Here is a 140,838-nt window from a genome sequence, read left to right as displayed (position 1 = left end):
CAAGAGTAAATGCAGCCCCTCTTCTCCCTGTTGGCTCCAGAGCATTCCACAGTCCAGCCCAGCTCACTGCTCTGTCTCCCCCTACCCCTAATTGTGACTCTTCCCCCCAGAATGCTCTCAGTCCCTGCACAACCCTGTTTCCACCTATGAGCATCTATCTGTCCACGTCGCCCCTGCCCCATGCTGTCCTGCTGTCCTGCTTCAACCAACAGCCTGTCCATGTCTAGAGCCCTGTTTCATACCTTTCTTCTAGCATGAGGCATCTCTCAGCTATTTTGAATGCTAGGACTTTCTGCTTTGCTTTTTTTTTTTTTTTTTAAGATTTTATTTACTTGAGAGAAAGAGTGAGAGAGAGAGAGAGGGCACACAAGCACAGGGAACAGCAGAGGGAGAGGGAGAAGCAGGCTCTCCGCTGAGCAGGGAGCCTGATGTGGGGCTCCATCCCAGGACCCTGGGATCATGACCTGACCCGGAGGCAGATGGTTAACCGACTGAGCCACCGAGGCGCCCCAGGACTTTCTGCTTTGAAATAATGCAGACTCATTCTTTCACTCGCAAGACCGTCCCTCCACTTCAGACACCAAATGCAAGTAGTGGGTTCCCAAGTCACCTGCCCATGTCTGACTTGGCTACAAAAACAGGAGTTCCTACAACCCCTTCTGCAGGTTCAGTAATGGGCTCTAGTGGCCCACAGGACTCAGGGAACTACTCGACTTGCTATTACTGATTTTTGTAAAGCGTATTGTAAGAGACACAGATGAGCAGCTAGAAGAAGAGGTCCGCAGGGCGAGAACTGAAAGGTCCTGAGCGCAGGCGCACTGTGTCGTGGCGCTGGGGTCTGCCACCTTCCCAGCATGGGGGTGTGCTTGCTCACCTGCAGGCTCACCGAACTCTGCCGTCGAGGGTTTTATAGAAGTTCGTTACACAAGCATCACTGATGACCACCTTGGCCATCGGTGATCATCTCAACCTCTGGTACCCCCTTCCCGGAGGCTGGGCAGTGGGGCTGCAGCTGGAAGTTCCAGCCCTCTACTCACGTACTTGGTCCCCCGGATACGCAGCCCCCATCCGGAAGCTACCTCCTCATTAGCATAAGCTCAGAGAAGCTCGGTGGGAGTCTGTTATGAATACAAAAGATATTCTTCTACCTTTATCCCTCAGGAAATTACAAAGGTGTTTAGAGCTCTGTGCCAGGGACCAGGGAAAAAGACCAAGTCTGTATTTCTTATATCTCAATACAATTGCTGTGTCACTTTGCAAGGTTACTGCCTAGTTACTTCTCTGGTTGGACTGTCTCTAATGTGATGCCTTCCTAAGGAAGTTTCTCAGGTAATTCTGAGGCTTTTCATCTGGATGATACTTTAGAACCACTCCCATATAAGACACCCTCTGTGTTTGGGGCACCCAGACCTGTGAGAGCCCCAGGGCTCTCCACGGGCTTGATTCTGCGGCCTCCTCCCTAGCAGGGATTCAACCCTGGACTTCTAAGCTGCAGGAGTCTGGCCACCAAGGCCTCAACGGCTACTCCTCTGCTCCAGTGAGGCCCGTGGAGCCAACTTAGGGCAAGGTCATGGCTCTCTTTGAAGCCGCGGCCTCCTGTTGGGTGCTTCTTGGACTTCCCTGGTTCGGCTTCCCTGTTCCCACATGGAGTGGTCTCACGCTTCACTGTTACGTCTGAGGTTGGGAAGCTGAAGTTAGGGAGAGAGTTGGCTTCTGGGGCTCCTGCAGCCTTTTCCTCCCAGGAGCTATCGCCCTTGGAAGAGACCCCCTCTGATCCTTCCTTAGTGTTCTTGGCGCTTCCCTTCTGGAGCACAAACCCTAACTTGCCTCCCATGCTATGCTCCTACCCCTGAAATTAATCTTTCCTTTCTGGTCTCTCCCCCACACAGCCCCTCCCCTGCAATCCCCTTGGGGCAATCTCACTCCATCCCTCACTTGACCCCACCTGAGAGCCCAGGTGAACAACAAGGTCACTGCGTTCCAAAAGGACAGGATGCTGGACCCCCCTCCAACAAGTCTGTTTGGGGATGTTACATTTAAGAAATTGTTAGATATCCAGTGGAGACCTCTTCTAATCTTTGACAACAACCAGGTCTTGGAGTTTGGGTCAGAGATGGGGCTCGGGGGGTGAGGAGAGTCAGCATGGGCTTTCAGGGGAGGGGTGGTTGTGGAAGGGGCTGCACATCTGCAAGGAAGAGCTTTGTCGCAGAGACCACAGAGGGAAGGGTTTCAACAAGGAGGCCTGGGCCCCAGGAAGACTCCTCGACTCAGCGAGGGTCAGGAGGGAAGGACAGGAAGGAGGTGGAGACAGCTGGTGGAGATCAGTAGCGGAGGAACTTGACCTCGAGAGGAAAGTGGCCGTTAGGGCATGGGGAAGTGTAAAATCTCATTTCGGAAGACTCATTAGAGGTCAGCCGTCCGTTCTCACACTTGAGTGTGGATCGGCATCACCTCAGTGCTTAGGAAAACCCAGACTCCCAGCCCCCCCAGAGCCTGTGACCCGGGAGCCCCGGGGTAGGAAGGGCTCCAGAACCGCGCTCCTGGTGAGGCTGTTGCCGCTGGCAGAGGTAGAGCCCCAACCTAGTCCAGCCTAGACCCTAAAGTCCTAACACCGAAAATCCTGCTTTAACAAAAGATCATAGACTGGGCAGCTTAAACAACAGAAGTTTATTTCTCACCATTCTGGAGGCTGGGAGTCTGAGATCAGGGCGCCACCGATGCGGTTTCTGACGAGAGTCCGTGTCCTGGTTTGCAGACCGCCACCTTCTCGCTGTGTCGTCGCGGGGTTAAGGGCAAGAGAAGCAAGCTCTCTTGTCTCTTCTTACAAGTCCTATTTGTGGACGTTCTACCCTCATGAACTACTCCCTTTTCGAAGGCCCCAACCTCCTAACACCATCACAGGGGAACTAGGCTTCTACATACGAATCCGGGGTGGGACGGGGGGTCAAAAACATTCAGTCCACAGCACCACCTCCTTCCTTGGGGCCTCTGCCCACCCAGCATCTGCGTGGGCCCTTGTGACCCTTCTCAGTGATGAAGATGTGAGGGGCGTCCCCAAGACAGTGAAGCAGAGTCAGTGGAGAAGGGCAAGGCTGCTCACAGGCAAACTCTTTTTCCCAAAGGGCAGGGGATCGAGGCTGCTTCCTCGGTGAATCGGCGGTGGAAAGGGTACCTTGTACTTACTGAGGTATCCCACGGACACGTTCTTCTCCGCTGACACTGCGGCAGCTGCCCCGATTCCAGATTCTCCCCCGTCCACCTAGGACACTCTCGTCTCTAAAAAAATAGTTTCTCGAGGTGAGCACTGTGTTAGTGTTCCGTAGGTCTCAAACAAATTACCACAAATTTAGAGACTTGAACCAGCACAGATCTTATGCTTCTGTTGTTCAGAAGTCCGAAATGGGTCTCACTGGGCTCAACTCACGGTGTCCGCGGGGTTGTGCTCCTCTCTGGAGCTTCCAGAAAGAATGTTTTCTTGCGCTTTGCTTTCTGGCTTCTAGAGGTTGCCGAGATTCCTTGGCTGCTGGCTTTTTTTCCTGTCTTTAAAGCGAAGCAGCATCTGGGTAAGTTCTTCAAACATTGCATCACTCCGAACTCTGTTTCTTTCTTCCACCTTTAAGGACCCTTGTGATTACAATGGGTCCACCTGGATAATCAAGGCTGCTTTTCCTATTTTAAGGTCAGCTGATCAGCATCCTTAGTTCTATCTGCTGCCATAATTCCCCTTTGCCTTGTGGTGCCTAACATATTCACGGGTTCTGCGGATTAGGATGTAAACATCTTGGGGGGGGCATTATTCTGCCTACCACAAACGTATGTAAGGTGAAGTGCTTAAATCTCGTATATAGCTCAAATTTTTACATATGTAAATATTTATCCTTGGAAACACTATCCAGAGCAAGATATAAAACACTTCCAGCTCCTCAAACGGCTCCCTCACATCCCCTCCCAGATGGTGTCTCCCAAGGGTAACCATTATGCTGACCTCTGTCACCACGAATTAGTTTTGCTCATTCTTGAGCTCCATATAAATGGAATCAAACAGCATATGACACCCTGTGAAGTGAACTTGTCCCTCCTTGGAACAGTACAACGGAGAGTTTTTTCATCATTTGAGCGCCAGTCTGTCTTTCCGAGGGAACCCAAGAACTTTGTGGATGTGGTCAGGGAGGGAGGCTGATGGCTCACTGCCTTGGCATAGCATGGGAGAAGGGGTGTGTGTGTGTGCGTGTGTGTGTGTGTTTGCTGACTTAGTGAGTTGATGCAGAATGCTGAAGTGACCAGCAGACCAGCACCGGCTTCAGCTCTGGACACAGCCCACTGGGTGGGAGGGTTTTGCTACTGGAGACGAAAAGCAGGACCCCGGATTTGCCAAAAGACCCGCGGAGTCTGTTGCATCTCAGTGGACACCAGGCCAGGGGTCGGTCCAGGCCACGTACTTCACGGCAGGGTGGATGCCAGCCAGCGTGGATGCCAGGGCCCTTTCCTCCTCTGTGCTGCAGGGTCACCTGAGGTGAGAGGAAATCTGAAACACTTTAAAAACCCGACTAGACTGAGCTGCTGTTAATTGATAACTGAAAAATTCTCACACTCTGAGGCATGATCTTTTGCAAGAAAGATCAAAGAAGCTGCTCTCTCCCCCATCTGAGAAGTGTGGGTTAATTGTCCACCTCACTGTCCTGCACCCCCAGACATTGTTCATACAGCCTGAAATGCCTTTCTTCCCTTCACTACCTGCTAGAAGTAACCACTGCTTCAAAGCCCAGCCCAAACACTGTCCCTATGGTGATACTTTCTCCGGTGCCCACTGTCAGAATTAATCAAAAGTTGTCTCTTTTGTGAAATTCTCTACAGTGCCCTTGGTTAGAATTAATTGAGCTTTCATCCTGTAGTATCTCCTAGATGCTTCTATTACCACTTTTGTGATGTGTCCTGAAACAGAAATCGTTGTCCCCCTTAGTGGATTTTTGTCACCTGGAGAAAGCAGCTGTGTCTTCTTGATCTCCCTACTCCCAACTGCACCCCCAGTGCACGGTGTAATGGACATGGGCAATGCAGGTGTGAATGAATGACCCAGGCAGTCGGCGAAGGTGTGGGGACACGAGGAATCTCTGCATAACGGCAGGTCTTGTTCAGAGTGAGCTGTGATGCCGATCTACGGAAGATTGTGACATCTAAAACATCGAAGTAAGAAGAGTAATGAAGAATCATTATTAAGGTCTTGTTTTTTGTTTCAATTAACATTACTACAAGTCTGAGAAAATTTCATTATAAAAAGAGGCTTTGGGAAGACTTTGAAAAGACAGTATCTTTGAAAAGATAGTGCCAGATGACAGAAGACATGAACAGATATTTCCACAGAGAAGACATACGGATGTCCAACACCACATGAAAAGATGCTTAGTATCACTCAGGGAAATGCAAATCGAAACTACAGTGAGTGTTACCTCACACCGGTCAGAACAGCTAAAATCAACAACACAAGAAACAAGTGTTGGTGAGGATGTGGGGAAAAAAAGGAACCCTGTGCACTGTGGACAGGAATGCAAACTGTAGAAAACACCACAGAGGTTCTGCAAAAAATTAAAAATAGAATTATCATATGCTCCAGTAATTCCATTACTAGGTATTTACCCCCCAAAAGTGAAAACACTAATTCAAAAAGATAAATGCACCCCTATGTTTATTGCAACATTATTTACAATAGCCAAATAATGGAAACAGCCCAAATGTCCACTGATAGATGAATGGATACAGATAGAATGGAGTATTACTGGGCCATAAAAAAGAATGAACTCTTGGCATTTGTAACAACATGGATGGAGCTAGAGAGTATAGAGCTCAGTGCAGTAAATCTGTCAGAGAAAGACAAATACCATATGATTTTACTTATATGTGAAAATTAAAAAAACAAATGAACAAAAGAAAAAAAGAGAAAAACCGAAAACAGACTCTTTTTTTTTTTTAAAGATTTTATTTATTTATTTGACAGAGATAGAGACAGCCAGCGAGAGAGGGAACACAAGCAGGGGGAGTGGGAGAGGAAGAAGCAGGCTCACAGCAGAGGAGCCTGATGTGGGGCTTGATTCCACAACGCCGGGATCACGCCCTGAGCCGAAGGCAGACGCTTAACCGCTGTGCCACCCAGGCGCCCCCAAAACAGACTCTTAACTCTAGAGAACAAACGGATGGTCACCAGAGGGGAGGTGGGTGGGGGGATGGGTGAGTAATCACCTGATGGGGGTTAAGAGGGCACTTATCCTGTTGAGCACTGAGTCATGAACGGAAGTGCCGAATCACTATACTGTACCCTGAAACTAATATAACACTGTATGTTAACTATACTGGAATTTAAAAATTGATTAATTAATTTTTAAAAAAGATACTGCCAGATGAGTCTGATTAATTTGCAGACCACAGCATTTCTTTTGACAAACCCTTGAGGTGTTCTTCTCTCACTTTAGCGTGGCCAGTTGTAACTCCTTAGTACCGGGAAGCATGCACCGCTCATAATTACCAGCCCTTCTTCAAGTGTGGCCCACAGAGCCTTTTCTGTTGTGCGGCTTCCCCGTTTCATTCTGTGGCACAGTCCGCTCACGCTGCTGGAGGTGAGTGGAGCGGCACTTGTGCTACGGCTCGGGCTAGGTGACAGTCCAGGACCCGAGTCTGGCTGAGTGAGCAGTTATGCTGGTGTGGCGGGTGGAACACCCAGCGCGCCTGTGATTTCCTTGGGGAGTCAGATCTGCAGCACTGCCCTTCAGTGACGACACCAGTGCCAAGAGGGTGGGGGCAATTCCTGCCCCACCCCCCGTGTGTATTAAGCCCTCTGCAGACCAGGCTCTCTGTGAGTAAGGCAGTGAGTAAGTTTCAGGCTCTACCTTCTAGGTAAGTGAGACAGGCCACGGTAACAATGACAGCGATGATATAAGTCTTCACAGAACGTCTCATATGCCAAAGCCTTACATGGGCATGCAACCCTCATGACAACTATGTGAGGTTGCTATATATTATACCTATTTTACAGATAAGGAAACTGAGGCACAGAGAATTTATGTATGCCCAAGGTCACACTGCTAGTAAATGATGGAGCCAAAATTCAGCTCCTGGCTAGCTAACATATGGATTTATTTTTTGACTTTTTGGCATCTCAGAGTCATTTGAAAATCTGTTTGTTTCCCAGAATAATGATAATCTTTCTGTCATACACACACGCACGCGCGCGCGCGCACACACACACACACACACACACACTTTTATATGTGATGTCAGGAGGGTTTCAGAATCCTTGCACCTGTCCCTAGGGCTCCATGGAGCTCAGGATAACTACCCCAGTCTCCTTGCATGGATCATCTCCACCCGAGGACATCAGTGGAGAATGACGAAACAGAGACATGAGCAAAGCAGTTCCAGGCAGCTGGGAGGTGGCATGAAGGATACCTAGGGAGGGCAAAGGAAGGAATGAAAGGCCAGGTGGGGGACCACAGGAACGGAGAAATGGCCCTGGAGCCTGTTCTCTCTTCTGGCCCCCATGAGGGCAAGGTGGTTTTCTTGGGCTTATCTTCCACTTTCTGATCTATCATTCCTACAGCAGAGGTTCCTCAGCCCACTGATGACCTAGTTGGAGAAGACGGGAGTGGGGGACTCAGGGGCCTGCTTCCTTAACCCGAGTTGGTAAATGAGCACTTTGTTCTCCACCAGTGGGACCAGAGAGCCTGCAATACCCCCCCACCCCTGCTCTGCTTCCACACTTCCAGAGGAACCTCATGCCGTTATCCTCAAGTCTTCCTGTCTATCGATATGCTTATTGCCCCACCCTCCTCTAATGCACGTGGGGCTGGGGGGGATGTTTCAGATGCTTTCTCCAGTGAAGATTTTGGAGGCTGACAAAGCAGAAAGACAACCCTCCTCCCCAGTGGTTGATGGGGGAAGTGGATGAGTGTTCTGGTAGGAAAGGAACAGGACACTGTGGGTTTCAGCAACCTCAATTAGGCGGTTGGGGAAATCCTCCTAGAAGAAAGGTGGGGTTTAAGCTGAGACTCTGGTCAATTTGACTAGATGGAGTAGTAATATCTTGTGTTTCAAATGGTGTTATGTCTATTGTTTCTTTCCTCTTTTTTTGAAATGCTTATTCAAGTCTTGCCTGTTTTTGTATTTGGTTGTCTGACTTTTTCTTAATGGGACTCTTAGGAATTATTTATATATTCTGCAAATGAGCTCTTTGCCAGTGGTGTTTTTTGATAAAGAGGAGTCTTGATTTCTTCACTGGAAAAAATGTTTTTAAGATTTTATTTATTTATTTGACAGAGCGCGAGCACAAGCAGGGGGAGCAGCAGAGGGAGAGGGGCAAGCAGGCTCCCTGTTGAGCAGGGAACCTGACTCAGGGCTCAGGGCTCCATCCCAGGACCCTGGGATCACGACCTGAGCCGAAGGCAGATGCTTAACTGACTGAGCCATCCAGGCGCCCCTCAATGAAAAATTTTTTATTGAATTGTAACACGTATACAGAAAAAATACACAAATCATAAGTGTACAGCCTAGTAAATTCTCAGAGAGTGAGCACTTTCATTAATGAGCACCTCGATCAAAAACAGTATTTCCAGAAGTCTCCTCTCCCTGTCATTATCCTTCCATCATGGACAACCATTATTCCATCTTCTAACACCAAATACTCGTTTTGCTAGGTAATCTTAATTTCAATATAAATCTGTCATCTTTTCTTATGGTTGGTGCTTTTTGTGTCCCGATATTGCTCTCCTGAGATAAGACTATATTCCCCTCTGTTACCTTCTGGAGCTTGTTGTTTGACTTTTCACATTTGGACCTATAATCCATTTGGGGTTATTATGCATATTGTGTGATTTGCGTAAGAATTGCCAATTGTCCCAGCATTAGTTATTAAAGACACTATTCCTTCTCCAATGATCTGTAGTGATATCTTTATAATAAGTCAGTGTCCTTAAATGTGTGTGTCTGTTTTTGGACTCTCTGTTCCATTTGTCAATGTGTCCATTTTTATGCCAATCCTTCACTTCTTGTTTACTGTATTTCTATAAAAAGTTTTGATATCTGAGGATGCCTGATCGGTTAAGCATCTGCCTTCGGCTCGGGCCTGGCTCGTGATCTCAGGGTCCTGGGATTGAGTCCTGCATCAGGTGCTCCTCCTTCTCCCCACTTTGTGCTCTCTCTCAAATAAATAAATAAAATCTAAAATCAATCAATCAATCTTGATATCTGGTAGAGCACATCCTCCCACCCTGTTTTTCTTCAAGATGGACGGCTTTGAATTTCCTAATAATCATTTGTCAAATTCCATAAGAAAACCTAATGAGATCTTGATTAGAATTGCACTGAGTCTATAAATCAATACGGGATCTTTCAGATTTTTACAATATTGAATCGTCCAATCCAGAAACATGATCTATTTTCCCATTTATTTAGGACTTTAATTTCTTTTAATAATATTTCATAGTTTACTTTATGGAGGACATCCAGATATTCTGTTAGATTTATTTTAGGTACTTATTCCTAGGCATTTTTGATGCTATCATTAAAGGCATTTTAGAGCAAAATGCCTTTTTCTAACTTTGATTTTTGTATGTTGACTCTGTATTCAACATCCTTATTAAAATCTCTTATTAATGCCATAGTTTTTCTGCTAATTAAAAAATTATATACCCAGGGGCACCTGGGTGGCTCAGTCGTTGAGCATCTGCCTTCAGCTCAGGGCGTGATTCTGGAGTCCCGGGATTGAGCCCCACATCAGGCTCCTCCGCTATGAGCCTGCTTCTTCCTCTCCCACTCCTCCTGCTTGTGTTCCCTCGCTCACTGGCTGTCTCTATCTCTGTCAAATGAATAAATAAAATCTTTAAAAAAAATTATATACCCAATCTTATACAAATACTAGTATTTTTCTTTTTTTCCAGTTGTCATAACTTTTTCTCATTTCTTTCCTTATTGTACTATCTAGTCCTTTCAAAACAATATTGAAAAGAAGTGGCATTTACAGGCATTCTCAATATTAAAGGAAATCTAACAACACTTTACCATTAAATACGATATTTACTTGGGTGCCTGAGTGGCTCAGTTGTTTAGGTGTGCACCTCTTGATTTCAGCTCAGGTCATGATCTCAAGGTTGTGAGATCCAGCCCTGTGCTCAGCGCATAGTCTGCTTGTCCCTCTCTCTGTGCTCCTCTTCCCCATCCCCCCAGCTCATGTCCTCTCTCTCACAAATAAATACATAAAATCTTTAAAAATAAATAAGTATGGTATTTACTGTAGCTATTTTTTTAGTAGCTATCACTTTTCAAATTAAGGAAGCTCCTTTTTATTTCTCTGTGCTTGAAAAGAATCATAAATGGACACTGATTTCATCCTAAACCTTTGCTAGAATTTGCTGGTGAAGGCATCTGGACCTATCATTTTCTTTGTGGGAAAATTTAAAGACTCAATTTTTTAAAAATAGTTATAAGACTTTTCAGGTTTTTGTATTTCTCCTTTTATCAGTGTTGATTGATATGTTGAATATCCCTGGGAATTTGTTCATGTCATCTAAATTTTAAAGGTAATTGGCAAAAAAGTTGTTCATAATAACATCTTTTAATCTTTTTTATGTTTGTAGTACGTACAGTGATGCCTTTTTCATTCCTGATAATGGCTACTTTTGCTTTCCTTTTTGAAAGATCAATCTTGTTAGAGTTTTATCCGTTTTATCAGTCCTTTCAAAGAACCAATATCTGGCTTTAATTATACTTCCAGTTGTATGTTTGTTTTCTATTTCAATGCTTTCTGTTCTTACCTCTCTTATTTCCTTGTATTTTAATTTGCTGTTCTTTTCCTAACTTCTAAAGATGGATGCTTAGCTCATTGAATCTAAGCTTTTCTCCCTTTCTGAAATGATGGTTAGGGTTATAAATTTCCCTATAAGAAACACTTGGCCTGCATTCCATGAGTTTTGATGTGTAGTCTTTTTTAAATCATTTTGTTAAAATTTTCCAGTTTTCATTATGATGTCTTCATTGACTCATGAGTTTTTCCAGAAGTATATTGCTGAATTTGCAAATGCATGGAGACTTTCTAGTTATATGTTTGTTGTTAATTTCTAATGTTCATTGAGTTCACAGTTATATCAATTGCAGTCCTTAAAAATTTGTCGAAATTGCTCTTCAGCACTGTATATGGTGAATTCTTGTAGATGTTCAACGAGTGCTTGAAATGAATTTTTATTAGTTTTTGCACTCATTGTCCTAAACATGTCCGTTATGTCAAGTTTGTTCATTTGTTTTCATCTTATATGTCCTTACTGGGATTTTTTTTGCCTACCTATTTTATAAATTCTGAGAAAGATGTATTAAAATCTCCCACTATGAATATAAATTTGTCTGTTTCTCCTTCAGTTCTGTCCACTTTTGATTTTTACATTTTGAGGTTATGTCAGTAAATGTACACAAATTTATATTTATATTTTATTGGTGAATTGAGACATTTATTACTATGAAATGACCCCCTTTATCTCCTTTTGTCTATTTATTTGATATAATATAGCTACACCCATTTTCTTTTGGTTAGTATTTGCATGTGATGTTTTTTGCATCCTTTTATGTTCAACTTTCCTGTATCTTATATTTTCAGTGTGTCTCTTCAAACAGCATAAAGTTGGGTATTGTTTCTTGATCCAGTCTGACAAACTTTTACATTTCTGAATTATCAAGTTGGACAATATTTGTTTGTTAAATGGAACATACGGTCCATTTATATTTAGGAATAATTTACATGTTGGTTTTTAAATCTGTCATCCTACTCTGTCTTTGTTATTGTCCAACCAATTCTGCATTTTCTTTTTCTCTTTCCTTACTTGTTTTCTTGTGGATTGGTTACTTTTGGTTATTCCTATTTAGGCTTTCTTATTTTAGTTTTGAGCCTACGTACTCTGCCTATTTGTCTGTGGCTCCCCAGGAAACAACACGAACTCTTGGCCTATCATACTTGTGTGTTAATTAGCTACTTTAACTGTTCCCCAGACAACGCAAAGACCTCGCACTTTCACTCCATTTATATCCCTCCTCATTTAAATATTATCTTTGCCTGTATTTCTGTTTAGTTTTTCATCTCCACAATACATTATTAACACTGTTTCATATAGCCAGTGTTTACTTAGAATTATGCATATGTTTGCCATTTTTTTCTTTATTCAGTCTTGCATCTCCAGCTTTCCCTCTGGGATCACCTCAACCTTCCTTCGGCTTGAAAAACATCTTCATTTAGGGCAGGACACATGTTGGCCTATTCTCTGTTTTAGTTTAACTGAAAATTCTGTCTCACATTCATTCTTGGAGTCAGTGGGGAAGAAATGACATATATCTTAATTTACAAAATGGGTAAATTCCTAACATGTGCTTCTTAGGACCATGTGATGAGACATAATGGTAGAAAGGCTAGGAACCAAGGAAATCCTTGGCTACACTTGTATTTCCCTTATGCTGCCTTGAATTTGTCACCTCATTGGTTATACTGCCTGAAATCCCACCAGTGACTTCTATTTTTTTTACCAGATCCCTCAAAGCAGAAAAACCCACAGCGATGTGAGGAGGCCAAGGCATGAATGCTTACTTAGTTTAACTAGACTGTTTCCTTTCTAACACCCTGTGGGATCCAGTCCTACTCAAAACAGAAAATCGTTCAAGGAAGGAGGAGCAAGACTAGTAATTTGGAAGAATTTCTCCCAAAATCATGTTAGGAAGGCCTACAAAATAGAGAGCTCAGGGGAGCCTGGAAGCATTGGCCTTGGGCAGTGGGGCAGGTCAAGGACAAAGGTCAACTCCATTGCGCTCAGACCAAGGAGGACAGGGCACTGGTTCTGTTCAAACTTGAGGTGTGAGTCCCCAGAATGCAGTTTCAGAGGCTTCTGAACACACAGATTATTTACCTCCAACAACCCAGGTCTCCTGAGAACTTGACCTGCACTCCCACGTGGGCACGACCTCCAAAGAGCTGAAGCCACCCCTCACATGTGTTATCAAATTTCTCTTAGAAGGGCAGCCAGAGCTGTGGAGAGCGGGGCAGGCCCTGAGAACAGAGAGACACAGTTTCAGACTCAAAGCAAGCTGATATATTTTATCTTGAACATGTCCTTTGCCAAAACCAGCTTCTATTCAAACACTGTGCCCATTATCTGAAAACCAGGCTGCTGGGAGGTAGGTCCAAAGAAGGTGGTGGCTATATTGTTTTTTCCCTTTGGCTCTTGGAACAACTGGCTGTGGCAGATCACGTGGCACTTCAGAGAAAGGAAGGGAGGGGAAAGGAGAGCCGGTCATGTACAGCACACTCCGTGAGAGGCAGGGCTGTCAGAGTCAATAGCTCAGACTCTGGGCCATTTTAGCATCTCTGGCTAACAAAGGGTTCAGAGGATGAGGAAATTAACCAGCCCCATTTCCCCGATGGCTGTGCTGGGAGCACGCAGCCCCGGGAGGGGAGCAGGGTTCTAGGAGAGAACCCTGGTCAGGCTGCCTGCAGAACCCCCCTCATGCGGCAAGCCCCACTGGGGGAGAAAGGCAGATTAGTCAGCCCTCAGGAGGGGCCCTCCTCCCCACACTGAACATTCCACTTCTGGCACCTGCAAAGCAGCCCTGGAGCCTGGAATGAGAAGAGAACACAGCTGTTAGAGCAGGGCTTCTCATAGGCCCTGACCTAAGCCATCAGTTGAAAAAGATAGGAAAATAAAAAGATCAACTTAGACCCTGATAATGAGAGGGAAAAAGTGGAAATAGAAAATAAAGCATTGTACTCATTTGCTCACATATTTAAGAACACAGAAAATATCCATTAAATCCCTCTAATAATCAATAAAATGCTTCCATTCTATTGGGCTCAGTCAAAAAACGAATCTTTAATGGTGAGATTTTAAGTATTAGCAAGTATACAGGGGAGTTTTGTGGGGGAGTCTGTGAGCCCATCCAATGTCCTGGGCTGCCTCCATGAGGACCCCTGGCCCCCCAGTTTGGGCTGGAACTGAGGATTGAAACTTTTGGTTCCTACTCCATATCAGGGTCTCTGATCCTTCTTCCCTGTCCATGACCAAAATCTCGGTGCCTTCCAGACCTTCTCATTCCTAAGACCTGGACTCCCTCGGCCACCCTAAGGTTCTCCCTGCTCAGACCACAGTGGGTCAGCATGGCCTGGTCCTGCACTCCCTGGCTGGGGTTCAGAGGTTCAAGGTGCAGCGGAGCTGGCCTCTAGACAATGCCCTCTCCCCAGGAAACCCAGACCCGCTGCCACCTCTCTCAGAGACATTTTTTTTATCTATAATAGCATTTGTTAATATGCTTGACAACACAGGTTGTTGGTTTTCTCCATTCTAGGTTTAAAAAATATATTAAAATCTAAAAATCGTTTTATGGAAGTATACATACACAAAGTATTGTAAGCGGACAGCCCGTTATCACAAAGTGAATGCAACCATCATCTAGCCCAAGAAATAGAACAGGAAGCCACAGCTAAATCCACAGCTACAGATAGTTTTGGAAATCTTGCCACGGGGCAGATGGAATTGAGTATGAAGCTTCTGTGCTATGCACACTTCTACTCTTCTTCTGACACGTCCTGAAAGGGTTTAAAAATCTCGTACAGTATTGTCTTTGGCTGTGATCTAACTGCACGGAGACCCCCTCTCACTCCTGACTGAAGGCTTCCAGCAGGAAGGGTCCCAGTTACCTGTTAGGTACTCAGGAAGTATAGTTTGAGTGACTGAATGAATCCAGCCCTGGGCATGCAGGTGTCCCAGGCCCGGGTCCGAGGCTCTTCGGCCTCATCTGTCCTTTACAGATGTCATAGGAGGACAATGGACAGGGGTCCCTCATCAAACACTAGAGCATTATTCCCTCCACCCTACAGAGACAGCCCTGGGACACAGAAAGTAGTAATCCAGCTCATGGATTCATCCAACAAACATGGATTAAACATTCACGTTGGCCCAGGAAAGACACATAAGGCAGACACAGTCTCCGCCCTCAGGAACAAAGCTCGGGACCCATCATGTCAGGAAGTGGCAAGAAAACCCTCATAGAATTTGAATTACTGCTTCACCCTGCCGCAGTCAGGCTGTCCCCAGGACGGGGGCTGGGGCTGCTGACCCAGTGGTAGAGAGAAATGTGCCTTCACCAGCTGCCTTTGCCCTTCTGCAGGCCCTGCTATCCCGGTGGGTGTGGACGTGCAGGTGGAGAGCCTGGACAGCATCTCGGAGGTGGACATGGTACGCAGTGCCCTCGGCGGGGCAGCCTGGGGTGTGGGGCTCCGAGGTTAAGGGCCTGTGAGCACCTGTGGCTGCTCGGTGGCATGGGTGCAGGCTGTGCCTCAGTGGGCAGAGCCAGGGCTGCAGGGGATAAAACTGTGACCTGGAAGGTGGCTCAGATGCAGTGAAACCTAGTGCGGGGGTTCTCAGCCTGATAGGTAAAAGTAACTCGGGGAGTTGGTTAAATGCAGATTCCTGGGCCTCACCAGACACCTCCTGAATCAGTCTCTGGGAGTGAGGCCCAGCCCCTTACATTCTGGACACACCCCTCACGTGACAGGACTGGTCAGATGAACCCCACTTGGAGGATCACGGGAGGTAGGCATTTTCAGACGGAAATTCTGCCATTCTCTGCTCTCCAGCGCCTGCCTTGAGCGTGGCTCCTCTACGCCTTCCTTGGCAGTGCGCACCAAGATTGGGGGTACGGGAAGGCTTTTGAAGAAGCCTTGTTTCAGCTGAGACCTGAAGGATAGATAAGAAGGAGACAGCGTGGGGAGGGCCAGGGCAAGAGCAGGGAAAGGGCCCTGGAGGCAGAAGAAAGAGGAGGTTTATAAACACAAACTGAGACAGTGGAGCACAAAATGAGGAAGGGGTGGGGGTGCTCGCCTCCACGGGCGACCCTGCAGGACAGCCAGGAGCAGTAGAGGTGGGCTGGTAAAGCAGAAGCGGGCCTTACGCTCTGAGACCACACCACCACCAGGCCTCCTTCACCCCCGCTCCCAGGTGAGGATGTCTGGGGCACTCGTTTACTTATCCACACGTGTAACTTAGCACTCACGTCTTCGGGCTGTGGCAGAAGTGCCAGCCTCTTGGTGTAAGGCATCAGTGACGCAGGCGAGGAGACACCGTCTACCAGAAGGAGCTTTCAGGCTGAAACTATAGCAGAGACGCAGCTGCCCATGCCTCCTTGCATTCACTTCCCCACTCCCCCGTTTTTTCATCCTGCAAATATTTATTGAGCACCTACTGCGTGCCTTGCCAGGTACCGAGTTAGGGCCTGGGGATTCAATGGCACGCTGGACACCATTCTGCCTCCAAAGATTCTGCAAGACCCATGATAGAAACTCTCTTAAGTGGGACACGTGGCAGTACAGGTGTCTCCCAGTGTCCACTCACCGGGAGCTGAGTGCTTAGCCCACAGGCAAGGAGCCCTGTGTGCACAAGTCTGGGGGAGAGAGAGCCCGACACCGGGGATGCAGGATGCCGCCCCGCTGGCCCCCGTGCCCGGCTGTCCGCCTCAAAGCCACAGGTCTCATTGGAGGGGCTGTTCACTGTCCTGGGCCCCCCCTCAGGCTGCACGACAGCGAGCCATTCTCTTTCCTACTGTAGCAGCACCACGGAGGCGGGCAGCCCCCGTCCTGCGGGGCTGCGCACTGTTGCCTCCGACCTTGGAGGCCGAGCCTCAGGCGTCTGCTGCTTTGGCTGATGACAGGTTGACGGTAAGAAAGGAAGCTTTCTAAGCACTTCTGTCTGGCGTCACCTCGGGCTCCCACAGGACTTCACCATGACCCTGTACCTGCGGCATTACTGGAAGGATGAGAGGCTGGCCTTTCCCAGCACCAGCAACAAGAGCATGACCTTCGACGGCCGGCTGGTAAAGAAGATCTGGGTCCCCGACGTCTTCTTTGTTCACTCCAAAAGGTCGTTCACCCACGACACCACCACGGACAACATCATGCTGAGGGTGTATCCAGACGGGCATGTGCTATACAGCATGAGGTAACCGTCCACGGGTCCAGCGCCACTCTAATATGTACGGTCAGGCTCTTAGGCCCTGACGCATTTGTCACCGTGGTTGGGCCTGTGGGCTATACGAACGAGGCGAGCCTTCGGATGTCTGCTCGAACTCCCTGAAGAAGAAATGGTCACCCTAGTAGCCAGCGACTTCCCAGTCACTGGGGAGCTTAAGCTCAGGTTAGGAGACTAGTTAGGCCTGAGGGAGTTGAGGGAGTCAATGACCTTCTATGCGCCTTCTACCGCGGAGAGCCTATGATTCTAGTTTATTGGTAATAAAGATTTAAAAAGGCAACAAGAGCTACTGTTTATTGACAGCTATTGCAGACTGGCTTCTGGGCAAACGAGTGACTGTGCAAGCTTATCCCACAGCTTCTGGGCCTGATTGTACGGTTTACCAGAACTCGACGCCAATAGCCTTGGGGTGGGGGTGGGTGGGTGGGGGAGGCCATAACCTCCCAGACAGCTCTGGGGGAGACAGCCCACTGGCTGAGGGCCACACGCAGAGAAGGGTGCAGGTGTGCACCCCTGACTGCCAACACCCTCAGCGGCTGGGGCCCCACAGAGCACTGATAACACGTCCTGCAGAAGACGGGACTCTAGAAGTCAGGGTCCCGCAGCCTTCTGAAGTAGGTGTGAGAAGGCAGCTGCTCCTGGTCATGTCGGTGTTCTTACCCTGGGCGGGCATAGGAGCCAAGAACTCACGGCACGAGCCAACACGCTTGTTTGGGTTGCCTAGGATTACGGTCACTGCCATGTGCAACATGGACTTCAGCCACTTTCCCCTGGACTCCCAGACCTGCTCTTTGGAGCTGGAAAGCTGTAAGTATCAGCGTTCCTCGTGACAAATCTGCACCTTGTGCCCGCTCCAATCTTTGTGCCATTTTAGTAACCGTGCGACTGAGTGCTGCCTGCCACTGTTAAGGCCTGTTTACTCTGAGGCTCGTGTAGGATTCCCCTGTGGCTTCGGCCACCTCAGAAGCAAAGGAGTCGAATTAACCTATTTTCCTCTCCCCAAAGATGCATATACAGACGAAGATCTGATGCTGTACTGGAAGAATGGCGACGAGTCCCTGAGAACCGATGAGAAGGTCTCCCTGTCCCAGTTTCTGATTCAGGAATTTCACACCACTTCCAGACTGGCCTTCTACAGCAGCACTGGTAGCTAGCGTCTGCCATGGTCTGATTTGAATGTGGAAGAAAATACGTTAGAATCCTCCAGCCTTGAACTTTTCCCCTGCCAGTGAAAATGAATTTGTATTCCTCAGTAATGCATAGTTCTGCAAAACATGAGCCACACTTAGAAACAGAAGTTTAAAAAGTTGCTGCCCTCTGAAATCCGATGCCCGAGGCAACCACTCCTAAGAATTTAGCACACACCCTGTGAACATCTCGCTTTAGTGATGTAATTGTACAGAAGTGGGGTCCTGTTTTATATGCTATCCTGTAATCTGATTTGTTTGGCTTAATGACATGGACAACAGCTTTCCGAGGAAATGTATCTATTACTTATATTTAGATCTATAGATTTATTTATTATTTACTTACTTACTTTAGTGGGAGGAGGGGCAGAGGGAGAGGGAGAATCCCAAGCAGACTTCCTGCTGAGCACGGAGCCTGACGTGGGGCTCCATCTCACAACCCTGAGATCATGACCTGAGCCGAAACAAGAGTCGGACACTTCACCGACTGAGCCCCCCAGGTGCCCCTATAGATCTATTTTTAATGTTTAGCATAGCTCATCCTGGACCCTGGGCCGTGTCTGAGGTTTTGAGAGGATGCACTTGTCAGTCCTCTAATCTCACCATTAGCTCTTGCCGTCATTTCCAAGGACCGTCATAATAAACACAAACTGGGGGCCCCAAACAACAGGACTATAATTGCCCACAGTCCTGGAGGCCAGAAGTCTGTGGGCCATGCTGCCCGCCTCAGCTGTAGGGAGGAACCCTTCCTCGTCTCTTACTAGTTTCTGCTGGGTGTGCGTTGCTCTAATGCCCGCCTCTGTCATCACGTGTCCCGCTCTGTGTCTTCCCAAGCTGCTGTTTCTGTGTATCTGTGTCCACAGCATTTCCCTCCTCCGTAAGGCTACCGGCCCACCCCAATCCAATAAGACCTCCTCTCATCTTGATTCCATGTGCAAAACCCTATTTCTAAATAGGGTCACATTCACGGAAACTGGGAGTTAAGACTTCAGCATATCTTTCTGAGGGACACAGTTCACTCCATGACAGTCCTGCAGTAGCCACAGGACCCTAAGGGCTTCTCACTTCATTAGCCCTTGTCCATATGCTGAGAAGCCCAGGCCCTTCTGTGCCGAGGTTTTGTGTCACTGTCTGTCCCTGCATGGCCACTGTCTATCTCCCTATTCCCCTGCCGCCACGCACACCCTTCTGTCCCCAACATCAAACACCCTCTGAAAAAGACCGAGCCTCAGTCCAGGGGGTATTAACGTCTGGACAGCCCAAGCCAGCTTCACTTTACGCCCACAGGGCTTGTCCTCATCCCTCTCTTCCCTTCTCCGCTGGTATGTATTGCCACACGAATTTTTTCCCTCATCTCTTCTTGGCAAGTTCAAACCCACTCTCTTTCTAAAACCATTGTTAAGAATGTCTTACATAACTTTTTACTATGTGGCACTGTTTTGGGTGCTTTATATGAATTAACTAATTTCTACCCAACAAACCTATGGTGTCGGTATTATTATCCCCGATTTACAGATGAGAAGACTGAGACTCAGAAGGCTTAAGCTGCTCACTGAAGTTGCACAGCTAGTAAGGGCCCAGACAATCTGCCTTAGTCACTATTTGTACTCCTCTTAGATGTCTTCTGTACTGAAATAGAAGCTTGTTTGTTTGTTTGTCTTGTCCCCACTCCTTTCTGGAGTCCAGATTAAAATGCGTCTTACTCTCCCAATATTTACTATGTACCAACAAACAGGTTTATCATCCCCCTGCACACACACAAACACAGGGGCTGCGATCTCACCACAGAGTGCTCTGTTTGGAACTCAGAGTGTACATTTTTAAAGCTCTTTGTTCCTTCCTACTGTTTCCAAGGCAACTCTCCCTGGTTTTCTTAGAAGGAAAGGACAGTGGAATAGTCCTTAACAGAATGAAGGCAACACTCAGCCCTTCCAGAAAGACCCTGTACAAACCTAAGGACAATACAATTTGCTTCATGGGTGCCAATTTAAGTAGGGAAGATAAAGCTGACACAAAGGGGCAAAGGTTGTGGGGTGCATAAATGATCAGGAGTTTCTGTCATATCTGAAGATCACTTTTTATTTACCCACTCCACTAAAAGCACTTAGCTCATTCAAACAACCAAGGAACTTACAGAGTAACCGTGTGTCAAGCCTGTCCGGACCCATTCTATTGTTCCAGCCCTTCCCTATTGATCCAGCCTCCCCTTACCTGACTCAGTAGTAACTTTCCACACCAGCCAGGTAGCCTTTGGTCCCTCAGCAGCGTTTTTCTGGCGGCAGCCTGTGGTCCTTCTGCATCCAAACCAGCAGGAGAGTATGTCTGACAAGCGGATTTCTGAGCCCCATTGCAAGCTACTGAGTCAGTATCCCAGGCTGGGCTGAGATGGGAGCGGGGTGGCTGTGTGCACACAGTTGCAGTCTAATTTTGACATTTATACTGTCCTTGACACCATCTTTGGTCCCAGTGATTGGGTATCGATCTTGTGGGTCATTTGACACCTTACCATTTTAGCCCTTGTTTACAACCATCCATCTCGTGACATATGTGGAGACAGGCTGAGCTGACCAATCTACAACAAAGGGGACAGTGACAAGAGCCCAACTCTGCTGGCTCCTGCCTCAGTAGCATTGGCTTCAACAAAATAGAACCAGTTCCACTTCTTAGCCTCCTGAGCAGTGAGTCCTCAGGAAAATACGGTTGTGGGTCTCAAATAACAAATACCAAACAAGCAACTAAACCTAGCCCTCTCTTTCTACATTTCCCCGAAATGTTAGGGGACGAAAAGAGCAGTTAGGTAATATTGAATAAAACAGTACGTGTATTAGATACTGGCAAGATACTTTTTGATGGGAGAGAGGGCTTAGACATTAGAAAGGAGATGTATTATAGTAAGTCAAGTGATCATTAACTTTCTCCTGAAGATGAGAGCAATGTGGGGGGAAGAGAAAGGGCTCCCAGGGAAAGAATTTGTTTTTGCCTCTCAAAGGGAACCTCACTGGCTTCTTCCCGTGTCCCCCAGGCTGGTACAACCGTCTGTACATTAACTTCACGTTGCGACGCCATATCTTCTTCTTCTTGCTCCAAACCTATTTTCCTGCCACCCTGATGGTCATGCTGTCCTGGGTGTCCTTCTGGATCGACCGCAGAGCCGTGCCTGCCAGAGTTTCACTGGGTAAAAGCATGTGATGAGGTGTGGTAGGGTGGCTACTTTTTTCAGCTGGTCACTATAAAGAGTAAAGGTAAAATCATCACTCAGAGTTCTTAACTGATGGGTGTCAGAGTTAAAAGGAGCAAACTTTCCTCCCACTTGTTGCCTTCACCATTCACACGCTGCTCTCAGTTTCCTAGACTACTTCATGAAAACCACAGGGAGCTAAAACTATGTCAACTTTGCGCCAATCATTTCAGAAGAATAAAGCCTGTCTGGGGGATCGACTTCCCCACCATCAGTCTTAGAGCTCAGTAGTTTGATAACTAAGACAATTCTGCAAATGCCAAAACCTTATTCTGTAAATACAAAAATTGTGTTTGTTGGCCTTGTTTGGACAGACTGAGAGTTTGAAGGCAGGGCGGGATTAGGGGATTTGGAGGAAGGAGAGAGCTGTACTCCCTGGTTGTGGTTTTCGTTCTGGCAGCCCCGAAATTCCGGAGGGAACGTTTACAGCTCATCAGTCTATTTGGAGGAAATCAGCTTGGGCTCCAAGAAATGTGAGGGTTTAACCAGCAAGGCACGATGAAGAAGCTGGCATGACAGGCTTCCAGGAATTTCCACAGTCTTCAGAGACGTAATAAGCGTGGCTCAGTCGAGAGGGAATGAGGCCATTCCTTGCGGTGTGGGGAGTCTCCTTCAGAGGTGTCCTTCCGTCCCTGTTTCGAATTCCACGTCCGACCGGGTCCTTTGCGAGGCACTGCTGTTGCGGTCAGCTGCACCGCCCACACCCAGGCCCCCGGGGGGCTTCCGGGCAAAGGGGGCCAGCAGCAGCGAGCGGGCCAGGAGGGGCGCCGCCCGCTGCTTTGAGGAGCAGATCCGCCGCGGGGACGCTTCCATGCCAGGGGGGGTTCTCGGTGGGTTTCACGCAGGGAGAATGTAAAAGGGTGCTTCCACGACCTGTGGGGGGCAGTCTGAGCCCTCGTCGGCGGCTGACCTGACGCTGCACGTTGCAGGTATCACCACCGTGCTGACCATGTCCACCATCATCACGGGCGTGAACGCCTCCATGCCCCGCGTCTCCTACATCAAGGCGGTGGACATCTACCTCTGGGTCAGCTTCGTGTTCGTGTTCCTGTCGGTGCTGGAGTACGCCGCCGTCAACTACCTGACCACCGTGCAGGAGCGCAAGGAGCGCAAGCTGCGCGAGAAGGCGAGGAGATGCCCGCACGCGGTGTCGGCGTCGGAGCCCAGGCTCCGGGCTGCGAGGGGGCGGGACCGAGGGGGCGGGACCGAGGGGGCGGGACGAGAAGGGCGGTGTTTGCGCAAAATGGAGGAGGGTCGGCTTTAGCCCAGGTGCTAGCTTCTACCATCAAGGATCCCAGGAAACGGAAAGCCTTTGGACCACGACTAGGAACAGAAAGACTTGGGGTCTTGGGTCGAACTCTGCCATTTGAGCTGGGCCTCTGTGTCCTCATCTGTAAGGAAGGTAGAGCGGAACCCTCACCTCGCCTTCCTCCCGGGCGTGTTGTAAGGGTCACGTGACGTAATGCGTGCAAAGTTGTTTTGAAACTGTGGGGTTCTGGGCAGACGTAAAGTATCACAATTACAACTGGATATGTTTAGGAATGGGGTCTCCAGGTCCTATGACCAGACAAGGGGAGAGTCCTAGAATTAAAAACTCCTGGACTTATCCGTGCTCTGACCCAGTGAAAATTCCGCCACATACAACTTTAGCCTTTAGACTCATTGGAAATACTCTGCTATCCACACTGTACTGCCCTACACTAAGCTACGTTAGTTATGAGATAGAATACAAATGGGGAATTCAGGCGATGTGCCTGGGCCTTTGACACAGGGAGGGAAAGTCCATTCCATTCATATTCAGACTCTTACTAATCACAGTAAGAAAATGCCAACTTGTTGCCAAATCATCGGTCACCATTGCACTAATCAAAATGGGTGTTCACCTAGAATGTATAAAGATCAGGGGATATGAAAATCCCACATTTATGCACTTCTAGGCAACTGGTAGCTCCTTAACATAAGGGAGCTTTAAATTTTAGGAAAAGAGGATGTGTTGGCTTTTCAAAAAGTCTTTCAATGCCCATATTATGCCTAAATATATTATGTTAAATATATATGTGTGTATATATATGTGTGTGTATATATATTTATAAATATATTCTAAATATTCTACATACATTCCAAGTATATCTACACTGTCTCCAAATAGACTAGATTGTTGAAGAATTTATTTTTAAAATTCTATTCAAACCTTTTTTACTTTAGCATTTAAGTATTCATTCAAATTTTCAAGAATCTGCATATTGGTTATTGCCAAATGCTTTTGGATTATATTTAAACACTTGATTTATAATCCCATGAACTTTCCTGTATAGAGCTGTTGGAAAAACAGCAAGCCTTCACCTGACAAGTATGGGCCCATGAATTGTTAACTGGTGCCAGCTGGAAGCCCACTCTTTGCTGACTCAAACTGTAGGGCGAAGTGAAACCATTTCCTTCCTTCCAACTTATAATTTCTTATAAACATTTTCATACTTGCAGAAACAGTTGAAAAATAGAATAATGTACATCCATAGATTCTGCACGTACACCCAACATTGTTAACGTTTTGCCATTTTTGTATGAGCTCTTTCTCCATATAAATGTATTTTTGTCCGTGCAGTTGAACCATTTAAAAATACATTGCAGGCACCATGACCTTTTACGCTTAAATGTAATTCTTTAGAATAAGGACGCTCTCCTACATAATCATCTTTTGATTCACACACAAAGACGTGGAGACCCACAACTGGAATCAGAATGTGTGGGTTTATTATTTTTTTAAATATATTTTTAAAAGATTTTATTTATTTGAGAGAGCAGGGGAAGCAGCAGAGGGAAAGGAAAAGAGAGAGTCTCAAGCAGACTCTGAGCTGAGCTCGGAGCCTGACATGGGCTCAATCCCACAACTCTGAGACCGTGACCTGAGCCGAAATCAAGAGTCAGAGGTTTAACTGACTGAGACACCCAGGCGCCCCCAGGATGTGTGGGTTTAAAGTCCTGACTCTGACACTAGCTGTGTAATCTCAGGAGAATTGTATAGACTCACTGGGTCTCGTTTGTGCCTCCGCAAATGAGGGTGTTTAACCTCGCTGCATGGCAGAATCACCTGGGGAGCTTCAAATTAATTAGAGGTGTTTTTTGGGGGGCTCTATTTTTTTCTCATTTTTAAAAAATTTAAATTCAATTAATTTACATATATGTATTTCGGTTTCAGAGGTAGAGGTTGGTGATTCATCAGTCTTATATAACACCCAGTGCTCATTACATCACGTGCCCTCCTTAATGCCCATCACCCAGTTACCCCATCCCTCCACCCCCCACCCCTCCAGCAACCCTCAGTTTGTTTCCTGTGATTAAGAGTCTCTTGTGGTTTGTCTCCCTCTCTGATTTCACCTTGCTTTATTTTTTCCTCTCTTCCCCTATGATCCTCTGCTTTGTTTCTTAAATGCCACATATAAGTGAGATCATAAGATCGTTTCAAATTGATTAGTTTAGAGTGAAGCCGGGATGTGGCCTTTTCAAAGAGCTCCCTGGGTGATTCTAATATGCAGAGAATTCTAATATGTAGAGAATCACTGGACTGAGTGATCTCTGGAGATCCTTCTAGTTTTGCCTTTCTGTGGTTCTGAGTAGCTGTGGGGCTTTGCTCCGGGCCCAGGCCACCACCTCTGCCCTGCACAAGGCCTAAACATACCTTACACCTTCCTTGTGTTTGCTGCCCACAGTTCCCGTGCATGTGTGGAATGCTCCACTCAAGAACCATGATGCTGGATGGAAGCTACAGTGAGTCTGAGGCCAACAGCCTCGCCGGGTACCCGAGAAGCCATATTCTGACAGAAGAAGAAAGACAAGACAAAATAGTGGTCCACCTGGCTCTGAGCAGTGAGTCCAACTCCTCCAGGAAGAAGGGGCTTCTGAAGGGCCACATGGGGCTTCGCATCTTCCAGAACACCCATGCCATTGACAAATACTCCAGGTTGATATTTCCTGCCTCCTACATATTTTTCAACTTAATTTATTGGTCAGTGTTTTCCTAGGGGCCCCGAGGCTGTGCCTGGGAAAGGTTGTAGATATCTATGGGGCCTGGCCAGCCGTCTGCACATGGACCTGCTGACCACGCTCCCCTCACCAGTCGGAGCCGCAGCTCCTGGACCAGCATGGCAGCGCCCCCTCCCAGAGGGGGCCCTCCAGCTGCCCTTCCCCCGACCTCGTGGGTTTGCTCCTCATTAATGCTGTGTTCTGTGTCCTACTTCATGCCTCTTCGGGATTTCTGCTGTTCTTGGGTGTAAACAGGTTCACAAGAGCCCCCCTCCTATAAAAAATGACTCAAATGCCTCCTAGATATTCTGAGACCCTAATGGAGCCTAGAATTCAGTTGTTAAGGGACAAGGAAGAAGAAAGCGCAAGCTTAGGGGCTTTCTGGATAGGAGATGGGAAATAGGATTCAAAATAGGAATAAAAAATCTGTAAGCCCATACAACTAGATTAAGTGCCTACCTAGGAAGGAAAAAAAAGCTCAGATCCCAGATAGGAAACGATTTGACCTGGGTAAATCTGGCAACTCATGTGATTTTGCAATCCATTCAACCATTCATTGAGTACCCATCCTGTGCCAGGTCCTGTGGCAATGAACAAATAGAAGCCTCTATTCTTAGAGAACTTCTCTAAGCCTGCGCTCAATCTGTGTATGGCAGAGGGTACTTCCATTCTTTGCCCTCCCTCAGCCCCCACGTACCCCACAGATCCGTTCTGTTTGCAGGTGCTTTTACTCCTAGGTCTGTCTATAAAGCACTTAAGTCTCCTGTGAGACTCTCATGAAGCCAGCTTAATACTTCTCTCCTGGAATCTCCATGCAGGACAAGTCTAGCGCTGGGGAGGAGGCCAGGCACTTGAGAACTGGTGATAACAGAACTTGGTCTTGGGGAGGAAGGAGCCATGGGTCTTCTGTGGAAATGTGTTCCATTATTCCATCCTACCTCCCTTTCTGGGCTTCTCCCCCAGCAGACAGGTGTCCTTAATAGTCACTGTGTCCAAGCCCTGCCCCCACCCCTGGAACTCTCCCTAACCAGAAATGCCCTGCACCCTGGAATGATTTCTCCCTTCCACGAGGTAGGGATTTCCTCTAACGTGGCTAAACTCGGATTAGGAAAGCAATCTGATTAATTGCATCTACAGTTAACATGAATGACCATTTCTCTTCACCCTAATTTAGGTATTTGCTAGTTAACTGAAGTGAACCCCTAATTGGTAATATTTATGGAAATATAAAGAACATGATTTTGAGTAGGGGACCTTCTCTTTAAACTATAGCACTTGGGATTAGAGGGCTGTTCTGGGGAGTAGAGAGGGAATGCCCAGCTCAGATTTCTTGCCTAATAAGGGAAGTTGTTCTGCTCTTTCCCTCTGCCTACTGCCCCTTCCACCTTCCTGCTCAGGGTCTAGGTGTCTGGTCCTTTGGTCATGAGTGTACAAATGTTAACAGCAAAAGAGAGGTAAGCCCTGCCTTAAGTCAGATGAGCTCTGGCCTGTGCAGCCCACTCCACAGCCCCTGCCTTCCAGGGGCAGAGATATTTAGTTGCTGACGATTAGAGCACAGGTGGGTACCATAGCCTCCTGAAGTTTTAGGTCAGGGGCCCACAGATCCCTGATCTTCTCCCCCTCACAACTGCCACCCAGTTGCCCTGCGCATCCCAGCTTCTCCACTCCTTCCTCTCGGCAGTCCCCCATCCATTTCCTCTGTTCCCATACCTACCCCTTGTGTGATCCTGGTCCCAGACACGCTCTTGCTTCGCCACTCCATTGCCCATGGAGAGGACCAGACTCCCATCTGTGGCTCCCAGCCCTGATCTGAACTGGGGCCTCCAGCCCACCAGTCCAGAGGCGGTGTGATCAAGGCAGGGATTTGAGGAGATAAAGCCTCAACAGCACAGGCTCTAGGCAACAATACGACATAGGTTATCTTGGGCAACTGCAAGTTTGGGAGGTTCCCAAGACCACTCTCAGGTTTAATAATGAACTAGGAGGACTCTCAGAACTCAGAAAAGCCCTTATACTCACACTTAAGGTTTAATGTGGCAAAAGGATGCAGATTAAAATCAGCAACGGAAAGCAGCCTTTAGGTCAGGGTGCTGGAGAAACCAGGCATAGAACTTCCAGCTGTTCTCTCCCAGGAGGAGTGTGCGGTTAGTGCTTCTTTCTCCCAGCAGGGATGTGTGACAATATGCACCAAGTATTGCCAACCGGGGAAACACACTCAAGTCCATCAAGGTGTGCAGAGTTTTTACTGGGGGTTGGCCATGTACATACAGCTAATTGCCCACCTGGCTGATCTTAGTTTCTAGCCCTTCCAGAGGTTGAGCTGACAACTCTTAGCCCAAGGCCTCTATCATAAATCACATCATTAGTATAGACTATCTGGTATGGCCCAAGGCTTCCAGATGAACAAAGACCTTTCTGTTAGAGCCTCCTATAAGGGCTTAGAAATGATCTCCCATGAGCTGAGGCCAAGGCCGACACCTTTTCTTTTGTCAAGGTTGATCGTTTACTGCGCAGCAGTCTTTGCCAATTGTTTATTGTTAATGTTGATTGCTGTGCTGCGAATGTAGAGGCGCAAGTAGCGTCGTAAAGCACCGCTGCCCTGGGATGCCCGGGGTAAGGGTAAGAGATGGTTCCAGTTGTCTGAGGGGACTGGTAGAGGACCGAGCATACAGATATCTATAAGGTAGAAAGTGTTAAGTGCTACGGTAGTGGTTCAAAGTGTAATGGGAATTCTGAGGAAGGAAAGAATAATTTCCACTGGGAAGACTGGATCTCACGGAGGAAACAGCCCCTAAGGTGTCCCTCGAAGACTGGAGATTTGGAGATGTACGTGTAGAAAGTACGTGCTCTCTGGCTCTTCATTTCAGCTCAGGGCATGGTCTCAGCCTGTGTTCAGCGGGGAGTCTGCTTTGAGATTCTTCCCCCCACCCCCCGTGCTCTATCCCCACCTCTCTAAAAAAAAAAAAGAAAGAAAGAAACATACATGCTAGATCTGCGCTGTCCAATACGGTAGGCACTAGCCATGCATCTATTTAAATTTAGGTAAGATAAAATGAAAGTGCAGCTCTCGCCACTGCACTAGCCACATTTCAGGTGCTCTGTTTAATAGCCACATGTGTCTAGAGGCTGTTATATTGGATGGCGCGGACCTACAGAATATTTCCACGATCACAGGACGTCCTATTAGGTAGTGCTGTTGTAGATGACAAGGTCAGCCTGAGCAAGGAAACGAGAAAGGCGGGAAGGTTTGGGCTGCAATGCGTAGGGTTTGTGGGACAAGTCATCCGCATTTTGGCTGGATCCTAGGCTATGGGAAGAGGAGGTGAAAGACTAGCACTTTCCACAACACTAGGGGTCATGACAGGTTCTCCCACGTCAGTGCCAATGAGGACAGCTTCCCCTCCATGGAGTTGCCTGGTCCCAAACTGCTGAATTTCCCAGCTTTGTGGACAGATGAAGGATGAAACTGTGTAAACAAGGAGTATTGGGTGGTACAGGGCATCTGGACTTGTTTAGAAATTTTTACTCTTAATAGACTCTCCTAGGCCTCGAAGAATGATAATTATGTTGTCATTAAATATATCATACTGCTATAGTTGTCTTATTTAATTCCAACACTTCTCTGCTTCTGACTACATTGGCCTCAGAAATTGAGGCTCATATAATATGGTAGCTGGTTCACACTTTAAAAAAATAAAGGTGTATTTTAACTATTTTAATTGTATAGCAAACATATTCACGATGGTAAAACAGCATTTTATCATGTGGGACCATGATGCAGTGGCACCACTGTGTTTAGCACTGCCTTATTACAGTGTAAAATAGTTTGACTCTACTTGAGAAAAGGAGAAAATTAAAGGAGGTAAAGAGGAAATAATAGTCGGGATAGAAAACAGGAACTAAGAAGATGCTGAGAACATGGAATGATTCACTCTAGAGGCGGGAAGACAGGAGTAAACATAATTGTTATCCCTGATAAACACTGAATCTAAGGTGCCATCAGTGTAAGATGCACCCATATTTTATGTACCACTAAGAAAAAAAATGCTACTAATTAAATTACAGCACGGCAATCATTATAAGATGAATCCTGATTTCACCAATGTTAAATTGTGAAAGATTATGCGTGTTAGAATAAAAGAAATAGGAATTATAAAAAAGCTGGTCATCGGACATACTTCTTTGACATGATGGAGCCAACAGTTACTATGCTCTTGTCTTCGGGGTCTTGTGCCCAGGTCAGGGAGGGGGTGATGACAGATAAAGAAATAAATGGGGGGGGCACCTGGGTGGCTCTGTTGGTTAAGAATCCACCTTCGGCTCAGGTTATGATCTCGGGGTCCTGGGATCAAGTCTCACATCGGACTCCCTGCTCAGTGGGGAGCCTGCTTCTCCCTCTGCCTGTGGCATCTCCCTGCTTGTGCGCACTCTCTCTCTGTCAATAAATAAACAAAATGTTAAAAAAAAAAGAAAGAACATTTCAAAGGCATTTGATTTTGGTTCCATCTCTGCAAACATCTGCAGAAGGGAGAACCAGGAATTCAAAAAATGGAAATCTGCATAGTTTGAGGAAACCAGTGAGGCAGAAAAAGAATGATAATAATAGTGGAGAAGGTTCACGTTAGGTTCAGTTATGTGTGAGAGCCACAGCCCATGTGCTGGCATAACAGAGACTGGGAATCCAGGAGAAAGTGCTATTCCATGTGGAGGGCGAGGAGTTTGGGCCTTGCAGACAAGTGGAGATGTGAACAAAAGTCATAAACCTTGGTCTGGGGCTGGAGGGAGGTAAGGATTTGGGACGGCCCTCCTAGATGTGCCCAACTTGGAAACTATCCAAGTGGATGGAACTCCAAGAGCAAAGCAGAAGAGAGGAGGTCTGCAGACAAAAGCTTAGGAGTATATATTTAGGGGAGAGAAGGACTAATCAGAGAAGTAGAAGGAGAACCAGAAGACTGTTGTTTCAAGGAAAATGGAAGAAGGGAGACTCTCAAATGGAGGAGGGTACGGCTTGGTGCAAATAATAACCATAAAAATTGAGAAGGGTAAAGGCTGTGAACAGACATGGCAAGGTGGAGGCCAGAGGCTTAGTGGGATCAAGCACACAGGTAGGTGTTAAAGAAGAGGGACCGTTCTCTTAACTGTAAGTGATTTCGGGGGTAGAAGGGAAAATTCTCTGAGGATTAGTACTATTTATTATGGAAAGAATATTTTAGACTTGTTTTCTTGGAGGATTTAAAATTAACATGGTGGCTGGATGAGGGTTCTGGTCTCAGTGGTTGGTTCCCCAAACTATTCTATTGGAATTTAGGGGACTGGCCTGAAAACAGTGTTTACAACCCGGTCACCAGGTCTGGGGACAAGCAACAGTCTTGAGGACTTGTGCTATCCTCTGTCTCCACACATATGGGATGGGCACCGCCAGGAGACGGCGTGGCCACTGCCTCTATCACAAAAGATAGAACAGATGTTAAAACAACCTCGTTGTATAAAGGGCCAAGTATTGAGAGCATTCTCTGTGCTTGGCACCATGCTGAGGACGGGATATATGGTTCCCAGCTCGATTCTCATGTCAACCCTGCTAAGGTGGGAAGGATTGCCCCTACTACATGCCCACTAAAGTGTGCTGCCTTCCATAACTGTATCCAACACATCTAGGTGGGTGGACCTCATGTGCAACAAGTATTTCCCATAGTATTTTCAGGAAAAAGACGATTTATTCCCTTACTTTGATGGACAGAGATGGGGTTGGAAAGAGTAGAAAGGAAACCCAAACCAGTCTGAGTTGTGCTGAAATACGTGGGCATGGAGTCATCTCTACACCCAGGTAGAAACTTGGAGTCAACTAGGACACGCGGCTAGCCTTTGAGGCTGGAAGCTGGCCTGTGGGCCACGCAGCTATTCAGGGCGGCCAGGACAAAGCATTATGGGTTTCTAGCACTTATGCTGTTGTAGGGAAGGAAAAAGTTTTCCTCAAAACTCTTAGGGTCCCTGGCTGAGTCTGAAGCAGACAGCTGTGGTTGTGGGATTAACACTGGATTGGAAGCAGCTGACACCCTCACTTCCACCCCCACACCAACCACTAGGAAATGTGACATGAGTTAAAATGGTTCCCATAAGGAAGGCCGCGTGCGCAATCCATCTGCGGGTGAATGCGCTGGCCTGTTTGCACAGAGACCTAAATCCCATGCCAGGAGGGTCCTATGTCTCAGCCTGTCCAACCCCCAGAGCCACGGGAGAGCATCTGCACCAGTAGTAGAAAAATGCTCCCCATTAGCAGATTGGATAAAGCACTCAATCCTCACCCTCTGACCGTCAGATGTCATTACGAAATGACATTTGGGTCAGCCATTGAGAACATTAGGTATGGGATTTATTTTAAAAGAGAAATTGAAAAATAAACCTCGGCTGTAGTAAACCATTGTTTAATCTAAATTGACCAGGTTTAGACCGGGTGGTCTTCTCCGCCTTGTCCACGTAGCCCAAGGCCTCTCAAACTCTGCTGTGCATATGAATAACCCGGGGGTCGTATTAACAAGCACACTGTGATTCAGCAGATGTGGCAGGGCCCCAGGAGTGTGCATTCCTAACAAGCACCTGGCAGATGTTCGCTGCTGGTGTACAGACCATGCTTTAACCGGCAAGGCTCTAGAGACCCCCGCTCACCGTTTGAAGTTGAGCTTAAATGTCACCGCCCCTCTGTTGAATTCCTGACACCCTCTTCCTTCCCAAAGCAGAGTTGATTACTACCTCACTGGTGCTTTGAGCATTAAGAAATTTCCTTTACGTTGCGATTATCCTCCTCAATCCATGTTTTCCTAGCTCCGGCCAAGTGGTGGTCACCTGGTGAGTTAAAAAAAAAATCTCAGTGCCTGAGCCCCTCCACCCCCAGAGTTTCTGATTTTATTATAGTCCCCACTCCTGTAGCGGGGCCACAGGGGTGCAAGAGCACCTGGCTCCGGGGGTCCCACACAGACCAGGTTTGGCCACCCGTCGCTGACAACATCCAAAGACAGAGAAATGAGCGGTAGTGAAACCAGAAGGGAGTTTATTTCTGTGAGGCTGACACCGGGAAGACAGCAGACTAGTGTCTCAGACGGTCTGCAAAGTGCTGGAAATACTTCCAAGTTTATGAGGAAAATGGGGGACAAAGGTGGGCGGGAAAGTGCAGGGGGGCAGTGAAGATCAAATTGATCCTTGTCTTGGGGTCGGTCACGTGACTCTTGCTGGCTCAGGGCAGTCCTTATTGCTTCAAGGAGTAGTTTTGGTTCCCATCTGGGGATGTTTTGCACGCTGGGTTTCTTGCCTATGTTAAGAAATAAGCTGGAGAGAACTTGATTTGAAAGTATAGACAGGTCAAAATGGAGGTATAGTTGAAGTCCCCTTTCACTCCCTCTTTTAAATAACACTGACTCTTTTTGACAGCTGGTATTAAAATCTGAAATAAATTTCTTTGGGGGAGTATTGTCTTGGCTTGGTTTCATGGTTTGCAAACTGTGTTCCCTGGAACTCAGTGCGTTTTCTGGGGGTGCTTCAGGAACTACTCCAGGGGTGGGAGATGGGAAAATAGGAATGAGCAGAGGGTGTGGGAATAAGGCAATGGACCCAGCCAGAGTAGGGGGACAGTGAGGAAGGAAGAGAAGCTCACCCTTCCTCTTTCCCCAACAACTATTTCATCCTGCTTTTTGGTAAACCAACCAGCCCAACAGAGAATACTTAATCTACTAGAAGCAAGTGCCCAGTCTTTTAATCCTTCCAAGAACCCCATGAAGTAGGGTTCACAGAGGCGATAAGAGGGGAAGACAGCAAGTTACAGGGCCAGAACTGGAACAGGACTTCTGACCCCAAGTCCTTTCACTTTTCCTGGTTCCCTGCAGGAAAGCTGTGGGGTCCAAGACACAAAGGCCCCCAGGGAAGCCTCAGTCTTCTCCCTTCAGCACTGCTCGGCTCAATCCAGAAGGTACCTGGCTTCCTGGCCCAGGAATGGAGGTTAGAGGTGGGAGGGACAAGCAGGCACCAACCGCCCACAGAACTTCGGGTTTCTGAATGGACATCAGATTTACCCAAACTATTTGGAAGAAGTGCCCGGCCCTGGGTCCTGGTCTTCTGGCTGCCAGCCTCTTCTGGCTTCCAGCCTTCACCCCCTTCTCCCTGTCCCTATCCCCTGTCGTCCTCCCTAAGAGAGCTCCACTGCTCCCCCTCTGGTAGGAGGCTGGCAGTGCCGGCACGCTGGCTCCTTTCTCCCCTGATGCCTGCTCTGCCGCTGTAGGGCCGGAGAGTGAAACATGGCCACAGCCCTTTTTCAGTCCTCCTGTGAGCAGAGAGAGTGCGTGTGGCCGAAAGCTGCAGCAGAGGATGGAACCACAAATGTAATAAGCCCAGAATGTAAGCTCCACGGGACAGGGATTTCCATCTGTATTCATAATTGCTGTGTCTCAGGGCATATAACCGTGCTTGGCACATGGTCAATGCTCAGCAAATATTTATGGAAGGAAGGAATAAATAACTACTCTTTGTGCCAGGTACTGTGCCGGGTGCTTTACTTACACCATGTCACTTCCCGTTAGCTACTGAAATGTCTGATTCATGTTCCGTATGGAGGCAGGAGCCTGGAGATTCAGTGAACGCATTTTGCGAGCTGTGTGACACTGAGCGATGTACTTAATCTCTCCGAGCTTTAGTTTCTCCATCTGGAAAAAAAGGAAGATGGTAATTCTGGCCTCTTCGGGTGGATATGAGGAGTATGTTAATGTGTCTAAATTACTCAGCCCGGGACCCAGCCCAGAGAACATGCAATGTAGACAAGGAGAGGAGCAGGAGAGGGCAGGAGGAGGAGGGGGGCGAAGAAGGCAAAGGAGAGGAAGAAAGAAAACATTTAAAATTGCCCTACGACCCAAACTATCCCTTCCATCTGTAATCACAATCATTTCTAAAACAACAAAAATTTTAACTGACTTGATCTCAGAGTATATAAAATTCTTCACAAGAGAACCCAGTTTGCATTTTACCCAGACATTTTCATCCAAAGGACAGATGAAAACTTTGTCATGGACAAGGCAGCACTCTTGGGGACCACCTTTCTAAGAGGGGGGCTTCTTCTTCATTTTGCAAAGGTGGGAACAGACCCAGGGAGGTTGAGTAACTCGCATAATGGCAGAAAGCTAGTTTTTAGAGGAAAAGTGCTTGTCCAGATCCTCTCTTCTGCCAGTTATATAATTCAAATTAGTGACTATTCAACAAATGACATGAATTGACCTTGACCTCATAGTCCAAGATGGTGGTAGGAATCCTAGCAGTCATTTCTGCAATTGAAGAAGCAGGATGCTTAAGGGGAGGAAGAAGGAAAAAAGGAGCATCCTTTCAAGGAAAGCTACCTTTCAAGGAAAGTTCCAGGAGGCTGTCACACACTTCCCCATTGGCTAGAACTTGGTTCCATGGCCACATCTAGCTGCAAAGAATGCTGGGAAATGTATTTACTCCAAATAGGCATATACCTAGCTAAAACCAGAGAATTCTGGAAGAAAAGGAAAAGCATATAGTGTAGGAAAGAGCAGTTCCTGCCATACCACCCAAGAACACACCCACTTGTTTCCATGAAGACCCAGCTGAGAAGAGTTAGGAAGGTCATAAGCAAGAACAAAATGTTCAGCCATTACCCCCTCTCCCTCCCCCTCACCCAGTTACCTCTTGTTTCTATCTCAAGTGTGAAGCAGGGCAGAGATATATGGGTCTTTCTAAAGCATTGTGTTAATGCCAGAAGCTTCTGTTACTACTGAGCTCAGAGACTTGGAATGTTTCTATGCCCAGAAATAGGACCTTCTGTACTGAGTCCCTGCTATCATTTATTTTGAAAGAGGGGAACTCTGCCAATTTTAGGGACAAGCAAATGCGGTCAGCAAATCCAAGGCAATTCTCCATGGAATAGACTGTGAAGGCCTCAAGCCCCTGCTCCCACTCACTGCTCCCCCCACCCCTGCCGTTTATGTGACTTTTCTCTCCAGAGGCTGCACTGGCCTGTCCTCACACTCTAAGGGGGCCTTGATTACTAGTGGCAAGAGTGCAAAATCAGCCTCCGAGGTGACTCTCGGTCTGGGGTTGTTGTCCTGGGAATGACGAAGGGTTTGCCCTGAGTCACCCATCCTCTTAGTTAACAGTGGTGTTGTTTTGAGATCTCCCGCCAGTGTAAGGATGTAAGCGGGACACAGAGGACAGCTTCTTCTGGGCTGGGATAGCTTTAGCCATTGAGTCGATTAGTAAATATGACATACGTGTATTAAAAGTAAGAATAATGCCAGGGTGTGGTGAGTAGCGGGAGCTTATTGTCCTGGGGGCTCTTTCCTAATAAAAGAAACAAGACTACATTTAAAAATAACATATTGTGAATAACAAGGTGTTAGTTAATGGGTTAGTGATCTGGACCATCTGTGTGCCTGTGATTCAAGTTACTGCTTACCTTGAGGTCATACATGCCCAAAAACAAAGGCATCTTTCCTTTTCGACAATACTCTTCTGTTCGTGTCTCCTTCATGTCAATCAGTAGTCCGCACGGATATGGGCATCGAAATGGCTGGCATGGCTAGTCATATCTGTATTTCTGGAAAAGCTATCTTTTATTTATTTATTTTTTTGTTGGTTTAATTTTTATTTTGAATTCAAAAAGCTACCTTTTAATAAACTACTTATTCTTGGATAACTGTATAAACTACCTAGAGACCACAGCTTTTATTCAGGTGTTTTCCATGCAGTGAAATGTACGGATCTTAATGGTGTGTACAGTTCAGTGAATTTTAAAAGCACGTATACCCAGTAACCTGCCTTCCTATCAAGAGACGGAGCATTTCTGACACCTCACCGAGTTCTCTGATGCCTTATTTCCGGTCAGTCCTCATGTCCACCTCCCCCTGACCTCACCATCACTGTTCTGGGATCCATCACCGTTAGATTTGTTTTATCAATTCTAAAACTTCGTATAAATGGAATCATAAGGCATGTAGTCTTTTGTGTCTGGCTTTTTCATTCGGCAGACATTTTTGAGATTCCTTCACGGTGTCGCAAGTAGCTATAGTTCAACCCTATTTGCTGCTGTGTGTTGTCCCGTGGTATGAATAAACCGTGATTTCTTGATCCATTCTCCTGTTGACAGACATTTAGATCATTTTCAGTTTGGAGAAGTAAAGGTTTTTATAATAGTTATAAGAAATAATTTAAATAAGTATATAAATAATGAATGTATAACTTAGAGATAAAGGAGCTGACAGGTACGTGTATGTGCCTGACTTACGGCAGAAACATGTGCATCAGAGATACTCAGCTAATGCTCAGAGGTGGCAAAGTTGCACCTGGAACCCTGCCTCGCGTAGATCCTGGGGTGAGTTGGGAATTGTGGAGGATGGTGGGACGAAGCAAAACATATTCATGCACTTTAAAAAAAGTTGTTACCTGGGGTGCCCAGGTGGCTCAGTTGGTTAAGCGTCTGCCTTCGGCTCAGGTCATGATCCCAGAATCCTGGGATCGAGTCCTGCATTGGGCTCCCTGCTCAGGGAGGAGTCTGCTTCTCCGTCTCCCTCTGTGCCTCCCTACCCTGCTTGTGCTCTCTCTCTCTCTCTCTCAAATAAATAAATAAAATCTTTAAAAAAAAAAGTTGTTATCTACCAATTGCCATCAAATGAAGAAAGTAGGATTGGTTTGAAAATGCATCTTTACAATTTAGAGAAGAGTCACTCATGATGGGCTATTGATTTTTCCCTTTACAGTGGAGAAAACTCTCGGATTCTTAGTTTTCTTATGTGTAAAATGGAGACACTAGTTCCTACTTCACAGGGCTTTTTTGTTTTGTTTTTTTGAGAAGCAAATGAGAGAATGCAGGCAAAGTATCTGTCAGTTTAAAGCTCTGTGTAAATGCAAAATGGTAGTGTTGTCTGTGACAAATTCACACAGGTTTCCCTTGAAAGACTCAGTGGAATATTCACATGTGTCTTGCATTTTTTGGTTTATTAACTCATTTACCTTCCTAAGGAGTAAGTACTGTTGCCATCATTCCCGTTTTACAGATGAAGAGCTTGAGGCCCAGAGGCCACACAGGTATGAATGGCATAAATGGGATTTTAATCCATAGAACTGGCTCTAATCTGAGCTGTTACTATTGTGCCATCTGCCTCTAGAGAAAGATGTCATTATACCTCCTCCCAACAGCCCACTTTACAATAATTGTCATTATCCACTGCCTTTATTTCCTTGTGGGAGGGTTGCTAAATTTAGATTTGTTGGCCTGCTGTCTACAAGTTATAAGAGAAGGAAGCTGTAAGCTCGCCTAAAATCTCAGTGATTTCCCATTTTGCTCTTCCTAGAGGTTTGCTGTGAGACTGCCTGGTCAGCCACGCTCTCAGCAAATACTCTATTTATGAGACAACCAGAACCAGCCACAGCATGGGACAGATCCGGGAGCTCCTACTGACGGCCATCTTTCCCAGGACACACAGTGTGGTGTCCAGCTGAGGTGGGAAACACCCTGTAGCACTGAATGCTGAGAAGGAAGCATCCCCGTATCCAAGGCCATTTGGTCACTTACTGGAATGTCTTTGTCCTCACCTGGACATTTGGCCTTGCTTCTTGTAGACCACTCTTGCACTTTGGCTGCACCCCTTTTTGTCTGAGGCTGTGGCTAACTGAGTTGAAAGGGACCTTGCATGACTGGGTAGGGATGGGGGTGGGGGGATGGGGGGCAGCATTGCATTTCTTTTTCTTTTTTCTTTTAAAATTACTGGGGACCACTCTTTAAAAGGGGGGCACCTAGGTGGCTCAGTCCGAAGAGCATACGACTCTTGATCTCAGGATCATGAGTTTGAGCCCTGTGTTGGGTGTAGAGATTACTTCATGGATAAATAAAAACTTTAAAATAAGACAAAATAAAGAAAATACAGTAAAATTACTCATTAATACTAATTGGTACCTTCAAATTGACCCAAAAGTAAAGTTCAATTTTTAAGCAAAATAATCACGGTTGTCTAAAATATTACATGTTCCTAACACTGAGGTTTCAGAGTGTGAGCTGTGGAAATTCTAAAGTTGGGTGAAACAACTCAGTGACTCCTGAAACTGAATATTCAGCTCTAGAAGAACCAGCTGAGAAAACCACCTGTGCTGCTTTCTTTAGCATTTTCTACAGAATAATTAGAAGCAGGAGTTGTGCCCTCCAAAACCACATCACCGAGGATTGGCTGGCTGTATCGCCAGCGTTGGCGAAAACAGGAAATTACCAGGTGTACCTAAATGGAGCTGAAAAGAACAAGAATTTCCTACAACGCTGGAGCCGCTGGGGAAAAGCGACCCAAGCAAAGTACCCATCTGGACCTGTTTTCTGTTCATAAATGAGGTAGATTCGCTTGGAGAGCACCAAGGCCTCCTCCAGCTGGGGTAGTTACGATTCTGGGAGATGCCACCCACCGTCAGGGACGGCGTCCTCCACAGACCTGTCATTTATGTCCGCGTTGGAGCTGTCCTGGGTGTTCTCGGGGTTTCAGAAGCCCCTAAAGTGGGGCGCCTGGGTGGCTCAGTCGGTTAAGCGTCTGCCTTTGGCTAAGGTCAGCATCTCGGGGTTCTGGGATGGAGCCCCGCACTGGGCTCCCCGCTCAGTGGGGAGCCTGATTCTCCCTCTGTGCCCCACCCCTCTTGTGCTCTCTGTCTCAAATAAATAAAATCTTAAAAAAAAACAAAAACAAAACAGGGGACGCCTGGGTGGCTCAGTGGGTTAAGCATCTGCCTTTGGCTCGGGTCATGATCTCAGGGTCCTGGGGCATCCGGCTCTCTGCTCAGTGGGGAGCCTGCGTCTCCCTCTGCCTGTCGCTCCCCCTGCTTGTGCGTGCTCTTTGTCAGATAAATAAATAAAGTCTAAAAAAAAAAAAGCTCCTAAAGAAAGCCTAACCCTGACAGAGGGCAGAAAGTGGACGCAAATCTACAAAAAGAATTCATTTCACTGACTTTTAAGGATCCCTAGTGTTTTCTCTTTCCTTAAAGCAAAGAACCAAGTCATCTGAAAAAGCGGAGACAAATGAAACACGGCGAGAGTAGCTATTTTGTTTTTATTTTTCCACAGACTCGAAGAGAGTGGAATTTATATTAGCTTATTTTAAGGAATTATATGCAACCAAAATTAATCTGTGAGTCAAGACAGCCACATGCTAATATAAGTCAAATAGTCATACATTAAATTGCACAACTATTATGTCCTTTTCCGCGGCTGAGTTCAGCTTAACCCTGTTGTTTATTTTATGGTAAGATTAAATTGCATTCTTCCTTCTCTTCAAGAGTTGAACAGCTTCAAATATGGCTTCTCATTCAAAGAATTCATTCTTACCATGGCCAAAAAGCCTTCTTTCATTCGAATGAGTCATTTCCCCTAATTAGCAGGAATAATCTGGAACTAATTAACTAGAAGATCTAAGGTGTGTTCAAAATGCCCGGGGCAACGTGTTAGATAAGAAGACTGTGTGACAAATAAAATCATTTTGCACACCAGCCATTTCAGGAAGGGGGTGGAGTTAGAGTCAATGGAACAGCACAGGCTCTGGGATCAAAAGCCCAAGTTCTCCTGCTTTCCAGCTACATGTGCTGCGGAAAATAACTTAATGTCTTGGAGCCTCAGCTTCCTCATCCCTGAAGCAGACGTAGTAATCTGCTGTGCCTACTTCCAGGGCTGGTTTGGGGCCAAATGGAACCACGGATGTAAAAATGTTTTGTAAATGCCACAGGACCATTCAATTGCAAACTAGAGTTCAGCAGCTGGTTTGCTACCAAGGGGACCCCACATCAACACCTCTCTTTCTTCCTAGCACACCCTGTGAAGGGCTCCAAAAGGTCACTGTGGCTTTAGGCATAGATTGATCTCACAGTGTTTCCTTTTTCCCCACGATGACTCCCCTGGAGCTGTGAGGAGCACATCAAACTCCATCAACAAGAAACTAGGGGACTTTTTGTGAAGTTATACTTGAACCTAGAGGCCTGAGTGTTTCAGTTCAAGACAGGTTTGGAAATGATAAAAAGTTGCTTTAACAATTTGATCACGATTCCAGCAGAGGGAGACAGAGCTGCACTGACTCCCCACAAAGGTTTACATCAAAAACTGCCCGTTTTCTTTCTGATCAGATGACTGCAGTCATAATGTTAAATATCTCTGGGTGGAGGAAATATATAGCTAAAGGCCCTTTTGAGCACCTGGGTTTCTCAGTCGGTTAAGTGTCCGCCTTCAGCTCAGGTCATGATCCCAGAGTCCAGATATCGAGCCCCACATCGGGCTCCCTGCTCAGTGGGGAGTCTGCTTCTCCCTCTGCCCCTGACCCTGCTCTGTGCTCTCTGTCATTCTCTCTCTCAAATGAATAAATAACATCTTTAAAGGCCCTTATGATTCAGCAGCACTTCCCAACTTCCAAAATGGGTTTGCATTTTATTGATCAGAGGAGCCACTAGGGCATTTGGAAACAGCCCAAGGGCAGGTGGTGCCTTCTGTCTCCAGAGGCCTTGCACCTGCGGGGGGCACCACTGGAGGCTGAGACAGCTGCCACCTGTTTTCTTCCTTCCTGAATCACAGCCCCAGTTTTGTTCAGACATCTGCCCCTTCCCAGTCCAGAGGGCGATGCTGATTCATCTGTCAGATCACATTTTCCCCTGATGAAGGTAACTGGTCTAGGGGCGGACTTACGACCTTCCTTCCGTGGCTGGCGCAAACGGAAGGGAAGGGCTTATCTTCTGCTCTGGGAAGAGGTTGTCTCTTTTTCTCTCCCACTAGATATGAATGAGGAGACCTGTTCCTGCTGGCTGCCATATTCAATCATGGAAGAGGGAATAGAAGACACATAAAAGAATGAGGGAAGGAAAAAACCTGAGTTATTGTTGTGTTTGTTCTTTAAGAACCTGAGTTTTTTATGACATCACTAAATCAAATAACCCTGTAGCCTGGGTTTCTTGTTACTGTGAGATAATGCATTTCTTTTTAAGCCTGCTTGAGTCAAGCCTCTATTTTTCGCAGATAGAGCACCCCTATAGATTGATGGATTCCCTTTGCTTTCCTCAAGGGCACCCAGTGGTCTTCAGTCCATTGGGTGGGCCGAAATAGTGATTGAGAGCCACTACTCTTTTTTTTTTTAGTTTAAAAAAATATTTTTTAGAATTGCAGTACAGTTAACATACAGTGTTATGTTAGTTTCAGGTGCACAATATAGTGACTCGGCACTTCCATGTGTTACTGAGCGCTCATCATGATACGTGCACTTTTAATCCTCTTCCCTCATTTCACCCATCCCCCTGCCCATCTCCCCTCTGATAACCAACCATCAGTTTGTTCTCTACAGCTAAGAGTCTGTTTCTTGAGAGCCACTATTTGGACTACTTTTCACAGGGCTTGAACTCACAACCCTGAGATCAAGAGTCAGACACTTAACTGACTGAGCCCCCCAGGGGCCCCTTGACTACTTTTTATTTTAAACTATCTATTGGTTTTCCATGGGCCACTTGTTGAGGATGTTGTTGCAAATTATTCCTGTGATATTATTCTTTCCATTGACATAGCACTTTACAGATTCTTATTATTTATTGCTGGTCCTAGATGGATCTATAGCTTAGAGGGATTATTCCAAATGAGAGATTGCAGTGCAACTAGTTAAAAAAATACCCAAAGTCACCCAAGATGTCCATTACTGTGCTGAAAATACTCCGCAGGTTGTAAGTCTTCTTCTGACTACTAGTTCTCACCTGACGGAGGGAAAAATTCGTCATCTAAAACAGCAAACCATGGTAGTTAGAAAAAACTGGAAACTTTAGTGCTGCGTTCCTTCATTCTCTTTTTTAAGGGTGGGGAATTACATATGCGTTTTTCTTACTGACTCTTTGTCGCCAGTTTATGTTCATAACCTCTAATCAATTTAAACTAACAATTCACATTTTCATAACCCACTTGTGACTCCTACTGGAAAGAACTTGCCAAAGCAGGGAGTAGAGCTTGCCTCACAGGAAGGAGACCAAATGCCCAACGTCCCAAGGATTTTGGCCAAGTGTTTGAAGGATTGTTCAGAGAATCACCAGATAATTTGTTTAAGCATTCACGAAATATTTATTATTTTACCATAATTATGAGAAATAATCAAAAAGGAATGTAATTTTTCAACCAACAGTGTACAAAGTCTTGTGCTGGGTGCTAGTGTGATAAGAAGGTGAGTAAGATACAGTTGATGACGTTTTATATTGTCCTTAGAGAAAGAAGGTTAGCACAGTGTATGCGAAGCAAGTAGCCAACCATTTTAGGCAGCAGACCGTGAAATGCTGAAGTTTGCAGTGCAGAGACAGTGCTGTTAGTACTCAGAGAAAGAGAGCTCAAGCTGAGCTTTATGGTCACAAGAGGTTATGTTTTTTAAAAAGATGAGCTACACGGGATGGTTTGGATTTGAACAAACTTTCAAGGTGAGAAAATTGGGGCAATTATGGTATCGTGTTTAAAAATTAAATCAATGCTAATCAAAACTAATTTTAATTTCAAAATTTGTTACCTTTTCCTAAAATGTATCAGTACATGAGCACGTGAAATTGTTTCCTATTATTTGGAAACAAAATTAAACTTAGCAAAAATGTCAATATATTTATGTACTTTCTTCCTTAGGAAATAAAAGCATTGGGCATTGAATAGGTTCATTATTAATTCACTAAATATTTATCGAGCACCTACTGTGAGCCAGCAAAGATTCTAAGTGATGAGCAAAAGAGACATGCCTCATTGATGATTGAAATCTTGTTCGGAGTAGTTAGAAAGGGAAAGAATAGATACAAAATCTAATTAAGTAGGATGGTTGGGGGGCTTCTCTGAAAAGGCAATGTTCAGTTGAGATTTAAAGAATGAGAAGAGCCAGTCAGACCTGCCGAGTGGGCAGCCGAGCTCCAGGCAGGCCCTGAGTTTGAGTTTGAGGTGCCCATGTGTATCAGTAGGACACAGGTCTATGTTTCTATGTATCTATGCATTTATCTAATATCTATCTATCTCCTACTTTATTTATTTCTAGGAATTGGCTTATGTGATTGTTGGAGCAGGCAAGTCCAAAATTTATAGGGTAGCCTGGTAAACTGGAGCTCTCCGGCAGGAGATGGTGCTGTAGTCTTAAGGCAGAATTTCTTCTTCTGGGAAACCTCAGGTTTACTCTTAAGTCCTTTCAATTGATTGGATGAGGCCCACCCATATTAGCAAAGGTAATCTCCTTTACATAAAGTCAACTGATGGTAGATGTGAACCACATCTACTGAATGCCTTCCCAGCAAGACCTAGATTAATGTGTGATTAAATGTCACTGGGTAGCATGGCCTTGCCAAGATGAGACATAAAACTGACCATCATAGCGGGAAACCGTCACATCTAACACAATGTCTGGAGCACGATGAGACGAGGGAAGGTAACCAGATAAACCTGGGAATCTGGGCAGGAGTCTCAAGGCCAGGATATAGAGTTGAGTTTTTATTCAAAGTGCATCTGGAAACCATAGAAGTGTATCAGCAGAGGTGGAGTGTTCATTCACCTTATAACCCCAAACCCCTATTTTATTCTATTTTTTTATACCCACTGATAGTGGGATCCAAATTTAACAAGTGAATCACTCTGGCTGCTCTCTGGAGAATAACACAGGGGGTGTGGCAGTCAGAGGCCAGTCAAGAAGCAGAAACTACACCAGCGATTTGAATAAGGAACATTTATTATCTTTTTTTAAAAGATTCTATTCATTTATTGGGGAGAGAGAGCACATGAGCGGTGGGGGGCGGGGATGGGCAGCGGGGTGAGGAGAAGCAGAGGGAGAAGCCGACTTCCTGCTGAGCAGGGAGCCCGATGCAGGACTGGATCCCAGAACCCTGGGATCATGACCTGAGCCAAAGGCAGACCCTAAACTGCCTGAGCCATCAGGCACCCCTGAATAGGGAACATTTCATATGAGGAGCTGTTAACTAGATATAAGTTGCTTAACTGTTAAAAGGGGTAGAAGATTCCAATGTGTACACAGGTAGCCACTACGGAGAGCAGTCCCTGGGCCGAGGAAAAGGTAAAAAAGGAATTAGAGGAACAAGTAAGGAATTGAGAAACTTAGAAGAGGTCCTGCAAGCTTGCAGGTTCAGACTCATCTGACAAGGTGTGGCCGCTGCAGGAACAACCTGCTCACCGCTCGGGAGCAGAGACTTGCTGGGGGGCTGCTCACTGGAACCGCGAGAACATCAGCTGCTTTGGAGAACATGGCAGGGACCAGCTGCACACTCTTCCCTTTGCTGCCACTTTATTTATTTATTTATTTATTAAAAGATTTTATTTACTTATTTGACAGAGAGAGAGACAGCCAGCAAGAGAGGGAACACAAGCGGGGGGAGTGGGAGAGGAAGAAGCAGGCTCCCAGCGGAGAAGCCTGATGTGGGGCTCCATCCCAGAATGCCAGGATCACGCCCTGAGCTGAAGGCAGACACTTAACGACTGCGCCACCCAGGCGCCTCCCCTTTGCTGCCACTTTAAAAAATGAAAACTGGAAGAAAAGTTCTCTTCTCTCTCCTCTAGCCTTTCAGACTTCTTTGGCGGAGCCTGGCATCATGTTGGCTGGCAAGGAGAAGTGTGGTTTGCAGAGTCGGGCTCTAGTATCACAAAGTAGGCCAATGAAAGGTGAGACTGAGGCTGGGAGGCAATAAATTGATAATTGGTGCAGGGGGCAAGAGTGGACTCGTGGGGCCTGGACTAAGGTGGGGGCAGTGTGGGTGGGTGAGTGGAATCATTAAAGTTATCTATTTGATGTAGATGTGCAAAAAAGTTAGCTTGCCACTTTAATTATTCATAAGAAAAAGTATTGAAAATAAGAAAATTCTACAGTATGATTCAGGTTCTTGACATTTCAGAAATAACTCCAAGCGTGAAGTACAAGTGGCAGTATTTATTAATTCATTTATCTACATAGTGAAAGGAATCAAGAACACATAATAAATGGAGAGATTTTCCATGTTCATGGATAGGTATTGTTGAACCTCAATATTGTTAGGATGTCTGTTTTTCCCAACTTGATCTATAGGTCCAATGAAATTCCAACCAAAATCCCAGCAAGGTATTTTGTGGATATCAAGAAAGTGATTCTGAAGTTTATATGGGAAGACAAAAATCCTGAACAGCCATTAAAATATTGAAGAAGAAGCAAAGTTGGAGGACTGATACTACCCAACTTCAAGATCTACCTTACAGCTACAATAATCATGACAGTGTGATATTTGTGAAAGAGTAGATCATAGATCAAAAGATCAGAATAGAGACAAGAAATAGACCATACAAATATAGTCATCTGATTTCTGACAAAGGAGCAAAGGCCATTTGATGGAGAAAGGACAGTCTTTTCAACAAATGGTGCTGGAACAACTGTATATCCACATGCACACACAGACACACACATACAGACACACAAAGAGAGAGAGAGAGAGAGAAGAAAGAAAGAAAAGAAAAAAGTGAATCTAGACAAAGACATCTACTCATGCAGCCGATATTTATTGATTTCTACCAAGTATCAGGCACCAAGCTTGTGATGATTCCTATGATAAAAAAAAATATGTGTGGATAAAATTCAGACTCTGCTATCAGAGGATTATATTCTGATGGTCTGTTGATTCTTGGCACTGTGCAACACTTGGCTGGGTTTATTCAGACCCAAAGACTTAGTGGAAAGCTCAATCCAGCTAACCGAGGCTTCTTATTAATCTAGATAGCCTATCAATCATAAAAATTGTAAAATAGATGGTGGGCAATCTCCAAATAGCCTCTTGTTACCACCATATTAAATAATAAAGTAATTTAAGTGGTTTCGGTGTGACAACACCACCAGCTGGTTTATGGATTAATAATTCAACAGGAAAATGACACATGACATTACAGATGGGCTTGAAAAGACCTAGAGATCAGGGAATCGGACTTAACTAAAATAGCAGACGCAGAACAGGGGTGATGGCTGTCGACGCTCACTGTAAATACCACAGACTTCTCGGCATGCCTGTTCTTAATGGTCTGACGGACATTTTGTCCCCTCTTTGCTTTGTTTGGGTGCTCTGACGGATCTGGAGTGGTTAGCTCCAGATGTGAATGGGGCCAAGGGGGAAAAGAGGCCAGCAAAGTGGGTTTATAGGAATAAAAGTTGGGATTCAAGTCACTGCTACCTGACTCCTGGGATGGAGAGAGAAACTAGAGTTTGGCAGACTGCTGATTGTTCCCCCAAATGCATTGTCCTGTTTTTACACAATGAAGGAGTTTTAGCTAGGCATAAGGTGACTCATCAAGAAACTGCTCATCTCAGACTCCTCACAGTTGGGAAAGGGCCTACTACTTGCCAGGAGAATGTGAATAGAAGTGATGAGTTCAGCTTTTGTGTCACTTTCTTAAAAGGAAATTGCTGCCTTTCATTTTTTCTCTTTGCCTCTCCCCATGACCCGGGCAGCCCAACTTTAGCCATGCATATAAGGACTGCACCCTAAGAAGGGGAGACAAGATGGAACAAACATTGTACGGAGCAGACTTCCTCATCAACCTGGACCACTTGCCTCTGAACTGTTATGTGAGAAAGAAACAATATTCTATTTTACTTGTTGGTCTTTGAATGTCTCAATTATACAACAGTTTAAATTGTAGCTTGGGCAATACAGTGAGTAAATAAGTACCTGCATCGGGAACCGAAAAATGACTCTTCTGGTCATTGTTTCATCCAATTCATTTTCTTTGCTCTCTCTCTTATCCCTAATTCCCTACCTGGCAAGTTTCAGTCCAATGCCAGGAGTACAGAGCCAGAGCAAAACTGGTGTGCATGTAACTAGAGAATGTTCTAGAGTGAGTAACTTGAAAACAATTGATGAAGACCTAGGGCCATTGCCTTGGAGCAGCCAGGAGTGTGGTGTCTGAAGTTGACCGTCTTTGTCAGTGAGTGTTGGGCTGGTTCTGAGGGCTGGAGGCAAGGGGACACTTGAAGAGCCTAGAAGAGGCAATGAGAAAGCAAGCTAGCCTCAAATACTACCTGGTCCTTTCACCACTGAAGGAATCCTACCCTGGAGGTCCTGCATTGATGTAGAGAAGGCCATGATGAGTGAGGAATTAAAAAAGAAGAAGAAGAAGAAGAAGAAGTTAAGGGGGCGCCTGGGTGGCTCAGTTGCTTGAGCGTCTGACTCTAGATTTCAGCTCAGGTCATGATCTCAGGATCTTGAGATCAAGCCCCACATTGGGCTCTTCGCTCAGCAGAGAGTCTGCTTGAGTTTCTCTATCTCCCTCTCTCCCCCACCTCTGGCATACGCACTCTCTATTTCTCAAATAAATAAATAAATAAATCTAAAAAAAAAAGAGAAGAAATTAGAAAGAGAGGAAGCTGGTGTGCTGAGTAAAGGAAAAGGAAGGTTTTGTCAAAAGCACTGGTTTTTAAAATTGGTCTGGAAATACCATACATGAGTAAGTCAGTCCGGGTCCTCAATAAGCTTGGATCATGGCTTCTAACTCCTCCACCTTCCTGAATCTGGATGCTAGCCCCAACCAGTCTCTCAGGCCACATGTCATCTTCACAAATCCCTCCTCTATCCTTATCTTGCAAAAATGGCCTGGATACTCTCCACAGTAGTCACATGGCGTTAACAGGGGGAAACATTTAGTAAGAGCACTCATAAGTAGGGAAGTGGCAAAGTGCATATGGCTTTCTGAGCCTTCACGTTCCCTCCAAGAAGGGTGCGTGGGCTGGGTAGGGTTGGCCAGGGCCAAATGCAGAAAGGGCTCCGAGACAGGGCTCCTCCCTGTAGGGCTCTGCCATGGAGCTTCCTGGGGGGAGAAGTGGCCTTGTTAGGAAGGCCGGGCATCTAGCATCGGCCTGTCCTGGCATTGAGACGTCTGGAGCTGGCTCTCTGCTAAGTTATTGAGAGAAGGGAAGAAATGCATATTTGAGGCCACCTGGATTTGCTCTCTTTGGTTATGTCCAGGGTTCTCCAAACGAGAGAGAAATGCATTTTTCCAATATTCCAAAATGAGCATCAAAGAGCCCTTTAATGGCCCCCTCAATGCCTTCTTGGCCTGGAGATTGTTGTGTACTCAGCCCCAGGATCTTTCCCCTTTGCCTCTTTGGTTCTTCAGGTTGGCATCCGCTACCAATTGAGTATCTAATCATGCTTGGCTTGCGTTGACTTCTGGAGACATCACATATTCTGCCTTTATTTCTATATGTTGAATGATTTTCAACGTCTGTTTATGGACTGCTGTTAAAGGATAATTTGTATAAGATCTAATCACAACTCTCATCTAACTATAAAAATGAACACAGGTCAAAGTTTTTATTTAACTCATTAATTAGTGAGAGGACTAGTAAGATGGTACAACTAGTTCATATGAGGATTTGATTTACAGAGATTTATATTCTATATTGAACAAAAGAAATAATTTGCATAGCTATGGACAGAAAGATATGTTACTGTCAGCTTTCTACATGTTGATGTCTACTTGCACAGAGCTGTAAAATGGCCTGGTCGAAGACAAGTGAAGGCCACATCCCTAGAGGAAGAGATAATCCCTGGAGGGCCCACTGAACAAAGCTTGGCATTCTATTGCAAGGACACCCAATAATCCCTTTTGTCCATTTCAATACCTGACTGTTTCTCCTGGCAGATTTCCTTCACCCTGTGATCAAACATAGTTTAAAGATTATTCTCGGTCATCAAAAAAAGCTGGTCTTATTAGGTTTGGCTGATGACTTAGATAGGTGCATCAAGATTGTTGATTGATCAGAGAGGCCTCCTTTCAGCCTGCTTTGAGAAATCTAGAGTCATACAGTATTGTTTGGTCCCAAATTAACTTCTGTCTGTAAATCTTCATAAGGAATCTTAGACTGGACTTTGAAAAGCACATCTTATTTGCTGTCCCAAGATACTCCACCAGATTTTAGCTGCAGTATATTTATATTTGGGCAAATTCCTCTCTTCTTGAGGTTTTGAAAAAATATCCTAATGGCTTGCCTTTGAAGTGACCTTCCCTACTCCTTATCAGATTGGACCCTATAAACATTCAGGTCAGTTTTCCTGGGAGGACTTTTTAATCATTGACTTCATAAATCCAGCCAAACTGTTCTTTATTCTTTATAAGTTTTTAAATAAGATTTTATTTTTAAGTAATCTGTACACCCAGCATGGGGCTCGAACTCATAACCCCTAGATCAAGAGGTGCATGCTTGGGGCACCTGGGTGGCTCAGTCGTTAGGCGTCTGCCTTCGGCTCAGGGTGTGATCCTGGAGTTCTGGGATCGAGCCCCACATCAGGCTCTCTGCTCAGCGGGAAGCCTGCTTCTCCCTCTCCCACTCCCCCTGCTTGTATTCCCTCTCTCGCTGCCTCTCTCTCTGTCAAATAAATAAATAAAACCTAAAAAAAAAAAAAAAAAAAGAGTTGCATGCTCTATCTATCCAGCTGGGGGCTCCCAAACTTTGTTCTTTTTTTTTTTTTTTTTTTTTCCCCCGGGGCTTTTTTTTTTTTTTTTTTTTTTTTTTACTCCCGGGACTTTTTTTTTTAATTATTATTTTTTAAATTAACATATAATGTATTATTTGTTTAAGGGTACAGGTCTGTGATTCATTAGTCTTACACAACCCCCAGTATTCACCACAGCACATACCATTCCCAATGCCCATCACCCAGCCACCCCTCTCCCCTCCAGCAACGCTCAGTTTGTTTCCTAAGATTAAGAGTCTCTTATGGTTTGTCTTCCTCTCCAGTTTCATATTGTTTCACTTTTTCCTCTCTTCTCCTATGATCCTCTGCCTTGTTTCTTAAATTCTGCACATCAGTGAGATCATATGATAATTGTCTTTCTCTGATTGACTTATTTCACTTAGCATAATACCCTCTATTCCATCCACGTCATTGCAAATGGTAAGATTTCATTTTTTGATGGCTGTGTAATATTCCATTGTATACATATACCACATCTTTTTTTTTTTTCTTTAAGATTTTATTTCTTCATGTAAGAGGGAGAGAGACAGAGAGAGTACAAGCAGGGGGAGAGGTAGAGAGAGAGGGAGAAGCAGACTCCCTACTGAGCTGGGAGCCCAACATGGGGCTTGGTCCCAGGAGACCATGACCTGAGCTGAAGGCAGATGCTTCACCATCTGAGCCACCCAGGGGCCCTTAAACCACATCTTCTTTATACATTTATCTGTTGATGGACATGTGCATTCCTTCCATAGTTTGGCCATTGTGGATTTTACTACTATAAACATGGGGGTGCAGGTGCCCCTTCAGATCACTACATTTGTATCTTTGGGGTAAACACCCAATAGTGCAATTGCTGGGTCATAGGATAGCTCTATTTTCAACTTTTTTGAGGAACCTCCACGCTGTTTTCCAGAGTGGCTGCATCAGCTTGCATTCCCACCAACAGTGTAAGAAGGTTCCCCTTTCTCCACATCCTCACCAACATCTGTTGTTTCCTGACTTGTTAATTTTAGCCATTCTGACTGGTGTGAGGTGGCATCTCATTGTGGTTTTGATGTGTATTTCCCTGATGCCGAGTGATGTTGAACACCCTTTTCTCATGTGTCTGTTGGCCATTTGGATGTCTTCTTTGCAGAAATATCTGCTCATGTCTTCTGCCCATTTCTTGATTGAATTATTTGTTCTTTGGGTGTTAAGCTTGATAAGTTCTTTATAGAGTTTGGATACTAGTCCTTCATCTGGTATGTCATTTGCAAATATCTTCTTCCATTCTGTCGGCTGTCTTTTGGTTTTGTTGACTGTTTCCTTTTTTTATCTTGATGCAATCCCAATAGTCCATTTTTGCCTTTGTTTCCCTTGTCCTCGGAGACGTGTCTAGCAAGAAGTTACTGCGGCCGAGGTCGAAGAGGTGGCTGCCTGTGTTTCTCCTTAAGGATTTTGATGGATTCCTGTCTCACATTTAGGTCATTCATCCATTTTGAGTCTATTTTTGTGTATGGTGTAAGGAAATGGTCCAGTTTCATTCTTCTGCATGTGGCTGTCCAATTTTCCCAGCACCATTTGTTGAAGAGACTGCTCTTTTTCCATTGGATATTCTTTCCTGCTTTGTCAAAGATTAGTTGACCACAGAGTTGAGGGTCCATTTCTGGGTTCTCTAGTGTGTTCCATTGATCTATGTGTCTATTTTTATGCCAGTGTCATACTGTCTTGATGATTACAGCTTTGTTTTTTTGCTTTTTGTTTTTTAAAGATTTTATTTATTTATTTGACAGAGAGAGAGAGACAGCCAGAGAGAGAACACAAGCAGGGGGAGTGGGAGAGGAAGAAGCAGGCTCCCAGGGGAGGAGCCTGATGCAGGGCTCAATCCCAGAACGCCAGGCTCACGCCCTAAGCCGAAGGCAGATGCTTAATGACTGAGACACTCAGGCACCCCAATGATTACAGCTTTGTAATAGAGCTTGAAGTCTGGGATTGTGATGCCACCAAGTTTGGTTTTCTTTTTCAACATTCCTGGCTATTCAGGGTCTTTTCTGGTTCCACACAAATTTTAGGATTATTTGTTCCAGTTCTGTGAAAAAAGTTGATGGTATTTTGATAGGGATTGCAGTGAATGTGTAGATTGCTCTAGATAGCATAGCCATTTTAACAATATTTATTCTTTCAATCCATGAGCATGGAACGTCTTTCCATTCTTTGTGTCTTCCTCCATTTTTTTCATGAATATTCTATAGTTTTCCGAGTATAGATCCTTTGCTTCTTTGGTTAGATTTATTCCTAGGTATCTTACAGGTTTTGGGTGCAATTGTAAATGGGATCGACTCCTTAATTTCTCTTTCTTCTGCCTCGTTGTTGGTGTATAGAAATGCAACTGATTTCTGTGCATTGATTTTATATCCTGACACTTCACTGAATTCCTGTATGAGTTCTAGCAATTTTTGGGTGGAGTCTTTTGGGTTTTCCACATAAAGTATCATGTCATCTGCAAGCAAACTTTGTCCTTTAAAATGGCTTGTCACATCTGTCAACTGCGCATCATTCTCAACTATAATATTCCAGGCAATGCTTTGATTGCATAATGGAGTCTTCCAGTTATATCCTGGCAAGAAGGACAGATTCTTACTGAACATATGTAAGCAATTATATTGAAAAGCAAAGAGACTAAGCAAGTTTCTCAATTCTGAGGAGGGTAATTAATTGTGTCAGTGAGAACCATATATCACTTTTAAATGTTTCATTTTAGTTTACAACAGCAGAATTTACAAAATTATTGTGAATTACATATAGCATGAGAAGAAAAAGGAAAGGCTTCCATACATATCCAATAAGTAGGACATTAAAACAAATCAACAGTATTCCAAATAACCTCAGTAAAATTTCCTGCATCAATTTGTTCCGTCTCATGTAATTAATTCTCATTCTGATAGCTATTGGGTTAGCAGTTTCATGAAACTGTCTGCTTTTCAACTATAAGGAGTCCTAGAAATCCTAAGTTCCACTGATATGCTCTGAAAGTTATTCAAGCCATGTGAGCAGAGATTTGGAGAGTCGATGGTTTGAAGGACCTTGTGCTATCCTCTTCCAAAAGGTTCTGGGAGTGCCCTTCTTTGTTGAAGACACAAACTCTGACAACACAAATCTTCGAACAAGCATCAAAGAAAAGGAAAAACTATCTATGGTGTTTAAAAATTCAACTGAGTAAATTTTGAAGATCTTATTGGCTTTATTCCATGATTCACCAATCAGGCGACATCTAATCTAGCAGATAGAAAGGAGCTCTGAGGAGCTATATAAAATGAAATATTTGTATAAGCAGAAGGGGTGGGACAAGGAAGTTACACTAGACAAAAAAAAGTAGACTGATTATTGCAAGGTTACTTTCCTTTAGGGGATGGCAAGTGTCTATCAGGCAGATTAGTGCTAATTAGGTGACTTTTTTTTTTTTAAAGATTTTATTTATTTATTTGACAGAGAGACAGCCAGTGAGAGAGGGAACACAAGCAGGGGGAGTGGGAAAGGAAGAAGCAGGCACTCAGCAGAGGAGCCTGATGTGGGGCTTGATCCCAGAACGCTGGGATCACGCCCTGAGCCGAAGGCAGACGCTTAATGACTGAGCCACGCAGGCACCCCTAATTAGGTGACTTCTGATTGACTGGTTTAAGATTCCATTTCTGGGGGTGGGAGGCTGAAACTGAGTCTTGATTTGGTAACATGGAGCTTAGCATAAGTGACTCCATTTTGGGCCCGTTCTTTTAACACCAGAAAGCACAGACTTAATGGATATTGCTAGTTTATTAGTGGTATTTTTTAAATGTGAAAAGTCTGATAAAGTTCATAATACAAGTAACACAGCTGACAAGGAAATTTGGTTCTTTCTGTGCAAAACAAAACAAAAAATCCTCTTCCCCCTCTAGCCCTCCCAACCTCAGCCATATAGACAACCTGCCCAGGTAGGAAGCCCTGAGCTTCTGTGGATTCAACATAGGAGGGAGTGGGGGCAGGGAGCTGTGCAAATCCAGCCTTCAGCTACAGCAAATAATAATGGCTGGAAGCTTAAAATAGATCCAGGGAGGAGCTCATTAACTTGGCACAGGAAGCAGTTCAGTACCTCTGGCATTTCTCATTTTGGAAATTGCTTTGGTCCATTTTCCTTCTAGTCATTGGACCAGAGAATGCAGACCTTTACTAACATATTCACCACATTGGATGATGAACTAATTTTAGACCAGCCGAAATAATTATTTGACAGAAACACAGGACTTCAACCTCAGTTCAGAAAATCCCTGACATCTGACGTAGGAGGATTTATAGGTTTAGTGGAAATTGCTTTCTCCTGCTCTCCAGATTACAAACTGTGGGGTGATTTTTTTTTTTTTGCATGAGTAAACATCCTTGGAATAATGAACAGACCAATAATGTCTTAAGAGAGAAAAAGAACATCCTTTTCCTTTTTGCTGTTTCTTGAGAGAACCATTTGCATTTGGAAACCCATGTTGGCTGTTCAGAATATGAAAGTTGGCGTCTTCCTTTTGTGGTGGGGATGGGTTTGGGCCACTGAAAACAGAGTGCACTGGCGAGGAAGAGAAGTACACGAGATGTCTGAGAAAGGCAGGTGAGTGGACTTCTGGGGATAGAGTTTACAGCACCGTTCCGGAGGCAATCCAGCATATCGTGCTTTATGTGGATGCCTTCCCCACCTTTTCCCTTTGTGCTTCTGCTCCCTCTCTTTCAGGAAGTTAGAATTACGTCGTTGTTTTCAATGATGTTAGATTAGAGACAGTGCTGTCATTGCATATTCCTAAATCTCTTGGGAATTGTCCTAGGCGAAAGATAGACTGGAAAAAAGAATATAGCACCTTGTTTTTAAAAATTCAGGGCAATTATTTGATGTCTGCTTCCTAGGTTGGGACAACTCTGCGAATTCTCAAATAACCAATGGGGTCTCTGATTAGTGAGAATGATCTTGTTCTAATTATTTCTGCTAGATTTGTGGGTCCCTTTTAACATATTTTTTTAAAAAAAACAAGGCAGCTTTTTTCAAGCTGTAGGGCTAGACGGATCATTAGATGTCCCTTACTAGTAAATGGGGAGGGTGCAGGGACGGACCTGCCGGCAGACCAGCTGCTTGCTCGTCACCAACGGTGCGTGCTGCCCTGGCTGTACCAGCGTCCGAGGTGGCAGCTTAAGCAGAGGCAGACGGCCCCTCTGGCACCTGGACTCACTCGGGCGGCTCTGACAGCAGCACCGGTCATTAACTCATGGCAGTGCACACCTGCACACCTATGCACCTGCTTGCCCCACATTCAGCAATGAAATAGCGCCGTTGGAGGAAACCTGATCCAGCTCTCTCTCTTTACTGATGAGGAAAGAGAGGCAGTAAGGGCATTCTTGACTCTCAGTTCTTTAACAGCCTTAGGTCCAAATTACGCTTCAGGTCTCTTTATGTCTGGGTGTAAATATGAACGGAGGTCAGAAATATCAATTAGCGTGAACAGGAATGCAGCTTTCTGCAGATCGGGGCTAGTGACAGAGCTGGGGGTCTGACTCTTCAGTGTCCCCCTCCTGGGCTGTGAGAGCCCTCCACACATGGGCTCCCGGACAGCCAGTGCCGGCTCACAGCACTCGGTCTAGAATGTTTTAACATCACAAAAGCAGGAGCTGAAATATCTGGGGATGGTGGGAAGTCCTGGGCACTGGGAGAGATTGCTGTGTGCAAGCCCATGCCCTGGTTCGGTCAGAGTCAGAAGTTGCTTGGGCCAACCGGGGAATCTGTGGATCGGTACAGCCATAGAGATTATCTGAACCAAATGTGCTCATGAGGATTAAAAGCAGCCACAGCGACAAAGGCTACTGGTTGTCATCAAAAGTTCTCAGCCGCTCTCCTAAACCAGAGTTGGAGTGGCGACCTACTGGTGAATGCCAATGATAAAGAGAAGTCCCAGAGGATGAAATAGATTTTCTTTAAAAAAAAAATTATTTGGGGGACCTGAGTGGTGCAGCCGGTTAAGCATCTGACTCTCTGTTTTAGCTCAGGTCAGATCTCAGGGTCATGATCTCAGGGTCATGGGCTCAGCCTGAGGGGATCAAGCCCCACGTCGGGCTCTGCATTCAGAGAGGAGTCTGCTTAAAGATTCTCTCTCTCTCCCTCTGCCCCTCCCCCTGGCTCGCTCTCTCTCTCTTTCTCTCAAATAAATAAATAAATAAATAAATAATCTTTTAAAAAATTGAATTAAAAAATTACTTAAAAGAACATTCATTTTTTATTATGAAAGTCATATGTGATTATTATTTAACATTTTTAAAAATGGGAAAAATGTTTTAAAAACACACAAAAATCGCCCATAATCCCCAAGCCCAGAAACTGATGGGTGTTAAGATTGTTAACATTGTTGTGTATTCTTTCACTGTTTTTTTTCTAAGCACATACTGAGCATTAACTAGTTTGGGGATATTCTATACATATAGTTACATTTGTAACCTTAATTTTTTTAGTATGATTTTGTCTGCATGTTTGCTTATTTGCAGTCTACATGATTATCATTTGAATGACTGCATTAATGCATAATAATGCATAATTTACCACCATGTAAGCAGTTTCCTCTGTTTTATGGACATTTAGTTGCTTCCTTTGTCACCATAAATATTATACATGAATATCTTTGTACATGAGAATAGTTGTTACACACAGGATTTTCTTTTTTAAAAGCTCTACGCTCAATGCGGGGCTCGAACTCACAACCCTGAGGTCAAGAGTTACATGCTCTACTGACAGAACCAGCCAGGCCCCCCTCCATATGCGATTCGGTAATTAGGATAGACTCCCGGAAGTGTACTGGGTCAAACGGCACATGAACTTTAAAGCTCCAGATATATTTGGCCAAACGACTTTCCAGAATGGTGGACCCAACTTATACATCCACCAGCCAGGTTAAGTTTTATTTTTTTGTAGCCTACATTTTTAAAGGGCTCACTTAATTTCATCCTGATTCTCAACTCATAAACTGCTTGTAATTTGTATTCAAGCTTCTTTTCATAGTTTCTACTAATGAAATGGGAAGCAAGGTGAACACATGCACACAACAGAGTGAGGCAAGGAGGTACTTGCATGGTCCTGAGAGTGCTTGCCTCCTTAGGTTCTGTTCCTTACTTGCCTCACTCTAGTCTCCACCCTGGCAAATAACTCAAGGGCTGTTTCTCAAGATCTCCTCAGAAGGCACATCCAGGTGGGATTCCCCTCACAAATCAGGCTGGTAAATATCAGAATGCCAGGGCGTTGGGCAATGCTTCTGGAATGGATCAATAGTTATTGTCTCTTCCTCCTCTCTGGAAGAATGGAGGCATAACCTGTCTACACCACAGGCCCGGGGAAAAATGCCAGCTCTTGCTCTGGGAGGGCAAACTGATCTACCAGAAGCCGGAAGTACTGCTCTCATACTTGCTTTGGCATGCTAAAGAATTCCAGTTTATTCTGAAGGTAAAGTGGGTCTGAACAGCTTCAGCTGATGTCCAGTTTGGAGAGATCACATTGGTGGCAGTATGGTAGAAGAATGGGAAGGATGCTGGAGGGGAGACAGAGCCTATGCCTTAGCCCAGGTGAGAGACGGTGAAAGCCCGAAGTAGGATATTAGTGGAAAGAATGGGGCTGGGGGAGGGGCACTTGGGTGGCTCAGTTGGTTAAGCGGCTGCCTTCGGCTCAGGTCATGATCCCAGGGTCCTGGGATCAAGCCCCATGTTGGGCTCCCTGCTCAGCGGAGAGCCAGCTTTTCCTTCTGCCTCTGCCTGCTGCTCTGCCTACTTGTGCTCTCTCTCTAGCTCTCTGTCAAATAAATAAATAAAATCTTTAAAAAAAATAATGGGCCTGGAGGAGATGGATCTAAGAGCTTTAAGGAGCTAGAATGGTTCGAATTCAATTGGGTGGAAGACTAGCAGGTTCTGGATTGTGTGACCGGTAGGGGTGGTGCCAGGGGAAGGAGAGTAGGTTGGGGAGCAGACTTGGGGGAAGAGGCATTCGTTACGAACACGTGGACCTGGATGTGCTTTCACGAGATGCTAAGAGATAGCTGTCCAGTCGGAGGCCTACAGGTTTGCAGCTCAGGAGGGAAATTGGGCTTGAAGATGTAGATTTAATGGGAGTCCTCATAGGGGTGGTGGATGAGGTGACCCAAAGACAGCATGTTGCATGAAAGAATAGGGTCAATGGCAGAACCTTAGGGAAGAGCAACATTGGAGGAAGGAGCTTTGGTGAAGGATGTTGGAAAAGAGGGAACAGAGAAATAGGTGTATGACTGGAATGGAGAGGTGTCCAAGGTGCCCAGAGAGTCCTTTATTCAACAGTTGTCAAATGCTTGTTAGAGGGCTGGCACCACAGCCGGCAATGGGTGCTTCATCAACGGCTAAATCAAATACAGGTTTTGCCCTCAAGAGGCTTACAGACTAGAGAGGCATTCTAGCGAAGTGTCAAGGGTTTCCAGAAGGAGGGAGTGAACAAAAGGGTCAGATCACACAAACATACAGCCACTAAGAGCCACTGAGGACCTCAGAAAAGAGTGGCAGTGGGTTGAAGAGCAGGAAGAAGATGGGGTGGGTATAGGTAACTCGTACAAGAAACTCAGCTACGAATGGAAAGGCTGTGACTGGTGAGGGTGAGAGAGAGAGCCGGGCAAGAGCTCTCAGGCCAGCAGAGACCCAGTAGGTTCACGTGTTGAAGGGGGAAGGTGGGAGAAAGGCGATGATGATGATGCATGAGATACTTGCTGTCAAATCCCTGTCCTGACAAAGCACGAGCCATTGGATCATGGACTGCGTCTCTGACTGCCCTAAGTAGCTTGGAATTTGATTTTCTCCTAAGGGAGTGAGTAGTGCTCTGTCTTCATCTTGTCCCTTCACTCTCCAGATGGTTTGCTTGAACTTTTGACTCTCTTCTGTGGGCTGCTGGGTCTTGTCCAGTTATGATCGGCCGCTCAGCCCGACGGTTTCCCGAGATCTGTACTCAGGCTGCTCTCCACGCTCCAGACACCCTCCCTTTCATCTTTCTCCCGCTCATTTCTTTTGCTGCTCCAATGTTTACCAGAGACGTTACCTTCTCTGAGGAGCCTTCCCTGGCCCTCCTCCACCCCTGCCTCTCAGTCTCAACTGGGCAATTTACTTCTGAGCTTCCACAGCCCCAATCCATCCCATCTCGAGGACTAATCTCCCAGCATTAACACTCACTCCTCGTCTGCCTCAGTTTCTAGACTATGAGCTCCTTGAGGGCTCTATTAGTCTGCTTGGGCTGTCATAACAAATTACCACAGCCTGGGTGGCTTAAATAACAGGCAGTGATTCTCTCACAGGTCTGGAGGCTAGAAGTCCATGATCAAGGTGCCGGCAAATTCGGTTTCTGGTGAAGCCTCTCTTCCTGGCTTGTAGACAGCCCCCTTCTTGCTGTGTCCTCAAATGGCCTTTCCTCTGTGTTTGCCAACAGGGGTGAAGGGGGCATCTCTGGTGTCTCTTCCTCTTCTTGTAAGGACACAAGACCTATTGGATCAGAGCCCCAGTCTTATGATGTCATTTAATCTAAAAACCTCCCTAAAGGGGCGCCTGGGTGGCTTAGTCGTTTAGCATCTGCCTTCAGCTCAGGGTGTGATCCCAGGGTTCTGGGATCGAGCCCCACATCAGGTTCCTCCGCTGGGAGCCTTCTTCTTCCTCTCCCACTCCCCCTGCTTGTGTTCCCTCTCTCGCTGGCTGTCTCTCTCTCTGTCAAATAAATAAATAAAATCTTAAAAAAAAAATAAGTGCATTAAAAAAAAAAAAAAACCTCCCTAAAGCCCAATTGCCAAAAACAGTCACACTGGAAGTTAGGACTCTAACATATGAACTTGCGGGAAGCACAGTCCAGTCTGTAACAAGGGCTCAACTTGTACCTTTATCCTGCGCCCCAAGTTCAAGTACAATATCTGATACATGGCAGATACTCAAGAAATATTAAGCATAAATAAACTAGTGAGCCCTAACTTTTGCTATTCTAGTACTTCATTCATCCAACAAATATGGATTCACTACACATTGTTCCAGGCATTGTGCCCAGGGCTTGGGAGGCAATGGTGATCCCTTGAGATGCTGACAGTTTAGTGGGGGTGACAGACATTAATCAAATAATTTTTACAGAATGTCAGAATTTCAAGGACTTTAGAAATCCCTTCATTTAAAGATGAAAAGAGAGGGGTGCCTGGGTGGTTCAGTCGTTAAGCGTCTGCCTTTGGCTCAGGTCATGATCCCAGGGTCCTGGGATCGAGCCCCACATCGGGCTCCCTACTCTGCTGGGAGCCTGCTTCTTCTTCTCCCACTCTCCCTGCTTGTGTTCCCTCTCTCGCTGGCTGTCTCTCTCTGTCAAATAAATAAATAAAATCTTTTAAAAAATACATAAATGAAGATGAGAAGAGAAGGGCCCAAAAATATATAATACTTATGCCAAGATCATGCAACCTCCCCTCAGAATTTCACATCTCTCATTTCTCCACATCCAGGGCCCTCCCTTCACCATCATAAAGTGAAAACAGGACATTATATTGACGGAGGTAAGATTCAGATTGAACCACATGAAAATGTTTTTCTAGGTCAAAACCAGTTGAATGTCAGCCATTTTGTGTGGTTCAAACATTTTCTTGCTTAATCCTTCTAGCAATCTTATAAAGTTAGTTTCATTTCCCCTTTTTATAGAAAACTGAGGCACAGAAAGATCAAGTAAACTGCCCAAGATTTACAGCTAATTTGGGGCCACCCTGGGATTCACACTGAAGTCTGACTGGTGCCAAATCTGAACCCCTTCCCATCCTGTAAGCTGCCTCAGTGAGAAAACCTAACTTCCTTAAAAAAAAAAAAAGATTTTATTTTTTGTTTGTCATAGAGAGGGAGAGCAAGATCTTATTTTTTTTTAAGATTTTATTTATTTATTTGACAGAGAGAGAGACAGCCAGCGAGAGAGGGAACACAAGCAGGGGGAGTGGGAGAGGAAGAAGCAGGCTCCCAGTGGGAGGAGCCTGATGCGGGGCTCCATCCCAAAGCACCAGGATCACGCCCTGAGCCGAAGGCAGACGCATAACAACTGAGCCACCCAGGCGCCCCAGCAAGATCTTTTTTTTTTTTTTTAAGATTTTACTTATTTATTTGTCAGAGAGAGCTAGAGCAAGAACAAGCAGGAGGAACAGCAGGCAGAGGGAGAAGCAGGCTCCCTGCTGAGCAAGAAGCCCGATGTGGGACTTGATCCCAGGACTCTGGGATCGTGACCTGAGCCAAGGCAGCCTCTTAACTGACTGAGCCACCCAGGCGTCCTGAGAAAACCTAACTTCCAACAAGTGATTGTGACTTGTGATTACTGTGACATCAGGTCTCCCTGTGGGCTTTTACTACCTGCTCTTCTGGGCCTGGGCCTGTTCCATCTCCAGGTGAGAGGGCAGGAGGTCGGGGAAGGTAGAGAAGTTCACTCGGTAACTTCATTTACCAAAATATGTTGTGGGCTGTCTCCTTGACAGACATACTCTTTGTTTTCTTGCTTTTTTGGTTTTGTTTTTTTCAACAGCTGGTATATTTAATTAGTTATGGGAATTCCACTCAAAAGACGTTTACTGAGAGTCTAAAGTGTTCAATGGCACGTAGTTATATGGTGAATAGAATATGATCGGTAAACAACAATTGCTCATAAAGGGGGTAGCTTTGGAATTAGAGACAGATTTCTACATGTTAGAAAATAGTGTATAGAAAGTAGTTAAAGAACTATAATAAATGGGAAAAATACAACCTGAGAATTCTGATAAAGAGACTAGGTTGGAAAAAAAATCAGAGCTTTAAATTAAAAGAAAGTAATCCAGTGTCTTCAAATGCGAAGGCATATGGAATTTAAGTTGGGACATATGTACGAGATAAAAGAGATGATCTAGGCTGAGATTTTACCTGAGAAGTAATGTGCCCTTTTGCCCCCACCAAGGGCGATAGCATCCCAGGAATTTGTGCTAAGGACCTGCCAAGTTGGTGGGAACAGGGGTCAGTCATGGTGGCAAGAAAAAAGCTTGATCGAACGACCCTGAGATAGGACTTGGAGATAGGATCAGAAGCCACATTGAAGTTGGGCTGGTCCCGCTCACACCAGACACAACCCCAGCTGTCTTTCGGTTCCAGGCAGCGCCGGTCTCCCATAGGTGCGGGACCTCTGGTACCAAGGAGTGTTCACACCCTGTGTTAGTCAGGGTTCTCCAGAGAAACAGAACCACGAGGTTGCATGTAATATGTATCCATCTATCTGTACGCAGGGCATTACATAGATACATTGTGTGACACAGAATGTAGTGTAATATATATGCATGTAGAGAGCAGGAAGGAGGGTTTATTTATTGAAAGAATTGGCTCATGTGGTTGTGGGGGCTACAGAGTCTGAAATGTACAGGGCAGGCGGCAGTCAGAAAAGTCAGCAGGAGTTGACGCTGCAGCTCAAGTCTGCACGCAGTCTGCTGGCAGAATTCCCTCTTCCTCAGAGGATCTCAGCCTTTTCTCTTAGGGCCTTCAACTGATTGGATGAGACCCACCCACATCGTGAAGAGCAATCTACTTTGCTTAAAATCTGCTGATGCAAATGGTAATCACATCTTTAAAAATACTTCACTGCAGGCACCTGGGTGGCCCAGTTGGTTAAGCAGCCAACTCTTGATTTTGGCTTAGGTCATGATCTCAGGGTCATAAGATTGACCCGGCATTGGGCTCCGCGCTGGGCATGGAGCCTGCTTAAGATTCTCTCTCTCCCTCTCCTCTGCCCCTCCCCTCCCCACTCTCTCTCTCTCAATAAAAACAAAAACAAAAAAACAAAACAAAAAAACCCCTCACTGCAACATCTAGGCTGGTGTTTAACCAAAAACGGGGTACCATGGCCTAGTGAAGCCGACACATAAAATTACCCATTATATATTCTTAGAGGGTTTGAAAAGCAGATTATTGGTTATTTACTCAAAAACCCAACTTAATAAGAATCAAAAGAAATGAACTATTTATACCCTAGGGAAAAAACAGAATACTTACTCACTATGTGGAAAAATGCACAACCTCTATGACAATTCCAGAAATATAATATAAATATGTTTATATTATATTAGAAATATAATATAAATAACATGATAACATCCTTATTAGATAAATAAAAATTAAATGCACACATGCACACGCTCTCGCTCACACATGCCCTGTGCTGGTGGGTCTGGAGGAAACCAAAACCACATTTGTGGGCTCTGCCAGGCACTGACCCTTCCCATGCTGCCATCTGCTCATAGGGCTGGAGCTGTACGGTACTTCCAGTACCTTAGCGGTGATGCCTTCTGGAATAGGCTTGAAAGGGCTCCAGGGGCCCAACCCCTTATTTCACAGCCAAGGAAACAGAAACCGACAGAAAGCAGAAACATGACGAGTTCTCTGTCAGCCGGGAAAGCTAGGGCCTGAGGCAGTGCACCAGCTTCCTCCCTGGCAGGTGTCCTTCCTGCTAAACCAGGTCGCTGCCTCAGTGTGCACAAACTCCCATAGCGGCCTGACTCGGGGTGCACACTGCACAGTACCCCGTGCTCAGCCTTAGGGGAGCAGCGGAGCCAACTCGGCTGGTCTGGCCCACGTGTCCTCTCCCACCTCCCTTCCGTCCCCACACGGGCCTGCTGGCTGCTCGGGCTGCACACTGAGCGGCCCCACCTCCGGCCTCAGTCCCTGCCCGGCCTCTGGCAGGTGCGCTCTTTTCCAGCCTCAGCAGGCTGTTCCCTCATCTTCAGGCTTCTGCCTGAGTGTCGCTTTCAGGGAAGTGTTCCCTGGCCACGCAGGTACAACAGCCTGCGAAGACCCACTCCTGAACCCGCACTCGGCTTGCCGTCGGAGCCCGTAACGTCTGTCCCCGTCAGGTAAGAGGAGCCCTGGGTGTGTGTCCGTGAGGATTTCCTTTGACGTTTTGGCTTGGGTGGGAGCAGTTACAGGCAGCCCAGAGAATCCATCACCAAAGCTCCTGAGCTCCATGGGACAGTGCTGGGAGGACTGGCTCCAGACAGTCAGGAGGCCTGGCTTTCGGACCTGGGGCTGCCTCATACTCCGTGACTTGGGACAAGTTACGGGACATCTTCAGGTCTGTTTCTTTTGTAGGGTGGAGTCAGTTAGGTCTGTCACCTCTGGGCTCTTGTAAGGACTGTGTGAGCCAAAGTACAGGCAAGTGCTTTGACTACCGTAAAACTCAGGAAACCCCTAAAGACCCTGGGTCTCACCTATGCCGTCTTGTGATGGGCACGGATCAGAAACTCCCTCGCAGACCCTCATCCCACTAGGCACCCCTTAGGGCTCACGTCTGCTTGGAGGACAGTGACGCCATGCACACCATCCGGGGACGCTCCCTGGATCTGCCAACTAGTGTGTCCCCCCTCCCCCCTCAGAAAAAGTTGCTCAGCGCAGGATGTCTGCTCTCTGAGCTCTCACTGGTTTCATGCCATCGACATGATGGGACACAGTAAGTTCCTAAGTTGTCTTTGTAATCAAAGTTCTAGCATGTGGCCAGGAATCATCCTGGAGCTTAATTCAGCAGCTTTCATGATACCCTTTTTTCTTCTTTGTCAATCTAAAAGAAACATTTTCTCATCCCCAGTTCTCTGGCCTCTCTCTTATTTTCCAGATTTTCTCTGCAGCAGAATCCTTAAGTTTCCTGAACTGTAATTCATCTGGGTCTGCAGGCTTGAGTTGCATTTAAACAAAAATTACAACAGTGGTTCTCAACGTTGGCTGAAGAGGTTTGGAAGCTATTGATGGTTCGGTCCCACCCCAGTGTGGGGTGTGGTCTGGGAGGTTTTAAGCATCTCGGTGACCCCAAAGTGCAGTCGGGCTGAGAAGCCCTGAGTTAGGTGATCTCATGCCAGCATGTTCGCTATGCTGGACAGCATCTCATTCTTTTCACTGCTCCCCTCCCAATGCCCAGGCCAGTCTGTATGACCGGGTTCTGTCAGCAGTCTCAGCCTTACGTTCATCGTGGGCTAACATTGCTCCCTCTCCTCCAAGCAGCGTATTTCCGTCCTCACTCTCTCCTGGCTCAGAATACAACTGGAAGGAAAGCTGCTTGTCTCTAGCACCTTTCTGGAGTATCACTTCATTTAAGCCTTGACCTCCTTGGCACATTTCTCACAGGACCATTCGACCCTTTGGAACGTACCTTTGGGTTTGTGCTTCTCTTTCCATATTTTGTACGTATTTTTGTGAAATCTGAGTTCTGCACACTACGAGAAGCTGGGGCTACAGAGATGTACGAGATAGAGTCCCACCCTGATAGAGTTCACGGTGAAGTGTGTGAAGTGGTCAGAAAGCCCCCTGCCCCACGGGCTGGTGCACATTCTAATAAAGGCAGAGGAGAAGTGCTGACTTTGGTGGGAAGGAGGGAAATCTAGGAATTCTTCCAGGAGGAGGTGATATTTGATCTGGGTGTGCAAGGCATTGTCTGGGTAAGAAGAAGTATGAAGAATGGTGGCAAAGATTTTCCAGACAGATGGGACAGCAGGAACAGAAGCATAGAGGTAAAATGGACAACTGCAAGAAGTGGGACAGAGCGGGAGCTGAGGCTGGGAAGGAGCCTTTATGTATATATAACTATTACAAATGCTATGAAAACAAGATTGTTTTCATTAGCTGGTTGAAGAAATTCCTTCCTTATCAAAATTGAGTTCTCTATCTTCTCAGAGATGACCTAATCAGCAAAGTGAAGTATAACTTATCCGGTGCTCTGCTATTAGCTAAAAGAGGGAGACTTTCAGCAGACCCCTTGCTCATCACAGGTTCCCATCCCTGTTCTATCTAACCTCTGAGAGAGTCCTGAGATGTGCTTTGGGAAAACATCACACACATACAAGCTGACCAGGAAATACAGCCAGGAAACATCAAGATGTACCATGGGTCAGAACTTTCCATTCTATCCAAGAGGATAGGAGGGACATGGGTGGTTCAAAAAATGTACACCCTCTGTTCAGTCCAAAAAGCCGCCTCAAATGTCATCCTATATTATCATAACTTGGGACATGTCTATATTTTCTTCATAACTTCTCAGGGGCTCGTTGAATAAATAAGTTGGTATCAGTTTCGTGTAGGGTTCATGCTAGCTCCTATGTGAAGGGAAAGGTGAGCTTGGACCTTCTACGTCTAACCCAGATTCCAGGCAATGGGAGCCAAATCTTCCAACAAGGCACCGTGGCCAACCTTGCTTCCAACCCTTAGAGCCAGACCGTCTGGATTTGACTCCCGAATCCATCATGTTTACAAGTTATTCAGACTCCCTTTTGTCTTAGTTTCCTCGTGTACATAGTGGGATCATGATAAAGCCTACCACACAGGGCTGTTATGAGGACCAAGCCAAGTTAATACATGTGATGTAAGTTAGCATACCTGGCACATGGTAAGGACTCAAGCAGTGTTAGTTATTCCTATCATTTGCTGCATGTCATACCTCATTTCAAGATCAACGATCAGGGGCACCTGGCTGGCTAAGTGTGTAGAGCATGCAACCCTTGATCTGAGGGTCGCGAGTTCGAGCCCCACATTGAGTGTAGAGCCTACTTAAAAAAAAATAATCATCCTCCTGGCTGGTAAAAAGATACCAATGCCGCGTAAAATATTTCATGATATATTGTAACTTGAGTTTAAAAGCAAGTTACAGTATCTCCTCTTTCTCTCTTTCTCTCTCTCTTAAGAGATTAAGGGTATATGAGATGGCAAAAATTATTTCCGAGTGGTTTTTATTTTCTCCTTTGTGTTTAAATCTATTTTACAAATTTAACAGGAGCATATAAGCAAAGAAAAACTTATTTTAAAATATTAAACATCGTGAGAAATACTTTAAGGATCCTATTTATCAGTCTTTTCTAGTCTAGAATCTAAGCTTCAGGATGGGAGAGGCAGTGGCATCTCAGGGCCCATCTCTGTTTCAGGCTGGCCCAAAGCCAAAGAAAGAACGGGGTCCAGCTCAATTTCCATCCAAGCCCTTCTTTCAATTCCTCCTGCTTCCCTTTCCGGAGGCCCATCAAGGGGGCTGACTCCCTCCTTCCTCCCGCTAGCATGTGTTGAGGACCCAGAGGGGCCAAGCACTCTTCAAGATGCTAAAGATAACAAAGACTCTGCCCTCGGTGGCCTGTGACCCCACCCTGCCCCTGCCGACCACCAGTTGTGATGGCCTGTAGCCCAAAGACAGCTCTCCCTGCAATCTTAGCTCGTCCCCACTCCTGGGACCCATTCCTGAGGCTCACTCCTGCCGAGCTCCTGCCTCTGCCCCACTTTGCTACGGACGACATAACCCCTACGCCTCAGTCCTGATGTGTGGGCATCAGTCAATTCCTGGCAGAAGACAGTATTGCACTCGAAAGGGCTTAACCAATAATTGAATAAAGGGACTACTCGTAGAGCTGTGGGCAAGGTTCAGGGAACCAACCAGCCATGCCAGTGTCCTCAACATTGAGGACGAGCAGGAAGCCATGACTACCCACAGTCCTGGAGGGGAAATAGTATTATTAGAGCCTGTTGAAGACACTGTGATTATCTGTAATCACAGAGCAGCACAATTGCCAGTCCCTGGCATTGCAGCGGGAAGAGAATTAGGAATAAATGCCCTCCTCTGTCATCCCCTGCCAGCGCCCATTTGGCTGAATCCACAAGCCAGAGAGCAAGGATGCCTGAGCGATACAGTCCACCTGGCAATGCTTTACTGTCTGTAGTAACAGTTTCATGGTAGATCCAAGTTAAGAATGGCATCAGTTTCAGGTCTGAGGGAACTAATGGGGCAGATATTTTGAGGCAGACATCCTCAGACCAGTCGTTCTAAGTAATTAATTCTCCAAATCTCTGCTCCTGTGGGTACTGGGAAAAAGCTCATCGAAAGGCTAAATTAATGCATTGAAGCATCATAGTTTTGGTTTTTTCTTTCACATTTTATTCTGACTGTACCGGAAGTAGATCTGAAGGGTGAGGAGTGCTTTTTTTATTTGAGTACCTAGACTGTCTCTAGCACACCTTTGCTTTTAATTTTCCTCGTAGACAGAGACAACAACCAGGAGTACACAGAGATGCCAACAGTAAGACAGGCATGGCCATGAACACACGCGCACCATTCTAAAGATGTCTCTTGCCCACACCTCAGCCATGGTGACTTTCAGCAGCACCCCCATGCCTGGCCAAGGAGCAGAATGGGCCAGCAGAGGTCAAGGGTACCAAGCTCTGCCCACACCCACTGTCTCTCCCCTCCAGCTCAAACTCCCCCAGAATGGCCACAGCACTTTGGGGGAGTTTAGGCTTCTTAAGAAGGCCAGGACCAGCAGTTCTCAGCCGTAGCTACACATTAAAATCATCTGGGAAACTTTTGGGTGCCTGGGTGGCTCAGTTGGTCAAGCGTCTGCCTTCTGCTCAGGTCATGATAGCAGGATCCTGGGATAGAGCCCAACATTGGGATCCCTGCTTGTCAGGGAGCCTGCTTCTCCCTCTCCCCCGACCCTGCACTCAGGCTCTGTCTCTCCCGCTATCTCTCTCTCTCAAATAAATAAAAATCTTTAAAAAAAAATAAAATAAAATCATCTGGGAAGCTTTTAAAAATACCAATTGCCAGGCCTCATTCCTGAAGTTCCCAAATCCAAATCTCTGAGGCGGGACCTGGGCATTGGTATTTTTAAAGTTCCTCAGTTATGATTCTAGAGGAAGAGAGAATATCCAATAGTGTAAAAGAAGAAATAACACATCCCATTGAAACTGTCACGATCAAATCTGACTGCAAACACTTTTTTTCTCTGTCTTGGTTGGAATATGTGACAAACCTGTTTCTCCCCGTTGGCAGCCCAATTCTGAAGCGAAGCCCTGATATCACCAAATCGCCACTGACCAAGTCAGAGCAGCTTCTGAGGATAGACGACCATGATTTCAGCATGCGGCCCGGCTTTGGAGGTAGGAGACCTGCACTCCTGGTGGGGTCTGTCCCACCGTCCACGGTAGAAGTCAAGCCAAGGGACCACCCCGCTTCACTCTCCCCCTATCAGGTCTGCCTCTGTTGTGCTCAGGGGGGCCAAGCCGGAGCCCACGGCGACTTCTGAGCATCGCCCCTGTCCGCCGCCGTGGGCTCTGCTGAGCACACTCCCGGGCTAGGCTGGCTGAGCTGTCCTCCGGCCGCGGCTCCCGACAAGGAAGGCTGGGGATCCATGAGGCCAGCAGCCGGCTGTGGGAAGGGCTGGGGGAGACCGGGCAGCCGCAGCCCAAAGCTGCCTCCGGAAAATGCCCCGAAATAACAACCTTGGACAAAATTCGTGCTCATCTGGGAGCTGGCAGACGGAACTGTGAGTGTCTCTCCGAGGGCAGCGTGTGGTCTGCTGGGTTTAATTAAATGAAAATAGCTTGAGAAAATAATGATCTAGTGCAGAGGGCTGTCACAGCCCTTTGAAGCTGAGCCCGCAGCTGGCGGATTTCAGCCCCCTCAGTGTCAAATAGGGTTTTCATCCACATGGGTTTCTTCCTGGAATCAAATATTTATTTTAGAAATCATTCTCTCGTTTTTATTTCTCCCAGCCACCTTCACCCAAAGAACAAACAGGTTCTAGAAGGGAGTCTGTATCCAGTCCTTAACCCACCGCTGTTGGATCCAAACCTACCTCCATCCATGACAGTCCAGGTGTGCCCCCCGCCGGCCCCACACCAGGGGGAAAGGGGCAGCAATCTATTCCCTTTATAACGCTTTCCTTCTCTTGATGAATATTAAGTTTTCGTGGCCTAGAAATGCCAAACAAAATTCTAATGTTTCAAGGCCACCCTGGTGCATCACGTCCCTCTCGGAGCGACTCCATCACGTGGCAAAGAGGCCGGTCTGTGGGCTTGGAAAATGACCTGACTGTGGCTTTCGTTCTGGGTGCCTGCTTACCAAGCAGTGTCTTTCTCACGGTCAGACAGAGACATGGGCTTCCATGACAAAATCAGGAGGCAAATATAAAGGATAAAGTGGACGACCCCGTGCTAGGGAGAAACTCCTTAGATTAGACCCAGCTTTGAGCTAGGCCTTTGCTGTACCTTTCGATGAGCATGTGTAACCAAAGAAGAAAGCTTTAGGGGACTCTCATTGTTTCAGAATCACCTGAATGATTCAGACCCCCCCCAAAAATTTTTTTTTAAAAAACCTTTTGTTGGAATATCCCAGGGAGCCACCCCATGATTCAACCCTTTGATTTCTGGTTTCGCCTCAGCTTGACATGTGGGGATGCCAAACCTTCAAATCTGACAGGAAGCCGAGGAAACGGGTTCCAGGAAGAATGCTCCTCATGCTTGTAATGAAAATTCAAGTAAAAAGAATAAATGTTCTTGCCATGCCCTGTTCGCAGGTCCGGCCATTCCCGTTGGTGTGGACGTACAGGTGGAGAGCCTGGACAGCATCTCAGAGGTCGACATGGTAAGTGCTTCTGTTTCTGGGGCTGAGGGCGGGTGGATTCACACGGGGCCTGTGCTGGGCCATGAGGTCCACACACCCGGATCGCTGAGTCTCACAACTCCCTGTGCCGTGGGAATGCCCACACTCATTTTACAGGTGGCTCAGGAAGGTTAAGACACTTGCCAGAAGCCACCCAACTGGTATGAGACAGAGCTAGATGGCAAAGTCGATCTCCCTCCAGTGCCTGGGCTCTTGCCACTGGTGTGTGTTCTCTGGGCAAAGGCTCTCCAGCAGAAACATGCGGTCCAGGGCTGCAGCGGTCACATAGCCAGATGTCCTACAGCTGGAGATCCTGCATCTGGCCGTGGAAATGCAGAACTGCAGAAAAGGGTCCCTTTTTTTCCTTTCCAGCGGGTTTAGATGGGAAAATGGAATTTCTACAACTCCTTGACTTACAGGACTGTTTACAGCCTCACTTAGTTTGGGTTCTCCAAAAAGCAGGCTTGAGAGAAGCATTCTAGCACAAGTGGTTTATTTGGGAGGTGATCCCCGAAAACACGCCGAGAGAGTGGGCGGAGGTGAGACAGGGATGGGGAGGAAGCAAAAAGGCCCGTGCCCTCAAACCAGTAACTACTATGACTCTCAGTCCCATTGGGGGAACTCCGAGAGTCAGCAAAGAACACACCTCCGGGTTATCCCAGCTGAGGGGCCGAGGAGCTGGGGTGCTCATCCCGCCCTACCCACACCCTCTCCCCCCAACAGCTTGAGGGTCAGCAGTGCTGGCGGCGGCACCTGGTCAGTGTGGAGGCAGATGCCGGGATGGGCTGGCCGCAGGAACACCGGTTCCGCTAGCGGCGTCTGGCTGAGCCCCTGCCCTGCAGCCCTCCCGCTGCAAAAACCCCAGGCACCGGGGTCCCGCAGACACCAGCAGGTTCAGTGTGGGGGCCCCCCTCTCCGCCCCTCCCCCAGGACTTCACGATGACCCTGTACCTGAGGCACTACTGGAAGGACGAGAGGCTGTCCTTCCCGAGCACCAACAACCTCAGCATGACGTTCGACGGCCGGCTAGTGAAGAAGATCTGGGTCCCCGACATGTTTTTCGTGCACTCCAAGCGCTCCTTCATCCACGACACCACCACGGACAACGTCATGCTGCGGGTCCAGCCGGACGGGAAGGTGCTCTACAGCCTCCGGTAAGGGCCTCGCAGCCTCCCCGCGCGGCCTCTTTCCCGGAGCTGCTCTTACTGCCAGGGGCTGGGAGGCCGATCGTTCGTCTAACCGCAGGTGCAGTGCTGCCTTTTGGCTTTGACCAGCCACCCCCGAACCTCTCAGGAGGCTCCACCTTTCAACGTCAAGGCAAACCAATTTCACCCACGATTTGTGGGTGATACTTGTAAGGAATTGTTTAGTCTCCAAAACACATTTGTGGAAATTTCTCAAGCTGATGCTCATGATTTATGCCTTATCCTGTAGGTTATATTTTAATTTAAAATTTTTAATAAAAGCTTTATTTAGACTCGTGTGAGTCAGAGAAATAGATAATGTATCCTTCTGAAAGACTTGCCTCCTTAGATGTCTACAGTTCCCATCTTCCAGGTGTATTTTAGAACTTGGCCTAAAAGAAATTCTTTACCTTACGTGGCCAGCCACAGGCATGTTTGCTATCCTTTCTCACCACATAGTCCTACTCGAGAAATTCTGGAAATCCCGGGACGCTTTATGACTTTAAATGGTATTCTGAGCATCGCTTTTATAATATAAAGAATGTAATCTGTTTTTCTTATGAGCTCAGATGTCTTAGAAATGTTCAAGGGCTCATTACTCACTGACCTGGAGAAGCTTCCTTTAAACACAGGCACCCCAGCCTGACTTTCACTGCTGGCCAGCTTTAGAATCTCACGGCGTCCCCCTGGCCCTCCCGGGGAGGACGTGTGCAGGTGAGCCGCGGGCCTTCACCGAGAAGGGGCTCTGCTTGCTGTGGTTTACTCCTCCTGTGCTGGGCTCATGTGCATTTCCGTTTTGTTTTGCTTTTTAAAGATTTTATTTATTTATTCGGGGGGGGTGGGTAGATAGAGCAGGAGTGGGGGGCGGAGAGAGGGAGAGAGGGAGAGGGAGAGAGGGAGAAGCAGACTCCGCGATGTGGGGCTCCACCCCAGGACCCCAGGATCATGACCTGAGCTGAAGGCAGACGCTTAACGGCTGAGCCGCCCAGGCGACCTGGTGCATTTCAGTTTTAAAAACTTTGTTTTGGCGAAGATGAATCCATACTCCGGTGTCTAAGTACGGGATGCCTGGACACGGTGTATTTTTTGCGTCAAAGACGGCAATGTTGAAGCGAATTTCTGCCCCCATCCTCCAAAGGAGTACTTATGCTGATCCCTCAGTACTCACCCTGGCTTGGGACCTAAGCAATTGGTTACCAGACTCAGAGTGGAGTTATGGGGTTTTCCTCTCCACAACTTGAAATGCCTCCCCCCATAGAAGAGCTCAGGAGGGTCAAGGAGGTGCAATCCCTTCCCCCAGCCGTGTTGGGTTGGTTCTCCCTGGAGTCCTCACATCTGAGGCAGGCTGTCAAGCATCCTAAAGCTCAAAAACCACCAACAAAACCTCACAACCTAACGGCACCACCAGGGACACAAAAGACTAGACCGTAATGCACGTGACTTCGGCGTGCTGGTAAATGTCTCACTACTGGTTGTCTGGGCTGAACGTGCGCATATGTACGTGTGCGTAAGCTTGTTGTAAACATGGCCGATCCGGGCTGAACGTGCGCGTATGTACGTGTGCGTAAGCTTGTTGTAAACATGGCCGATCCAGACGACCTCGAGTGCGTGACTTATAAGTGAAACAATATATGTAATGCTTTTTGTTATAAACCTCATACACTTATAACTTCAAAATGACTCCCTATTTCTTACAAAATCCCATTTTTCCCAGTTTTATTGAGATATAATTGACATACAACCTATTATTTTTTTGTTTGTTTTTTTAAGATTTTATTATTTTTTTTTAATTTAATTTTATTATATTATGTTAATCACCATACAGTACATCCCCAGATTCCGATGTAAAGTTTGATGCTTCATTAGTTGCGTATAACACCCAGTGCACCATGCAATACGTGCCCTCCTTACTACCCATCACCAGTCTATCCCATTCCCCCACCCCCTCCCCTCTGAAGTCTTCAGTTTGTTTCTCATAGTCCATAGTCTCTCATGTTTCATTCCCCCTTCTGATTACCCCCCTTTTCTTTATCCCTTTCTTCCCCTACCGATCATCCTAGTTCTTATGTTCCATAGATGAGAGAAATCATATGATAATTGTCTTTCTCTGCTTGACTTATTTCACTTAGCATTATCTCCTCCAGTGCCGTCCATGTTGCAGCAAATGTTGAGAATTCGTTCTTTCTGATAGCTGAGTAATATTCCATTGTATATATGGACCACAGCTTCTTAATCCAGTCATCTGTTGAAGGGCATCTCGGCTCCTTCCATGATTTGGCTATTGTGGACAATGCAGCTATGAACATTGGGGTGCATATGGCCCTTCTCTTTACTACGTCTGTATCTTTGGGGTAAACACCCAGTAGTGCAATGGCTGGGTCATAGGGTAGTTCAATTTTTAACTTTTTAAGGGACCTCCACACTGTTTTCCAGAGTGGCTGTACCAACTTGCATTCCCACCAACAATGTAGGAGGGATCCCCTTTCTCCACATCCTCTCCAACAATTGTTGTTTCTTGCCTTGTCTATCTTTGCCATTCTAACTGGCGTAAGGTGGTATCTCAGTGTGGTTTTGATTTGAATTTCCCTGATGGCTAATGATTTTGAACATTTTTTCATGTGTCTGTTAGCCATTTGTATGTCTTCATTGGAAAAGTGTCTGTTCATATCTTCTGCCCATTTTATGATTTGTTTATTTGTTTCTCGTGTATTGAGTTTGAGAAGTTCTTTGTAGATCTTGGATACCAGTCCTTTATCTGTGGTGTCCTTTGCAAATATATTCTCCCATTCCGTGGGCTGTCTCTTAGTTTTTTTGACTGTTTCCTTGGCTGTGCAGAAGCTCTTTATCCTGATAAAGTCCCATAAGTTCATTTTATCTTTTATTTCTCTTGCCTTTGGAGATGTGTCGTGAAAAAGGTTGCTCTGGCCGATGTCATAGAAGTTGTTGCCTATGTTCTCCTCTAGAATTTTGATGGATTCCTGTCTCACATTGAGGTCTTTCATCCATTTGGAGTTTATTTTTGTGTATGGTGTGAGAGAGTGGTCAAGTTTCATTCTTTTGCATGTAGCTGTCCAATTTTCCCAGCACCATTTATTGAAGAGACTGTCTTTTTTCCACCGGATGTTTTTTCCTGCTTTATCAAAGATTAGTTGCCCAAAGAGCCGAGGGTCCATTTCTGGGTTCTCTATTCTGTTCCATTGGTCGATGTGTCTGTTTTTGTGCCAGTACCATGCTGTCTTTGTGATCACAGCTTTGTAGTACAGCTCGAAATCCGGCATTGTGATGCCCCCAGCTTTGTTTTTCCTTTTCAACAGTTCCTTGGAGATTCGGGGCCTTTTCTGGTTCCATACAAATTTAAGGACTATTTGTTCCAGTTCTTTGAAAAATGTCCTCGGTATTTTGATCGGGATAGCATTGAAAGTGTAGATTGCTCTGGGTAGTATGGACATTTTAACTATGTTAATTCTTCCAATCCATGAGCATGGAATATTTTTCCATCTTTTTATGTCTTCCTCAATATCTTTCAAAAGTGATCTATAGTTTCTAGCATATAGGTCCTTTACGTCTCTGGTTAAGTTAATTCCAAGGTAACGCATGGTTTTTGGTGTTATTGTAAATGGGATGGATTCCCTAATTTCTCTTTCTTCAGTCTCGTTATTCGTGTATAGAAATGCAACTGATTTCTGGGCATTGATTTTGTATCCTGCCACCTTACTGAATTGTTCTATAACTTCTAATAGTTTGGGAGTGGATTCCTTTGGGTTTTCCATATAGAGTATCATGTCATCTGCAAAGAGAGACAGTTTGACTTCTTCTTTGCCGATTTGGATACCTTTGATCCCTTTTTGTCTTCTGATTGCTGTTGCAAGGACTTCTAGTACTATGTTGAATAATAGTGGCGAGAGTGGGCATCCTTGTCGTGTTCCTGATCTTAAGGGAAAGGCTTCCAGCTTTTCCCCATTGAGAATAATGCTTGCAGTAGGCTTTTCATAGATGGCTTTTATGAGATTGAGAAATGTACCCTCTATTCCTACACTCTGAAGGGTTTTAATCAGGAAAGGATGCTGTATTTTGTCAAATGCTTTTTCTGCATCAATTGAGAGGATCATATGGTTCTTGAGTCTTTTCTTGTTGATATGATGTATCACATTGATTGATTTGCGAGTGTTGAACCATGCTTGCATCCCAGGTATGAATCCCACTTGGTCATGATGGATAATCCTTTTAATGTACTGTTGGATTCTATTAGCAAGGATCTTGTTGAGGATTTTGGCATCCATATTCATTAGAGAAATCGGTCTGTAATTCTCCTTTTTGAGGGGGTCTTTGCCTGGTTTGGGGATCAAGGTAATATTAGCCTCATAGAATGAGTTTGGTAGCTTTCCTTCTGTTTCTATTTTTTGAAATAGCTTTAGGAGAATAGGTATTATTTCTTCTTTGAATGTTTGGTAGAATTCCCCAGGAAAACCGTCTGGGCCTGGAGTTTTATTATTTGGAAGGTTGTTTATCACTGACTCAATTTCTTCATAGTTAATTGGCCTATTTAAGAAATCTATTTCTTCCTGTTTCAGTCTTGGTAGTTTATAGGTTTCCAGGAAGGCCTCCATCTCTTCCAGATTGTTTAGTTTTTTGGCATATAGCTGTTGATAAAAGTTTCTAATAATCCTTGCAATTTCAATGGTGCTGGTCGTGACCTCTCCCTTTTCAGTCATAATTTTAATAATCTCAGTCCTTTCTCTTTGTTTTTGGACAAGTTTTGCCAGTGGTCTATCAATTTTATGGATTCTCTCAAAGAACCAGCTTCTAGTCCTGTTGATCTGCTCTACTGTGGTTCTGGTCTCTAATTCATTGATTTCTGCTCTAATCTTGGTCAACTCCTTCCTTGTCAGTGGGTTAGGCCTGTCCCTCTGTTGCTGTTCCAGTTTCTTGAGGTGAGAATATAGAAACTGCATTTTAGATTTTTCTATTCTTTTGAGTGAGGCTTGGATGGCTATGTATTTCCCCCTTAGGACTGCCTTTGCAGTATCCCATAGGTTTTGGACCGTTGTGTATTCATTCTCGTTGGTCTCCATAAATTGTTTAATTTGTTTTTTGATTTCCTGGTTTATCGAGTCATTCTTGAGCAGGATGGTTCTTAGCCTCCAAGTGTTTGAGTTTCTTCCAGGTTTTTCCTTGTGGTTGAGTTCCAATTTCAGAGCGTTGTGGTCTGAGAATATGCAGGGGATAATTTCAATCTTTTGGTATTGGCTGAGACCTGTTTTGTGTCCCAGAGCATGATCTATTCTTGAGAATGTTCCATGGGCATTTGAATAGAATGAGTATTCTTTGGTTCTGGGGTGTAGTGTTCTATATATATCTATGAGGTCCAACTCGTCGAGTATGGCATTCAAAGCCTTTGATTCTTTGCTTAGTTTTTGCCAGGGTGTTCTGTCTATTTCTGATAGTGGGGTGTTGAGGTCCCCTACTATTACTGTGTTCTTATCTATATGTCTCTTTATTTTGGTTAAGAGTTGGCTTGTGTATCTTGCTGCTCCCCTGTTGGGGGCATATATATTAATAATTGTCATATCCACTTGTTGAATACTTCCTTTAAGAATAATATAGTGCCCTTCTGTATCTCTCTCTATGGCCTCTAGTTTAAAATCCAGTCTATCTGATATGAGAATTGCTACTCCAGCTTTCTTTTGAGGTCCATTTGCGTGGAAGATGGTACTCCATCCCCTTACTCTAAGTCTGAATGCATCTTTGGGTTCAAAATGAGTCTCTTGTAGACAGCAAATGGATGGGTCATGTCTTTTTATCCAATCTGCAACCCTGTGGCGTTTTATGGGAGAGTTTAAGCCATTTAGATTGATAGAGATTATTGACAGATATGATTTTAATGATGCCATTTCTCTTTAAAGTCTTTGTATCGGTTGTGACTTGCTGCTCTGTATCACTCTTGGGGCCTTTTTACCTTTATAGAGCCCCCCTTAATATCTCCTGTAGGGCTGGTTTCGTGGTTACGAAATTGGTTAATGATTGGCGATTTTGGAACGTCTTTATTTCTCCATCAATTCTGAATGACAGCTTTGCTGGATAAAGGATCCTTGGCTGCATGTTTTTCTCTGAAAGAGCTTTAAAAATGCCCCCCCAAGCCTTTCTCTCATTCCAGGTCTCTGTAGACAGGTCTGACGTAATCCTGATACCTTTGCCTTGGTACGTGAGAAATTTCTTTGCCCTGGCCGCTTTCAATACTGTATCCTTGGATCTAATATTTGCGAATTGCACTATGACATGCCGTGGCGTAGGTTTGTCCTGGTTGAGCTTGGATGGGGTCCTCTCTGCCTCTTGGACACGAATGCTTGTTTCCCTTGCTAGATTAGGGAAGTTTTCAGCTACAATTTGTTCAAATATCTCTTCTAGACCTCTGTTTTTCTCCACCCCTTCAGGGATGCCGATGATTCTGACATTGGATCGTTTCATAGAGTCAGTAATCTCCCGTAATCTACATTCGTGGGCGTGGATTTTTTTAAGACCAGCTTCTATTTTCGTTTTTTCTTCTACTAACCCATCCTCCAATTCGCTAACGCGTTCCTCTGCCTCGGTGACCCTGGCCGTCAGAGCCTCTAGTTTTGACTGTATTTGGCCCACTGAGTTTTTAATTTCTGTCAGATTCGCTCTCATTTCTGCCCTTAGGGATTCTATATTCTCAGCAACGCTTTCTCTGATGCTTTTTTCAAGTTTACTCATCATCTTGACCATTGTTGCTCTGAATTCCATTTCTGATAATTGGGATACATCCATATGTATTAATTCTGTGGCCGAGGCCAATTCTGTGGCAGAGGCCACAGACTCATTATCTTTTCTTTGCTGGGGGGGACTTCTCCTTCTCGTCATTCTGATGAAGAGAGATTGCAGGGTTGTCCAGAGCCCAAGTGTTGACTGGGACCCAGGCCGTGCGCCCTTGTTTTATAGAGATCTTAGGGATGTGGGCTTCTTCCTTAAAGAGTTTATTTATTTATTTGAGAGAGAGAGAGACAGTCAGCAAGAAAGGGAACCCAAGCAGAGGAGTGGGAGAGGAAGAAGCAGGTTCCCGGTGGAGAAGCCCGATGAAGGACTCCTTACGGAGCGTTGTGATCACACCCTAATCCGAAGACAGGTGCTTGGTGACTGCGCCACTCAGGCGCTCCGGGTTGTGGGCTTCTTGATTTTTCAGCCTGCCTTCTGGGGGAGGGGCCTGCCTGCAGGTACTCAGAAAACCCTGTTTGGGTAGAGTCTCTGTGTCCCTTGCGAGGGGGGATGGGGATGGGCACCCTGTGAGCCGGTATTTCCGGGCTTTTGTTCTCTGGCGGCTTTCCCTGGCGGTTTGCTATGCCTCTTCTGAGAGAGCAGCAGCGGCTGAAATTCAGCCTCTGTCTCAGAACAGAGGGATCGCGGATCGTTCTCCACTGATGTTCTGGCCACTTTAACTCTGTTTCTGTTGGTGCTGCTCAACCCTGCAGCATCCCGGGCTGTGCGCCCCACACCCGGCGTCCCAGCCCTCACTTCCAGGGCCGGCGCGTCTCTGTCCTTTGTGTTTCCAACCCCGCCAGCCGCCAGTCGCCAGCCGCCCCGCGCGGGCTCCCGGAGCTCCCCGTCTCAGTCTGGTGTCTCGCGGGTGCTGACCGCGAGTCCGCCTGCTCCCCCGTGCAGGTGGCCCTCCAGCCGCCAGCCGCCCCGCGCCCGCTCCCGGGGCTTCCGGTCTCAGCCTCGATCCAGTGAGCACACTGGCAACCTATTATTTTTTATAATTCTATCACCAATAATAATTCTACAAAATCATGCTATGAAAAAATGTTTTGTAAGCATTTTTGTGATTATGTGATTTATAAATGGGTGTAGATCTGATCAAAGATTGTTGATTTTTTTTTGTTTTATTTTTTTTAAGTAATCTTTACACACAACATGGGGCTCTAACTCAAAACCCCGAGATCAAGAATCACGTGCTGTACCAACTAAGCCAGCCGGGTGCCCCGTTTTGTTTATTTTAGTAAGACATTCATTCATCAGAGACATAGCAGCTTCCTTGCTGAATTGGATAATAGCTTTTAAATACTGGAAGATGGTATCCTAAATTTTTTGTACTATTTATATGTAATGGCAAAAGATATAACAGACTTTTAGGTTTAATCTGCTTTCTTAATTCTAGACAATCTACAAAACAATATATCAAGCTCTGATTTGTGGCATTGGCTGATTTCTATAGTGCAAATACTGCCATCACAGCTGACTTCAAACTACCAACCTGTCGTCACTCAATGCAGAGTTGGGAAGAATGCATAATAGCACACTGTTGGACAGTATTTTCCACCAAGTAAACATTATAGATGTAACTTCAGGTGTATCAATAATGGTAAAATAAGTAAGAAGTGACGAGTTTTGAGTATTTATTAGTCTGTTTTAAATGTAAGTTACTTAAGTTTATATAATTTCATTTTTAATAATGGCTATATTTAAGGGCGCCTGGTGGGCTCAGTCAGTAAAGTGTATGACTCTTGATCGCGGGAAGCCCCAGGTTGGGTGTAAAGATCGTTTAAAAATAAACTCTTTAAAAAAATATAATAATGGCTTTATTGAACAACCAGCTTACAAACTTCCTGAAAACCTAGCAAGCAGCTTTCCTGAGCCAGATGAAGCCTAGCCCAGCACACTGCTGGATGGGATCACAGCGGCACTACATAAAAAACAAGGAAGTGGAAAACCCTCCTGTGTGTTCAGAATCAAAGTTGCCAGTGAGCCTCCTTGTGGCTAAAACAGATGCTTTGATTTTTCGTCGCAAATAAAGTCATAAGTTTGTTTGATTTAAGTGAAAAAAAAAAGAGGCCTTGATTGTGGGCAGAGGGAAAGATTTGTGAGATTGTTCTTGGGAGAGAGTTGTGAGCATGCCATGAGCCTTCAATGGGACTTCTCCGAGAGCTTGGTACATGTGTGCCTACTGGTGGGGAACGCTGTGCTGTCAGAGGGCAAGAGAAGAGCCGTTAAACACCCTGTGGGTGTTGTGGGGCCAGTCTGTACTCCCAGGGTAGTTGGGAATAGTTAGTATATGTAGTAGAGAGCACAAGCAGGGAGGAGGGGCAGAGGGAGAGGGAGAAGCAGACTCCCTGCTGAGCAGGGAGCCTGGTGTGGGGCTCCATCCAAGGACCCCAGGATCATTACCTGAGCCGAAGGCAGACACTTAACTGACTGAGCCTCCAAGGCACCAGAAGTTTCCATTTTAATTAAAGTGATTTTTTTCCTTTTGGCCATGAATCATCCAGACAGCTTCTACAACTTATACATAGCAATTTTTTTGTGGTTGAAGGAAAAATAGTTTGTTCAGTATCAGCCAATAACTGTTAATCATATCCTGCCACGAGATTGCCCACGAGATGGGAGAATTTTCATCTATGACTAATGATCTGTGTTTGTTTATTCCTTGATACAGAAGCCCATTTTCCTGTGTAAACTCAAACAGAACCATCAGATGCCAGCAAGCGCTTACATGCTGGTACAAAAAAGCTCTCAGTGTTTTTTCATTACTATGATCTCCATGGAATTATCCACTAAAAACACCCATGCCCACTAGGAGATATTATTATCAATATAAAAATATCAACATTGTAAAAAAAAAAGTGCCCAATTTGGCCACTGGCAGAAGGGTTTCATTAATATTATTTCTGATGTGTTGTATATAAATGTTGAATATCGACAAATTCAATAAAAGAACAGAAAAAAAACTGAATTTATCTAAAACCAGAGAACAATATATGCTCCTATGGTTTCTTTAAAGAAGCAATATCATATGAGTTTTTATTTCACATTTTTATATCGATTGAAACCATTGCTTCATTAACATGCTTGAATGCGATAGAAGTTGGTAGAGACACTGAAGTTAAACCCAGAGTACTGCAACGACTTCATCATACTTTGTCATACCTAAGCTACCTATCTACATCTTGACGCCTTGCATATGAATTATAAGGAGGCAGTTATATGGGAAGGAAGCAGAGCCCTTTTCTGTTTATCATTTTACACTTGTATTTTGCAGCCTCTGAAAATTTGGGCTTTGTCTTTTTGTCTGTAGGGTTACAGTGACTGCAATGTGCAACATGGACTTCAGCCGATTTCCCCTGGACACACAAACGTGCTCCCTTGAAATTGAAAGCTGTGAGTAGACTGTCCGGGACATCAGCACACGGATCCTGAGTAATTCCCAACACCACTAACTCATTCATGCCTAGTGATTTTTTCAAGTGATTTTTTTAGATTAAATCTAAGTTCAGGGTAATTCTGAAAATCAGGAACAAGTCTGAGACTAAAACCTCTACTCCCATGATTGACCCTTTCAACGCGCTACGGCAATGGCTTTAAACTTGGTTCCGTGGGAACCTTGGCAACTGCTGGGGAGGAGGTAGAGGGCTCAGCAAATGTGGGTCTCCTTGTGCAGCCATTTTTACCCGCCGTCCAATGTGTGAACTCATTTTTGATCTGTTTTATTGTTCCTCTGAATAAGATTTCTGTCGAAGAAAAGATTTCTTGGCAAAAACAAGTTTGGTAACAATTGCCCGTGGGAACTGCCAAGGTGAGCGCAGGTGGTGCTTGAGAGTCTCAGGCACAGCTGAGGGGCCTCAGGACACTTGCACACATGGATGCCCTGCACAGGTTAAGAGCCAGGCCCCAGGTAGAGCAAGGCTGAGACAGCGTCAAGGACTACTGACTTACATCTCCAGCTCTCTACACAACTGCTCTGTTTTTCAGTCTTTGTCCCAATGCTTCCTCTGGTGGGCATGGTCTGGACTCCCCCATAACTCCAGCTGGCCCACTTCTCCCACGTGAATACCAGCACATGACCCCTGGCCCTTCCTGGCTGGTGACCAAGCCCTAGTGAGGAATCGCTTTGGCACAGGGCACCTTTGTAAGCCTACCTGCATTTGTGTGCAGTGAGCCAGGGATCCCCTGGCCCCAGTCATCCGGGGTGGAGGAGGGCAGGGATGTTGACACAGAGATCAAATGGACAGCTCCATAGGGCACTGAATGTGGGAAAAGGGAGTAATAAACCCCAGGACCAAGGGAGGGACTACCTACCGCATAGTGGCTTTCTGCCTGCTGTCATTTCATCGTCACCAGATCCTGGGAGAAGGTTACTGTTATCTCCATTGTACATGGAGGGACATAGCACTAAGGACTTAATGCATTGGCTCCAGTACCCTGCTTTCCCCAGTACACCCAGGCACTCCATCAGGAAGGTAGCGCCTTCCAGGTTGCATCAGTCAGGGTGCACAGAGAAGCAGAATATTGGAGATGCATGCTAAGAGATATTGAGTGCAAGGAATTGGCTTGTGTGAGCGTGGGGGCCAGTAGGGCAAGTCTGCCAACTGCAGGGCAGGCTGGTGGGAAGGGAAGGCTGGGAACCCCCGGTGGGACCTGAGCCTGCCCTCCACAGGCAGAATTTCTTCTTCTTCTTTGGGAAACCTCAGGTCTGCCCTTAAGGCTTTTCAACTGATGGGATCAGGCCTACCCAGGTTGTCCTGGATCATCTCCTTTCCATCTGATGAAGTGGTTGTAGGCTTCCCATCTACAAAGGATCTTCAGAGCAACAGCTGGGTTAGTGTTTGATTGAATAACGGGGTCCTAGAACCTAGCCAAGTGGATACATGAAACCAACCATCACACAGGTCAAGGGTAAGACATAGAATAAAGCAGAGGAATGAAATAGGACAAGAACGGTTTAACACACAAGCAGACTGCTCCGGCCATTGTTAGGTCTTACCTCAGTTCTGTCCAGGCTGCAGGTGGCTTTGCTCAGCTGGACTCAGTGTGCGCTCACCGAAAGCAGGCAAGGGTCAGGACACAGCAGCGCCAGAGGGCGTGATCGTTCTGGAGGCATAACTGACTTTACCCTGGGTAGGAGCCACTGGAAGCCTGCAGAGAAGGGGCTTGTGTTCTGCTGCCATCACTTTATGGGTCGTTTCTCTCTAGAACGCCGCCCTTATTACCTTGAGAGTATTTAAAGATAGTCGCCATCAATGGATGCATCACTACACTTTGGAAGGAGAAAGAAAGGGCTAAATCAGCCTAGGTCTGTAAGGATGGTCTGTAAGCGGTTTTGCCCCAATTTCACCATTTCTGCTCTACAAGTATACCCATTTCATGTATGGTAACTTACTAAATGGCAGGCTGGATTGTGGGGCGAACGCTTTTGCAGGAATTAGGAGCATTTGGCTTGAGAGTTTTGCTCTGATGACTTCTGGAAGACTGGGGAGAATTAATTTGTTTTTTTAAAAATGTTGTTTTGCTTTGTTTAGACTGTGGATTGTTTATTCCACTGTCTTACTACCATCCTGATAGCTGGTGTAGGAGATGTGGAGCTGCTTCCACGGAGCCCCCCAGACAGGCCCGGCTCCCCACTGCCGCGAGCCTGTGCCTGACGCTGTCTCTCGTCTTTTCAGATGCCTACACGGAGGATGACCTCATGCTGTACTGGAAAAAAGGCAACGACTCCTTAAAGACGGATGAGCGCATCTCGCTCTCCCAGTTCCTCANAAAAAAGGCAACGACTCCTTAAAGACGGATGAGCGCATCTCGCTCTCCCACTGGGGGGTGGGTGGGGGTGGGGGGGTCATCCTCCATTTCAGGAAAGGTGTGAATTGGGTGTCAAGGGAACAGAGCTGGTGCTACCTGGATTTGAAGCCAAAGGTGGAAATCCTAAATCAGGTCTAGGGGTGGCCAGCACCAGGGAGACGTGATTTTTGGAAAAGCGTCCGAAGTGAGGCCCTAGAATACATCAGTAAGGACTCAAACATCAGTCATGTGAGGAGGTTTGTTTGAACCAATTATTTTGCCAGTTTAGCAATCCCCCAATGGGATTCCCAGAACCCCCTCCTCTGAGGCAAGAAACAGTTCAATTTTAAGTCTATTGATTTCCATTCCCTCGGCTCCACTCAACTAATCCTGTCTCTCTTTTTCTCTTTTTTTTTTCTCTTTGCTTCAATGAATTTTCTCTTAAGTATGCTGCTTGCACAGTCCCTCTTTATGACCTTGTGAGCCTCCGGGCTCAGCGGTGTATGGGCTTGTCACCTCTCCTTGCCTGGGGGCGTGCTCTGTGGTCCTCCTCCTGGCAGCTGAGGGGAACAGCTCTCTCCAACCCTTACCTCCGGGTTGACTAATCACCTTTCAGGATGATATTATTCAAATCTTTATGTGGTTTCTTTCTTTCTTTTTTAACAAAAAGCGTGGCAGCCCAGTGCAGGGCTTGAACTCACGACACTGAGATCAGGACCTGAGCTGAAATCAAGAGTCGCATGCTTAGCTGACTGAGCCACCCAAGCGTCCCTCTTTATGTAGATTCTTTTGCCAAAATATTGCATGACTGTGCAGGAAGTGCAACCTTTCAAGTCTTCCAATCTGTAACGGAGGGCACTGTTTTCCTCCCAGCATGTCACTGCAATCCAGCATATCTCATCTTCTGTATACATCGCTCAGGAGTCTTGGTTTTTCGGGGGATCCCCACTTCACCCATAGCAATCTGACACTTCCTCTTGTCTTAGTCTGTTTGGGCTGCTATCACAAAATACCATAGACTGGGTGGCTTCTACAGAACAGAAATTCACTTCTCACAGTTCTGGACGCTGGGAAGTCCAAGATCAAGATGCTGGCAGAGTCAGTGTCCGATGAGAGCCCGCTTCCTAGTTCACAGACAGCCAGTTCTTGCTGTGTCCTCGCATGGGGGGAGGCGCAAGGGAGCAATCTGGGGTCTCTTTTATAGGGGCACTAATCCCACTCATGATGTAATCACTTCCAAAGGCCCCACCTCCAAATATCATCACGTAGAGGATTAGGTTTCAACATACAAATTTTGGGGGGACACAGTCTACAGCACCTGCACAGTCTCTTTCTGGGACTGTTTAACAGTGATAACCATTGCATTATAATTATCCAGGACGCCAGGTTTTCAAGTTAGTGTTGCCAAGTCTCCATTTCATTTTCAGTCCTCGTCATCCCAGGTTTATCCTGCTTTTTCCTTTTCCTTCCAACTTCCTCCTGTTCCTTTGACCGCCCCCAGGCGTATTTCCTCCTTGGAGAGAACACAAGGGCAGAGCTGAAGCATAGCTGAACCTATGATGGTTCACTGCTCCTAAATGCAATGTATGGGTTAGCTTGGGATTTTAACTTTAAAACGTTTTCCTCCATAAAGAAATCCGAAGGGGCTTGTTTAGGTAAATGTGTCTCAAACTTCATCGTGCCTATGAATCATGCGGGGAGTGTTGTTAAAAGGAGATTCTGATGCAGTAGGTCTGGGCTGGGGCTGAGAGCCTGCATCTCCAATAAGCAGCTAAGCGATGGTGACATTGCTGGGCTCTGTCCCAGAAGGTAAGTGACAAGAGTCTTAAATGGCCTTCTCGGGGGGTTTGTTTACATACAGGACGGGGCCAAAGATGCCTTCAGAGGGACTCACCCAGGTGGTGTTGGTTGTCATATAATCACTCTGGAGTCCATGGTTTTTCTCACTTAGGCTTTGTAACCGGTATGGCAAGTTTCCAGGAGAGTGTCTAAGGCACTTACGAGTCCCTGAACAGAAGGGGTCATGTGCGGGAGCTGAGTAGCTGTGGCGTGTGCGATCTTTTCTTCCCGTGTCCCCCAGGCTGGTACAACCGTCTGTACATTAACTTCACGTTGCGACGCCATATCTTCTTCTTCTTGCTCCAAACTTACTTTCCTGCCACCCTGATGGTCATGCTGTCCTGGGTGTCCTTCTGGATCGACCGCAGAGCTGTGCCTGCCAGAGTCCCTTTAGGTAAGGAACATCCCAAGTGTGTCTTTCAGGCATCTAAAATACAAGTAATTTCTTCCAGATGAAACTGTTCGTTTCAAATTGGTTCCAAACCTCTGTTGGCGTGATAACTTGGAAACACCAGGTTATTGATTCACGGGTAAAATGCCATTATTAAGAACCTATGTCTCCAGGGTCCCACAAGTGCCCATGCAAAACACCCCAAGTTTTGTTAGAACCATGTTCTGGAGTCAGTGGTCCTGGTGTGTGGTGCTTTTTCTGCCCACCTGCATAAGGAAACCATGTTCCATAACAGGGTTTCTCCAAAAGTGGCCCAAGGGATCTTTGCAATGGAATGTCTGGGGGAAATTGTTAAAAATGAAGAATCCTGTGTCTCATCTGCGTGTATAGAATTAGAATCTCTGAGAAAGGACCAGAACCTACATTTTGAACAAGGTCTCCTGGTCATTCTTATACATACTCACGTCTGAAAATCCCTACTCTGTAAGCATTTCAGGAATAGCTATTTGCCATCAACTCTCTCCCCCACCTTAAATATTGCACCCAGTCAGTCACGCACACCACCATTGCTCAGATGGTTCCGAGGCTTCGAGGGGAAGGGTCACCCCCCAGGTTTTAGTGACACTGAATTGGAACTGGCCCTTAAGGTGACCCCAGTCCCCTGTGATTTGATGCTTGCCAAGCAAATGCTCTGAGTTTAATTTGAAATCCCAGGCAAATACCCCTGACAAATGCCCTGTCCTTTAACAGTTGTTCTATAGCTTGAACAGTTACCGTGTTAAATAAACAAACATTTTAGTTTTAAAAATCTAACCCCCCTAAATGAAGTTAACATCAATTCTTGGTAAAATTGACCTCCGCATCCTCAAGTCAACACTGGTGAATGGGCAGCCAGGGCCGGCATGGCCCTGACAACTAATAATGCAGGCCCAGGACTGCAAGATTCTATACCAGCAACAAGGACACGAGTACTGAAATATACCTGGTGCACTTTTTTCCCTTTTTGGAGAAGTAGTTACAAGAAACACGTATATACCTGCTCATTATATAATCTCCGTTTTATTTGTTTATTTATTTATTTTTAAGATTTTATTTTTTAAAGTAATTTCTATGCCCAATGTGGGGCTGGAACTCACCGCCCTGAGATCAAGAGTCGCATGCTGTATTGACTGAGCCAGCCGGGGCCCCCATAAATCTCTGTTTTAACCAATTGAATGGAAATAAATATCTTGCTGCCAAAAATGTCTAGGGTGTGCTTTCTGAGGAAGGACAAAGTGAGACAGGTGTCTGGGTGTATGTGGAGGGGAGGGAATGGTGAGTACTGGAGGCGGAGGGACAGGAGAAGCCTCATAAAAGCTAAATCTTGAGGGGCGCCTGGGTGGCTCAGTGGGTTAGGAGTCTGCCTTAGACTCAGGCTGTGAGCTCAGGGTCCTGGGATGGAGCCTTGGGTCGCACTCCCTGCTCAGCGGGGAGTCTGCTTCTCCCTCTCCCTCTGTTCTCTCTTGCTCTTGTTCTCACGTGCTCTTAAATAAATAAATAAATAAATAAATCTTTTTTAAAAAGTGCTAAATCTTGAAAGATGAATAGGTGTTTGCTAGACGGAGGGGCAGAGATGGAGGTATTCTAGGCGGAAGGAGAACAGGAGTGATGCCACCCAGGGTGTTCAGTGAAACTTGTGTCTCACTCTGTTTGCAGGTATCACCACCGTGCTGACCATGTCCACCATCATCACGGGCGTGAACGCCTCCATGCCCCGCGTCTCCTACATCAAGGCGGTGGACATCTACCTCTGGGTCAGCTTCGTGTTCGTGTTCCTGTCGGTGCTGGAGTACGCCGCCGTCAACTACCTGACCACCGTGCAGGAGCGCAAGGAGCGCAAGCTGCGCGAGAAGGTGACCTTACCACGAGTGAGGTGTCTGCTCAGGGATAGAGCCTGGTCCTGCTCCGGACCGGACCGTGGGAAGGTCAGACCTTCTCTGTAAATTGGGGTGGTGACATCCCCTCCTTCACCTACTTCACAAGTTGGTGTGAAGGGCAAACAAAATAGTATATTAAAGCAGTGCGAAATTTACCCTGGGCTACATCTTTCAGTCATTCAAATATTTATTTAGCACCTACCATATACCAACAGCTAAGTCAAGTTAACTGAGACAAAGTTCCTTTAATTATGGTGGTGTTCATTGTTTAGTGCTAAAAATAGATGACAATTCAACATGGTGAAGCAATTATTTGTGAACCCACAGGTGTAATAAAACAAACAAACAAACAAACAAACAAACAAACAAAAACCTTCCAGGGAAGCACATCCTCCATTCTAGGAACTTCTCTTTCATATGTGACCTTGTGCATCTTCCATCATTTCCCAGATCATCTTCCCTCCCACCCAACTTTTCTTTCTTCCTCCTATCTGCAGTCAAATGGTTATTTCCTCCAGAAAACTAAAACTAAGTAGGAGTAAACTATCTCCGCCATCCCCACCCCATCACACTACACACACCTAATGTTTTCTGCAAATATTTTTATGAGGGCTCCTATCAGTTTATAATCTCAGAGAGAGCAGCACAATTATCTGATGATGAACATTCAGGTTGGTCTCTGATACCATGTGATGTTCCCTAAGTGTTGCTCCGCAGACTTGGAACAAAAATGGACAGCTGCTCTTTTAGCCGGTCTGCAGAGCCCACACCATTATTTTCCCATGTCCCGCCCCTAACTGGGAATAAAAGAAACTAGAAAAGGCAGCCCCGACCAGCACACGGTTTCTTCTGAGAGCTGGAGCTGAGCTCGCTTCACAGTGTGTGTCTGCTGTGTTCGCAGCTTCCCTGCACCTGTGGACTACCCCAGGCTCGCGGGGTCATGCTGGATGGCAGCTACAGCGACGGGGACGTTAATGACCTGGGCAACTACACACCAGAGAACGGAGAGAAGCCGGACAAGATGATGGTGCAGCTGACCTTGGCCTCGGAGAGGAGCTCCCCGCAGAGGGAAAGTCAGAGGGGCAGCCACGTGAGCGTGAGGATTGACACCCATGCCATTGATAAATACTCCAGGATGATTTTTCCAGCGGCGTACATTTTATTCAATTTAATATACTGGTCTATTTTCTCATAAATGCCTGTTAACTCTATAAATTTCATTCTTCTGTATGTACCACAGAAATACCTGTGTGATGGACGTAATTCAAGGTTATGATGCAATTGAAGTTCCCACTACCCATCCTTCTCCAGCTTTCCAAAACTACATGGACAAGACACTCACTGATTTAATTTGCACTTATTAACCACCTATTGTATCCACAGCATTATACTCGGTGCTGCCAGGAATAGGACACCCGTAACAACTGGTGATAGTTGTTCCTGGGGAGCCCCTGGAAAAGCACACTGCCAGTGTTGTGGACACACTATAGCTCAACCTCTTTTAGGCCCTAGGTGCTTATTCACACGAATGATGCCCTCTGTGTGCATGTCATTATATTCTCTGGACGAGATGGAATTGGGAAGCACCTAAAGGTCACTTGCATGGAACGTACATGCACCTAAATCCCCACTTTCACCAAAACTCATGCCTCACTTCATAGTCTATTCCCTATTTTTCAATGTGTCTCCTCATGTTTATCTTAATACAAGGCAATAATAATTTTCCTATTCTTACTTACGTCTTATGGTTCATGAAGTTTGACCTCTTCAGAAGCAAAGCTCTTTAGATTGCTGCAATGGCTTCTGATTTGGGGCGGAGGGGGAAATTTCCCTGATAGGAAAACTATGAAGAAGAGGGCATGTGCATGCATTCTGTCAGTTCCGTCATAGAGATAACTAGCCTAGAAAACTTGTGTTTCAGTGTTTCCTGTTTCATAATCACTGCTTCATGTAGCTCCGCCCTGGAGCATGTCCTGGTTCAAAGTGAAGTCCTTTCTCAGTAAGGTGATGTCTTCACTGAGGAACTTGGGAATAGACAGTTTTCTGCATAAACATTTCAAGAAAATGCATAATTTGGAACTACTACCTGTAACTCATTAGGATGAGAAATACATGGTTTCTGAAAAAAAAAGAACACCAGAAAGAAAAAGAAATGGGAAGACATCACTGAACATCTTTAGTGAATGCCAGCATTTTCTGTGAACCAGAAAACGATGGTCACCTCTCGCCAGGGCATGGGATAAGAGAGAGGATTCTCATCTGATGTATTATTTAAAAATAAGTAAGTTATTCATACTATATATCTACAGGATCAACCCCCGCCAAACTTATCCAAACAGCATTTGTTTGAAACTCACTTTAATAAAGTGAATTCTATACACAATGACGTCATTTGCTTTCCACAATTGAACTGAGCATCCATAGTAAATAATATCTCTTCATATGAGAACTATATTTCATTCTAATATGAAAATAAAACCATATTTGCATAAATCCTAATTACAAGGTAGTCTCCCATTTCCCCCAATAAGAGCTCATGAAAATGAAGTTTTTTGGCAAACTCAAGAAGATACTTAAAGGGATATAGATAAAATAGTTAAACATTAGCTTTTGATATTTAAAAACATTTCTAAACATTACTTTTTTAGTTCTTATTTTATGAAACAATTTCAATCAAACTCTTCGCAAACATCCTTGCCACTCACTTCTTCCTCGTGACCAGAGCCACTCTGAGCTATCTAGCAAGGTTTCCAGGGCGCATCATCTGAATTTCCACCTACTTTGTTTGGGGACTCATGCAGGATGCTGCATTAGTCTGCTCAGGCTGCCACAGCAGGCGGCTTACACAACCAAATTTATTTTCTCTTAGTTCTGGAGGCTGGAAGTCCAAGATCAAGGTGTTGGCAGGTTTGGTTTCTCCTGAGGTCTTGCTCCATGGCTTGCAGAAGCCCATCTTCTTGCTACATCTTAGCACGGCCTCTTTCTCTGAGCCCATGCATCCCTGGTGTCTCTTCCTTTTCTATAAAGACACTAGACATACTGGATTACAGCTCCACCCTTACAATACCATTTAACCTTAATTACCTCTTTAGAAGCCCTATCTCCAAATAAGTCACAGTGGGAGTGAAGACTTCAACATATAAATTAGGGGTGGGAGGGGGCAAAATTCAGTCCAGAACAGATGTCTGTGGGAATTAGTCATTTGCATAATAGTACATCTTATAGGTGTTTATTCTTGATCCTTATAATGTAATCGCATACAATATTGTTTTTTAAAGTTTATTGTGAGATCCACACTGGTAGTTGGGAAGAAAAAGTGACGAAATTCATGTTAAATTTCTTTGCTATCTTGGGGCGCCTGGGTGGCACAGCGGTTAAGCATCTGCCTTCGGCTCAGGGCATGATCCCGGCGTTATGGGATCGAGCCCCACATCAGGCTCCTCTGCTGTGAGCCTGCTTCTTCCTCTCCCACTCCCCCTGCTTGTGTTCCCTCTCTCGCTGGCTGTCTCTATCTCTGTCAAATAAATAAATAAAATCTTTTAAAAAAAAATTTAAATTTCTTTGCTATCTTAAAGCAATTCTCTCAGGTGACCTCTTCAAGCATTTCAAACTAGTATTGATTGAGGTGATTTCCATGCTCATGTTTTCTCAAGGCTGTACCTTGCTGTCAAAGCTATGTGTTTGAAAGAGAACTCTAAAACGACTTTGTAAAGACCCAAATATAAAGCAACTCCCTCTTTCTGTTGGATAAGTTTGGAGAGAACCGCACCATGTATGTGGGCATCTATAGCACTTAATAAATACTTGCTGGCATGACTGGAGAACAGGAAGACGTGGTTATAATATTGTCTGGTTAAGAGGCAGGTACCATCACATGCCCTTGCTGAATAATTTTTCAAGAGTCAAAATGCTGTAAAATACAGCTGACTTGAACTGTATCAAACACCGTTTATTCTCTGGGAGTTCAGAAGGTAGTTCAGGATTTTGAGGGTTTCTTATCATTGTTGTGCTACGATGCAGACATCATGAACATGTGCGGAGTGTTAGCCAGGAAGGAACTGGGGCTGGTCAGACCAGCTTTTACTAAATGGCAATATTCTCTTTCTGTGTTATATATCCCTAACCAATATTTATTAGTTTTTTCATAATTCATATTTTAGAAAAATGATACTTGATTTTAGAAAAAATAAAAAATGGCTTATTAGTAACAATGAAACCTCACATTTGTAAAACCCAGTTTTACAAACAAGTACATTTGTTTTTGTTTTTTTTTTAGTAGGCTCCACACCCAGAGTGGAGCCCAGTGCGGGGCTTGAACTCACAATCCTGAGATCAAGACCTGAGCTGAAATCAAGAGTTGGATGCTTAACCAACTGAGCCCCCCAGGCGCCCCACAAACAAATACTTTTGGTGCTGCATGTTGGGGTCTGGGAGCAAATGGTCAAGAAGGAATTCTTGAGGTGACTTTGGTGCAAAAAAGGTGGGGGTTTTTTGTTTGTTTGTTTGTTTGTTTTTTGCTTTTGTGTTTTTTAAGAGTGCAAAAAAAGGTGGTTGTATTAAAGCATGGGGACAGGACCTGTGGGGAGAAAGAGCTGCACTGGGGTTGAGGAGTGACTGATTATATACTTTCAAGTTGGGAGGGGGTTAAGGATAGCGTAAGTCTCTAAGGAATTTGGAAGCAAGGTTTCCAGGACCCTGGGGGCCAGCTGTTGTTAGGATAAGGTCATTTACTTCCGTCTAGTAAACCTTCATCATGAGACCCTTCAAATGTGTATCAGTGGGCCATCTGTTTGGAGGATGGTTGCTAACATTAACATATCTTGGAGAGGTAGAGATAAAGGAGGTTTCCAAAGGGACTTTCACGTGTTAAAGAAAACTTGCAGGATCCTGGAAGTCGAGCTAATGTCAAGCTCAAGTTGCCTTTTGCCTCTAGCAGAGTATTAACACTGAAGCAGCTGAGCTCCTGGAGGAAGGTCACTCTGCCTGTCCCAAGTACTTGTCAATGGGCTGTACATTGTAAGGAAGTCTAGTTTTTTCTACATTTCTTTTGCCATTGTTCTCCACACCACTTTCACATAGTGTATTTGTATTAAAGATTCCTAAGTTTCAAGCACAGAAATGTTTCATTTTGTGATAACTCACTAAAGAGCTCATACGAAGACACACAGATTAAGAAGTCAGTGAAGGGGGTGCCTGGGTGGCTGAGTCAGTTAAGCATCTGCCTTCGACTCAGGTCATGATCTTTGGATCCTGGGATAGAGCCCCACATTGGACTCCCTGCTCAGCAGGGAGCCTGCTTCTCCCTCTCCCTGTGCCCCTCCCCCGCTCATGTTCCTCCCCCAATATAAATAAATAAAATCTTTTAAAAAAAAGTCAGTGAAAAAAAAAAGAATAAGATGAACTCTTGATGAAATTTAATATCTAATTAGTAGGGAAAAAAACAAACAACACTTCCATTTTCAGGCCAAATGAGAGTTGAACACAACCCTGATGACTGTAAGATAAAATTCAATCTCTTTTTGGTCTATACAGCATTGGACAGTTTGATTTGTCTGATGAATTTGACACCTTCAGCATTTTGTAGCTTGAACCCTCCTATACCTAACTGATTTTCCAATATATAAAAGCCCTTTCAACTTTTTATAGCTCTCATTTATTCTGAAAACTGAAAATAAGACAGGGAAACACAATGTATAAAGAAATGAAAAAAGTAAATAATCCCCAAATCCCCATTTCCTTGCTTAAAAAATTGACATTTCTAAGAGTAGTATTAACACAAGAGCAAGAAAAAAGGTTCTGGCAACAAATATTATACGTAATCTTAATTCTGGGGGGTTCCAACATAGAATCTAGATGAATGCAATTCTAAAACATTGTCCCTAAAAGTGATGGATTCCAAGGAAATGAGAATTTTTGTAGGCTGAGAGGTCAGTGGAATTACCGGTAAGGATTAAATAAAGAGGCACGGAAGTTGCTTTAGGAAATTTTCCTGTCCAACACAGCAAGATTTCTTATGTGCACAGGCCAAGTTTAAATCTCATTCAGGCACGTTTTAACAGGATTCCACTTGTAATTTTCCAGTAGGTTTCTTCCTCTTAGATCTTCTGCTGGAAATCAATCAACTTTAGTATCGCCCAATTTAATGCTATGCCTGGAGAAATCGTTCAAGCATGATGAGAGAAGAAAAAACGACCTCTGAAAATTTCTCAATCTTCACCAAATATTGGCACCATTTTCTCATGTGGTCCATCTGCACACAACTATCCTTATATGAAAATCAATTTTAATGTTCTGGCTTCTCCCCAGAATACTGTGACTACAGCTTAACATGAACCTGGCTACATAGTTTCTGGCTTTGCCATTTCAAATAGTTCACAATCTTTGCAAAATTGCCTTTAGTTATGAAATATGTCATAATTATATTCAGATATGTCTGGCGGACTTACCTAAAAACTGAAGATTTCAGGAACAGCTTCACCACTATTTCCCCATTTTGTATACTGTTCCGTAACACAGTTTAACTATCATGGCATTCTTCAAGTTGGATTTCCATACTGGGGTATTCGCTGCATCTATTTTTAATTGGGATGAAAATACAGTTTGATTCTTGCAACTCAGATATCCCCAGAGCCGTGTTGGCATTACCTGGGAATGTGTTAAGAAAGCGGAATCTCAGTACCGGCCTTCCACCTTCTCAGTTAGAACCCGTATTTTAACAAGATCCCTTAGGTGATTCGTGTGGGGCTACCACGCGGCCTAGGTGGTGAAAGACTGCACCCAAGGCAGAGCAAAAGACACAGAAGTTTATTGATCACACTGCAGGACAGCAGTGGGCAGGGCAGGAGAGACTATCTGCCGCCAGGTAGAGGTAGGGGCCACAGCTTCAAGGGCGGGATAAGGGAGCATGGGGACATATGGAATTCTCGAAACCTTTTTTGATAATCTTAGGAACTGTGCCTCATTATAAGTAGTCCATTGGTCAGTTAGGGCCTATGGCTATTTCGAGGTGGGTCACTTCAAGAGCCTCGTTGATTTCAGCTCGGTGGTCGCTGTGGGTTCCCTTGCCTTGCTCAGGATTCCACTGCTCAAGCCTGTTGTCCGAAGCAGCCTCCGCAATTCATCCATACATTCAAGTAGCCAAAGCTCTCAGCTCAGCTCACACAACCGTTCATCTCGAGTATCATTCGCAAGACATGATGTAAGTGCTGCACTGATACAGTCAGCAGCTCAGTACTGAGGGCTTCCCACGCGCTAAGCCCTGTCTGTGTGAAGAGCTATAGCTGATTCTTTGATCTCAAGCAAGTCGGTCAAGAACACCAGGCCCTCCCCGCCCCCTGCCTGCCCGTGAAGTCTACAGCCCTCAAGCAACAAACTCAGCCTAAAAAAACCACAAACACCTCTACAAAATAGGAAGAAACGTTTGTCCCGGAATCTTCAAAAATATTTCTCCACCACAAAGCTCAACTGAGTTAAAAAATTTTTTCTTAATTCTAAGGGAATATGACTCTCAGTTACCTGGGATCTAAGTGCAGATTTGGGAGGTAAACTTCCTGGGGTGGATAAGTTATAAAAAGCAGAAAAAACTCATAATCCTATTAAGCAGAGGCAACTAGTACTGCTTATCTTTTTTCTGTACATTTTTATATAGTTGCCATCGTGTTTTATGTACAAATTGATTTTGGTTCTTTTCCATAACGTAGACCGACCATCCTCATACTAAGAACTCCTTATATTCTGCTGCCATTAAAATCTTTCCATGCTTTAAACGCACAAGGCAATCTTCCCCTTAATACTGGATAAAAAAGAATACTGTGATGAATACTCTTAGATATAGATCTTGTCACACTCTATTTCCTTACACGAACAGTGAATGTCTGGAATGGATGTTGATTTGAGATCAATATTCTTCATTATGTTATAGTAGGCTCTTAGCTTCATAGGACTTGAAAAATCACAAATGAGATTAAACTACACCTTAGTGGTATCTGACAATATGGAACCACTCATACTAGCTTAAGAAAGAAATAGTAGAATACAGGGGAATCTCACCTATAAAAAGTAAACAGAAGTCCAGCAGGGCCTGATGACCACTGGAAAGATCTTGGACAGGCTTTCTTTTTAGGCAGTGTAGTACCTTTCTTTTCTGGGTGATTGCTGTACTGGTCACTGAGATTGTCCTCTGTGCATACATGATATTCAGCTCCAGATTTGTCTTTAAAAGTCTAGGGCTCACTGTCATCTAAATGAGACCCCCCCACTCTACATTCCCAGGAGAGCTAATTCAAGTGCCTCCCCACCCATATCAATTCCACGTCAGTTTGTAGAGGCCTTTGAGGGTAAACTGGCTCTTCAGGGGACAGGAAAGGAATTAGCAACCAGAATCAGAGTAAGATTTTTCCTCCTCAGCCCACCCTGAGCTCAGTGAAGGTTGTCTGCAAATGAGCCCAAAACAAGAGGGATCCTTCAGACTATTAAAAACAAGAAACAAAACAAAACAAAAATACAAAAAACAAAAATTTCAGCATCTGGTTCAACTTGTAGGACATGCTTTTGAGTATGCAGAAAGCAGATTTCCCTGGCAGTGGGAATGCATAGATCAGGCCATATATTAAAAGATAATAAATATGGTTGTGACAAATCAAGGTGAGGACAGAAAACAAGTCTTGTTAGTGAAATTATGTTCTTGTCGTCTTAGGATAAGAAATTTGTGGGCACCTGGGTGGCTCAGTCAGTTAAGCGTCTGCCTTTGGCTCACGTCGTGATCTAAGGGTCCTGGGATAGAGCACTGCATCGGGCTCCCTGTTCTGTGGGAAGCCTCTTCTCCCTCTGCCTCTGCCTCCCCTCCCTGCCTCTCTTATGAATAAATAAAGAAAATCTTAAAAAAAAAAAAAAAGAATAAGATATTTGTGCTTTGTGAATTCATTTCTAGGCTTTTGTTATTTTTCCCCTTTGATTTCCTAAATTAATTTTTGTCCAATCTTGGATCTGTAGAGAAAAGAAATCATATTTAGGCCAGGAGAACTTAGTAAGTGGCAGAGGGCGGAAGGGTGTAGAGAGCAAGATGGAGTCACTCAGGTCAAGCAGGAGCCTGTTTCAAACAGGAACCTGTGTTAAGCAATGATGCACAGAGTTAAGGGTACTGCAGAGGGGCACCTGGGTGACTCGTTAAGTGTCGGTTAAGTGTCCAGCTCGTGATCTCAGCTCAGGCCTTGATCTCTGGGTCGTGAGTTCAAGCTCCATGTTGGGCTCCACACTGGGTTTGGAGCCTACTTTAAAAAAAAAAAAGGGTATTGTAGCCACAAGATATCACCGGGATCAGCATCAGCTGACACCCCAGAACTGATAACAACCACAAGCAGAAGCAGGGGCCCATGACTGATTAAAATCACTTCGAAATGGAGAGGATTTTTGCAGCAAACTGTCACTCTTCAGACATGACCCCTCTATGTCTGACTACTTAAAAAAGGCAGCTGCCAGATTATTTCTGAACAGAACTGAGATCCTTGACTGTTGGAGCATAAGAAGCAGTATGTGCGAAGCTGACTCCGGACCAGACCCAGGCCTTATCTCAACCTCAACCGCACCCACAGACTGACTTCTGTTTGTTTCCTAAAACCTTCTGTTACCTTGTTTGTTGTGTGGCTTGTCTTACGTTCTGCTCTGTGGGCCGGTAAGAAGTCAAGGTAATCACACGGTGAAATGTCATTGAGTTTGGAACGCTGAACATACTTTTAAATTATAATTAACTTTGCTTTATGATTAGATAAAGCTGACATTGTGGAAAGACACAATTCGTGTGTGCACCTTCCTCGAGTGCTCACGACAAAGGGGACATGGCAACGTCAGAGGCTGGACCACGGACTAACATCTGATGGGAGAGACCCAGAGATAAAAACCCAAGAGAACCATGGTTGCAATCTCTTTCTGCCTGGGATGATTTTCTATCACAAGCGCTTCATATACATATGCATATACATATGCATATATACATATATATATATATATATTTTTTTTTTTTTTACATGGGACCTTCTCTTAAAGAACACACACATGGGGAGCCTGTGTGGCTCAGTCATTAAGAGTCTGCTTTCGGCTCAGGGCGTGATCCTGGCGTTCTGGGATCAAGCCCCACATCAGGCTCCTCTGCTAGGAGCCTGCTTCTTCCTCTCCCACTCCCCCTGCTTGTGTTCCCTCTCTCTCTCAAATGAATAAATAAAATCTTTAAAAAAAAAAAAAGAACACACACATGTGTGTATATATATATATATATTTTTTTATTTTTATTATTATTTTTTTTACATGGGACCTTCTCTTAAAGAACACACAACCCACCTAGGTGGGTTTTGTGACTTGGGATGTATGGCTCTCCTACCACAACACGATCTTCCTGTGAGGAATGGGTCGGATGGGATGACAAGGCACGCATGGTGATTGATCGTTAATCCTGAATCCATATCATTTATAGGCAGTTGCTTGGATTTAGAAGGTTTGGTATTCCTTGAATAAATTAAGCTCAAATGGGAAAACACGAAGTTTCTGAACTGCTTTCCATTCTCTTGAGCTAAACAAAATACTGCATCAGACGGTGACACAACAAACTGATGGAAGTTCAAACTCTGATGTAATTTCTTGTTCACTCAGTGGGGCGAGGGCTAACTTAGTCTTTGACCTAAACAAGACTCTCGTCTATTTAAGACCCTGACCTCATATTTCTATTTTATATTTCTGAGATTTATTTTTTAAGGTGATTGGATACTTTGATCCACTGAACAAAAACTAATCTTACATTTCCATCCCTGGAAAGAAGGATTGGACTCTATTTCAAAAGCCAGTCTAAATTTTTCTCATATGAAGACACCTGTAATTTTTTTTTCATATAAGGCACTTATTCTCAGCCATTGATAAAAATCCAAAAACCTATTCTATTGCATTTTAGTTATTACATGGAACTATTTTGTATTAAAATTGAAAATTCTTTTTAGAGAAAATTCAATACTATAATTACGTATCTCTTACCATGTACAATTTACACTGGCATTTTTCAGCTTCTGAGACTAGTAAACATTCATTTTTTAAACAACACAATTTTAAAAATTCTCCATTATATGAGTAATACGACATTTTTTTTCTTTAGTTTTTTAAGTAAACTCCACACCACATGTGGGGCTTGAACTCACAACCCTGAGATTAAGAGTCCCATGTTCTATTGACTGAGCCTGCCAGGTGCCCCGACATTTACAATTTAAAAGCAAATCATCATCTGTAAAACTGATGAATTAATAAGAGAATAATACATCACAAGGTAATCGAGAAATTGTACATTAGCTTCACGTCTTTTCTTATCTCCATGTACGTTGAAAACAACCGCATGACAACTGTTATTAAACGTATTTATTACCATTTTAGATTTTCACACACACTTTAACATGTATGTATTAAAATATTACAGGAACTACTATCACCTGATGGTGGTAAAGACTGCTTACTTGAAAATATTAACGTCATACATATCAAAATGCATCGTCCTCAAATGAAATGCAAAAGGCCCAAAGTATGTGAAAGAGATAGAGACGGAGTTTATCATACCTTACAGCCTTATAAAGAGTTGCTAGCCAGCACAAAGATAACGGATTTATTTTACAATGAAAATGTGTTTTGTAATTTGAAGGCTCATACACAATGCAGGGCACTTTCCAGAAGACTAAAGAGATGCTTTCGGTAAAAAGTAAGAAATGTATAAAACACAAGTATCAGAATGATTTTTTTAAAGAGTATTAGACAATCATCCTTTAAAAAAAAAAAAGGGCTTTTAATATCAATTTCTTCTATCCAAACAGACGTGACTCAGGTATTTTTAAATATTTTAGAAACACTTCTCAAACATTTCCAAGACGGTAGCTTTCAGATGTTCCCTCAATACCTGGGTTGCTCAGATGACGTAAATCTTACGAGAACTCCCCACCAACCAGAAGCGTTTTCAGGCATACGCTTAACTCTTCTTACCACCCTGAGCTTAGAAGTAGGCAGTCCTCCACAAATGTTCATTGAACCCAACTACTGAAACTATAACAGCTAAAATATCAACGTATCAATAACTCAACAGGCCTTTGGACGACTGTGGGAATGTGGGAAATCAAACACTGTCAGTTTACACACGTATTCATAAACACGTGACAACGTTCTAGTTTATCCTAAACGCCTCAGCCCTTTTGAGTGTTATACAAAGAAGTAATTAAAAGGATACATTTCCTGAATAGTTCCATAAAATATGGGTAGTATTTAAAAACGAAGAGCAGTCTGAAAAGAGGCAAGCTAAACATGAGCTATACTTAGTCTCATTATACAGCATAGAGTCAGTCATGCAGTAATTAAGAGTTCCAAAAGGAAAATCCATCATTACAAAGGAAGCGCTCTCTTATATTCAAATGGCATCCTGAGGATTAGTGATCACTGGTTCCTCTGAAATGAGATTTTTGACTCCAGCATTTATGTCCGTGTTTATTTATACTTTTTAGTATAATGTGGCTCAATGAACTCACTGGTATATAAAAAATAAAGAGGGATTTAAAAATCTGAATTCTATTAAATACTACTAAAGTAAAATAATGTAAAAAGTCAAGGTAAGGGGCGCCTGGGTGGCACAGCGGTTAAGCGTCTGCCTTCGGCTCAGGGCGTGATCCCGGCGTTATGGGATCGGGCCCCACATCAGGCTCTTCGCTATGAGCCTGCTTCTTCCTCTCCCACTCCCCCTGCTTGTGTTTCCTCTCTCGCTGGCTGTCTCTATCTCTGTCAAATAAATAAATAAAATCTTAAAAAAAAAAAAAAAAGAAGTCAAGGTAAAATCTAGTACTAAAAAAAAAAAAGTACCTCTACATAGACTTTAGAGCACCAGTTCTCAACCTCTTTTCTGACATGATTAATCCATGACGTATTCCAATGAATAAACCCGTATTCTGATCAAGTGTTTCGAAAACTGGAAGGAAAATAAAATATTACAGAAACTGCGGTGGGACGCAAATCTTAGCGGCGGCTTGGTATTGGCTCCGCACTCTGGGTTACAGCGGAGAGCACTGGTGCAGAAGACACCTGCCACCAGCTCCTGCTCCACACCTCGTTCTCTCAGCAAGAATACTCAGCAGAGTACCAGTAAGGCAGTAACGACGGAACACGAACGTCCAAATTTTCTCTAAGTCGTCTTTAAAAAGTAAATCAATCACAAACAACACACCACCGCTTTGTATAAATAACAATGAACTTGTGACACTTCACAAAAAACAGGAGGGTATTAGCGTGTTGGGTTCCTGTTAACCATCACTGTTCTAGAATGTTCTAGAATGTTATGGAGGCTTTATGAAATAAAACCGTGTTCCTTAGCGTGCAGGACTTAACATAAGGAATTGAAAACCGGCGATCTTGGACATCTCCAATTCTCAGCCGGAAGCCTCTGCTGATTCCTCTCCTGTTTGTGAAATATATACCAACCACGACTCTTTGAGATTGCAAATAATCAGACAAGTTGTGTCACGGAAGACCTGATGTGAAGAGCTGGAAGACTGGCTTACATAGAGGATGATCTTCAGGCATCAGGGGAGCTGTATCTCACAGTGAAGGTAAATGCTAAAAGAAACAAACTTCTGAAGGTGCCAGAACTCCACACAAGGACAGACCACTGACAAGTTACAACCGTCAACACCAGGGCACTGCCAGCTAAAGCCCTGTCTCTGTGTTTTCAATTCAGAGGCTCCTAGGAGACAATCTGATTATATGATGTAAGCCAAACAGAAACTGATTTTATTTTGCTGTTATATAGGACAGAGACTGGCAATTTTTTTTTTTTAAATAAAGGACCGGATCGTAAATATTTTCAGTTTTACTGGTCACATGATCTGGTCTTGGTCTCTGATATTTTTTTTCCTATGACTCTCTAAAAATGTAAAGATTATTTTTAGCATGCCAGCCATATAAAATTGGGTGCTTGTCAAATGAGGCCATAGCTTGTAGTCCCTTGATAAGAAGAAAACCAATTCTCAACTACTAACTCTCCTTCTTTTCCAACTTTAAATAACTTCAGATAGAATAGGAATTAGGGGTTCAAAGGACTGTAAGGATGAGCGATCTAACTTTCCAAATGGGGAGCTCAAGGCTCAGGGGCCCCGAGTGACTTACTTGTAACAGGCCAAACACTTGTTTCTCTTTTACCTTCCATTTTTGGAATACACTTCAAATTTGAGGACTCCCTTTAACATAAAGTATACCAGAGCTTTACTATATTCACAGCTTAAAGTATTTGCTTTACCAGATACTTTTTTTTTTCACATTCTTTTATCATGTTCATGGAATTCACACTAAGAACCAAAAAAACCTCACAATACTTTAAAACTAGTATTGAGAAGGCATGGGGCTTAAGAAGGCTTAGAATTCTGTCCCCTAAACTCAGTAAACTGGACAGGCGGCTTCTGAGTAGAAGCCTGAATAGGGCTGCTGGGTAGAGGTGATCAGTTATATGACATTACTAGTCAAAGCAAATAGAATTTGCTCCTTTCTAATTAAGTCCCTCTAGAACACACTGAGCTACAAAGCAAACACTTCACAGAAAGAGTCTAACCCCGTCTATATTTTTTCCTATTACACAAATATGGAATTAGGAATAACACTTTAATGCCATTTCTCAGTTAATTAAAAAAAATTTTCATTTTCCTTCAAATGATTTAACTGAAGCTTATTCTTTGTACCTGAGTTTCCAGTTGTTTCCCACAGCATTTCTGATTAAAAACCCGCTTTTATTATCAATGAAAGGATTCTCTAAACCGAAATAGATACAGTCAGATACTCAAAATGAACCTTCCCTAAATTATTTCACCACCCTATACCAAAAAATTTAAGAAAAAAGTCTTTCATGGGTCAATTCTGAATATAAAGTTTGAAATCCCTTGAATCTTTTAAAATATACTTATACAACAATTGAATTTATAAAATATTATCACTGATAAGCCATGTATCATCCAGGTTGTTTAAGAAATGCCATCACAGGGGCTCCTGGCTGACTCAGTCGGTGGAGGGTGTGACCCTTGATCTTGTGGGGCTGTGAGTTTGAGCCCCAAGTTGAGTGTAGAGAGATTACTTAAAAATAAAATCTTAAAAGAAAAAAAAGAGATGCCATCACATATCAGCTCCTAAAAGATCACAAATGCATCAAACATAGATTTGTGAAAATTTTCATTTTATTTACTTAAATTAGTTTTATTACTTAAATTAATTTTTTTAAGTAAACCGTATGCCCAACGTGGGGCTCAAACTCATGACCCAGAGATCGAGAGTCACATGCTCTACTGGCTGAGCCAGCCTGGTGCCCTGAAAATTTTCATCTTAGAGATGAGGTCATGTGTGTTCTCTACATCATGTCCTCGCTTTTCAGGTAAGAGGAACTTGACTTCCTTAAAAGACTAAAAATTAAGGATGCCCTCCTCCGTCATTAAAAAAGATTAAAGAAAAAAATCATTACTTCTTAATGATCCGTAAGAGGCTCCTAGATCTCGTTTTTATTCTACCGTATTTAAAAACTCTTCTTCTTGAACTTTCAATTTAAAGTCCTCTTTGATTCTCTCTAGTAACTCTGGTTTAAAAATAACATCCAACGCAGTCATGGCCAGAGCTTTGGCGGTACGTAAAGTGTAGAACTGAGCTTCTTGTGATCCTAAAAGGTGGAGAAAATACATGAAGAAAACTCCGTATTTATTATAAATTACTGTACTGGTTTCAGGTTAGCACTCGATATCAAAACTGCCTCTCCAAATGCCCACCACAACACAGTATTTCCTGAGCTCATGTTAGATAATGAAGTAACAACAGGCTAAATGAAATAGGTGGCTACCACCACGGAGAGAGAGCACATGCCGACACGCTCGCTTCTAAGAACACTTACCTGCTGCTTCAGTGTATTGTTCGGTATGATTCAAGGCATCAGATCCAATGTAAAAATATGGATGAATCCCAGGAACCACAAAAGTAACATTTCCAAAATCAGTAGATCCTTGAAAAGGTAAGACAATTCATGAATTTCTAATTGCTAGTCCAATGAACACCAGACCACACTTATCCAATCTCTACGGCACCTGACATGATTTACCACTCCTTTCCTTCTAGAAATTCTCTCCTCCTTTGGCTTCCATGACTTGACTGTCTCCTGATTGTCTGGCTTTCTGTCTCCTCTAAATTGCTTCCTTTGCCTGTCTCCTAAGTGCTGGTAATCCCCAGGGAGTCATCTTTGGGCTTCTTCTCTGTGTACGTGGGTGACCTCAAAAACTCCTGTGTTTTCAATCACCTTTCAGATATTGACAACTTCTGTATCTCCAACCTAGACATCTTTTGGGGGTTCCGGATTCAATAGGCTACTAAACAGCTCCACTTAAAAGTCCTAAAAGCAATTCAAACTTAACATACTAATATATACTAACATACCGTACCCTAACCTGCTTTCTCTTGAACGCCTTATCTCAATAAATGACATCAACACCCCATTTCTATGGCCAAGTACTTTTGAGTCCACCTCATCAACATCTATTATTATATTTTAGGAGATACATTTCTAACATGCAAACATATTAGTAATGATGCTTTTAAAAGGAATAAAATTTAAAATAACCCTCAATACACTGTTAACTATTTAAATTCTAATAGTTGCTTACTAAACAACTATTAGTAAACAACCATAACAGGCACACCTTAGAAACTGAAATGCCCCCTGATAACTACTTGCTAGTCTGCCTGGTGATGATGGAGAATGAACTAAAATTCTACTTTTCCTTTAAGAAGCTTACTTAAAAATTAGAACTAAGCAAATTTAAACACTAGAAATATTTAGAATACAAAGGAAAAAGTATGCTGGTTATCTCTAAAGACAAATCTGTTCATTTAACACTTTACATTCACTGAAGAGTTCCTTAGTTCTTTCCCCTAACCGTGAGGTTTGTGAAAAATATTATTAAAAACAAGAGCAATACCTCCCTACCTCCAAAGCTGCTAAACAAAACCATTTAACCAAAGGTGGTATTTTCCTTCCTCAAACAGCACAATATAGTATATATGAAGGAACCTAATTACCTGAAGAACCATTCAACATTGCATCTTCTGAAATAAATTCTATTCCCAGTTTTTTCCCGTTTTCAATATAAGCTTTCCAGAGGCTCTTATTTGGAAGAACATTGTAATAATCGTGTGCTCCACCTTTAATTTCTACCTAATAAGAAATTATAAAACACGTTTTGAAATAAAAAACTCATTCACTACCTAATTTTCAAACCAGCAAGAGGTTTAAGGGCACACTTTCCCTTCCAGATATAAACTCTCTCAAATATTTTACCCTTAAAAAACATGTCTTTTCTGGGGCGCCTGGGTAGCGCAGTCGTTAGGCGTCTGCCTTCGGCTCAGGGCGTGATCCCAGTGTTCCAGGATCGAGTCCCACATCGGGCTCCTCCGCTGGGAGCCTGCTTCTTCCTCTCCCACTCCCCTGCTTGTGTTCCCTTTCTCGCTGGCTGTCTATCTCTGTTAAATAAATAAATAAATAATCTTAAAAAAAAAATATGTCTTTTCTATAATGAGACTTCCCTGGGACCCTATCTCCTAGTGTGATATATGCATCAAACCCACGATGTCACCTTGCTCGACTGGCCAGTGAATCTCAACTTTAGTAACTTCGGTAGGGTGTGGGGGGAGCCCAGGAAACTCCATTTTAACCAGCACCCCCGAGTAATTCTAATGCAGGTGGTCCAAAAACCAGACACTGAAGAACGCTGCTCTAGGCTGTAGCCTCTAAAAGAAAAACTTGAGCTTCACTCACATCCAAAATACAAGCTGACACTGACCCCACTGTCTGGTCTGAAAGGTTTAAAAGTACCCTGAGAGAAAGACAGAAGGTTCACATGAAGAAGGGTTGACTATGGTCCTCATTTATTATTTATTTATTCTTTAAAGTAATCTCTACACTCAGGGGCTTGACCTCACAACCCTGAGATCAAGAGTTGTATGCTCTACCGACTGAGCCAGCCAGGACCCCCAGTCCTCACTTATTAATTTCAGTATTTCAGTGTGTGAAGATTTACAAGCAGTTTATAGATGGCCAGTTAAAGAGGATTTACAGATTTAGTTTTGATTAAATCCAAATGGGTAACAATTCCTCAAACTAAAGGCAATACCAATAACACCAGTAAAAGCCAATTATAAAATGGCACGGTGGACATTTCTTCTATTCTTAGCAACATTTTAGTTAGAAATAATGACAACCTGGTCATATATTACAAGTCAGCCAATACATTAAAAATTATTAAGAGACTATTTTAAAGATTTTATTTATTTATTTATTTATTTGACGGAGAGCCAGAGCCAGAGAGCACAAGCAGAGGGAATGGCAGAGGGAGAGGGAGTGGGAGAAGCAGGCTCTGCACTAAGCAGGGAGCCTGATGTGGGCTCGATCCCAGGACCTGGGATCATGACCTGAGCCAAAGGCAGACGCTTAACCGACTGAGCCACCCAGGCGCCCCTATTGAGAGACTATTTTAAATTTAAGTTAAAACCTAGTAACAATGAACCTCAATCTAAGGGAATATTATACCCTGTGATACTAGCTAATGAAAATAGTTCATGTATTTATTCTATAAATATTTATATTTATAATTATAAATAAGTAAGGGATGAATGATTAATTTTTTTACTTTGTGGACACTTAAACTGCCCAAGAATCACTGCTACTGTGAGACACCATTATCATCTGAATAAATCATACATCTCCAGTCTAATGAGAGCAGAAACAAATCAGGTAGTAAGGATGAGAGATAGGCCCTCACTCCTAACAAACACCTCATTTAATTCTCACAAGAACCCAAGGACAGATTATATTATCTCCATTTTTCAAGAGAAAATGGAGGCCTAAACATATGCAATAATAATGAGATAGTAATAATGTTTCCTAAGGTTACAAAATCAGTAGGCTGGGAGGCAGCGATCCAGATCTTGGCTCGCCAACTAGCCTACCAGCTACTCCCAGGACAAGGTTATGTAATTCTGAAGCTTCTCATTCTACTGTATGCCTTATATGATCAGTACATAAATGTTACTGACTTTATGGTTCAAACGAACAAAGTTTCCTCACCAACTTCTGCATCTATTTTAACCTTCCAGCAAGCCCTAAGTATTTGTATCATTACTGCACATATCTGTAACTTCACCAAAAATAGCTTTTGCTGATTTTGCCATAAAGTTCCCTGTGTAGGAACTATACTGAGTAATTCTGAAAACATAACTGCCAATAAGGAAGGCTACAGCTTGCAAAACAGCAGGTAGTTCAGACTATCAAGAGTTCTTCTGAGAACAGTGTGCTGCAGTCCTCCCTATGTGGGCACCGAGTAAAGTGAGCACGAATTAAAGACCTTCACACCACCTATTCAGTCAATTGATTTTACATATTCAAAACACTGCCAAGTGAATAAGGGGCAATCTAATTTTTTAAAGAAGATTTATTCATTCATTTGAGAGAGAGAGCGCGCTCATGCACACGTGCACCTGCGGGGTGGGGGAAGGGCACAAGCAGCCCTGAGTGCAGAGCCCCATGGAGCTCCAGCTCACGACCCTGAGACCATGACCTGAGCCCAAATCAAGAGTCCGACGTTTAACCAACTGAGCCACCCAGGCGCCCCGGGTTCTAATGTAACTTGATAACAGCTTAATTTAACAACCCCAGCCCCCATATGTATTTCTGATTATAATTTAAATTAACTCTTAAAAGTTCTTACTGTACACCCAGTAGCCAAAGCTGCAGCTCGGAAGCAATCTTCTGCCTTTTTGGTCAAAACTGGAAGTTCTTTCATTGAGGGTGCACGGAAGTAATAGATTAGTTCAGAGTAAGAGGGAATGATATTGGGTTTTACACCACCACTTTTTATTATGCCTATAAAAAGAACCAAATTACTGAAATTGAGCTTGGAGACCATTTCTTTAGGTTAAAGTACCCCTAAAAGTTTTCAGCCAGTATGTATATGAAGAAAAACAATTTAAATTTACTAGCTTCAGATAATACCAATCAAAGATTTTGATGTGTTGTACAAAAGCTTCTATATATAGGGTAATACTTTCTAGCTAATAGGAAAAAAAATTAATTGTCTAGATGTATTTTATTCTAAGGAATTTATATAATATTAAGAAATTATGTTGCATGACTATAAAGAAACTGTTAAAAACTTTTATAACTATCCAGCCTTCTGAAAGAGACCTTTATTTCAGTAGGCTTCATTACAACTGTACATTTTGAAAAATTTTTGACCTAAGGGGAAAAAAAAGTGGTATAAGGTTCTGTAATTACCCTTGCACTTCCAGAATCCAATGAATATTTTAAATGGCATTTAAATTATGAGAACATAATTTTTATGCCAGCAAGAAACCAATGCAGGTCAAAGGTCACTAAGCACTATTAACAGTCAAAACAAATGCATTTATTTGGAACTACACTGAGAAAGAAAATTTATCCATTCAAAGTAGTAACTAATATAGCTATACAAAATCTAAATTTATATGACCTCCTTTCAAAAATATTATTTATACATATTTCTCTTAAAAAAATAAGAAAATTGGTAAAAGTGTAATTATAAACTAATTTCAGCCTATAACAAAATCAGGTAAAGAACAGATATTAAAGTATATTAATATCCCAAGTCATAAGAAAATAAACTAAAAAATAAATTTGGACCTTCAAGATAGTACTTTATTACTGTTGGTACATTAAGGGACTACACATAATTTAAAAAGATGTTACTCAGGATTAACAGCACTTGAGAAAATAAAACCAGTAACCATAACTCTTTTTAAATAGAGGAAATGATCTGTTCCCATTAAAAGACACTGAGGGTAACTGGAAAATCAAAATTCAACTTTCAAATACCCACAGAAAGCATGTATGTCGTTGTATAAAACCATTATCTCTAATACTCAAAATGACCATTCTATTTATACATAAATACTCTTAACTGTCTTCTTACCCAATATATACAAACATCCTAGTATTGTGTCACGTGAATTTCTGAAAATGTTTAAAAAGTTTGGAATATTCACATGAAATACATAAAATGTTTCCAATTTTTAAAACTCAAATACTGATTACATTGCACTGAAATATATTAAGCACCATCTATTACACAAAATAGTTGACACTCGTACCGTGAACTCTCCAGGTTGGTTTCATCTGCTGTCTCAGCACAGACAGATTGTTGTAGGCGAGAACAGCAGCGTCCAACGCATTTACTCCTTCCCAGGGATAAGCAGCAGCATGAGATGCCTTTCCATAGTATTTCACAGTCACGCTAGGAAATAAAACACCATGTGGAATTAGTCTTTTCAAAATCACTAAAGAAAATCCAGGAACTGTAATTAGAATTACCCAACAAGTATTCAGAATTAATTCAGACTGCTGGAATTTTTATTTGCAAATCATTTGTAGAAATAACAATTTATCTACCTTAGTTATCATTTACTATTATGTAATATAGTGACTGACACAAGATGGCATTCCCCAAAAAAGAGAGAAAAAGACAACTTTGCTCAATCGGCCTTCTGTACAAACTAAATCTGCGTACAACTCAAGTCAAACAAACATGCAATTCTGTATTAGGTGCTGGAATTACAAAAAAGATGGCTCCTGTCTCCTCCTGCACTGCACTGTGGTAACTCCATATCAAAGGTCTGCAAAACTCAGATAATTCTGTCGTAAGGGTAGGAGAAGGTAAAGGAAAACAGAAGTAGGTGACAATTTGAAATGAGTTGCGACAACCTCTGGATAGCAGATTACACTCACAATATTATGATACGCTAGCATTGTCAGTTGCTCCTAATATTTATTAGTGTTCCAAAACAACTGTATCACTAATATCTCAAAATTTTACCAATTATTGTTATTCCACTTTCAAAAAGTTCTCATATCAATCTAACTACTCAGATACAATAAAAAATAAGGTTTGAAGAAAGGATTGCATATGAAATAGTTATTTATAAACACGACTTGCTTAGGCAACACTTTTAAGCCTAACTAATAGTATCTACATTTAAATTATTAAAAAGCTACTCTAGACTTATTTTTTTTTAATGGGCTAGATTCAACAGTCCTTGGCATGCTCATATTTCTTGACAAATTCAAAACATTCTGTTAGCAAAACAAAAACAAGTAAAAGCATCCAAACACATTTTTAAGATTTTGTTGGACACCTGTTATTTTCTTGATATATCTTATCACCATTATATTGAAACTGGAATTTTTTTAATAAGATTTTATTTACTTATTTGACAGAGAGGGACAGCTGGCAAGAGAGGGAACACAAGCAGGGGGAGTGGGAGAGGAAGAAGCAGGCTTCTGTGATCCCAGGACCCTGGGATCACACCCTGAGCGGAAAGCAGATGCTTAATGACTGAAACACCCAGGCGCCTCTGAAACTGGAATTTGAACAAAACTGGTGATAAATATAAAATGGAAAAGGACGATCTTTATGAAAATGGCTCTAGCACCATTTCTCCCAGAGCTCAAATCTATGTACAATTAAAGCACAATAAACTACAGGAAAAGAAGTGTTAATGGTCATTTTATATCAACATTAGTATCTGAGCATAGTTTAAAACATATTTAAAAAAATATTTTACGATGAGCACTGCGTGTTATATGCAACTAACGAATCATTGAACACTACAGTAAAAACCAATGATGTACTGTATGTTGGCTAACTGACCTTAAATAAAAACATAAAAAATTTAAAAAAATAAAAAACATATTTTAAACAAACTGATATCGAATAATTTTTAAAACATATTCCTTCAGTTTCAAAAGCAAGAGCCAGACCAACAATATATTTAGCAGCATATTTAAGGGGAAAAATCTTCCTTTAAAATTCAATTTATGAGGCACTTGGGTGGCTCAGTGGGTTAAGCATCTGGCTTTGGCTCAGGTCTCTCAGGGTCCTGGCATAGCAGGGAAGTCAGGCTCAGCGGGGAGTTTGCCTTACCTTCTGCCCCTCTCCCACTCATGCATGGACACTCTCTCTCTCTCAAATAAATAAAATCTTTAAAAATGAAATAAAATCCAATTTATATGTGTACCTATTTATGTTTATAAATATACTCAAAAAGTCTTGGAAGGATATATGCCTCTGGAGAAGGGACAGGATGTGGGAAAGGTGGTCAAACGGACATAGCACTTTATCTTATTTACTGTTAGAGATTTTTAGGGTCAACAGACCAGTAATTTTTTTTTAAATTTAATTTTAGTTCTTGTTATCTTCTCTGTCTTAAAAGATGGCCAGTGAAAAAGCTAAGAAGCCAGACACTAAGAAAAGGCCTGAGGCCAACTGGGCTGCTATCAGGATCGAGGCCTAGAAGCTTACCTCATAAGTCCTAGAAGGCTAATGGGCTGGGAAGCCTGCCCGCGGTTGCACGCCCCTTCTAGCCAGAGGCATTGGCAGAGACTTCTAACCTCTAAGGTTCTCCAGACATGTACTAGTATACACTACCCCTAAATCCAAAGTGGATTTAAGATTCTTCCTACTGCCACAGCACCAACTCCTGGGGCTAAGAACGAAGATACCAGAACAGTTAAAATGGTCATCCTCTGAAAACAAGGCCTCATGGGATGCTGAGATGTACAGTAATTGAGTACAGTTTAGAAGCTCCACTGGAATGGTTCGGCTATTAATCCCTAGCTTCCCCAGAGGAGAATACGTGGTTTTCCTGAAGCAGCTGAGCAGTGGCTCCTTGAGACCAGCGCACAAACTGGATCATTAACTACTATGATGGAAAGTTCTGGTGTACAAAATTCAAACCACACTCCTAAGTACCAAAGAAGTGAGCTCCTCAATGTAGAGAAAAATAAATAAGACGTCATACCAGACAAGTCAGAAAAGTATATACTGGCAAATTCCACTAAAATCCACAGCTGGCTAGTTTCTGTATTCTCTCTCAGAAATATAATTTACCCTCTTTGCAAAGAACTCAAATTATAATAAACAGAGAAGTGTGTTTTCTTCCCAAGTCTAATAAAGCTGCCACTTAGAAATCTATTCAGTTGCAAAGACAAGCCCATATTAAAGGATAGATTGTTCCAGAATTGCTCAGTTTCAAGTAGAATACGTGGGGACACCTGGGTGGCTTAGATGGGTAAGCATCTGCCTTCGGCTCGGGTCATGATCTCCAGGTCCTGGGATCGAGCCCCGCATCAGCTCCCTGGTCAGTGGGGAGTCTGCTTCTCTCTCCCTTTGTCCCTCCCCACCTCTCATTCTCTTCTCTCAAATAAATAATAAAATCTTAAAAAAAAATAAATAAATAAAGCAGAATATGTGCTAGGACGCCTGGGTGGCTTGGTCTGTTAAGTGTTCGACTCTTGGTTTTGGCTCCGGTCATGATCTCAGGGTTGCAGGATCAAGTCCCACCTCGGGCTTTGTGCTCCGTGTGGCGTCTGCTTCAGAGTCTTTCTCCCTCTCCCTCTGTCCCTTTCCGCTCGTGCTCTCTCTCTCTCTAATAAATAAATAAAAGGTCTTTTTAAAAAAGTACAATATGTGTCAATATATTCTGTTTGCTATTCTAAAGGCACCATTTGAATAGTCTAATTATGAACACTCTATTAAATCCCAATTAGAAGAGGCTTACCAATGTTATTCAAAAGAAATCAAGTAAGGCATCACATCATCATTTTTTCAATTTACTTTTTAAAGGTATAAAAATATGGAGTTTTAGTCTCCAGTTGGGTCATGTAAGTATTTTAAGAGTCTGTTTTCCACAATGGAGCGTATTTCAACTTGATTACTCACTCGTGTTCGGCCACATCAGGTAGATAAGCAGCATTCTCTTGGGATGGGTGGGCCATAAAAACAACATCAAGATTTTTAAAAGCCCCTGCTTCAATTAAATCAATTTTGCCACCACCATCTTCTTCTGCAGGGGTTCCCAGGACAACTACCTAGAAGGAAATACCTGTGTCAGAGCAAAACAACAACAAAAAATCCTTGGAGGAAAATATCAAACAGGTTCCCTTGCATATGTATTCACAACCTACATTAAAGTCCTTAAACTATGCGGAGAGAGGTTTTGTTCTCTGACACTTAAATAATGCAGTGGGCATAAATCTAGAGTGCTAAATTAACCACTAATTTTAATTTACATTAGTATACCAATCTGGTGCAAAGGATGCACTAAAGCTACAACAGGAAACTTTTCCTAATTTTATAACTGAATTTTATATAATTAATGGCAAAGATGAAAAAAGATAAATACTATCTACTGAGTTCCTCAAAATTCTTTAGGACTTGTTTCTTAAAGCGCCTTCTTAAGTCTTTTAGTAATGTATATAATCATTCATAAACATTTTACTGGTAAAGAACTTTCCAGTTACTTACTAGTTATCCTCACAACAACCCTGTGAGGTAGGTGAATGATGTGTGTCATCATTTCAGGGATGGTGGTGTTGAGGCAAGGAGTGAAGTGCTTTGCCCCAGGACACAGAGCAAGTCTCCAGGCAGAGCAGGTATTAGATGTCCTGATCCTGAGGCCTCAACTCTGATTCCTTACTGAGACACCTCATTAAAAGGTCTTAACTCATTAAACTTTTATGAAGAGCATTAAATAAACCTTAATGCCCCAGTTAGAAACAGCCAACTATTACACAAACTTACTAATTCGATTCCACCAGTTCAACCAGGCAGACTTATTGGTCACCAAACACCTAATTAAACAAAAGAGAACTTTACAGAATAAACATTTTACTTTGATATTTAAGCTTAACTTCTTCAAACAATTTTTAAAAACAAAGAAAAATTATCTACAAACAACTAATACACTTTCAAGATCATGTATAGGAATAGAGTGGAACAAGCTGGACAAAGTCTTGGCTTGTTAAGGGAGTCAACATAAACTCCATTCTCAGAGAGGAAAGGTAACCTTGCCAAAACTATGCATTACCCTTCAAATGCGTACATTTCCCAAAGTTGAACCTTCTTTGGAAATCTATAAAGCACTCAAATTAACCTACTTGTTACTCTAAACCCTTGACTCCTTACATCTGATGACTTCTCAAGTTAAATATTGCTGACTTCCCTGAATCATTCATAAACCTGGTTAAAGTTAAATCTCTCCAGTGTTTCATGCAATGGCAAAGGACGCCACCCCAACAAAACAAAAACCTACCCAGATGCAAAAACAAGTCCCCAGAAGCAGAAAAGAGAAGGCAGCTAAAAGAGAATAAGCCACAAAAGATGAAACTGTTAAAAGAAAAGTTACTGACATTGGGGAAAAAACGGGCTACATAATATGAAAAGAAAACCTCGGCCTTGCCCTTAAGCAGAATGGAGACGACTGCATCTTAGCTCACAGAATGAAGGATATACCATCTGAAAAAACACAGTAACACAAGATTAAACTTGCCCTATAACAAACATAAACGGCATTTCCCCCGCTTAAAGAAGGAGAAATTTCTTAAAATCATGAAATATTAAAATTGAAGGATGAACTCACCTATGCAGTAAATGTTCATTCACTTCCCCACTTTTTGTGGGGTGGTTGGTAGTTCTAATGACTGAAAATTTCCTATCCAGATACCAGTGATTCGAATCACAACAGCTCCTACGACTACCACACACAAAAGATGTTTTGGAGCTTAATAAAGAGGGACTATAGGTCTCCCCACAATAACTACTTCTTCCAGAGATTGCACAACCTTGTCAGCAAATTGCGGTTACCTCTGTTACCAAAAATAAATCACAGCGAAAACCAGGCTCGGTTCTCAGTTCTTTCCTTAGGGAGACTCTACTCAATCGTTTACAACTACGTAAGAGAAAACAAAAATCTGGAAAATGTCGCTGGGCGGGCAACTCGTGAGCTATGGACTTCTATTCAGGGGTTCTGCCTTGTGGCAAAGGCGAGGCCGGGGCACCGAGGGGCGGATGCGCACGGGAAGCGCCGAGTCCTGCGATCCCCGGCTCCCGCCCGGCCCAGGCGGCCGAAGGAAGTCCCGAGCCCGGGCCCCACCTCACCTTCACCGGCGGAGGCGGCCCGGGGAGGCTCTCCAGGGCCCCCTTCACGCCCAGCGCGGCCGCCGCCCCGACCTCGGCGATGAGGTTGTGGCCGCAGGCGTGCCCGATGCCGGGCAGCGCGTCGTACTCGCAGAGGAAGCCCAGCTGCAGGGGGCGCGGCGTCGCGCCCACCCCCGGCGGCTCCCACTCGGCGCGGAAGGCCGTGGCCAGATGGTAGTGCGGCTGCACCGTCCACGACGCGGCCGGAGGCTCGCACTCGAAGAAGCGTGTCAGCACGCCGTGGGCCCGGTGCTCCTCGTAGGCCAGCTCGGGCTCGCTCCAGATCGCGCGGCTCAGTGCCCCCAGGCGCTCGGCCGCCTCGTCGATGCGCTCCGCGGCGCGCAGCTTCAGCAGCTCCAGCCGGGAGACGCAGGCGCCCCCCTCCACGGGCCGCTCCTCTCCGGGTCTCATCATGCGCACAGCCCGTGACCCGCAGCGCTCCGCTACACTGCCCGCTCGGCTGCTCCCTTCCGTGCGCGCTCCGCCGTCTGCGAGTATCCGCCAGGGGCCCACAGGTCGGCTCCGCGGCTCCCTGGAGCCCCGCCCCTGAGTCCCGGAGCCCCGCCTCCAGCTCCTACAGGGTCCGCCCCTTCTGCGCCCCGCAAGTGCTCCGCCCGCGGGGGGAGAGGGGAGAGCTGACACGTGCTCCCAGCGGGGAGCGCTGGGAAGCAGCGGTGTTCAGGGACTCGCCTCTCTTCCGTCTCCTTGGCTATGCTTATAACTGAATTATGCTTTCAAGTCATCATTACTTTTCTGTTGTTGCTTATTTTCCACAGCAGCAGAATGAGGACGGTTTTACGGGTTAATTGGCATCAGACACAGACCAAGTGGACCGTAGTCCTTGAAAAATGCCACTCTCCTTCCTAGAATAGTGATAAAAAATTATACAAGGTTTTTAGATCATAAAATTAGATGTCGGTATAAAAATGCTATACAAAGAACACTGCTCTATAGACTCCATATTCTAGAGTGTTCGGTACTGCCCTTACTTTCTTCTCCTTGAGGTTGCTGTGTTATCTAAAGGCTGCAACTACTCTGTGCAGTTTTCTCGTAAGAGTGACACTAGTGTCTAGAACAGCGCCTGGAATATAGTAAGGACTGGATATGTATTAGCTATTATAGTCTATTTGAGTAGAGTAGAACTAAGTATTTAAAATGAGGGCTTTTTTTAAAGCCCAAACTAAAGAGTTAATAAAAAGACTTATGGTCATAAATATTCATACCATTTTGTTGACTTGGGTGTTTGATTTGAATAGTAACGGCTATGAAAGAGAACACATGACCAGTTTCATTTGTAACTGTAATTCATGCTGAACTCAAGTAACATGATGTGTGCAGCTGCTGTGCACAATATTACTGGGTTTTAAATTACCCATGGGAGAAATTCAAGATGCCATACTCTTGGTTTCTTCCAGAATGAAGCACAAAGTCTGAGGGGAAAAAAAAAAAAACCTGTTGTTGATGATACTCTAAGGTGTTCCACGTACTGAAAGCTTCCATCAGCTTTTCATACTCTACCACCTCTTTCCTTAATTTGTCACGATTAGGTTAAATGAGACACAATATATTCATATAATTAGAGAAATTATTTATTTTTTAAAGATTTTATCTATTTATTTTAGAGAAATGTATTTTTCGAAAATAAGTCTAATGGAATCTGCATACATGAAGACTCTCTACTCTTGTAACCATTTCCTATGCTGACAATCCCAGAGTAAATGTCATATTTAAACTCGGAAAATACCGTCATTCTCTTTAACACCCTAACTAAAACTCAGCCCTGAAGGTAACAAATGTGGAATTAAATTCCTAGACACTTATCTATACTCAGTAAATCATACCCTGGTATACTTCTGACAAAAATCCCACCTTTATCTATGAAATACAATATTACTGCTTTATGTGAACAAAACCAATAGGGGACATTTGTGGAGCACTTACCCCGTGGCAAGCACTTAACATGTGTCGAGTGCTTTTCCTCTATTAACTTATTTAATCCTCATAACAACCTATGAGTTTGCTAATGTCATTATTTATCTTTGCAGATTTATGGTCTTTACAGATACAGTGTCGAAGATGACGCAGCTAGTAAATAGTGGACCCAGGATGGAACAGAAGCCAATCTGGCTCCCAGTGACCTGCTTTCAGCCCCCATGATTTATTGCTTATGTAAGCAGACATCCAAATTCATAAATGCATCTGTAGCTTATCTCTTTACATCAGAACCCATTAACAACCACTTATTTTGAATAAATATACTGTAGCAACTCTGCCTGTTGACATAAGTAGAACTCATGTTTGCTCGTTCTTACCAGGTGGCTATAAACAGCAACAGAAAAGGCAGACATATAAGTCCTATATAGAAGCTATTTCTATGGCTTGTCATAAATTAACAAAGCTGTGAGGTAGAGGAAAGATAAATTCATTTCAAGTTCTGTTCTGTTTGTGTGCACACACATGCTGTATATCTTGGGTTTCCATTGTGGGCACCGTATATTTCTTGCTCATGGTGCTTTGTACCCTTTTATTTAATAAATGATGATAATTTGTTGAATGTGTATCTTCCCCAGTAACGCTGGGGAGAAAAGGAATAAAAGGTGCTAAAATGATTACATCCCTAAGAGAGAGTGCAGATATTTCACCCGAAAATAAATAAAAGTTAGAGTAAAACCTTAAAAAAATATAGAAAAAAAGGAATTAGTTCCAAGAGTGCATAGGATTCTTGCTGACTATCTTTTCATTTTAACAATACTTGGAATCTGAACATTCTTCTCTGGAACCAAACCGTGGCCCCGGGTGATTGGGGGCTACCACTGCCGGCATGCAGAGTGAGCAGACCACAGTGCTGCTCTAGGATGTTCGCTGTTCACAACATTGCCCTAACCGCCTCCCCCTGCTCCCCCACCTCAAATACTTACAGTTATTTCCAGAGAACCCTCTAGTTGATAGAAACATGCAACTCGAACTAGACAGCATAATAACAAATCACTTCTGAGCTAAGATGTTGGAAAAACTGATTGTCATTTTGGCAGAAAGCAGTGACCTAAGAAGGCAGTGAGCTAAGAATTCAGCAGAAACGTGAATTTTGATTGAAGGTGAAGGAACACAGAGGAACCATGTGCACATTGTTAAAAAGATAAACCTTTACCCAGACCGTGGGTAACTACTGGATGTTATGAAGCAGGGGAGACGTAAAACCAGATTTTTGTTCTGGAAGAATAATTGATGACCATGTGGAAGTTACGTTGGAAATCGACTTTGGTCTGAGACAAGCTAACCGGTTCCTGCCAAGTCCCAGGATTCCAGAAACATTCCACAGGCGGAAGTAACCGGACTTGGTGCCTGACTGAATGTGTTTGGGGGAAGGGGGGCATGATGGAAAGAAGGAAGAAAGATGGGGGCGCCTGGGTGGCACAGCGGTTGAGTGTCTGCCTTCGGCTCAGGGCGTGATCCCGGCGTTACAGGATCGAGCCCCACATCAGGCTCCTCCGCTACGAGCCTGCTTCTTCCTCTCCCACTCCCCCTGCTTGTGTTCCCTCTTTCGCTGGCTGTCTATCTCTGTCGAATAAATAAATAAAATCTTAAAAAAAAAAAAAGAAGGAAGAAAGATGACTGAGGTCTGTCGTGTGAACAGGTACGTGGATGGTGAAGTCATTAAACAAAATAGGGGTGATGTGAGCACGAGGGGCGAGCTGAAGGATGTGTTAGACAAGTCAAGATGAGGTGGAGGCCCCCACTCGAGAGACTGGCAATAGCACTAAGGAAAGCGCATTTCTTTGTATCTACTATGCATAATGGTTATATCCAGAGGAGAATTAAATGTCCAGGGAATGAAAAAATGGGAGGGAGGAAAAAAATGAAGCTGAGGAAGAAACTCTGGAAAACAAAAACAGAGGGAAGAAGCAAAAATGTCTGGCAGAATCTTGCTTCTGTGGGTAAGGCTCTATTACAACTTGTTTTTAAGTTCTGCATAGATTCCTTCAAATGGCCCATGAGGTGAAAGCAGCTATTTCAGAGCCCAGAACGTCCTGGTACACACAGTTATTTGAGGCTCCCTTTGGCTTCCTTCTCTCCCAGCAGTGAGATTAGCTGCTCTGCTGACCATGACCGTTCCTGGAAATGAGGACAGTGAGGTTCTCAGAGGAGGCTTCTCCTTTGCCCCGATTCCCTAGCGCTCGTGTACTGCAACACTGGGAGACGGGGCCTGGCCTGTGCTAGAGGAGAACGCTTCTCTCCTAAGGTTATGGTGCAGAAAAACGGAGAGAATTCGTATTGCTCCCCTACCCTCATTGGTAAAACATTTAGAGCTTTGACCCAACGCGGTGCTCGAGGGTCCTTCTTGCGAGTCCTCTCTCAGGCCATGCGTGCAGCTTGGCCATGTGCAGACCGTCGTTAGTAATTACCTATATTAGATCCACTTCTCAAACTTCTCGGTCATTTTGGTGTTCGTTATTTTAAAATCGCTAGCAGGAATGGATGGTGAAAATGGTCAGAGGGTGGTTAAAATATTTAAGATGTTTTATAAAAGATGTGGTAATGAAGAGTCATTAAGAAATAAAAAGTGTGGTCTAAATATTAATAAATAACATCTAGCAATTAGAGGCATGCTGGTAGATGAAGCAGGCAGCAAACTAAATATTTCCAATAAAACCGATTAAGAAAAAAAAAGTACAATGTTCCCAAAGGTCTTCTGCATAAAATGCCTTTCCCCTTCTGTATCGCTACAAGGTGTGAGACCAAAATAAGGAAAGACGAGACCCTGGTGGAAAACTTTGGCTGACCGGAAAAGTTCGGAAAGCCGAGTTAAGTCTTTTTACTAGTTAATATTTCTGATTTCTTACTAGTTTATATTTCAAAATATTTATTGTTTGTTAACATGGCACAAAATAAGCCTCTGACAGTCAGTTAAATTGAAACCAGGCAAAACTAGAAGATTCAATGGCTGGACAGAGTGGTCAAAAGTAGTTTCAATTATGCAAGATGACTAAATCTTAGAGATCTATTGTACCTCACAGTGCCAATAGCTGACAATTTTAAAACTTTGCTAAGAGAATAGATCTCATGTTAAGTTTTCTTCACACACACACACACACACACACACACACACACACACACAAATAGAGAGGGCAGGAAGAAACTTCTGAAGGTGATGGATATGTTTATGCCATAGATTGTGTTGATGGTTTCATGGGTATATACTTACATCCAAAATCATTAAGTTATATACATTAAACGTACAGCATTTTGTCTGTTAACCATTCCTCAATAAAGTGGTTTATTGAAAAGAAAAAAAAAAAAAGAAGTGCTTGTGAGAACCTGAAAACCTTCAAAGAGTTGTACAGATTTCTCCCATAGCCTGGTGATTTCCAAGCTAAAAGGTTTTGGGGGACTATAATCAAGTCTAGGAATAGTTCGTAGCTTAGCTTAAGTAATGATTGAGAACATTTAAATATCAGTGGTTATGGCAACAAATTATTGTTAATTTTACATTTTTAAAACATGCCCCTAAATTGTGTATCCCGTGTTAATGTAGCAACAAGGGACAGGGATCTTGTCCTGGCCCTGACACTTTCTCTGTGTCTCCTCGGGCATCCCAGGTTCTTACCTATGAAATGAAATTGGACTCAGTTATGTGTAAGACCCATTCTGGAATAAAGAGACCCCATACCCCCACCTCCCAAGGATCCCATGTTTTAATCATCCTGCTTATCTGCTTCAATAAAATAATTTTAAAGCACAGTTTGGTAGTTAGACATGCTTTCCACTTTGATTTAGTTGATCACAGAGGGGGAGAAGAAAGGACGTAGTACACTCTAGATTCTGGTTGTTTCCTCCCAGCACCATTTTCCTTTTGTTCTTTTGTTTTCTTTTTAAATGTCATTTTCCTTATTTCTGATTTTTAAATGTAATACATTATTAAAGTTTACTCATCTGTGAAATGGAAATGATGGTACCTCTACAGCCATCTCACAGGTAGGCTGTGTGCGAATTAAATGAACTCAGTATAATGTAAACACTGAAACAGGGCCTGGCATATAGTCCTGTAGGTACTCAAAAACATTAGCTGATATCGTTGGGATTATCCACATTATTTTTTTACATGTCACCCTAAAAGAAAAGTCAGCAAAACACAAGATAATAAAAATTACTTATAATTTATGATCTCATCACTATGATTATTGTTATGGAGTAGTAATAATTAACGCGGTGCATGTGCTTCCAGACTTCTCTCCGTCTCTCTCTATGGATGTACCTTATGTTCATGTGTGTGATACAAATGTAATCTGCTTGTGACTGGGCCCCCTTCCGGGCTCCCATGTGTGTTCTTTTTTCATCTGTAGGCCAGACCGATACATTAAATTCAAGTGCAAACCACTGATGAGGATTACAGTTTTTACTGAACACTTTGAAAGGAGGTAAAGACAGCATTGCATCGTACCCTACAGTGTAACATTTCCTCCCAATGTTTCCACATTTCTCCTTCCCTCCAAGTCCCACTCCCTCTGGCAGTGCCTCACGCCTCCCCTCCTGCACACCACTGCTCCACAGGTGCCCCCGCCGCCTCTGGTTCCCCTGCTCGCAGCACTCCCCAAAGCACGCAGACTTGGTTCAGCGGAACCCTCTAACCAGGGCGCTCTTGGACAAAGCTCAACCACCTGTTGACCGTACCAGGGTGAGCCAGCTCCTCTGTGTGCATGTACTTTGACACACACCAGCGGGAGAGGATGACTCTAAGTTTAATAATTATCTTTCAAGTCAGGAGACAGAATAGAAGAACCTGGCAAATCCAAGCAGTGCGCGTCCATGCATTGACTCTCTGACCGCCCCCCCCCCGCTCCCCCTTCCCCCGCCGTGGTCTGCTGGGTCACCATCAGTTCAGCAAAGCACACCCCAAGAGTTCTGGGATGACGGTGCCAGGATGACCTTGATGGCACCCTGGTCCCTTCAACATGTCCTGTGGATCTCTTAACCCAGGGAAAGCCCTCTGCTAGCCTCTCTCCATTTACAAAAGTCCAGGTCTATGATGTGCTTTAAATGAAAATAATAGACATCGCAGGTCCTCAGTCTCTTCTGTGGTTCCTGAGATACTATGAGCATCTGTAATTTTGTGATGAGCTAAACAAAGCAAGTGCACCACCATCAGATTACTTAGGTTGTGATTTTTTTTCTTTTTTTAAAGATTTTATTTATTTATTTGACAGACAGCCAGCTTGAGAGGGAACACAAGCAGAGGGAGTGGGAGAGGAAGAAGCAGGCTCCTAGGAAGGAGCCTGATGTGGGGCTCGATCCCAGAACACTGGGATCACGCCCTGAGCTGAAGGCAGACGCTTAATGACTGAGCCACCCAGGTGCCATAGGTTGTGATTTTAACTGGAAATATGGCCGCTGTTCCAGAGTGGTACTGTGATGTTCCCCGAGGTGAATCGTGCTGCCACATCAGCCTTGCCAACCTGCTGACCCAGAATTTTAGACAATGTGCTGTCTTTTCATATCTATGTTGTGCAGATATCTACTATTTTAGTCTGCTCAGGCTGCCATGACAAAAAAAACCGGAGAATAGGTAGATTGAACAATAGAAATTTATTTTCACACAGTTCTGGAGACTGTGAGGCCGTCAGGATTGCTATCGTGAGGGCTCTCTTCCTGGCTGGCAGACAGCCATTTTTTTCACTGTGTCCTCAAATGGCCTCTCCCTTATGATTGCACAGGAGTGGAGAGAGGGCAGGCGAAGGGAGAGGTGGGGGGGGACCTCTGGTATCTCTTCCTCTTTTTATAAGGACACCAATCCTGTTAGATCAGGACTTCACTCTTATGACCTCATTTAAGCTTAATTATTCTCTAAAGGCCCCATCTCCAAATACAGTCACATTGGGGTTAGGGTTTCAACCTATTAACTTTTTTGGGGGGAGCACAATTTAGTTCATAACATCTACTGAACACCAGCAGTCCAAGATAACTATATAGCAGCAAAGCAGAGGATTTGTTTTGAATCAAGATCACATTATAAGCTGTAATGTTAAATATCTCTAAAAAGAGACATTTATAGGAAACACATACACAGAATTAGGCAAATTCTTCATAAAGGCTTTCCAAGTATTTTCCTTGAGAAATTGAAAATTCGTAATATACACTTAGGATAACATTAGAATTTAAAGTGTTCATTTCCTTTCAAGAGAGCATTCCTTGAAATTTCATGTTTTTTCTTAGTGATAAATGTGAATCAGATTACACTGTTCCTCAAAAGCTGCCTTTTACAGTCCTACTTGCTCTAATAAGTTTTTTATGCCAAATAACTAAAATTTAATTATTGTTATTGTAAGTTGCTTGACCTCACTAAAACTAGCTTCCTTTGTTATAAATGAGTTTGGCTTATGAGAAAAGTTCATTCAAACTGAATTATGGGAGAAGAGATATTTAATTCCATATTTTAATTTTTTTCAGCCAAATATGATAGCTGGCCAATTTTTAAAAATCTAGAATGTCGGGGCACCTGGGTGGCTCAGTCCGTTGAGCATCTGCCTTTGGTTCAGGTTATGATCCCAGGGTCCTGGGATAGACTCCTGCATCAGGCTCCCTGCTCGGTGGGGAGTCTGCTTCTCCCTCTCCCTCTGCTGTTCTCCTTGCTTGTTCTCTCTCCCCACACCCCTCAAATAAATAAATAAATAAATAAATAAAAGCTAAAAAAAAATTTTTTTAAAAATCTAGAATGTCACTTATATTATCATTTTAGAAAAGCAAACAATTTATTCATTGCCTAATTTTTACCAAATGGCAACAAGTGATGCTGTCATGTTTTTTCTTATCTAAATTTAGTGTATAATTTTACTGAAGTGTTGTTACCCAGATGTTAGTTTCTTTCTCTGGTCACACTTGACCATTCAGAGATCTGTAATTATGAGGACATTTAATGAGGATCCATCATGTTGCTTTGAAAACTTTAAAGCCCAGATTTGACTATAATATTCAACATCAGAATTTAGCACAGAACGGGGGTGCCTGGGTGGTTCAAGTTGGTTGGGCGACCAACTCTTGATTTCAGCTCAGGTCATGATCTCAGGGTCATGGGATCGAGCTGTGTGTTGGGCTCCACACTGGGCATGGAGCCTGCTTGGCATTGTCTCTTTCTCTCCCTCTCTCTCTCTCTCTCTCCCCCTCTGCCCAACCCCTCCACAGCACACATTCTCTCTTTCTAAAAAACTTAATAAATAATATTTTTTAAAAACAAGAATTTAGCACACAACCAAATTAATCGTGTAACAGTGTATACCATTATATTTGAGATGGGAATAAAAGGCTTAAAGTTATTACACTGGAATGTCCAATGATTTATAGTAATCATTAAAGGAGATAGACCCTATGCCACATAATTTTAGAATACTAGAGAAACTATGAGAAAGAAAGAAAAAACAGTGAATAATGCAATGTGTTTGAAGGAAAGAGACGGAAAAAAAGAAGGGAAATAAGCAAACTATGCAGCAGTAAAATTTTTACATTTTTGTTGTCTTATTTAAATATTTTTAAAAATTAAGTCTGTGATTAAGTATAATAAAATATACACAAAAAATATGCGTATTAAGCCATGGATCACACACTGAAGGTGAAGTTAAAACAAACTAAACTAAATAAATAAATAGAACGACCAAAGTTGCCAATTCATGACCTAAGCACTCTATCTGTCTGCTTTCAATTAATGGCTAAATCAGTTTCATGTAAGATCACATTAAACCTGAGTTTCTACATTGCACAATAGAATTTGATCTTCAAATACCCAAGGCTACGAAATAAACAAACTCCACACGCTCCTAGATTCCAATTTCAAACCCCAAATTCCATGAAGTGCTTCCGATGTCCCCCTTTGACTGTTGAGTACTAATATTCCCATTAACTTCACTGTATCTTTTTAAATAAATATAGAAACTCAACAAGTGCTTATTAGTCAACTTTGGTTGACTTGGTATCTGAAACAGCAATAATTAGAAAAGCTTCCGTAGTATTGAGGCTGGTGCACACGAGGAAATTACATTATTCTACAGATAATCAGCTTTACCAGTCCACCATTCGGAGATCTCGGACAGCAAGCCTACGGAAGTGAAAAAACCTTAAAAGCTGACAGAAACATCTTCTGAAAGTATCAACTGGTCTGTAAGGTAAAAATATTGTAGCAATGGATTCCACTTCTATTTTTTTTAAAGATTTTATTTATTTATTTGAGAGAGAGAGGGAGAAAGAAGGAGAGCACAGAAGGAGAAGCAGACTCCCCACTGAGCAGAGAGCCCGATGCAGGGGCTCCATCCCAGGACCCCGAGATCATAACCTGAGCCTCCCAGAAACCCTGTAATGGATTCCACTTTTGCCTCTGCTACTCGTACCAGAGAAATTGGCCACCATCACTTGCTCTACTGCCACTTTTTAAAAAAACTTATGATGAAATACAGAATTGATCAAAAGAGAAATCTGTTCTGAGGAAATTTATAAGATTAATAAGTATATAAAACTCTGAATTTTTCTGAGTATAAAAGTGTATATAATATGTCTGGTTATAAATGGTATAAATGATTAAAGCATCATGCAGATACGTATGTTTGAGAAATATTTTGTGTATTAATATGTTAGAAATAAATTGCACTGAATAGCGGAGTTAGGTGAACATGACTCATTTGGTAAGGATGTGTCTTGATCAGCAAGATTCTTGGAAACACAGATCTAACAAAAAGGATGAGACTTCACAGTTTGAAGTTTCTATAACCACAAAAAAAGAGGAAGAAAGAGAAGGGAAATTTGGGAGGAATGTATGCAAAAACCAGTGATTAAGATCAAAGAAAAGGGTTGGATTGGTGGATGAAAGGTTGTTGTTGAATCTCAAGAACATTTGGGACATAGTGGCTGCTGTTTTTCCTGGTGCCACGGTTACAACAGCATAAATAAACTAACTGTGCCTGGGTAAGTGTTATTCTACCTGTCCTACCCGGAGGCAGAGACACTGCACAGCTTAATGAAGCTTAAGCTTCAAGGCCCAAAAAGGGCTTAGAAATGGTTTCACATGGTCATATATTTGAGTAAAATTCGAAGAAGATATTTTAATCACGGTCAGGTAGGACCACTATCTCTTTCCATTCTGACTTTCCCTGGGTCATGTCACATTGAAGCACCATAAGCATGTTGGGATCCATTTAACGGGAAGTCGAACTAAGCATACATTTGGTTTGGGTTTAGAGGAATATAATGATGCATACTGCAGTACTTCCATATAGAGGAAAGTCTTGCTAGCTGTCCAGTTGTAGAACTGGCTTCCACGAATATCCCTACTGTCCGTTATGCCAACGCCCCTGGCATCCTGTCACATGAAGGTGCAGGGACATAGGTCACATTGCAATGTGACCTTATCCTCCATTGCACAGCACCATAAGTATGTGGGTAGAGGTGAAGACACAAGGTTTGAAATGAATGGAGTTTACTGGAAGTCATTTTATTGGAAATTCTTCCAAACACTAGATATGCAAAATTGTTAAGAAGGCAAGAGTCTGTTTTCATCTTCTTAGTCAAAAAGGAGCTTCTATCCTGTCAATGATATACTCAACAATGTAACGTATACAATTACAAACGTATCATGGCTTCTCCCCCCTCCTTTGTTGGAGATTGTACATGATAGCATTTATCAGAATGGCCGTGTCTGTAGCGTATGAACTTAGCGGGACTCTGCACAATGAGGCCATCTGTCTGTGAAGTCACACATTATATATGCACTGCAAAGTACTGGATTGTGTCTTAGCATACCTGATGCATCTGTTCTTCACAAAGGCTGATGACATGTCACTCATTGGGAGAAGATTTCATTGACTCTTGATTTAATGCAAAATACTGGCATCAGTAAGGATAACATAAAGCTCATTATATTCCACTGAGACAGGACATGGCAGACAAACTGGTTGATGACTGTGGCCTATTCAAAAAGATTTAAGGTTTATCACCGCCCAAGAAAACTTGGAATGTCTTTAAATCTTACAGTTCATATGTGACAGAGGCTTTACTATATTTGACAATAATTCTAAAAATATACAAGACATTACTAGTCATAAATTCTGAAGCTCAAAAAACTTTTCTAAATTATCAGTAATAAAAAAAACGAGTTTAAACCAACATGCTAAACTAAATCATCCTTATGTAATCATCCAATATTACAAACCATTGTCATATGAGGACGAGATCTAAGGGTGCCTGTCTGGCTTAGTCAGTAGAACATGTGACTCTTGATCTCAGGGTTGTGAGTTCAAAGCCCCATGTTGGGCATAGAGATGACTTTAAAAAAAGAGAGAGAGGTGAGTCCCCGGGTAGCTCAGTGGGTTAAGCATCTGATTCTTCAGCCCAGGTTTTGAACTTAGGGTTGTGAGTTCAAGCTCCACCCATGTTGGGCTCCATGCTAAAAAAAAAAAAGAGAGAGAGAGAGATCAAAGTCTATGGAGTAAAACAATAAAGGAGAAATAGTATTATAGAGAGATTCCAGGTACCTGTAATATATAAATTTTTTTCTGGATTTTCTGATATTTACAATATTTATCAACTTTTAAAAAATTTAAATTTTCTTTTATTAATAATCTCTATGCCCACTCACAACCTTGAGATCAAAAGTTACATGCTGTATTGACTGAGCCAGCCAGGAACCCCAACTTTAAAAATTTTTTAATTAATTTTTTTGAAAGATTTTATTTATTTATTTGAGAGGGAGAGAGAGAATGAGAGAGAGCACGAGAGCACAAGAATAGGGGAAGGGAGAAGCCGACTCCACACTGAGCAGGGAGCCTGATGTGGGACTCGATCCCAGGACACTGGGATCATGACCTTAGCTGAAGGCAGATGTCTAACTGATTGAGCCATCCAGGTGCCCCCTCTGCTTTTTTTTTTTTTTTTAAGATTTTATTTATTTATTTGAGAGAGGGGAAGGGGCAAGAGCAGGGGGAGGGATTTAAAAATTTTTTAAATGACTATTTCCATTCTTCACTTTTGTACCTGTGGTAATAGCTGTCGGCCTCCTGGCCTAATTCCCTCCAGCAAGACAGAGCCCCCATCCCAGCAGCTATAAGTGTTTTGATTACAAAGGACTCACATCTGTACCCTGCTGCAGCCGACTGTCCGCAGTTTCGGGGAGCCACTTTCTGAGAGCTAACTGGGATGCTGGACTTACCTCCATGACTGACTGATGCTGGGCCATAAAAGCCCCTGCCTTATAGCAGGGTAACACACATTCCAGAGCTCCCCAGGAGGTCAGGCCAAGCCTAGGTATCTTCTGAAACCACACCTTTGCTGCCTTCTCTGGCCCTCTCCTGCCTCCCTCACTCCCCAACAATTTCCTGAGAGCCAGCCCTTGATAAATGACTTGCTCAAGAATCCCAATCTCAGGCTCTGCTTTTAGGGAACCCCACCTAAAAGAGTATCTAATTTTTGTATTCTTTCTCTCAGATAAATGCCCTAAACCGTAGAAGCATCAAGTCCCCCAAATTCTAGATTTATTCCTGGTCCTACTTACTGGCATCACTGCACAGAGGACCCGCTGAGCTGGAACTTGGGCATATCATGCAAGTGCTTTGAGGAGCAAGGTTGGGATGCTCACTATTTTAGCAACTTTGATGATTGTTCTCCCTGCCTCTTACCACCACCAAAGATTTGGTTAAAAGGGTAGGATAAAAGATGCATCAGCTAAGACTAGATGTGGCAGCATTTAACCTCAAAACCCAACTTGCAGAATTTTATTTCTGTGTTAGACCAGGGCAACTCTGCTGCCACCAGGAACCAAGGCTCCCATATCTCCGTTCTGCCGTCCTCACTGTGCAGCTTTCTTCCTCCAGGTTTCCTCCTGAGTTCAAGATAATTCCTGGCATTCCAGCCCTCATGTCCAATTCCAGGCAATAAGAAGAAGCTAGAAGGATAAAAGGAGTATCCCTTACCTGAATCGGACCCCTTCAGGGGGACATTCCAGGTGTCTCACATAGCATTTCCCCCTATGTGTCTTTGGCCAGAACTTGGTCATGTTGCCACAACTAGATGCAAGGGAAGCTGAGAAACGCTTTTTCAGAGAGGTGATTTGCTGCTAGAATACAACGTGGAAAACAGCAAGTAGGTGGAGGTGTGGAGACTTAACCAAGCAGAGAAAGCTGAAATTTCAGCACTTGCAGTCAGAAAAGCCAAAAAGCAAGACAAAACAACTGTGAAATCGGAGGCACTAGTCACTTTGAAGTGACAAGATTAGTTGTAAGCCCAGCTAGACCTCCAGATGCCAGCTCTAACATTGCGTGGCCAGGCGCCTGAACCTTCCCCATTCCAACAGAAGACAGGTATTCTCACTGTAAAAGTTAAAACAGAGCTCCAGCCTTGGGGATATTTCAGGGAGGTAAGACAAATGGTAAAAGAGGGAAATTAAGTTAAATTCTATGCATTGAACTGTGAGAACCTTTAGTGCCCTGCCCCTACTCCGCTCCGAGAATAATAGCAGCCAGGCTTGTACCTTCTGCAGGAGGATAGAAGGGATCTCTCTCTCCTGAAAAATAGAACAACAACAACAAAGCAAATAAAAAATTAGCCCAGGAGAAAAAAAAACACAGATGCTAATATTTGGGTGTCTACAAAGTAAGACCTAAGAGTAAGTCGAGTAGAGTGAAGCCACCATTAGCACACCCAGCCAAGCTTCCAATCCATTTTTTGGTGTTTTTGCTTAAATAAGGACAGAACGCCAAGGATCACTAGACTTTTGGAGAATGTCTCTGCCAGATCAACCCTATTGCCAGTCTCAGGGCCTGTGAGCATGAATCCTTGAGATACCGGTAACAGACACCTTCTAACTCTGAAGCTTTCAGTTCAAGGGTATGTGTTGGCCTGAGAGGCTGCAGGTGATTAAAAAAAAAAAAAGAAAGAAAGAAACAAAGGGGGAATGAACCATGACAGACTATGGACTCTGGGAAACAAACTGAGGGCTTCAGAGAGGAGGGGGGTGGGAGAATGGGATAGGCTGGTGATGGTAGTAAGGAGGGCACGTATTGCATGGTGCACTGGGTGTTATATGCAAGTAATGAATCATGGAACTTTACATCAAAAACTAGGGGTGCACTGTATGGTGACTAACATAATATAATAAAAAATATTATTTTAAATAAAAAAAAGAGACTGTTCATGCTCTGTGTTCTGTGTTGGACAATGACCTATCTTGTTTATCATATACCCCAAGACTGATGGGGTACACCTAGTTCTAATGCGACGGTCTCTGACGCTTATCAGGACTGGCTTAAGTGCAGAACTACTCCAGTCTCTCAGCTCCTAAAATTACCCAATGCAGCTGCTCACCACTTTTGTACTGAAAATGAATTACTAGCTTGTTGCCAGACACTGGTTGAGACTACACTGCTATTGAAGGACTCCTATAACCAAAAATTCCAGTACTTTTCTGGATGACACAGAGTAACAATGGAATAAACAAGGAGCGGTTCAGTTAATCTTATTGATTTAATGTGATTAATACATTCAGGAACATGTGAGAAGGCACAGCATGGGAAGGCTCTAGAGAATTCATGGGCCAGCGGCATTCACCACCTGGTGATGACATTGTCCCCGTCGCAGCTCTCTCTCTGACAATGACTGAAGTTCACAGAGATGTGACTAAGCTTCATTTATTGATGGCAATGTTCACATTAACTACAACCCTAGTAGTAGAAGGCAAGAGGGTCTAGTTATACATAGTATTGTTGGATGTACATTCCAATGTCTTTGTTAGTTTCCCCTGAAAGCCAAGGCAGGGACTTCTAAGTGCAAGTGACTTATTTGGAAGATGATGCCAGAAAACAGTGGAGTGATATGGGCAAAAAGAGTAATGTGTGTTACTGGATCACTAGACACGACTAGGGATCGATCCTGCCTGGGACCCTCTGAAGAACTCTATAGAATCCACTCGGAATTGTACACTCTTGACAAACTACACATATAATCAAATAAAACAGTATCTAGACTATGTGTAGAGAAAAACAAAGTAAAAAGAGCTTTATAAAATAACAAAAATAATATTTATAAAACAGTACTCTGAGGGGGCGTCTGGGTGGCTCAGTCAGTTAAGCGTCTGACTCTTGATTTTGGCTCAGGTCATGATCTCAGGGTGCTGGGATCAAGCCCCACGTTGGCCTCTGAGCTCAGCAGGGAGTTTGCTTGAGGTTCTCTCTCCCTTCTCTCCCTCTCCCACTCCCTCTGCCTCTCCCCCCTCAAATAAATGAGTAAGTCTTTAAAACAAAACAAAACAAAACAAAAACCATTCTTCTAAGAACTAAAGTTCTTTTGGGTGTTACTTTGACCAAAGGAATGATCTAAAATGCTGATGAATGAGATTGAAATTCCTTTGACGAGACATCATTTTATAAGTCTCGAGTTTCTGAGGTTGGTTCCAGTAGGTGGTTCATTTGAAATTTGGATTAACTTCAAAAGAGCCCCCATATTTAGGATTCAGAGGTGGAGGAGAAACTCCAGCCCAAGAAGGCGGCTCCCTGTAAGTGCTTCCCAGGAAATGAGAAGGAAAAGGAGGTCTCCACAGACACTATTTCCTTGGACGGGAGTTGGGGGGTGGGGGGGAGGTGGGTAGTGATAAACCTCGTATTGGAGTGTAGGTGGGTGAATGTGGCCTCACAGCACAAGAGGCCTGAGCAGAAGGAAAAAGCAACTCAGCTTCCAAGCCCACCCTTTGGAGGGTTAATGAGGGAGCTGTTAGCTGGAAAAGCTTATTGAGATGTAGTGACTCCTAGCTCAGTGACAGATCATTCTAATAACTTCAGCCATCATCTCTCCTTGCATGTCTGGATCTTTCTTCACTAAGTTCTTTTATTAGGGAAATGATTTCCTCCCTCAGGTTAAGTGTGTTCTCTTCTGCTTTCCACAGTTGTCCACCAGGCTCTGAATTTTTGATGACTCTTTCTTTAGGCTAGCATCCTCCAAAGATGACTCAATCCCTGCATTCCCCTTTTGAACAAAGCCAGGCTTGTCAAGGAGTTGACACTATCTAGAATTACTGCAGCTGGTGTTTTTGACATGTTGAGCCAGTGTTTGTGAAAGCAGCATTCTCCATTTCACATAAAGCCAGCTGCTAGCCAACTGGACAAGTCTAAACAAATACAAGACCCACCAAAAGGCTGATGACATCACTGATTCCAGCGGGAGACCACAGAGGGCAGGGTCCAGATTCCCATCACCCAGCCACTGCTCCACCACCACCACTTGTGGTTTCCTGAGGACCCCTAAAGCCAAGCTCTACAGTGGCTTGAAGCCCTTCTGTGGCACTGAAAGCCTAGAACAGAGTTCTGCTGAATAATCATGCCTCCACCAGCCCTCCCACCAGCTCCATAACAAACTCCCTCTAGTAATACCTGTAAACACTTCATACTGGCAACCTGAGCAGTCTACCAACGGAGCTAATCCAGGAGAAGGATAGGTTCAATTAAAAAAAGCTTCTTGTAGGGGCCCCTGGATGGCTCAGTCAGGTAAGTGTCCGACTCTTGGTTTCTGCTCAGGTCATGATCTCAGGGTCATGAGATCGAGCCTGGCTTTCGACTCTGTACTGAGCGTGGAGCCTGCTTAAGATTCTCTCTCCCTCTTCCTCTGCTCCTCCCACCACACTCCCTATTTCTCTCCAAGAAAAAACAAAAGGTGATCAATTAGTCTCATTTTTTAGTATAATTATGAACTTGTACACTTAAAAATGTTTGATATGTTTTAATTCATTGCAGTTATGATTCTTACTGATATTCAAGTTGTTCCCTCTTTAGCCAGTGTTGTCTTTTGAATCCTTTTCACATGACCCCAGAAGACTTTGATGGCTTCTTTCTTTCTGATATGACAAGATATCCCAGGCTTATCTTGTTCACGTCCTGCCCTAGACCTGGCATTAGCCACTCTTCCAAAGTCATGGTTCCTTTTAGGAGAAAATAACAGATACGGTGTGAGCTCTAGGGATGCTGAACACTGCTAGGCTGGTCATTGTTTCTAAGTCTTTTCAGTGGACAAAGCTAAGAAATATCTTTTTTAAATTGAGATATAATTGACATACAACACTGTGTTAGTTTTAGGTATATATCATAATGATTTGATATCTGTATATATGATGGAATGATCACCACAATAAGTATAGTTAATACCCATCACCACACAGTTACAAATTTTTGTTCTCTTGTGATGAGAACTTTTAAGGTCTACTCTCTTAGCAACTTTCAATATACAATCCAGTATGGTTAACGATAGCTACCTTGCTGTACATTACATCCCCAGGACTTATTTTCTTATAACTGGAAGTTTGCATCTTTTTGACCTTCTGCATTCATTTTGCCCAATGAACGTCCCCTGCCTCTGGAAGCCACCAGTCTGTTCTCTGTTATCTATGAGCTTATTATTATTATGTTTTTAAGATTCCACATATAAGTAAGATTACAGAGTATTTGTCTTCCTCTGATTTAAGAAACATATTTAAGGAGAAAATATATTACAGGGACACCTGGGTGGCTCAGTTGGTTAAGGTGCCTTCAGCTCAGGTCATGTTCTCAGAGTCCTGGGATCCAGCCCCATGTCAGGCTCCCCACTGAGCAGGGAGTCTGCTCCTCCCTCTCCCTCTGGCCCCCTCACTGCTCGTCCACACTCTTGTGCATGCTAGTTCTCTTTCTCTCTCACATAAATAAAATATTTAAATATAGATATAGATACAGATATGTATACATTACATGCAAGAGACTTTTAACTGATCTGCTTATACCAAGCTCTACTTCACCACTCCCTGCAATTCATCCCATGCATCTCGGTCAGAACCATCCTTATAAAATGTAGATCTAATTTTCTTCATTCCCTGTGTAAGAACTTTTGATGGAATCCCATTACCAAAAGAATTAAGACAAAGCTCCTTGGTGCGCGCACACACACGTACACGCACGCGCACACACACGTACACACACACACACACACACACACAGAAGCTCTCCAAATGGAGCTCCTAATCTCCACCCCAGCCTCTTTAGCATTCCTTCTTCCTTCCCCTCTTAGTTCGGCCGCTACTGAACGCTTAGTACACCACACTCCTCCTGCCACCTGTGCCTTTGCTCAGCTACTTCACTTTCTCCGAAGTGCCCCGTTTTCACCATTCCTCAGTGAATTTATATCCACCCTTCAATAAATGGCTCAAACATCTATTTTCTTTACAGTAACTTGCAGCCTCCCTTCCCCAGGGAGAGCTAATCTGTTTCCATCGTGTTCTATGTAGTACTCTGAAATCTTTATGTACCACTAATGAAACTGTACTGCGGTGATTTGTTCACGTGTGCATCTCTCCCTAGCCGGACCGTCTCCCAAAATGCAGGACACTCACCATTGTTGGTAGTGCGGATGGTTTTGTGTGCTACACTTCTGCAGCATTAAATACCATTAAATATTGAATTGCATAGGTGAGAGCTGGTCCCCTTTTAATAATCTACATTAGGGAAAACATTTTAGTTTGGTGCTAGGGTGGCTTTAGCATCTCTCTATTGTGTGATTAATTTCGCTTTTGAAGAGATAGCAGGCCTCAGTCTTGGGACCTTTGTAGATAAAAGTAATAGGCTAGAAATACATGTTTTTTTTAAATAAAATGATATTTTGCAATGATTAGCCTCTATGAAACTTCTAAAATTAATATTGGTGATAGAATGTTCTTTTAAAATAAAAGTAAGCTAATTTAAAGAAAAATAATAAGCCTATTACAGTGAAGAAGTACATCATGGCAAAAATCTCATAGGATATATGAAAATGACTTAAGTCTGGGAAACACTGGGCTGGGTTCTCAGATTTATGAAGCATAACTTCTATTTTCATCCCCAGTTTCTAGTACTATGGTTAACATACAGCAGATAGTCACTAAACTTCTGCCAAATTAATTAGGTTAGGAAGAAGCACACACCTCTAGCATTTTCAAGACCAAGTGTCATTTTGGGGAATACGCAGGTAAAGTGATGGGCCTTCTGTAAGCCAGTGTTTCTGAAAAAGTTAAATACTATCCATTGTTATAATATAAAAGACCTTTTAAATTATTTCCTATAGCTGCTGTGGAAGAAATCAACTTCATAAGAGGATACAATCATAGATTTTTCAACTGGATTGTGTGGAACAATGTCTTATAAGCCAAAGTTTGGGGCAATAGAAGAAAGTTTACAGTACATTCTATGCAAACCAGCACATCACTCTTCACCTTCAAGGCCATGCACGAGTACATTTTGAGAAAGGGTAGACCAGAGCAGCTCTAACTAGAGGAGATCTAGCACCATCTGTTGGGGAGTGAGTTCCCAGCATAAGAGAGATTCACGATCAGGTGACTTCATTAATTCTGAATTTCTTTTCATCGCACAGATTTCAAGACACACATACCTAAGTACAATTTAATTGGCAATCAGTTCTAGTTCTCCGTTTTGACAGTCAAAAACAAAACTAATTCATTGATCTGATTAAGATATACTTATTAGTCTTTGGGCACCTGGGTCCTCAGGCCATGATCCTGGGGTCCTGGGATTGAGCCCCACATTGGTCTCCCTGCTCAGTGGGGAGCCAGCTTCTCCCTCTTCCTCTCCCTCTGCCACTCCCCCTGCTTGTGCTCTCTCTCTCTGCACTTTCTCTCTCTCAGATAAAGAAATAAAATATTTTTAAAAAGATACATTAGTCTTTCATGATTTGACTCCTTAGTTACAGACCTGATAATTAACCCATTTTGATCCATTTAAGAAATGGAAGAAAAGTTAATTATACAGCCACATCCACTACAGGATTGCTTTAAAAAACAAATACATGTTTCTTGGTCTTATAAGCCAGTCTTGGCATCTCTTGATTATCTGTGGTAATTAGAAATAGGGATAGCCTTGAATTTCAAACTTTACTAATAACCCATGAACAGTGTATTTCTACTTTCAAATTTTCCCCCAAAATCTGCTGTTGAGATTGAGAGGGTTGTGTTTCTTCTGTCTACCATGTGAATAGATGCTCCAAGGTCACAAAAACAGTAGAAGAGATAGACAGCTTAGTATAGGCAGGTAGGTGAAGAATGAAGGCAAGTCCTAAGTGCTTATATTCTAAATGATAAGTTAGCAATCAGCATTCTCCCCCAGGGCTCAGGAGTAAAGGTTCAAATATTAGAAATAAATTCATATGTGCCTTTATTTTAAGCATAACTTATAGATTACTGATTTTAAAGATTTGTCCACTATGACAAATTTTAACAAGTTGAAAAACATTCTTAATTTCTCTTGCTATTTTCTTTATGCAAGTGTGATTTCAATGAAAAGTTTAAAACCTGTTTATTTTTGAAAAGTGAGGTAAAGAAATGATTGTATCTAAACTGGAAATAACCTTATGCATTTTCCTAAAATATTTTCCAATCCAAGTCTACCTCTAATGGGGAAAAAATCAAGAAGCATTAGATTGTAACTTTATTTTATTTATTTTTGTTCAGATATAATTGACATATAACATTGTACATTTACGGTGTGTAACAGTGTTGATTTTATACATTTATATATTGCAACATGATTACCACTGTATCATTCACTAACACCTCTATCATGTCACATATTTACTACTTCTCTTTTGTGGTGAGGATAGACTATAATTTTAAAAATGTATTAAATGGAAAGGAAGCAGTTGCTGCAAAGAACAATATAGTAAACTCTGCTGTAGAAGAGGGGCTATAGTTATTAAACAATTGTCAGATTTTGCCAGTGGTATACTCCTTGGGAATTTCCTGGAGATTTAGAAAGAACATTAACTCCTCCAAGCCTGTAGCATACCATTTGGTGACTCAAAGCAATGACTGATTGATTTACCAAATGGCACCTTGCTAAATTCTAGGACTTAGGGTAACTATGTATATATTTGTGATTCTGACGACAGGCAGTGTATTTAGTTTTGACCTAAGCCTTTTCCCTCCTTCTTTAAGAGTACTTCAAAATGCCATGGAAAAGACAAAGTATAGTCTCATCAGTTACTCATCTCAACTGGTTTGAGGACCTGGTCAAGACACTGGCCAACCCTAGCATCGTGTAACCTTCTTTCATTGTCCATGCCTGACCATGTCCCTCCTCAGGACTTCTAACTAGAAAGCAGTTTACTTACACTTCTTTACACTTCATATTCGGAAACAAGAAAAGCATACATTTTTATGTAATATAAATAATTATGGCTCCACAACTAAATTATTAAATAGAAATGTACACATTTAAGGTGTACATGTTTAAGGCATACATTTAAGGCGTATGATGATTTGATATATATATGCAGTGAAATGATCGCTACAGTCAAGATAATTAACATGTCCATCTCCTCACAGTTACCACTTCCACAACTTACTTTAAATCAATTCCAGCTACTTTTTAAAAGATATTTATTTATTTATTTATGAGACCGAGAGAGGGAGAGTGTGTGCAAGCAGGGGAGGGGACAAAGGGAGAGGCAGAGAATCTCAAGCAGACTCTCAACCCCCCCACCCTGAGATCAAGACCTGAGCGGAAATCAAGAGTCAGACACTTAACCAACTGAGCCACCAAGGTGCCCCCAAATCCAGCTACCTTTAAAGTTCCAGATTCTTTTTTTTTTTTTTAAGATTTTATTTATTTATTTACTCGACAGAGATTGAGACAGCCAGTGAGAGAGGGAACACAAGCAGGGGGAGTGGGAGAGGAAGAAGCAGGCTCATAGTGGAGGAGCCTGATATGGGGCTCGAACCCATAACGCCGGGATCACGCCCTGAGTCGAAGGCAGACGCTTAACCGCTGTGCCACCCAGGTGCCCCTAAAGTTCCAGATTCTAAATGAACTTTCTTTCACAGTTTAAAACCCTTTCCTCAGATACTTTCATTAATAGGAACAGGAAAAAAGCCACTCCTCATGCACTGTGAGTCTTTTCACATATTCCTACAAAAGCTTTTCTTCAACCTATAAAGAGTTTTGTAGGATTTTTCCAATTATAAAATGGATTTCAAAAATAATCTGACAGTACCAAAGGTAAGAAGAAGAAAATAAAAATTAGAGTGTAATGTCTCCACCTAGAAAAGAATCCAATTTATATATGGACATGCAAATACATGTATTTTTAACGAAACAAGTTCATAGCTTAAAGATTTTTTAAAATTTTATTTATTTAACAGAGAACGCGAGCACAAGCAGAGGGGAGTGGCAGGCAAAGGGAGAGGGAGAAGCGGGCTCCCCATTCAGCAGGGAGCCAGATGTGATCCCAAGGCCCTGGGATCGTGACCTGAGCCGAAGGCAGACCTCTAACCAACTGAGCCACCCAGGCATCCCAAGTTCATAGTTTACATGCAGTTTTCACCCTACTTAATATGTCAGGGAATAGGTTTACTAATATTTCCCACCAAGTCAAGACTCTTTCCTCCACAAGGTCAGTATAGTGGGTTGAATGGTGGCCCCAGAAAAGGTATGTCCAAGCCCTAACCCCCAAATATGACCTTATTTAGAAAAAGGTCTTTGCAGCTACAATTAAGGATCTTGACATGAGATCAGCCTGGATTATCCGGGTGGGCCCTAAATCCAATGACAAGTATTTTTATAAGACAGAAGAGGAGAAGGTCCTGTGAAGATGGAGGCAGAGACTGGAGATACGCAGCCTCAAGCCAAGGAACATCTGGAGGCAGCAGGGGCTGAAAGAAGCAAAGAAGGATTCTCCCCTGGAACCTTCAGAGAAAGTGTGGACCTACCAACATCATGATTTCAGACTTCTGACCTTCAGAACTGTGAGAGAATAAATTTTTTTTAAGATTTTATTTTTAAGTAATCTCTACACCCAATGTGAGGCTCGAACTCACAACCCTGAGATCAAGAGTCTCATGCTCCACTGACCCAGCCAGCCAGGCACCCAATAAATTTTTCTTGTTTTAAACCACTGAATTAGGGTAATTTGTTATGACAGCCCTAGCAAACCAGTACACTCAGCATTCCAAACTTCCTTACTATAAACCCAGCCTGTACTCCAGCCTCGCTTTTCTGTTCTTTAGCTTTTTACTGTTTGCCTTTCAGTCCTATATTGCGTCAAAGTCTTTGCACATGCTGTTCCAGTACATGGATTGCTCTTTTTCATTCTTCAAATACCTCCCCAAACTTCAGGGAAAAGTTCAGTGACCCTCTAGCCCTGTTTACCAACCACTATAAGGTCCCCTTTCAGTAGCCTACAGCTCTTACCACAGCCCTCGTCACAGTTTGTGTTTATTAGCATTATTACTAGATTCTGCCACCCTACCAAGTTGTAAGCTCCATGAGACTAGGAACCCTGCTCACTCCCTACCATTGTATTCCCTGTCTAGCCCTGTGCCTGCTGTGCCAAAGCAAATCCTTTTTGAATGAATGACCACTGTTCCAGAAGTGTTTCTAGACCTTGGGAAAGTCTCACAGCCTTTAAGACAGCTGTGAGCTGTATAGGATGACCCTATTATTTATCCACCAAAATCGACCACTTCTGAGAATAAACGGGTGCTATTAATAATTACAAGTTAGCTGGGTAATACAGTTCTGGGTAATAGGCTGTGCCAACCACAAGAGCAAACCTTAAAGAAGGATAACTAGAAAGGGCTGGGCTATGTTTGAGAACAAGGAAAAGAAGATTCTGTGTTTTTTTTTCTTTTTTAAGATTTTATTTATTTATTTATTTGAGAAGGAGAGCACGAGAGTGGGGTGAGGGGCAGAGGGAGAAGCAGACTCCTTGCTGAGCAGGGAGTCTGATGTGGGACTTGGTCCCAGGACCCAGGATCATGACCTAGGCAGAATGCAGACACTTAACTGACTGAGCCACCCAGGTACCGGGAAGAGGATGCTTTAAATTTGCTTAACTGCCACTGCATTTTCATTGATTTCTTCTATATCACATACTCATTTGTTCATTCATTTATTGTTGGACCCTCTCTCTACAATGTAAGCTCTGAGAGTTGGAACTTGGCCTGTAGTGTTCATTGCCATAACCCACACCCAGCACAGTTCCTGGTGCACAGTAGGCACTCAATAGCTGAATAGTATGCCCTAAGGGAATAATGGATGAAGACCCAAAACACAAACAAACAAAACCCGAATCCTCACAATTTGAAAACCTTATCAGGCTCAGGCCTAAAGGGACGGGAGTAGGAACAACTGACAAGGTCTTGGGCTGAGGATGCAGGGATGAAGGCCCCGGTGGCCATCCAGCTGTTCAGCAGTTGAGCTCTGTCTTCACCCCTACCCACTCCGACGACTCCCGACACCCTCTCTCCGGACTCTCTAACCCCCAGCTCAGCTTCAGCTCCTAGGACCCGTCTGGCCTCCACCCTTCGGACACACTCGCTCGCCAGCCGCCCCCCTCCCTGGATCCCTCGGACTCCAGCCCCCAGGCCCGCCCCCTCCCCGGATCCCCGCGGACCGCAGCACCGCCCCATCCCCAGATGGCCTCGGAACCCGGGACCCTACGCG

The 140,838-nt window shown here is 43.9% G+C and overlaps 3 protein-coding genes and 1 long non-coding RNA gene across 8 annotated transcripts in view; 2 read left to right on the top strand and 2 right to left on the bottom strand.

Annotated features, from left to right (window-relative positions):
• The window catches only part of GABRR2 (gamma-aminobutyric acid type A receptor subunit rho2), a 37,894-nt gene extending 11,335 nt beyond the window's left edge, over positions 1 to 26,559 (top strand). The window contains exons 3-9 of the mRNA XM_002922666.4: positions 15,178 to 15,245; positions 16,780 to 17,003; positions 17,758 to 17,840; positions 18,039 to 18,179; positions 21,243 to 21,395; positions 22,388 to 22,584; positions 25,166 to 26,559. Coding sequence (XP_002922712.3) covers positions 15,178 to 15,245; positions 16,780 to 17,003; positions 17,758 to 17,840; positions 18,039 to 18,179; positions 21,243 to 21,395; positions 22,388 to 22,584; positions 25,166 to 25,477 — 1,178 coding nt within the window. The 3' untranslated portion in view covers positions 25,478 to 26,559. The remainder of the gene's footprint in view (positions 1 to 15,177; positions 15,246 to 16,779; positions 17,004 to 17,757; positions 17,841 to 18,038; positions 18,180 to 21,242; positions 21,396 to 22,387; positions 22,585 to 25,165) is intronic.
• A 5,980-nt stretch (positions 26,560 to 32,539) lies between these two features.
• LOC109490143 lies at positions 32,540 to 35,248 on the bottom strand. 2 transcript variants are annotated; one of them, XR_002143389.2, is made up of 3 exons: positions 35,160 to 35,248; positions 34,023 to 34,165; positions 32,540 to 32,808 (listed from the first exon to the last, which is right to left on the bottom strand). It is a non-coding gene; the product is annotated as an uncharacterized LOC109490143 (long non-coding RNA). The 2 variants fall into 2 exon arrangements; XR_002143388.2 differs by having other exon boundaries at positions 32,540 to 32,781.
• Positions 35,249 to 64,699: 29,451 nt separating this feature from the next.
• GABRR1 (gamma-aminobutyric acid type A receptor subunit rho1) lies at positions 64,700 to 89,590 on the top strand. Of its 2 annotated transcripts, XM_034670813.1 has the most exons (9): positions 64,700 to 64,720; positions 68,788 to 68,894; positions 70,313 to 70,380; positions 71,329 to 71,552; positions 81,667 to 81,749; positions 84,032 to 84,116; positions 86,162 to 86,376; positions 88,069 to 88,265; positions 89,191 to 89,590. In XM_034670813.1, the coding sequence occupies exons 2-9, from the start codon at positions 68,876 to 68,878 to the stop codon at positions 89,482 to 89,484; spliced, it is 1,185 nt and encodes a 394-aa protein (XP_034526704.1). In that variant the 5' UTR covers positions 64,700 to 64,720; positions 68,788 to 68,875; the 3' UTR covers positions 89,485 to 89,590. The 2 variants fall into 2 exon arrangements, with proteins under 2 accessions (XP_034526704.1, XP_034526703.1); XM_034670812.1 differs by lacking the exon at positions 64,700 to 64,720 and having other exon boundaries at positions 68,861 to 68,894; positions 84,032 to 84,132; positions 86,178 to 86,376.
• A 1,040-nt stretch (positions 89,591 to 90,630) lies between these two features.
• On the bottom strand, positions 90,631 to 115,902 carry PM20D2 (peptidase M20 domain containing 2). 3 transcript variants are annotated; one of them, XM_034670811.1, is made up of 8 exons: positions 115,334 to 115,902; positions 113,117 to 113,265; positions 109,491 to 109,633; positions 108,074 to 108,228; positions 105,390 to 105,525; positions 104,212 to 104,319; positions 94,736 to 94,861; positions 90,631 to 91,319 (listed from the first exon to the last, which is right to left on the bottom strand). In XM_034670811.1, exons 1-7 carry the CDS (start codon positions 115,784 to 115,786, stop codon positions 94,770 to 94,772), a joined length of 1,236 nt encoding a protein of 411 aa, XP_034526702.1. In that variant the 5' UTR covers positions 115,787 to 115,902; the 3' UTR covers positions 90,631 to 91,319; positions 94,736 to 94,769. The 3 variants fall into 3 exon arrangements, with proteins under 3 accessions (XP_034526702.1, XP_034526701.1, XP_002922710.4); XM_034670810.1 differs by lacking the exon at positions 90,631 to 91,319 and adding an exon at positions 93,637 to 94,440; XM_002922664.4 differs by lacking the exons at positions 90,631 to 91,319; positions 94,736 to 94,861 and adding an exon at positions 102,062 to 103,983 and having other exon boundaries at positions 115,334 to 115,900.
• Between the last annotated feature and the right edge of the window lie 24,936 nt (positions 115,903 to 140,838).

Source organism: Ailuropoda melanoleuca, chromosome 10 (genome assembly GCF_002007445.2).
Source record: "Ailuropoda melanoleuca isolate Jingjing chromosome 10, ASM200744v2, whole genome shotgun sequence".
NCBI lineage: Eukaryota > Metazoa > Chordata > Mammalia > Carnivora > Ursidae > Ailuropoda > Ailuropoda melanoleuca.
The sequence above is the reverse complement of the archived record's forward strand: the minus strand, read 5'-3'. Positions and strand labels throughout refer to the sequence as shown.

Bases quoted from the DNA above. Each gene is read 5' to 3' on its own strand.
- GABRR1 (XM_034670813.1), top strand. The intron at 70,381-71,328 runs GTAAGTGCTTCT...CCCCTCCCCCAG, and splicing joins GCATCTCAGAGGTCGACATG to GACTTCACGATGACCCTGTA. The intron at 71,553-81,666 runs GTAAGGGCCTCG...TTTTGTCTGTAG, and splicing joins AAGGTGCTCTACAGCCTCCG to GGTTACAGTGACTGCAATGT.
- PM20D2 (XM_002922664.4), bottom strand. From the start codon at position 115,786: ATGATGAGACCCGGAGAGGAGCGGCCCGTGGAGGGGGGCGCCTGCGTC. The intron at 104,320-105,389 runs GTAATTAGGTTC...TACCTTTTCAAG, and splicing joins AATGTTGAATGGTTCTTCAG to GATCTACTGATTTTGGAAAT. The intron at 103,984-104,211 runs GTAAGTGTTCTT...TCCACCTTTTAG, and splicing joins ACAATACACTGAAGCAGCAG to GATCACAAGAAGCTCAGTTC.